Source organism: Siniperca chuatsi, linkage group LG5 (assembly GCF_020085105.1).
Source record: "Siniperca chuatsi isolate FFG_IHB_CAS linkage group LG5, ASM2008510v1, whole genome shotgun sequence".
NCBI lineage: Eukaryota > Metazoa > Chordata > Actinopteri > Centrarchiformes > Sinipercidae > Siniperca > Siniperca chuatsi.
The window spans coordinates 24,081,688-24,225,866 of record NC_058046.1 but is presented as its reverse complement, the minus strand read 5'-3'; the positions used below and the strand labels follow the sequence as shown (position 1 = coordinate 24,225,866).

Sequence of the window (144,179 nt, the reverse complement as noted above, 5' to 3'; positions counted from 1 at the left end):
TTGGGACACATAAACATATTTCTTGGCTACTCAGAAGAGAGAGAGAGTTGAACTCAATGTGATCTGGAACAGGAGCAGGCTTGTCCAGGCAACATACTGTAGATATGAGATGACAGATCAGAGGTCAAGGCTTAGAGCAACGGGGAACTATTCACTTCCTAACCTGTCACTCCAGATCTGTGTTGAGCAGGGCGGTACTTCAGCTCCCAAATGCTGCTGTCTGAAAAAAATGCTCTGTGTTTCTTCAGCAGTGACATTAAATGAAGCACAGATGAGGACAGAGGTAGAGTGGATCCAGGGACAACCATGGTACTATTATGTAGTATACAGTAATGCTAACTGACGTGCCTTTATTTGTTTCTCCCCATTCGTCCAGTGTTATTTTCTTCGTGCCCGTATTTGTTTATCTGCAGGTATCTTGAGGTGAAAATGTAGTAATATCAAAATCCATCTTCACTTCTTCTCTGATTTTAATATATTTGGTTCAAAGTGGAGGCAATAGTAAACAGAAATATGAAAAGAGAGGCAGAGAGTAGGATTAAGATTCCTCTTAAACATTGCAGTGTTATTAGGTTGTTTTCAGTGGGGAAAGATATGAAAATGTAGAGAGAGGGGGGTAGTACAGTAATATGTAACAGTCAAGAGCTACTCATGTCACATCCTCCTGATTTGTCTCCACAAATCTCAGTCCAACCTTGAATGAGTACTCACAGTTCTTTGGTTCAACCCCCATTGTAGATTCAAATAATTTAAGAAGCCAGTGTGTGTAGCCTGGAAGAGATATCTGGACAGGAAATGTATTTACAAAAAGCCTCCTTTTTGACAATAAAGGTTAGCCACCATGGAGGTCACAATTTCAAATTATGGTTACTAGTTGTATAACAGACATGTGCCACTATATAAAAGACATGATGTGTTTAGTCAATGAATAAATCTATTCAAAATGTCCAGTGTTCTTTGAGTGTCTCTGTTATAAAAGTGCTACTTATCAGCAAAGGAACGATCTTCCTTAATGTCTCTAATTAGCTATAAGTGCACTTAACGTCACAAAGGATCATTTCTACAGTGTGTTGCTTCCATAATTTAACACATTTCCAGTTGAATCAGGATTTAAAGGTCCAGTGTGTAACATTTAGGAGGAGCTATTGGCAGAAATGGAATATAATATTTCTAAGTATGTTTTCATTAGTGTATAATCACCTGAAAGTAAGAATTGTTGTATTTTCATAGAATAAGGTGTTTTTATCTGCGGGTCCCCTTGCACGGAGGTCACCATATTGCAACACCATGTTTCTACAGTAGCCCAGAACAGAACCAAACACTGGCTCTAGATAGGGCAGTTCGCATTTTTTGCAGCCACCGTAGTTTCTCCTACACGCTTGGAAGAGGAGGGTGAGGCGAGCGGTATTCAAATAGATGCCACTAAATCCTACATACTGGACCTTTAAGGGTTGGTGAGAAAATTTCTACCTCTGAGATCATTAACCTGTAAACAGATTTTGATGTGTAAAATCTATGGAGTTCTCCTTTAAAAAAGGGGAATTCGGAGCTTCAAAACCATACAATCATACAACTACACAAATTAAATGTACATCCCTAATAGGAAACTATGAATAAAACCCAATCACAACTGTTACAGTACAATCTGAGAGGCTAAAGAGGCTGATCCAACATGGATGACAATAGGAACAACAACAGCTTTGGTGGTAATGGAGTATGGCAGGACTGGCTGTGCCTACATTTTTTATTTTTATTTTAGGCTTTTAGTGAAACCCCACTGAGCAGGACTTTGATCCTCAGGTCGCCTCGCTGGTGCTGAAGAAACAAGACTTTAATAAAAAATGATCCGGTACTCATCATCATCGTGTCTGTTGCACCCTTGGAGGACCTTGGAGACGTATCACTGTCATACAGATTTGTGTTAATAACACAATAATGGCTGAGATGTCATCTATAAATGTTGCCATGTTGTTTCTGGTTGCCCAGAATTTGAGTTGCTGAATGATAAATAGAGAAATCTGCACTCAGGAATCAAAATTAGATAAATATTGTTTTCTGTAATAGTGACTGTCTACAAATTGCTTTTGTTGAAAAATCTGTCACAATGTTGGTCAAAGTTTTATATTAGCATAATAATTAAAAAGATAAATTACTGACGAGTAAGATTTTGATTTGATTTTTGTTTTAAAAAAATAAGAAATATACCTGTTTGTGGCATTGTGTATATTTGTTCGTGTATTTGTGTGTGTATGAATGAGAGAGTGTGAGCGAGGTCCCACACCTGCTAACCCAACTAGCCTCATTTATGTTTCATTACAACCCTCAGCCCTAAAATTAGAATGTTTGCATCAAATCTTGAAACTCAGAGAGAAAGAGAGAAGAAGAACATTTCATTTGTGGAACCTTCCTAATCCCTTTGACTGCTCTCCTCAACCCCCCACTCCACGCACACATACACACACAAAAACACACACAAACACACACCACATGGGCTGACTTTTCTGAGTGCGCTGCCCCCATCACATCCACATTATTACACAGCAGCTAATCCTGTTTCCCAAATCCCAGTACCTTGGACTCCACTGAGAAAATCCTATTGGTGCAGCACATTTCTCCATACGCTTTAGCATACAGGAATCCACTGTCCTCCAGACTGCCTTTGTCTCCTTCAAGCCTACCTTCCCGATGGTTTCTCCTGTAAATCACCCCCTAATTCCCTGCACCCCATCCATAATCAACAATGTCTCAAGATTATTATAGCATGCATTGTTGGGCAGAGTATCTCAGACAGACACAAAAACACACAGACAAAGGGGGCACTCGCCATCTTTCCCTGCCCGCCTGCCTGCCAGTCTGCTGTTTTGCTTAACTAACTTAGTGGTTTATTTATTGCTACTTTTTGTTTATTGATAAAGTTATAGTTAAGAATTCATGAGGCTGTATTCTTTGCTGTGAAACTTGAGTGTTTGTTACTAACAGAGAAGAGAGGATGGGCCGTCAGGTCACCTCCATCCAATCTATACGGCTTACTTCATAATTAATTGTATGTGCTTGTGAGAGTTTGTGTATGTCACTGTGTGTGCGTGTGTGTGTGTGTGTGTGTGTGCGTGCGTGCAAGTGCAGGATTGTACGTCCGTCCAAATGTGTGATAACTGACAGGCTTTTCTCAGCAGCCAGATGATGCCAGATGACTTCACCGTGTGTAGCAAGGCAGCTGCTCCAAGACTCTTGTGCCAACAGCATGGATTAAGTTGTCTGTGTGTGTGTGCGTGTGTGTGTGTGTGTGTGAGAGAGAATGTGTGATGGGTATTCCGTGCTCTGTGCTCAACTGAATACCTGTAAGTTATTTAGTGGCATTGTGGGATTTCAGTAAGGTTGCATGTTTAGTCGTGTGCCCGCAATTAACCATCTGTCTGCCTGTAGTTGTGGTAGTATTCATATTTGTGTGTGTGTGTGTGTGTGTGTGTGTGTGTGTGTGTGTGTGTGTGTGTGTGTGTGTGTGTGTGGATATGGGAGAGAGGCTCCTATGGGCAATGGGGAAGATTAAAGAGGTGTGCTAGGAAAGCATATTTGCTCTAATGAGATTGACAGCAACACTATGTAGGAACCATGCTGCTACACGCTGAGCTGACAAACATGGCACAAGGGCGTAGGTTTGCTTTCAGTCAGAGGTTCTTCAACAACAACAGTAAAAAAAAAAAAAAAAAAGTTTATATAAGTTATACAAATGTTATTTTCTTAATTTATATACATTTATATCATCTAGCAAATAATAAATTATGATTACATTGCTTCATGCTTTCCATAATAATGTTAATAAATTTGCCACATAAATTGCTGCATTATAATGCACTAGCCCACCTATCACCTATAATTAACTTGAGACCTAATACTGATTAATGTTGTAAAAATTCAAACTGCCATTTCCAATGCCAAGAATGATCCTTTAAACTCAATAAATAATGTTTTATTCAAATCTTTACCACAAAGAGCACAGTATTTTGCTGCATTATCTGATCAGTTTTATGTTTTCTTTGCTTGCTATGTGAAGCACTTTGTAACTTTGTTTTGGTAAGTGCTATATAAATAAAGATATTATTATTACTAGTAGTATCTTTAGGAGGATTAGCTGTAAATAAAAACAGCTAAATTACTTTTTCCCCCCAAAATGCAGAAGAGTTGGGGAACTTTTTTCAGCTTTGTGTAAAGTCTGCAGTCTTCCTCAAAAACTGCTTGTAAGGCAGCTTGTGTGTTGCCTGAGAGGGAAAATCGAGGGGAAAAGGTCAGCAAATCACTTTCTACTACTTGTAAAGCCTAAATACCGTGAGCACATGGTAATAACTTAAGGTGACTCAGATTAGCATTTCAACATTTTGATCAATTCAGAGCTTCTCCCATCTATATTTTAGCGGTCGGACAGTCAGAGGACACAGTTTAGTGGTCTTTTAGTAAATGAAAGTGAAACTGTAAAAATGAGGAGGACAAAAATAGGATTTTGAAATGTGAGGGGGACATGTCTCCCCCCCAATGAAAATTACTCCCTTGCACACACCGCACACAAATACACACTGAGACACATTCATTCCTCCTCCTTCATTAACCTCAAATCTGATCCTCTTTAACCTGTTTTCACTCAGAGGTCTCAGATAAAAACAAGTTCAACAGTTTTCATCTCAGTATAACCCTGTAGGTATGGCTGATTCTCAAAGGAAGGAGGAAACCCACATACACACAGAGTTTAGCATACTAACTTGTTGATGCTAAAACATTTCATCGGCCTCTGCAAAATTAATTGGGTGCATGGCAGCTGCGATGAAGGTACAAAAGCCTCACTGATAACTTGTGGTAAATTGAGGAAGATAAATGGCTGTTTGAACTAAATTATATCAAGCAGACTTCGCCTCTCCATCATTAGATCAAAGCAACACTCGCTGGTGTCAGCTATAATCAAGTCATCACTTCCTTTGCATTTGGTTGGTAAAGATTTATCACATGTGAAAGGACCATTCAGTGGTTAGAGAAGCTGTGTTTGTATGTGTGTGTGTGTGTGTGTTTGTCTTAATCAAATATGAGGAAGAAGGATTCTCAGAGCTTCACCCCATCCGTCAGTGCTACCGTGCTGTGGTCCTCTTCACACACTTGTCACAATATTTAGATGATCATGAACTATGTGAAAGTTGGTAAAAGCTGCTCTGCACTTGTTGTAAATGAGCTTGTCTCTGGTGAGTAAATATTACTGAGTTCTCGCTCTGAATCTGTGCGTGTGTGTGTCTGTAAGCGTGCGTCTGATCGAATGTTTCAGACGGAGGTATTTGTTCTCTCAGGCTTAGCAGATGCGTGGTGTGCAAATAATACAGGGTTCATGATGATGAAAAACACTTTGCAACATGCATGATTACCACCCATTCAACCGGTGTGAGCTACTGTAATTGTGTGATCCAATGACTAATGTGCAACATGTGCAGGAGCCATGTGTGAAACCCGAAGGGAAAGTATGCTGATGTGCCGGTATACAACTGCAAGTTGTTTTAGACTCTGCTGTTTATTATGTTGAGGAGCTTCTAAGTGTCAACCTGCAAGGTGAATCTGTTCACATACAAATGTGCTTGAACACATGTTTTAACATTCATTATTGAACACTTTAAAAACAGTTAAAATTATGTCAATATTTTGATCTCTAAGACAACATCATATTGTAGAGGCAACCATAGGTACTGATACTGATAAGTGATACTGAGGATTTTAGATTTTTGAACAAAAATGATCCATAACAATTTATGACTTTATTTTACTGTTACATGAAAGTAAAACTATGTTGATCTTTATATTACATTCAAGTCAATTGTACTTGCACTTATACTTTTCAGATTCAATCTCTTTAACAGGTCATTACTAATAGTATCAGATATTCTGTTGATTGTTCCCCAGACTGGGATGCTAATTTGCTCAAGAAGTCCCTGAAGGCAAAGTTAATTTGTTTTTCTCTGCATTCATTTAGATGACTAAGTAACTTTAAATGAATTTCTAAGTTGTTGCAGTGAATTACTTTGTTGTTTGGATGAGTTGTTACAGTCTGTTGTCATGATGAGATAAACTTAAACCTTTCCTGTTTGTGAGGTTGGTGTAATGTGCTGTAGCTAGATTGAATCCTTAAAGCCTCTGTCACAGTTTTTACAGACCAGACCAGAAAGCACCTGCCCTTTGTCTCAAACCAAATGGTCTTTTGTGCTTTGTCAAGGCTCTTTTCTTCACTTAGATATTATTATATTATATATTAGAGTGTTTCCATTGCTTGTACAGACATTCTGCTTTAACAAGACACTACAGCCAAGCTAGCAGCTCTGTGGAATTGAACTTAAGCACAGTGGTGCCTCGAGCTAAATGCTAACATCACATGCTAACTTCACTCTGAACCAAAAATGTCAACCTGCTGGGGGCACTAGAAGTGAAGTAAGAGGATCACCAAGTCCTCTGGGGAACATGAATGTCTAAAATGTGTACAAACCTTAATGGCAATCCATCCAATAGTTATTGAGATATTTCAGTCTGGACCAAAGTGGTGGACCCACTAACATTGCATTGTTTAATGTCTTGTAGTTCTGATTCAGTATTCATTATAATTCTTAAAAGACACACCCCGAAACAATTTCTTTTTGTCAGTGATGGTGGTAAAATGGAAACAGCTGAACACCATTTGCAGGACCAAATTACCCATAAACACAGCCAGAATAGCTGGAGGATAGGCCTAATCAAAACAAGAGAGAATGGAAAAGCATGTCTGAAATCAGTCCTGTTCATGTGGGCATTTGAAAGCCATCACACTCTCAAAACTTCAAACTGTCTATTCTTTACCATATATCCTATCAATCCTCTTGGCCTGAGATGTGCTCCAACTGTGTTGAGAATAAACATGATCAGAAGTGCTTGCTCTTGTTGTCATGACAAAACAGATCACATTAATTCACATGATTCTATAAAATCCATAACAAGGCAAAAGTAAACACTTCCTGTTCACATCAGTATTATTTTTTCCTATTTTGACAGAACAGACCTGTTTTCTGTGTACAATGTAAAGACATATACTCTTGGGTCCTGCAGGTTTGATTCCAGCCCACAGACTTTGTTTCATGTCTCCCTGTGCCCATCTTCCTTGTCACTCTCCCCCATGCTGTCTAGTATTAAAGCAGAGATGTCTCAAAATAGTCTGTGTCTCTTGCCACATAAAATCAGTTCACTATATCCACTGCATGTAAATCCATCCAGTCTCTTCTTTATTCGTAGGCCGTGATTCATGTTTCGTAGAGCTTGTGGTTTTTTTATGTCAAAACAGAGGAGTCAAATAGGAGTCACAGCCCTGTGTTTTATTCATTGTTGCTCCGCTGTATGGCCATGTTTTCACTTATATGGCTCTTGTTTTCAGAGAACATTTTAGAGAGCAGTCCATGCCAATCAGTTCTTAGTCCTTCACCATCTGCTGGTTTGGTGATTGGAGGATGGTCAGATGTTCCCCAGGGAGCAGGGGCCCTCTCTGGGCTCCAGGCCTGTCTACGAGGCACCCTAACCAGACAGAGCCACCAGACAGCCTCCTCAGGCTACTGCGTGACCCATAACACACACCATGGGCCACTCAGGCACCATCATTTACAAGAGTAACCTTCAGCAGTGGCTTGAGACTGTGATTGTGATTTAAGTGTTTTACCAATCATAACACAAACCTTTTCTACTTTTAATATTCAGAAACCTTAAAAGTAATTTCATAAAATGCATGATAGCATGATTTTAATCACTCTTGTCCCCTGCACATTGATCAATGTAATTTGGAATTTGATCTTATTACATTTCCCAAAACTCTTTTCAGCTCCCACACAGATATGTGTTGCATTTATCAGGACATTTTGATTAGCGTCTGTGCAAGGGTTGTAAAATAGGATACGTTTTCAATATACGAATAGCAGAGTATAAAAGACGTACTCTTTCATAGGACAGTTGGAGTGATTTTATGAAGTTTTTTTTTTTACTTTAGCAATAAAACATGTTCCATTTCAGTTACCTCAATAATAAATCCAATAAAGATGAATTTAATGCAACATAAAGTCACATTGTGCCACAATTACCTAGAAAGAGTATATGAGTGTCATGTTTGATAAATTGAGAATTCATTATATGAGGTGGGATATATTGCCTACAATGTATATTAGAATATAAGATTACCAAAGGGTGACCAGCAAGGTCTAAGCTAATGTGTACGTGTGTTTTTGTGTGTGTAAATGTGTGTGTGTCTTTTCCATTAAGAGGTTCTGATGGTTTCACAGTAATCCAGATTTTCCCCCACAATACATGTCTATCCAGTGTCTGTGTGTGTGTGTGTGTGTGCATGTCTTTCTTCGTGCTTGTCTTCTCCTTACTATCTCCACCAGCCAGGAAGACACTTAACATCTGGAGAGGGACACAAGTACAGTGTGATAAAAACCTCTGAGGGGAGAGAGCGAGAGAGAGAGAGAGAGAGAGAGAGAGAGAGAGAGAACACAAGGTGTGTATGTGTGTATGTGTGTGTGTGCAAATTGCAAGGTGAGGGTTTTGTGTGTGTTCATGTGTGTGAGGGAGGGTGAATTTGTACTGAGATACAGATGTAAATACAGAGACACACAGGAAGAGGGCAAACGGAGAGGAGGTGGAAAAAGAAACGCATCTTGCCATGAGTGGTTTGCTGGAACCGAACTTGTAACCCCCAGTGCCGTCAGCACATTAAATGGATGAGGGCCAGCAGGCATGTAAATGGATGGACAAGATGAAAGGCAGGGGATGGAGGGGTGAAATGAAAAAAGAAGAAGGAGAGGAGAAGGTGAGCAGGAGACAGCAAGAACAGCTGGGGAAAATGGGAGGGATGAAGAGAGAGATGACCCTTGGGGAGCCTCATCTCCCACATCAATTATGGAAGAAGTGTGTGTGTGGGAGAGAGAGCAAGAAAACACTCTTACAGCTGGAAAACAGCTCAACGAATGCACTGGTGTTCGCTATCCAACCATCTTCATACAGACACAAACACACTAATCAACCTTAGCCCAGCAGCCAACTCATTCTTTGGAAAATACTTCAAATTACAGCATAGAGACACAATAGATGAAATTCACTATTTTATGCAGTGGTGGAAGAAATACTCTGACCCTTTGCATAAGTAAAAGTAAGAATACCAAATAAATGAGAAATACTCCATTACAAGTAAGAGTCCTGCATTCACAATTTTTCTGAAGTAAAAGAATGTAAGTATTAACAGCAAAATGCATTTAATGTATCAGTTTTTTGTATATTATAATATTGGATTATTGTTACTGACAGTGGTGGAAGGTCAAGTACAGTATTTAGTACAATCTTGAGATACTTTATTTTATTACCTCCATTTTATGCTACTTTATAATTCTACTCCACCACACACGCCAAATATAACTTTTTACTCCAATACATATATTTGACAGTAGTATGTTTGACTGCAGTCACTAGGTATTTTTCAGATTAAGATTTTACACACACAACCTATATTTATCTTATAAAATATGATTTATTTTTATAGATGAAACTACCCAAATTATATAAAATAGTTAGAATTTGCTCCACCTCGACCAGCAAACATTAAAATTCTGCTTACATGTGAATGCATTGGTGATGATAATAGAAATTTATACCATGTAATCATAAAAAAACAGATAGGAGCCATTCCATTGTATAATGCATCATATACTGAGTTGCCTTTTACACTTTTAGTACATTTTGCTGTTCATATTTATTTACTTTTACAGTACACTTTAAGAAACATTTTGAATGCAAAACTTTTACTTATAATGAAGTAATTTACAGTGTGGTATTGCTACTCTTAACACCACCACTAATTACTGATGCATTAACATAAAAGCAGTATTTAAATGTTGTACCTGGTTGAGATATAACTTTAAATCACCCAACAGTATATAAAGTAGTTAATTTACTGTATAACAATGCATCATATTTTATGTGTTAATTATATGTTATGTTATGTCTCTGCAAAATAACTAGTCACTATAGCTGTTAAATGTAATGGAAAATACAATATTTTCTTCTGAACTGTGGTGGAGTAACTGTATAAAGTAGCATAAAATAAATTACTTAAGTAACATACAAGTACATTGGAATTGTACAAAAATACAGTTTAAACCACTGATTCTATCTTGTAAAAAAGACTATCACATCCAGACTAGCCAAGCTACGTGTCAGGATTCTGAGAAATAGAGACTAGTCATAAAATAGTAAAGAAAAGAAAAAAATTATAGAGTACAGGTCAAATGCGATGGGTTGAAATCCATTACGTGGCATGACGCCAAATTACGGTTTTCATTTGCAGTCCAGCTTTTTGCATAAATATCAGACATTGATGTCATCACTCGTGTGGCTCCACTTACAGAGCCTTGACCTGTCATTGGGAACGGGGCTGTTAGCACAGCAATGAACAAGCTTTAATGGTAGTCCCCATTCACAACTAATGTTTAAAGCCCGCAATCACTGCCTGAAATAAAAAGCTTTTTAAATGTGTGTGTGGGAAGGGGGAAGTGCGGGGTGAAATTGGAACTGGTGTGTGCATGTGTGTGTGTTTCCACATAACATACCTCTCTGCTTGTGTATATGTGCGTTTCCATTCGTTGCACCTTTGCTGATGAACAGTCAGCGCCCTCACAGCTTCCATAGCACACACTCTCTGCAGAGGTCAATACGAAATGTCAAGTGTGACGGATGCTCCCTTCACAAGATGTACGACCCTTGACCACACATGTAACAAGGCCAGGTCAGGATGGAACCCAAATAACATTAAAAGTCCATCGAGTGAGGGCGTAAATGCTTCTCATTATAGAACAATTGGTTTCTTGGTCCAATAATCGCAAATGGGCATCAGTACACACATTTGGGCAATTCATCAAGTCTACTCTTCTCATGCATATTAAGGAAGAATCAGATGGCGGCTATCACTCTATTCATATTCATGTGGTAAGATTGAGAAATACTGGGGAGGTGGTCATTTGAATTTCAATAACATGTCAGCCGTTTTAAATTTGAGAATTAAAATTCCAACCTTTTCCTATAACCTCATTTGACAGTTCATCCAGATCCCCGAGAATACATTTCCAGCCATCCTCTGAAACCATCAGTGACCTGTCAAAAACACAGCCTGATCCCTCACCTTTTAACTGCTAACTTTGGAATCATTCATCAGTTTGAGGATGATTACTCTATGTGTGTGTGTGTGTGTGTGTGTGTGTGTGTGTGTGTGTGTGTGTGAGAGAGAGAGAGAGAGAGAGAGAGAGAGGGGGGGGAGAGATTTGGTCGAATCTGGTGTACAGTATGAATTTCCATCTGGAGTGACAGGAAATCAATGTGGAAGTGCAGCTGTTTGTGCCCAAACCTGGATGCAGCTGAAGTGTAATCACCTTACCACTGACCTTCAGGGCTTCGGAGAACCCACACACACACACACACACACACACACACATTCACACACACGCACACACATACAGCACTACATACATACACAAGCTGACAAACACGCAGTAGCTGGCACATGTACTGTACACACATATGTTGGGCTGACACAAATATGCAGGTACACACACACACACACACACACACACACACACACACACACACACACAACACACAAATACAGATTATTGAGCTTCTTTCACTCTCTCACACACAGACATACATACACATTGACACATATTGTTGATTTAAGTCTCCTTTGGGGGCATTGCATTGACTAATCTAATCGTTGCATACAGTGCTAATGGAGGAATGGAATAAAAATAATTCACTGACTGGCCCATAAATGATAGATACTCCCCCCATACCCTGCTTCTCACAATGACACATTTGTTACGTATTTATTACACAAAAGCCAATTTTTTTATTAATATATAATATTAACAAAGGACCACACCGCTACTTGTATTAGAAAGGGGTCGCTCGTAGTGATGAACCCGCAGAGGATTATCAACCAAATCTGTTCTATGAAGCGTTTTGGTTCACTGTCCCTGCTCTCATAGGGTAGTTTTATGCTGCAGCAGGCACCTGTTTTTAGCAAAAAAGCTCTAAAAACCCACTGTACACTACCTGCTTGGCACCAAATGGCAGACAGAAAATAGTGGTGCTTTAAGCAGCTAAAGAGCTACATATTTCCCCTTAGGAGTTGATGGAGACCAAAAACAAAACTAAAAGAGAGTGAATATAATAATGTTTCTCCGTAACTGCTGGATGTGTAAATAGGTAACAGTTTGGTAACAAGTTCTGTATAACTTAAAAGGTGATAATATGTCAGTGTTGTGTTCACAGCTTGTTTCTGCTGCCCCCAAATGGCCAAAAAATCTGTTAATAGAGGTTTAAATTAAATGTGTGATTTTATGTGTGGCATGATACGTGCATCTTAGCAACTTAGTGATCATTCAAAATATCTACTGTTCCCATATTTACATCATTATTTATTTCTTTATTTTCCTATTTGTGCTCAACTTTGAATTATGGTATTTCTGATAATATGCACCTGAAGGCAGCGTATATTAAGTCCTAGTAATATTAACCCATTTGGTCGAATCTATCACAGTTTATCAGTCAGCTCAGTGTACTATGTGTACACAGTGAGTATGAAGTGAAATGTACATAAGTTTGGAAGTGCAAGGTCGATGGAGTCATGAAATGTGATGAATTTATTACCTGCCACACACTTCATCAAACATCATTGCACACTGTTTTAAAATCTTTTTGTTCAGGTGCTTCTAGACTTAATGCTGTCCCACAGGTCGAACGACAAACTGTTTTAGCTCCAACTGTATGCAGCTACAGTGACAACAAATTGGGGACACCAGTTTTGTCCCTAATTAGCTAAGCCGTCCCCAATCAACTGGTTTAAATTCCAAATTTGTCCCCAAATGTTTGAAAATTCAGAAACACACACACACACACACACACACACACAGTAGAAAAGGACACTCTAATTCCCCTGAAGGCCTGACTGATCTCTCCAGCCCTCAGAGAAGAGATGGACAGACCAGCAGCTGAGACCCCACTGATTATAGTCCAGAGAGGCAGCATGGGACAATCGTGTGTGTGTGTGTGTGTGTGTGTGTGTGTGTGTGTGTGTGTGTGTGTGTGTGTGTGTGTGTATGCATAGAGGTTACAGATATCCGGCAGCTGTGTCCCATAGCTCTGAGGTTTAAATGACAGGTTGGTGGCTGAGCTGATAGGCAGGAGGACGAGAGAGATGGAGGTATTTGATTGCAGGGTGCAGGGGCGTGGAGAGGAGAAAAGATGTGAGATGATGCAACATTGGTGGGGGAAGGTGAGGAAGAAACAATTGATATAGATGCTGTTAGAGGGTGATGGGCAAGAAAAAGGAACATAGAAGGACAGATGCAGGCTGTGAATATGAAGACCAGACCATGAATGTTGATATATTATTGCATATATGTGTGTGTTTTAATATACTGTAAGTGTTGTGCATGTGCTCGGCTATCTGTGAGAACATATGTATATGCATAATGTATAGTGTATTTTATAATTTGAACACTCGGTTTTAGAGAGCCAATACTGATAATTTTAGGCTTGAATTTTAGATAGTTTATGTATTGTGTATGGTGGTATTTTGTGCCACTATTCAAGATCTTTCATTTTGACTATATAATGCCAAAATGGTCAAATAAATAAAGACAAAGACAAAAAAGAAAGAAAAAGATCACTTTAAACCCGAGATAATAAAATGTGTTTTGGTGGGATAGCATGGAATGACCCAGCCCTCCTATTTTATGATAAGGGCAACTCTTCGATACAGTATATCTGATATAAAAAAAATCTAAAAAAAGAATCATGGTCTAATATATACAGTTTGCAAAGAAGCCACACTTCATAGATTTTACAGTATATATATAGCTGAAATCTGACATAATTAGACATTGGATTTAAGATTTTACTGCATGACATTGAACGGACAGCAAGCAATATTTAATCAAATAAAAAATCTGGCAACAGCAGCTTGATTTATTGGCATACTGCACATTTACAGGTTAATTTACAGGTTAATTCAAATCAGGATAATGCTGTTTCTGCTTGTTGCCTATGTATGCATTCCTTTTTGATATGTATGTGTGTGTGTGTTGCCGGTTGGCCTGTATACATACAATATGTGTGTGTGTGTGTGTGTGTGTGTGTGTGTGTGTGTGTGTGTGTGTGTGTGTGGGGACCAGACAGGCAGACCAGATGGCCTGTGCTTTACCTTCTCCTCGTCACACATCATGTGATTATGGCTCCAGGTAATCCGTGCAATTATTATCAACACAGAGTTGTGTAGTCTGAATTAAATATAGAGGCACAGCATAATGGCAACAACAGCAGGGTGTGTGCGCCCCACCAAGAACCACACGTCAGCATATGTAGGGATAAAGGTGAACCTGCATATGTGATGGAAAATAGCCTTAGTTTTATTTTTAGAACATGCCTCATTATGTGTTAAAATCTACAAATGGAATACATTAAAACTGCTCTTACATCCAGGTGTTCAAAGAGCCAAATAAATAACGTAAGTTAGAGCTATTTTAGTGCTAGAATCAAGCTTACCATCTGTTTTTTTTCTGTGAAAGAAAATTATAACAGCTTAGAAATATCAAACCTAATTAAATCAGTTGTACATTCAAAGTTTACAGCAGTTCATGTGCAATTCACTCACATGTAGTGTTGTTTCATCCTTTTTCTCTTAAAAAAAGATTTTCAGCTTTAAATCTTTAAAAAGGACTACATTTGTGCTGGAAAATATGATGCAGGCCTCTTGAGTCAAAGAGGTCTTGGTCTATAGCACTAAAACTATCGAGCAGCATGGAACCTTTGGGGTTTATTTCATATTCACAACTGCCCCAATATTTGACCATACTGTTAAAAAAAAAGTCTCTCCAGATGGTCTGTCCTCCTCTGGTTCAGTTTTTGGCTTCCCTCCCGGCAGAGGGCTATGATGGCTCTGACGGAGACAGCAGCAATTAGCCATCCACAAGGCCTCAGCTGCTAAAGGTAAATTAATTGGACAGACATTATGACAAGGAATCAATTTGTTGGGGGCATCTTCAAACCAGGCTCAGCCATTTCTCTGTTTTTATGCAATGGGTATATGGGCTCTGATTGGTCCACTGACAGTCAGATGCAATATTAGCCAATTCCACACGAGATCGCCTGATCCTCAGTGGCCACTTGATTGAGGGGATTGCATCCTGAAGAACTCCAGAAAAAGGACTACATAGCGAACATACTCACAACCCAACAAAAAGTGTGCAGCTGTGAGTAGCTGTTTGCTTCAAAGTAGGACACATTCATCTACTTTTCCACAGCTATTTTTATGCTTTGTTAGACAACATATGGTGGAGAATGACAGCACACACAGGAAAGGGGGAAAGAAATTAAACATTAACCACATTTGAACCCATGACCTTTAATGTTACTGGTGCATACATCAACTTGCCAACAGGAAATCCCAATGGTATCTTCCTTCATTTCAAATTTGCATAGTTTAGTTTCTCTGTAACTTAATGAAGGGAGTTATGAGACATGTGTTTTGCTTTGCCAGGATTCAGTGATGTGCAGTTATAGCACAGCAGTGCTGTATGTATCATGAGCATGTATATGCAAGGACAGAGTGTGTGTGTGTGTGTGTGTGTGTGTGTGTGTGTGTGTGTGTGTGTGTGTGTGTGTGTGTGTGTGTGTGAGGTGACCTTGACCAAGCAACAGGCTGTAAGTCACAGCTGTGAGCTGATGGATTGTACACAACTTCATCCCAGCTGATATGAGAGCAGAGGACACTGAGCCAGCTCAGACACAGTGACAGACACCACACACACACACACACACACACACACACACACACACACACACACACACACACACACACACTCAGTCGTGTTTCCATCACTTCACAAGACATTACATTGACTTACATTCATTCCCTGGAGACATACCCTACCCTAGCATTGACCGTAACATATTTTAAATGATAAAAATATTGCTCACCCTCAGTCAACAGGATGCTACTTTAATGCTTCTGTACCTGTAGTAACTACCTAACTGTATAATATTAATAATAATACTGTATATAGTATCATGGGAAATGTGCCAACCTTATAACAATATGGGACTCAAAGAAGACTCCATATTGCATATCCACTAAAGACCGTGGACCTTAAGTATTCAAAAGTTCTGTTGTATATCACTTCAAATGTCCTGTAATGCTAATTACAGAGGCAAAACTGAACTTCAAACATCTAAGTCATGATATGAAACATGCTGTTTACTTATGAAAATGACAATAGTTCATGGACAATATACAGAAACACCCAAATAATTGATCAAAGTAAATACTGGGACATCCAACATTAGCATATACAGTACAAATGTTCAGAACAGTGGTCTAAAAGCTTCTAAGGAACTGAAGTTGTTTGTGTCATGTTAAAAGCTTTGGGTGTTGATGATGTGCTATCTTACAAACAGTTTAGGCCTGTGACATCACCAGCCTATTTATTTATTTATTTGTATAGGGACAACTATATAGCATAAACCAATGCCACATACCACAGCATTCATAGCCTAAGCTAGTTTGCAATGCCTGTCCCTAACTGGGCCTTTAAAATGAACAAAACCAAAAAATAAAATACATACAGAACAACACAAGACACAAACAATGAGAGAATAAAACTGTAGTTTTAAATTAATGCAAATGAGCAATTAGCTGTTACACTTCTACTGATGATGGCTTTAAAGTAAACAGTGATACCTCTTTCCTTTTGTGGAATAACTCCACTCTTATACCACTGGTGTCCCTTTCAGTAATCCTTTTCTCTGAAGCACTTAGGGCTGCAAGTTTTTAGGAAAAGTGTGGTGAAAATAAAGTTATTATTATTGTTTATCATATAATGGGAAGCTCAGTAATGTGTTGTTAAATGGGTCTCTATAATAACGTCTACATCTGCTATCAACTGCTTAGCCAGCTTCTTCTCACATTTCTTAGTGCTACAGTACTTCTGCAGGATTTTCTTAAAACTATTCCTCTGGGGAGCAGAGAAGCTGCTTTCAGTGGCTACATACGTTGCTCAGTAAGATATCCCTTTATTTCATATCAGAACTGCAGTTTAGGACGACAGCCACCACTACACACAGCTACGTCTGCATACGCTCACAGAATGCTGGGCTGATACCACAGAGAGGCTGAAATGTATGAAGATATGGTAGGTGGCTCATCTGGCAGATGGGAAGTGCTTACACAGGTCTGTGGTTCCAGAAAACTATATATATATATATATATATATATATATATATATATATACAGTTTTCTCATCCATAATTCTGTATGTGGAGACAATCGTCTTGTATTCTAACAAATTGTGTTTTTCATTTGCACAATAAATCTGAGTAATGGAATTCTCCTTTTTAGGGGCAAACAGTACTTGCTGTTAGTCGCAAACTGGGTCTGGGTAATCTGCATCGTATCTACATCACAATATTGTTGTGCACTTTTATAGCTATTCCTCTATACCTTCAATATTTTTGTACATTACCTGCGATAATATCACATCTATCTACTTGAGTTCCCCCATCTTTTGCATCTGCTCAACTCGAGATTCTTAGAGCAAAATAGCATCTGATGACCTTTCCACTGCTCTCTGTACATTAAAATAAGTGTAGTCTTGTGGGCATGTTTCAGCACAATCTCTGTCCTCAGTCCGAGGCTGACTCTGCTTGACTGTGTCAGAGCCAAAGATATTACACAAGCATCCGTTCTTCCCACGTAGTTTAATATGTTTCTCACTCCCGCTGCTGTTTTAAAACATGAAGCTGGTGAACTACGTCTCTTCCATTAGCTCTAATTCAATTCAAATGTGTGCTGCTGAGGACACATTTGATTTAATGTGAACTAAAAGGAATTCAACCTTCTGGGTAATGACAGTTCATTCTTCCACAGAACCAAAGATAATACTATTGTCAGGATGTTTTACTTTGCACTCAGTCTGACATTCTATCTATGGCTTCATTACAAGCACACCAGATGATATGCAAAGTGTTTAAAATCCACCTCCTCCATTTAGATAAACTTTCTACAGCATCTAACCATCTCAATGTCAAGGCTGTCCTTTTCGAGTTGCGACTCCAATAGAAAAGTGAAAGGCTTGGTGAGATATAGAGACAGAGAGAAATGATTATCACACCAAGCCTTTCACTTTTTCCATCTGATATAGACTAACATGGATGTCTGAGTCAGACAAACCATCTCCTCAGACAACAGTTGTCAGGTGTCACGAAGGCAGGCGTTTTTTTCTTCAAGCTTGTAAGCTGTCTGAAATTGTGTAAAGACCGTTGGACACTCATGATCTTCACTTAAACCATCATGAATTTAAGCTAGGAAACTACTTTCTCTTAACTGGGTGATGTGACCCACCCAGCTAGTGTCAGGGGTAACTGGTCCATGGTAAAACATGCTCACAAATCCCTCTGTGTAGATGTTCTTGTTGTCAGGGTATGGCTGTTGAGAGAGAGGTGCGATCACGCACACTAGGCAACATCCTTCTCCTTACTTTTGTATTTGACAAGCCTAGACAATCCCCTCTGAACAGTTATCAGCAGCCATCAGGCGCCATGTCTTTTCCAGTTAAGGTCCTGGTTGAATGACCAGCATGTGAGATGGATGGATGATGACTATCTTTGATGGGAAGTTGACATGTTTTCTTTTTCAAATGTGGGTCAATTTTTCATTTTTACAAGTGGAATCCATTCCAGCAAAGATGTCTCTGTATCTACAACTTTCAATAATTGGTACTTTTTGAAATTCACTGGTCATTCTACAGCAGAAAACATTAATGTGAAGTTTTAGACATGCTAGTAGCTTTGGCTCAAGGGATAGCAATGTCAGTCTGGCCACACTGGGAGTCAAAATGTTCACATATCTTGTAAAATAGCTATACATCTACGAGATGGGGTGGCATACATTTTTTGTACAGATATTCATGGTCCTGACCATGACTTTGGTGATCCCCATTTCCTTTAGTGCCCCCATGAGGCTGCCATTTGTGGCTGCTTTGTGTGAAATGTTTCTACAAGGATGAATTTCCATGAATTTTGATTCAATTTATGTTTTCTTTGGGATGGTTTGTAATAAATAAAAGTCTTTCCTAAAGCTTTCATCTAGTGCAAGTGTCAGGTCAAACTTTTAAATCTATCCAATACTTTTTGATCATATTCCTGCAAAATTAACAACATTCCCATCATCCTCAGGTGCACTTTGTGTTTAGTGCTAATTAGCATTTTTTTGCATGCAAATACGCTAAATTAAGATGGTGAACATGGTAAACAGTATACCTGCTGAACATAAGGATGTTAGCATTGTCATTGTGACCATGTTAGCATGTTGACATTCGCATTTAGCTCAAAGCACCACTGTGCCAAAGTACGTACCTCACAGAGTTACTAGCGTGGCTGTAGACTTTTTCCTGTTACTGACACTTATACATAAAGTCTCAAGTCAGGTGCATATTTACAATATAATACAAATGCTCATTTAAAGTAGTATGTAATTTCTGCCGCTAGGGGTCTCTCACATCAAAACAATAACAAAAGACATAGTCTTCATTGTTAAGCAACCACCATTGCCGATGAAAATCTGATGTGACTCAGGCAGAAATCATGTTCATGGACAAGGTAATATATTAAAATTTTATTCATGTTACGTTTAGTTACGTTCGCCAACTTCCTTCCTCACTCTCTGACATATCCTGTGTTTCCCCGGAAATTATAGCAACTAGAAGGGGTAAAAGGGATATGACGCCATTTACGTACAGGTGACCAAATGAAACACACCGTTACCTTGAACAAAATGGATTAACGGATTCCTCTGGGTTTGAACATTGTTGGAAACATTTTTGATAATGTAAGTACACAACTCAGCAAAATGTATAACTTAGGTCTAGTCGTTTTTAGTCATTGTAATGCAGAAATGTTACATATTATACCTTAAAGTGAAGGAAATTTATGTTTTGCAGAAACCACTTTGTCTCTTTTTTTCATCTTTTACTTACATTTCCATTTCATCCATTCATTAATGTCTCCTCTCCTGAATGGCCAGCACTTAGGGAGAGGAGTAAAAAGTAAACATTCATGAATCTCCATTAATCTCTATTGCTGATGACATGCTCATTAATTGTCCATGCTTGTGTTAATCTGAAGGCTTTCTTAAAAAAAAACAACTCTTTGATGCAACAGTGAGGGCAACTGCAGGGCAAGGGCTGTATGAAATAAATATACCATGAAAGATTACATAAAATGACAGGACTAAAATAAGTCGAAGCAAAAAAAAAAAGCAGACTGAGCTCTGTTCTTAAGTGAAGTACGATGTTACAGTACATTTCCACGGTGGAAAAGCAAAACATGATGACAACGTCTATTCCCTCGTTCAGAGTAGATGGATGAAACCCAGTCAACAAATTAACAAGTATGTGGCAGCTTTCACATGTGCATGTTTTCACTCCTGTCCCCTGTCACAGTGGCATGAGAAGGTGGGAGGGAGGTGAGACTTCCAACACACGACTCTTTTGACCTCCTCCTCTCACATTTTTTATGACTGCAGAGACACTGACACATCTTCTGGGTCAAGGACCACAATGGAAGTTCTAAAAATAAAGTCTTCATGTGAGTTAAAATATGAATGTGTGAGTGGATACCACCCATCAATACATCAAATAAGATTTAAGATGCACTTGCATGGGAATATTCTGCATGCTAGAAGTATTTCTTATATACAAATTGGCTGTTTAATTGAAGGTGTCCAGAGTGTTGCACTTGGTTGTACACACGTAAAGTGACAGAAGTAATTGTGTGAAAAATCTAAAAGAAGAATTTGATAGAGAAGTTGAAACCTTGCTGACTTTCTCACCTCCGCAAACCTGGCCAATCGCTGCATGAAGTGGGTGTGAATGTTGGATTGTCGGTTTCACCAAAGATGCAGAAATTAAACTGTTGTTATGCAGCCAAACAAATTCCCCCCCAATTCTGATGTCAGATTGGTGTGGGGTGAGGGGGTTTCAGACAACAAGCACTTCAGATGAAGCATACTGACACCTTTAGACTACTTTGCCATATTCAAGGTTAAATATGTATCTCAACTGAAAAAGAAGTAGGATTCTATTTTCAATAGAAACTTAGATCTTCAGAAAATGTATCTTAGGTTTGCACACAAGCACAAATCTTCTTTTGTGCTACATCTTATTGAGATATAGAAAGCCAGGCTACAACTCTCAAAATAGTTTTCTGACTTCAAATTGATAGTTTTATAGTAACTGTCCCACAAAATCAGTTCTGTATTCACTTTTATTCAAGAATCTCACAGCACTAGTTGCTCAGCTTTAAAACTTTGGGAGGGAGTTGTTTATACTCAAACACAGTGATTAGTCTGTCCTGTGCAAAATTAACAACATATGCAAAATCATAAATCAAGTGTCATTTCCCATTTATATCTTTGTCACCCCAGTTATGATTCTGGGCTCCTCACAGAATGACACCATTAATGGGAGCTGCACTCCCATAAATTCTGACTTTTTGGTTCTCCATAAATGATCACCACATTTTCCTGCTCCGCGCTGAACCTACGCTGTTGGAAGAAGGCTACATCACACTAAAGCCTTTTGCAAATACAACTCACACTATTTGTTCCACACTATATATACCCATATGGTGTTTTGATCGGGACAATCATAGCTCGGAACTGGGAAATATGAAAATAGCAGGCAATGTTTACAGAAAATGTTGAAATGCCCTGAAATGAAAATAATTGGATGTAGCTGTGTTGTTGTTATTTTCACCCCTCAAAGAGGCTGACAGCATTGAGAAACCAGGTCACAGATTATTGTGGTATAAAGTTGATTGGCATCTTCTCTCAACTTTTGGAGGGTGTTTTCTCCTGGCCACTGAAACTAAGTCTCTCCACACAAACACAGTTTCACAGGATTATCCTTGCACTCCTGGCAATATCAGCCAGTTAGAGCCTTATGCTGTGTATGTGTGCATGAATGCATGTGAGTTTGGCTTTTCTCTTATGGTGGTGTGGTGTCTTTTTTTGGGGTTATCTCTCCTTCTCGTATGGTCATCATGCTCTTAGACTTCTTGAATATGTGTATGAGTGTGTGCATGTCCGAATGTGCATATGACTGGCAGATGAGGAGCAGACTCCCATCCCAAGTCCCTGAGCTCCCCTCCAACATCACCCATGGGCTTTGTTTTGATCCCCTCGCCAGTCATTCTCCTCAGTCACCTCTTAAGCCCTGTGCATACTGTACTGTATGTGTGTGCGCCGGGCTACAGGGATGCATGCACAGTGCCCCCTTAAGCCTTTTGTGCTCCAAATTTACACCGTCTTGCCCTTATTCCCACTGCCAATTTCTCCCCTGCTCGGTCGTCAGTGTATGCAGTGCAGGGCTTATAACGGCAGAACAAGGCTTGGCTCTTTTCCCTGCTCACTCTGCCATCAAAATCCTCAGAGGTATACTCCTCTTGCTGCTTCTTCACAGCCCAAGGCTTTTTTCAAAGTGTGAGAGACAGTTACTCTCGCCCTCGTTCCTGTGAATCTTCGCTGAGAATCTTCTGCTGGATTCTTCTCGGGTTCTGAGACGTTTGAGCTGAATGATGCATGCTTTAGTACGCTGGAAATCATACAAGAATAGGCTGTTATCACCACGACAGTGTTCAGTGTACCCTTCAGTGCATCTTGCTTTCTCAGTGAGCCATCATATCATAAGACCCATTCGAGGAAATTTTAATGGATTCCTGGTTAAAGTTGATGGAACAAATACAGGTTTATTGCTAATGGAGTACTAGAGAGGACACACATTTTGAATTTTGTATGAACGTGGGCATCATATTTCTGAGAAAGATGTATTAAGGTACACTTACATAATAAGAAGTCTATTTCATCAGGCCCACAATGACACTGCATTTATTTAATCTGCTCAGTTTCACTCAGTATATCTGAACAATGTCATCATTTAAGTCACTCTCTCTATTTTAATCTCTTTTGATTTTACATTTGTCTTTGCACTCTGTGGCTGCCAGGCATCAGCAGCATGGAGGCCTATTTCATTGTTTACACCTTTACAGGTCTCTCCACTTCACAACAAAGCCACCTAAATGCCTTAAAGGTACATTTAGTGCAGCTTAAGTGCTTGGGATGTGTTAATGCGCTTCCTACAAGGGTAAAATGTCTCCAGTGTGCTTTTATGTATTTGACAAGGCAATAATGTCTGCTCTGCACTGAATTTTGGCCAACGTCCAGATTACTGCAAGACCTAATCAGCTTAATATGAAGTGGAGCAGATATTGTTCAGTGCACAAGACATAAGGTGTAGTGTGAAAGATTGTTGCTGGCCATTAAGCCACAGAGATCCTCAGCAAAGTGGAGATTACCACTGTGATACTTTATGACCACTGACTTAAAAATCATTATATCCAATATTTAACAGGAAGATGCAATAAAGGTTTGGCATTGTAGACCATTATAATACTTAACAATTTGGTCAAATTGAATACAATATTTTTGTTATATTCTAGTTTATTGTGAAGAGTAGTCAGTTGGGGCGGGTTTAGAGCAACAATAAGCTCTGCATCTTCTCTGGAAGATTGTTTTTCCTGTCCAGGATTAGAGGCCTTCATAGAGAGAACTAGTGTACATACACGCATACACAGACACACACAGCATAACACACTAATAGGGGAAATCTCACAGAAATACAGACAGACAGAGAGAGAGACACAATGTCAGGATCATAGTCAGGATTTTAGAAATATTGAAATACTGAGGTAATGAGTTCCCCTTAGTTACTGTTGCAACAGTAACAGACTTACTACTAGAAATTCTTAGTTTTCTTTCTCAAGCTGACTTGTTTGAGAAAGAATCTCTAATTTTTTTCTTACTCTATAGATTTTTCATGTTTAATTATTCAGTTAAATTATATTTTCTGTGTAACGAAGTAGTCTAAGCTCAAATATTAGGCTATATAAGATTATTTAACATAATTTGTTTAAATTCTAAATGAAGGTCTAAGTGTGGCCTTCTCCACGCTGCCAATAAACTGGTAGAGAAATATGGAATCCTTTATTTAGTTATTGGCCTACAAGTAATTTAAGTAAGTTTAACACTCGAAAATACCTGAATGATCTTATAAAATATCCACCATGTGTACATTTTACATTTTACATAGAATGTAAACTCCTCCCAGGTTCCTCAAACATGGGGACATGACCATAGTGTCCTCAATGGTAGCTACGACCCTGCACACTCTACAGACAGACTAACACACACACACTCACATGATTGTAGAATAAACACACACACTCCACTAGGAAGCTCACATGTACTTACCATGACACATTAATGACAAACCAACCAACATGGAGAATGGCCATTAAGGGGCCTATTGACCTCCATTAATGACTCGCAGAGTCATATTAGTTCACAGGGGACACATTACTCAGGAGTGTGTTCATGTCTGTGTGCTCAAATGTGTGTGTCTGTCTGCCTCCCTGTATTTTGACTTTATTTGAATCTATGCAGGTTTTTTTTTGACAAGGCAGATAATTATCTCTTCCATTTGTTTATCTATCTTTTTGTGTCTTTGTGCCTCTTTCTTTTGTGTCTGTATCGTTGTTGCTGCAGCAACCATTTTTTGGCAGAAAAATGCATAATATAACCTAGGATGTGTGCCATTAAGAGCAGCGGCGGAAGCAGACAGTATCGGCCCGGGGATAATGATAGCTGGATGGGATAGCGAGGATTAGCACACAGCTAAGCTTGTTGTGACCACAGATTGCACTTGAAATGAGCACTGCCGGGCCATCGCCAGGGTGGATTAGAGTTGTGTTGGACTGGTGGAGCCGGATGGATGACTACATGGTTTACTTAAAGGCTGGCTAGAGGGTTTAATGGCTGGCTGACTGGTTAGCTGGTCTTCTGGCTGGGTGGCTGGTTTGTTGCCGGGATTGTTGAAAGTCTGGCAGGCTGCCCTCTGTAGCTGTCACTGGCAGGGAAGAGAGCCATCGAGCTCTTGGATCAACAGGTCATAATGTCGGGTCATGAGCCAGAGTGATTGCTACTGATTTAGGCTACACTGGAGAGATTTGCAGCATACAGTATTTCTACAGCAACTGCTAATGAAAGAGCAATTCATACTTACTTCTAGATTACTAGATGCATTAAGGTATTAGTATATGAAGCCACAGAGTGTACAGGGACAGTTAACATCAAATAATCCTTCATCGACAGGTTTCTCTCTCTCTCTTTGGCACTCTTAGTTGCATCTCTGACGGAGATACTGCACAAATGATGTACACTCAGTTGCCAAATTAGAATGTACAAAACTGATGAACTAATGGTGTCTAACAGCCCTGCAATAAATCCAACTTTCATGAAGGTTATGATGTTCAGTTTTTGAGGTGTTGATTACCCTTCATGGTAATTTCAGAGGCTGTAGTTTGTGCTGCCAAATTGTATTGCGTTACACTGAGAGGTGTTTCTAATATTAAGTCTGCCCTCATTAACATAAATGGAGTGGACAAAATATAAACACCTCTCATGTAAGAACACCTGATAAACTGACTAATGAGAAATATTGTAAAACAATGTAATTGTTTAATCAACTGGACTACACTGAAAGAAGAGGTGTAGTGGAATTATTAACATATCTACATTAACACAAGGTGTACAGAGACAATTCTGGAGATTGGATGTTAACTAAGGAGATTTATGACATTGAATAAAATAAATAATATACTATAAAATGTGACTGTCCTCTCAAATTATCCTCAATTATATGAACAGAAACTACATTTCCACGGTGCCATCTCAAACTAATAAAAGTAGCAAACATAGTGACAGAAGCATGATTATTTTTTATATGTTCTAATACTCGTACTGTTCTGTATCCACCCATCAAGTCTGTTGTGCACTTTAAGCACATCTCACATCACATTTGTGTACCTGCGTTTAAAATCATCAGTAAACAAGTGAACTGATTACACTTTTGCCAGACAGAAATTCATAACTTTAAGAGAACTTATAAATGTCTTTAACACTCTATACACTAACACTATAACACACACACACACACACACACACACACACACACACACACACACACACACACACAAAGACATAGGATTAACCTGTTTTGACCCCTTAAATACAACCTTTCGGTTGAGGTCATCAAGCCGCACTCTGACTAACTCTGTGATAATACCAGCTCACACTAGTCACCACTAGATATGATTGTGCTCTTGTCATGTTGGAAAAGACTTTGTGGTGAATATTTTAATCTTGATCTCAGAGTAGTACAACACCACATGGGTGCATGAATGGAGACTGCACAATGCACCATTTTGAAGGCAGCAACAGGCCTCATTAGCTGCACCACATCCTGGTTATCTGATCTCCATGCCCAGTCTGACTTGTACCAATGCTTGTAACTTATGACTCACCTCAGGATCAAAGGCACTAGTGTCAAACTACCTGCCAAAGCCACATTTCCTGACAAAATGATACCAAGGATGTGCTAACATATGAAACCGGAGACCCTCATTTGAAATAGGAGCTGTTCTGGTCAGTCTTAGTCAGCACTGATGCTATGCAGGTGATGAGATTTGTGTTAAAGGAGAAACATGAATGTACAGTAATAGTGTAGTAATAGGTACTCTAATGTGAGACAGACAGAGAAAGATGCTTTAATGTGGTATTATCACTTTATTTTTAAATCGGGCTTCCCCTTTGCATTAGGCAGTGGTGGACTGTAACTAAGTACATTTACTCAAGTACTGTGCTAAAGTACAAATTTGAGGTAATTGTACTTTACTTGAGTATTTCCATTTTATGCAGCTTTATACTTCTACTCCACTATTTCAGAGGCAAATATTGTACTTTTTACTCCACCATATTTGTCTGACAGCTTTAGTTACTTTTCATATTACAATTTTTCATACCCTTCCTGTCCAGTTATAACCAGGTATCTCCAAATTTGGTGATTTTGAATTTGACAACAGGGCTGTTTTTCTGAGCTCATGAAAAGATGACTTTTTAGAAATATGTGGTTCTCACAGGACAGCGACGCTACAAACATATGATGATCTTATATAATATGATACTTTGCTGTAGATTAAATTACCCAACACTATATAAAGTAGTTAAAATGAGCTCAACCATGAACTTCTACAGCAGTAAAATGCAACATACACATTAATGCAGCAATAATATTAATCTGAAAACATAATATATATAAATAGTAAAACACTGACAGGGACCATTTTTCTACATTATGAATGCTTTAACTTTTGATACTTTGAGTAAATTTTGCTGATAATACTTTTACTTAAGTTTTGAATCCAGGTCTTTTACTCATAATGGAGTATTTTCACAGTGTGGTATTTGTACTTTTACTTAAGTAAAGGATCTGAATACTTATTCCACCACTGGCATTAGGGAATTTATTTTACCCTTCTGCCAAATCGAAAACTATTCTTTGCTCAGTTTACACCCTTTAGCTACAAACTCAGTTTGTTTCATTGTTACGCACAGTAAATGATACACACACACAAGTCATACTATTAGCTTTGTTCCATATCACCTTATAAAGCTGATATGGTGATCTTAACTTTCAATTTGAAATAAAAGAAATAAAACTATCACCCACGTTTTGGAATCCCTCCATTGTCTTCCAATTGCCTTCAGAGTACATTTGAAGACTTTATTGATTTCCTATATGGGATTAAATGGATTACTCTGAATCTACACTACACTTATCAACTCCTAATGTCTCTATGGACAATTATGTATTGTAGTTTAAAAGGTGATTTAGAGCGCCTTCTGTACCAGTCTGCCAAACAGAAAGCTGCCCCCATCTCCATCAAATTGTTTGCTTCATTTAACCGACAGGATCAATAGTACAATTGAGTACAGGCCTCTTCCCTCTGCTCATAGCCTAGTCTTATTTCCACTTATTTAATATGAAGTTAAAGAAATCATTTTCACTTCAGTTAAAAGTACTTTCATCCACTTAGATGTGCCTTGTATCAGTAAGTAGAATCTTATTCTGAAGAAAAGTTTCTCAGCTCTCGAGGGGTTGGCGGTGGTTTTACAAGCAAAGAAGAATAGTGTACTTGAGGTCACAAAAGTACAATATTTTCCTTAAAATGGATTCTCAATTGAAAGAACTGTCAAATCCTGTACAAAACTTGGGTGTTTTTAACAATTAAAGATGTTCCTAGTATAAAGATAACCACCTCAGGCAAAGAAACAAGTGAAAAAGTCAAGGACATATCACAGTTTTCATGACAAGAATTTTATTTTCTTTTTTTTTATTACATTTTGGATTAAATTAAAGAGTTTTTTTTTCTTTACAACATACATTAAGCTGTGAATCAGATGTTAAGGAAGTGAAGAGTAGGGCAAAAAACTTTGTGACGTCACAATATCTTACAAGCTTACAAAGTTCAAAAGGTTGAGAAGTTGAGAAGAGAGTTGATTTGCATCTAATAGCAGTGTATTATAACAAGGGTGAAAGACAAAAAAGGCACACACCAAAGAACGTCACTGTCCACAGCAGCCTTCACAGTCAAACCCAATCCAGTCCAACATTCAAACCTTACTCTGACATCAAAACACTTGATGTTACAGAGTCTTAAATGCACCCACAGCTAAATTTATTCGTCAACACAGGATGTGGACATTTAACCTTCTAACCCAGACAGATTTTCTTGTTCAAACCCTGTGTGGACACGGCAATTCTCCAAGGTGAGAGATGAAACAACTGAACATTTCGAGACAAGAAATATTTAGTTGTAGATCAGCATTATTCCAGGCCTGGGAAAGTTGCTGGTTCATGCACTCCTCAATACACTGGAGGGTGTAAATAGGGCCTTGTAGTGTCCAGTAACCAGTCTACAATGCAGTGGAATTCTGGGATTCTGGGAATCACTGGGATAACTGTCTCAGCTGACCCCAGGCCGTGTTTCTGAAGAAGCACCTTCCCCCCAGCTCCTGCTTTGACCTAATCTGTTGCACATGACCCCGTCATTTGCAACCAAACCCTGCAAGCGTCTTTGTACACATGTTAGTCAGGTCACAGATTCTACACGTCCTTCTCACGTTAGCTGTGGATTGAGACATAGTTGGCTTTCCTCCATTGAGAAACAGAAAATTGCTTGATATCATGAAAACTTTTACCTATCTACACATACAACACTAAGGGAGTGCTCTGTTGATTTAAGTGTTGGGGGGGCATGTGATCAATAAAAATCCTCAAGTAAAAAGGAAGTGAAAGCAAGAAGAATGATAGATTAGTCAAACTCTCAGCCATTCATAAGGCCTTGATAATGAGAGTTAGTGAAGCAAAATAAAAACATATCTCTAAACTTCCTCAAACTGTGTTTTCTCTTACAAAAAGGGGGTAAATAAGGTACATTTTTTTAATATTATGTTTTAAAATGTCAACTTTCTTCACAGGAACCAGCCTGTTTATGTGACTGCCGCTGCCACTGTTATGATGCACACAAGAACCCTAGAACTGTGTTAGTACACTGGGTGCTTATGTGTATCTCTCACTGTACGTTTGCTAGCGTTGACGTTGCATTATTATTGCAGTGCACCAGAAAGATACACATAGATTGGCCTTCTCAAGTAACAAATGTTAATTGCTCAGTTAATCAGTCAATCGACCGTCACTCCAAACCAACAGACAGCAAAAAAAAGCAAAAACAAATACCAGGACTTTTGAATTGTATAAAATATAAAATCAAAAACACTCACAACGTCTTCATCGACACTGCCAGCACAACATAAAGGGTTGCTTTAAGCGCATTAATGGCACAATCAGAAATGAACCACAAAGATGAGTGTGTATGTGCATGTGCATGTGTATGTGTGTGTGTGTATGTGTGAGAAAGAAAGGGTGAAAGAAGAAAGGGAATCCTCCTTCCTCTCTTTCCTCTGGACTGTAAGTGTGTTATGTCTAGGGACCAGAATTACAACAATAACACCTACATTCTTTAATTGCATTTTTATCAAACCAGGGAAATATCATGACGTAAGAAAAATAAAAAAATACTACAAGGAGACAAAGTTAACAGCTAATAAAGAAAACATTGTCACTACTTTAGGGTGTAAGGCACAAATTTACATGTGGAAAAAGAAGCAGGCAATACAGATGTTTTTATAGTTTTCTTTTTCACCTGCTCATCCGCGTGATGCCGCTAGAAGAGACGATACGTTCCAAGATGGAGGCATCGCTCCGTTTGCTTGCAGCGTCACTTACAGCTTCTTTTCATATGTGTGTATGCAGATTCCTGTACTGTTGCTGCAGCTGCTTCTCTTATATTTGCAACATGCAACAGTGAGCTTTGATGGCACTGGTAAGCCAGCAACCAATCAGGACAAATGTTACTGACTCACACAAAACCACAGTGCTGATTGGGGGGATGCTCATTGGAGGAGTGAAAGGGTGAGATTCAGGAAGTCTTTTTTATGATTGGTCTAAAACAATGGAAATTCTGGTCCATAAAGGTAAAAGTCCCTGTCTGGCACAGTTTAAATAAATATCTCCTCCTCTTCACAGAGGTCACATATATCTTAAGCTGCAGGTCCCACTGAGCACACAGTAAGACCTAGTGGACCTTTAGTCGTCAAGAAAGTTCTACGGGCTCCAGTTTAATGACTTTAAATACTTTTTTTTCTCACACTTGATTAATTAATATTAAAAGATCTCTTCTCTGTCCTCCCTCTCTCTCCGAGCCTAAAAAGTCTTTTTTTTTCAAAAGCACTTCATAAAAATAAATACAACAAGCTATTAGTATTAACAGTCGTGTTATTCAGTAACCAGTACAGTAGAAGATTCCTCTGGCCCAGGCTTTCAGTCAAACCCAGGCAGGACTTGATTGCTGTAACACTGAGAGGCTTTCACAGTTTCTCACAGAACTCATGCAGCTGTCTGTACTTTCAGTCCGAGCTCAACCTCTCTGAGTTCCCATTCCTCAAGGTACTGTACAACGATTATTCTCCAGACCTCCCGTGCTGTCTTCTTATGTGCTTTTACCAGCATGATAAAGTATCAAGTCAAGTCACAGTGGCCAAAGACACCACAAACAAGAGAGCCACCGCCTTGGATGCTACAGGGTGCCATTGGATGAAATATTCAGGACAGCATCATCTTCTTCTGTTTCAGTAGCACATGTTCCCATGTGTGTTTACAGAGAAACTGGAAGCCAGCCAGAGCATGTGCTCGATGACGGCAACAAATGACGACAACCATTTGTATAATATTTACATATTTATATAAAAGAAAGTGTTTTCTTAAAAAAAAACTGTGTTGCATTTTCCACTGTACTGTACACCAAAAACAAACAAACAAAAAAACACTAAAAGGAGATGCAAGTTGTACAGTATTCCCTGTTCTTTCTCTCTTTCAGGAAAAAAACTTTCACTACTGTCCGTTCACATTGGGCTGACTGGCTTACTAGCTGACTATGTGCACGAGTCACTGGACTTGACTTTTGTCGAGAGTGAGACTACGGAGGGTTTGGGGGGGACATCAGGCTTGAGATATTTGATGCCCGTTCGAGGCAGTGAGCCGTAGGAACTCATTCCAGGTTGCCGTGACAGAGATATGCCCTGTGCTGTCATTTGTATGGAGTCCACCCGCTGAGGTGCAGGGGGCGGAGTCTCCACACGGTTGAAGCTGTGATGTCTCGCCAAATGGGAGGAGTTAGATGAGTTGGTGTTGTGCTTCTTGAGAGCGGAGGATCCGGAAGCGGCAGATGCTGATCCTTTCCGGAGCCCGTAGACTGACGAGTGGACCTCCAGGCGTTTGCCCATCTGTGGGACAGCTGGAGGGATAGTGAGAGAGGCCTCTCGTTGGGGCACACGTGGCGGCAGCACCCCATCTGGATCCACCATGTTGAGGTTGTGACAGGGGCTCTTGACTGTCTTATACTCCAGGGTGGCCCCCTGGTCATCCATGACACTGTGGCCCATGCTGAGGTCACTGTGGTGGGGCTGCTCCACGTACTCGTGCTGGTAGGACTGCTGGTGCTGCTGCAGATGAGGCTGGAGCTGGTGCTGATGCTGTGGCAGAGGCAGGACTACCACGCTGGGGATGTGCCCCGGTGAGGCCCTCAGGGGCAGGTCTGTAGAGATAACAGGGGAGCCCATTGGTGGCATGTCCTTGGTGCAAGCATTAATGAGGTTCTGGTTCCTCTCCCACTCCCGGCTGCCCCGGCTGGGCTTACGACGCGGCTGCATGGGGGTGGATTCAGGCGTTGGCAGAGCAGTGAGGTCCAGGTGGTGCTGGTCTGCTTTTATCAGCATCTTCCCATTTGGTGTCAGTCTCCCATTGTGCATCAAAGGAGTGAGGATTGCCTCGGGGCGACCGTCTTTGGCCTGTGTCTCAAACAGGCCTGTCAGCTTGGTCACACTGTTCATGGATCCCCGGCGGGAGTGGAGGTGGTGGCTGTCCTTTTCCTTGCGGCCAGTTAGGTCCATGTCTCGCCGCCGGTGGTCACAGACACAGTAGACAATGATGCCAGAGAAGATGGCACCCATGGCAAAGGCTAGGATGACAGCGATAGCCAACAGGGTCACGGGAACTAGCTGGTCACGACCCTTCTGGTAGCTCTCACGGATCACACCTGCAGAGAGACGTGGAGATGACAGTCAGACTGGCAGACTAAAAGAAGGAGAGATGATAATGCTGCTGCTGCTGCTGCTGCTGTGTGTTGGGGGAACCGGTTTCTAAGAAAAATAGAGCTGTTGGGAAAGATGCTTATTATTAGACTAACCAAAAAATAGAAAACAATATTGAATTACAATAATTAAAAGATATTTTTTGGGTAAAAAGATTAGAGGTTTAAATAATTTCATGAAAAACATGCAAATGAAGATGGGTTTATCCCATCATAAGGAATACCTATTCAAAACAGGCACAAGTGGTAGCTTGAAGTAGCAACATTCAATATTTCCCGAAAATCCAATCTTAGACTGAAAATGTGTTTTGGAGGGGTGATTATGATTCACATTTTAAATCCCAGATAAACCCCGCTGCTGAAATGAAAAAAAGATATGAGTGCAGATAAAGGAGCCTGAAATACCCAAACCCTTTCTTCTCATTGATGCAAATGTGAGACTTTTAATAAATCTTCATAAATGGATCCAATCTCATGAATCACAGAGGATACATTAAAAAGCCTCTGATTAGGCGCTAAATCCAATGAGCTGTGTCATCAGTGTCTTGTGAAAGCGCCACTTTCAAAGACTGGCAAAGGCGCGCTGCGATACGGTCAAATAAAAGATAATTCAATAAAAGCAGCTATGAAGTATTCTAGCGGTGGGAGAGTGGGAGCATGAAGGCTGTGTGTAATAAAATGGGGTCAACAATAATCTGCACACACATACACACAAGTGTAGACACATGCATGTGTAGATAACTAATGCAGCACTCTGTTCCTTGGGTTAAACACACCAGTCTACAGCAGAGAGATTTATAATGCGTTCACACATGACCTGTGGCCAACACAGATCAGTTACCACAGACAGAGGATTAGGCAGGTGGGCTCTATCATGTAAAAAGCTCCCACAGTGCGCCCGCTGGTCTTGATAACGTGACTCAGTTACACATGTGCAGTCATTGTCTCATATCGTGGTATATATTATTCACTGCAATGCAATGCAAAAAAGATGGAAGCGTTCTGGATGATATAACTAAGGACAATAACCTGATATTCATTTGTATGAATGGAATTCAGTTTCACATAATCCATTATGCCAGTGGGTTTCCTATACAGAGGAGGTGTGTTTACAGTGAATCTATATTCTAAAATAAGCACTACGTAGGTGATATTATTTCTATAACAACTTTCAGAAATCACGGACATTTTAATTTACTAGGAATTTACACAAAGGTGGCAAGAATGGCTGAAAATGGTGATTGATTGAAATGATTGTCTCTTGTTTCACATCTTTCTCGGGATTTGCATATATAAAAGCTTGTTTAGTTACCCTCTTACGACTCTACCTTGTTTATGTCTTGTCTGGTGATTTTCTCAACAGGAAAGTCACTTTTAAATGTGAAATGTATTTTGAAAAGTGTAATACTGTACTGTATAAAAAAATAAGAATACCTAAAATAATAATAACAGATATTTAAATACATAACATCTACATGAACATTCAATTTGTTCCTCATAACACACACCGTACACTATACACTGCCCACAGGAAATTGACAAAACAAATACATTAAAAAAATACCTTAGTATGAGCTGCAAACACCAAAGTTTAACACAACACAGTAAGCAAAACACAAACAGATTGTTGCAATTTTGTCTTTTTACAGTTTGCTATTCATCATAGATCATCATAAAAGTCTTTCAATTTGCTCTGTGATTTTCCAAAAGAAGATGTTACAAAATGTAGTGTTAGTTGCAATAATTCTGTAAAATCTTCTTTCTGTGTCTCCTCAGCGAGACATAACGCAGACACAGAGACAACGTGGTAATCTGTTCTCGTGGAACCGAAATCCACACTCTCTTAAACTAACATCCATAATCCTCGCTCGCTGCAGTCATACTTCATTGGACCAAAAACACGACTTAAAAACCGTTTTCCTAGCCTGAAATAAAGGAATGCCTGAGTCTCTGCGTTGACTTTTCAAGCTCAACCTGGATAAAAAAGAGGGGTTACTTTTGCTCAGATCATTCCTTATTTTTTGTAAAAACAAAACTTCACTTTTGTCTTTAATAGAGTGCTGACAACATGCAGCTCAGCCATACCTCATTTAGTGTTAAACAAAAGGTTTAAAAAATACTTTTCTGGCCAAAATCGTTTCTTATCAAGGACGTGCCTTGCTTTGGAGATAGTGTGAGAAGTGATGAGTGTTATATGTAGTGAGCATTAAGGTTTGACATGTGTTATGCTGTGGACTCGTGTGACCAAATGGCCCGCCTGTCTGACGAAACATCTGCTTCCCATCTCATACAGTAACATCTGCGAATGAGAGAGATACTTTTCCTTGCTGCTATCTTTCATTTTGTTGACTTTCTGCTGTCCTCACTTAGATCTTTTTTTTCCTGACTTTCTGCTACTTCTCATCTTCACAGAAACACTGAATCACTTTTCTGACTTTCTTCTTGTTTCAGAGTGTTTTCTTTCACACTGCTAAGCTTCCATATGGTAAGTGTCCTTTTCAGTGGAAACTGGGAAGACTGTAATTATAACCTTGTGGTCTTTGTGAGTTATCATACTTGGGCAAAAACGACAATGGTGATGGGTGCCATTTGAGAGCAGCTGGGTTAAGCACTTCAGCGAAAAAAGAAGAAAAAGGAAGAGGGAAGAGGAATACAGCCTCACCTGAGAAGAGGAGCCCTGAAAGTCTCCAAAAAACCATTTACGTAAGAAAATGAAAGTGCAAGCATAAACAAATACTTTGGCAAAGCTCTCGTTTTTCCATAATCCTTGTTAAATGTAAATACATTCATCCATCTCTGTCTGTGGTGCTTACATGCTGAAAGAGCAAGTCAAAACTGTTATGAATTTTCATGAGAGTGAATTTATTGCTGCTAAAGGTTAACTTTCTTCGACCGGGGATTTGGATTTCACATTGAATAACAAAGGCGGAGGGAAGCAGAGCCAAACGGGTGTCCATTCTGGTGAAGGAGGCGAACTGTGGAGTTGGATCTTTGTCTTCTATTCCGGGTGTGGGAGCCGAGGTTAAAGCCCTATTTAACCTGCACTGCATGGTTCTTCCTGTCTGCGTCTTTAAAAAAAAATAAAAAATCCTTTCATTTTTTTTCTCACTGTTTCTCCCCTTCCATCCATCACTCATGTCTCGCGCACTTGCACACACTTCTGGAGGGTACTTAGCCCAAGGCCTTAGGTAAAACGCGAAACAAAGAAAAAGAGGGAACTTTGAAGACTTCCATCTTTCATGTGAGGAACTGTTTCTCATATGAACATCAAAGAGAATCAAAGTAGCCACAGAGGACACAGGATCTGTCTCTGTCGAATCACACGACTTCAGGGTTTTGAATCAAGGTGGCTACGCTGCTCATTTTTCGGGGCCCGTTTGTGATCTTGGCAAAACTTTTCAAAACTTTCACTACGTGACCTTGAAAAGTATTGTTAAAAGTGTTGCTAAAACCCACAGATTTTCTGCTTTAGTCTCATCTTGTTGGGGTTCTGACTATACAGTGACTTATAATCTTCTGGTTTCAACTCTTGCCTCGCCCCCAGAATGCCTTGCAAGGCATCCTGCAGTTCGACACTTCTCTCAGCGGTTGAATTGATTTGAATTTCACACCGCCTCAGGCCTCAACATTCAGATATTAAACACATATCTCAGATACTCAGATATTTCTCGCTGTCAAAACAGCCTGGGTCGGCAACACTTACTTGTAAATCAGAAACATTGTAATCTGCTGTGACTGGAACTTGTGAATGCTCTCTCTCTGTCTGTCTGACACACATAGACACTCTTACACTCTTTTAATCTCTTCAGAAGCACCAACTGACTTAAGCCCACAGAGCTTGCCTTTGTGTTGGTGTTGGGGAAACTTCAAAGGTAGTTAAACATCACAGAGAGGTTACGGAGAGGGCCCTAACCTCTGACTACAGGCTGTTACACAAAATGATAAAAATCTTAATCAGACTTAACTGCATTCACTGACGTGTCACTTGTTGAAAGACAGAACAGTGGAGCTTGTCAACTAATGGGGAAGAAGAAAGATGAAGGCGAGGAGCAGACAATGTTTAGAGCCTTACATTTACTCTGCCTTCACTGCAGCGAGAGCTTTAGAAACTTCTTATTTGCTTTCAGGGACTTGCTTGTTGTCATCTTTTAAAAAGGACATTGCTGTTTAGATAATGACAGCAATTCATTAAGTTCTATTTAATCTCCAGTTAGGATATAATCCCATTAAGTCTTGTGTATGTTTACTTTCGAGAGGCACTTGCATTAATGGTGTTATTCAATATTAAAGCATTCATCAGACAATCCTGAGTCAGTGCACAGCATGGTGATGAGCCAGTAAAGATACAATTAAACCCCTAATTATATCATTCTGCACCTCAGGTATTAACACCGATGCATACAAACTGTAGTATTTAATACTCACAGGAAATCAACCTAAATTACACGTCCCTGGGAACATTTTCATCAGGTGTTTGATGCCTTAAATTGACACTTCTACTGTTTGTATTAATGGGTGATAGACTTGTTAAAAAGCACTGCCCAGCATGAATAACACAGCTAAAGTTAATCCAATTATTTCTGAATTTCACTGCTACCCCTGACTGTGCAGGTTTACTGCGAGTATTAAAATCATAAATCATAAATTTATAACAATGTGGATTTTTTTATGGAGAAAAATACTGTTGGCTCCTGTTCATTAGTATTCAATCTTGATGAGTCACTGTTACACAGATGATGACCCACTCAAGTGTATTTTATCATGCTATGACTGCTGAAAATGTGTGGCAGCTGTGTGGAAGCTTCTGACTTCTATGGATGACTAAAGTACTATGTGTGTTGCAATATGTGTTTGAATTCATCCAGTTATAAATGCAGCCTTAGATGATTATTCAGAAATGTTTTAGTATACAACAGGCCCTACATGGTACCACCAGAGAACAAAGGCTCAGCTTGTATCTACTTGATGAGTAGCTTACTCATAGACATCGTGAACGTGACCATTTAAATTCAGTTCAAAGTAGAATAATGACTGAAGCTGAATGTGGGTTAGACAAGCTTCAAAAGCACAAAAGGATGAGCTGCTGTGATATGAGATTTAGTCTCACATGGCCAAAAAGACAAAGCAAAGCTTTTGTATGAACCAGCAATGGCAAGAGGTCTGGACTGAAAAGCATAACCAAAACATAAAAATGAAAAAGTAAGCAGCAAATGTGTGTAGAAAACAAAAGCAGTCTAAGAGAACAATAAGCTAATCAGTGGAGGAAATTATGGCTTATGGCTTGACGTCAGTCAGGGAAGTGCGTAATGCCGGGAAAACATCCAGTCCACTGTTTCTATTATGATTCACAATGAGCTACGAATAATTCATCTGCCTCACAAAGGCCTATCGCAATCCTGTAGTTAATACAATATTGAAGGTGTTATAATGACAGGAATATGAGTTGTAGGATTAGGTGATTAAATAATTACTTTGCTTTTCTTGTCTTTGCTACAGTAAGAGTCGTCCTTCCTTAAAGGACCACTTCATTTCTGCTGTCAACTTTTAACCTAAATCCTATCATCCGTTTTTATAGGATTAATCTAAATCCTATCATTCTAAAGCAAGGACATATGAAACTACTAACATTACATTTCCCAATGTGCTCGCCCTCATTGGCCCCTGAAAAACATCACCAGCCAAATGCATCATCAGACAGTTGATGTCAGTTCATGTTAAACTAAAGCATCTATAAAGGAGAGATGTCTCTATAATCAGACAACCAAGGAATCCTTCTTCTATCTTGTTTTGCTCACTACTGGTATAAGAAATATAGCTGAAAGGTAATGTGTGTTATTTACTGACCACATTTAAGAGAATTGGCTACTAAAGGCTCTCTTGTTCCAGTTTTGGTTTAGTTTGCAGAGCTAATATGGAGATAAATCAGTGGTTAAATGGACCCTTCCAAACCACAATTCTGCTCTTCTAGGGGCATGTAGCTGGATGGAGTTGAGTCCATTGTAATACTGTGCATTATTAGAAAGTTTCAAACCAGAATTTGACTGTAAACAAAAAAAAAAAAATGCATTTTTTTTCTGCTAGTATCGGACGTTTTTGACAGGTTTTTTTTACAGGTAATATTCAAGATTGACACGGCATCCCCAATAATGATTGTGAAATGTTCCTTCAACTGCCTTCCAGAAAGTGAGATGAAGTGAAATACTCAGGCTATCAAGACTTTTTGGAATGAAATAAAATAGCGCTGCATCCCTGTGTGAGTGGGGTCTATCATACCACCTTAGCACACAGGTGTCAGGGAGCTGCTCTGCAAGGGTTATTTTCAGCTGCAGGCAGCTCTCTTCAGACAGTTGGTATTAACATGAAATCCTGACATGGAGGGAAATATCTCTCAATAAACTACAGAAGCTCTCGTCTAATGGCAAAGAAATATCATCAAAATGCCACGATGCTGTTTTGGAAACATGATGTTAGAAAAACTATTGTGGTTCCTCAGATTTTAATTCACAAATCAAGTTTCTGTTTATCAAGATGTAAACACTGCATCATCTTCAGTCAGTTGACACTTCTCATCCTGTGAATCATAATGAGAAAACAATCACACCAGACAACCATGTCTCCTAGAAACTACATTTATGTAATACTAATTTGCTTTCCCAGTTACATCGTGGTAAGAAGCTTAATTGCTACCTGGATTATGCTCACAGGCAACTTTTTTTTTTCTAGTGTAGGAAGTGCTACATAGATATACCACACACAAGTCATTGGGAGGTGGTCAGGGTGGATTATGGGTTTTTGTTAAACGTTAACAAAGTAAACACATCCTGTCTCGTGCTTCAAGTCACGATGACTTTTTGAATATTTAACCAAAACCGTGATCTTTCCCTAACATTAACCAAGTGCTTTGAGTGCCTTATCCTAACCCTACAAAAAAAAAGTTTAATCATGCTTTTGTTGCTATGAGCAGATATTGTAGGAAAACAAATAAAATACTTTGTCAGATAACATTTACTGAAATTTTCAGAATCAACATTTTGCCTCGTTATGTTTAATAAAAACGTAATCCTGGTGTTTCCTTTTAAATGTATTTGCTGTTGCAAGTAAGTAGTATAAAATAGTATATACATTTCTTAATTAAATCTCCTAATTTTCAAGGAGATAGGGTTGCACCAGATGCACTTGTAGATTTTTAATATTTAGCCCAACACTTATTTCAGCTGAGATTAGTTGTGTTAGCTAGGTTAACACAAAATACAGAACGTAGACTGTTCAGGGTTAAAATTGTGGCCCAGTATGAAAACAAATGACTCAGAGGGATAGAGAGAAACACTGTTGTTCACTCTGTTCAGCTACAATATCTCACTACATCTTACATCCTCTCTTATTCCCCTTTCTTCCATCTCGTTTGTTCAATTCTATTGTTCAGCCAGTTTGTCTACCTTCTATCTTTTTACTCTCTCCCTTATAACCTTCACTATTACATTATTGTCCTGTTCTGTTTAATAAATCTTTATCATGTGTGTTCCTTTTCTCCCGCTCGCCTTCTCCCCTCCCTCATTTCCCATGTCTCATCCCCTGTAGTCTCTCTACATCCCTCTTTCCTTCCACCTCTCCCCTCTCCTTCTACCCTGGATAGCTGCTGTAATGAACCCATAAATTGAAGCAACACAGCAGTGGCTACAGGTCGTGTCAGGGGAGGGTGGATGTAAGGGTGGGGGGTTGAGCCTGACAGAGAAAGGGAGAGAGATAGGACGAGGAGATAGAGCAAGGGGGGAAGCAGGGCAAGGATTCATTCCTGCAGACAGGGGAAGAGATATGACTCCAGTTGGAGAAGACACAGACTACACGAGAAGAGACGGAGGAGGAGGAGGAGTGGGGGCATAGATGGAGGAGGAAAAGAGACACAGAGAGATGGGGGGAGGGGCATTGGGGGAGGAGGCTCCATAAATTGGTTCAGGAATTAATTTGCTTCTAGGTAAGGTATAGCCTTGGAACATGCCATCCCAGTCAGATGAGAGGTCCTGTGGAAGGGAGACTGATCACAATGGCAGCAGATGGTGGAAAGTGGCAGGGCTGGTGGTTTCCAGGGGACAGGGTGAGCGATGGGAGGCAAGGGGAGAGGTGTATGGTAGGGTGACAGAAGTGGAAGAAAATATAACAGAGACAGATGAGGCCCAGACAGACATATAGACAGACAGACACCAAGCTCAAATGTACTGTGAAACACAAGCGGCCACCTGGTAACTGCGATGGCCCCACTGGAATGCTGTATAATGATGCTGTTGGGTGCTAAATATCATCAGTGTGTGAATACTCATCACTTTGCAGCATTTCTAATTACTCTGGTGGTGTTGGGCTAATACATATTGGCAGCACTGTAATATTCATTAGCAGATACGATTCTACAATGTCTCGACTGCAAATGAAAAAGTTGGGGAGTAATTGTAATTTCTTTTAAATCACAAACAAGCTTGCAAACGACTTTGGATATGAGCTAATACATTTTCACGCAAGCATAAACTTTTTTTTTACTTAATTTGAGAGACTGATGGTACGGTTAAATGTGTATCCCCTTATTTCTTCTGTAAAATGGGCTGCATAGATTTATCTCTGAGGCATTAAAATGCAGATAAAATGACTCATTTACTTAGTTTCTGACTCCATAATCATTTCTCATATATTGATTCCATTTTCACTTTCACATACGCAGTTTGCAAAGTTTTCACAGTACAGTTGACACCTGAATACTGAGGGCGACAGGAAGGAAGAGGAGGCAGGATGGGTGGAGCGGGAAATGAATACTGTTGACTGTGGCGCTCAATTTGCCATGCTGAAAAGCATTAAGCTGCATGGAGGCAAAACTGCTTAATACCATCAAAGCAATCAAGGCAGGAAAAAGGCAAATATATAAATAGCAAACAAAAAGACACAGTCTCAGACCAAGCCATGCAAAATATCAAGAACTGCTCACAAGAAACCAACACAAGAAAATCAAACAAATCTCATCAGAGCTTATTCGTATTGGAAAGGAAAAAGAAAAGACTGTTGAGCTGAAATTGAAATAGAACTGATAAATACTGAAACAAGCTACAAATGTGTCTTATAAAAATGATAATAATAACAATAATGATCATACAGAAAAAATAGCAGGAAGCATTGTTTTGAAAAGTGAAGCCCAGTTGCAGTTACCTGAGCATGGGTTGCCTTCACACCCCCAAGTTCCAGAAACCTGGAACTTTTATTATTGCAAGACAGCTTTTAGCTTTTTTTATGTGTGATTCTCAAAGTACAGCATTCCTCACCATTCCTTGTAATTCCTCGAGTAATATTACTCCTGCTCAGGTAAAGGCAACAAGGGGAGCGACAGCATGTTGTGATGCTGGCTGTAGGCATGCTGTCTGAAGTGTCTGCCACCATTGTGCTTGGATCTACCTACTGGTGCCTTACTACTTCCAGCTGACACGCTGCAGTCTGTTTATTCCATAGACAGGAGATACTGCAGTATGTATTGTGACAGACTGAACCACCTTATATTAGTGTTTGTAATTATGAGAGACGGTATGTATTTAGCTAGCCCCAGTTTGTACCTCTCATGTATTAACATTACATGTGAGTCACATCACTTTCTGATATAACAAAAATATATACCTGTCGATCCTACCTATCAGCACTTACTGCTGTTCTGAAGGTATTTCCAAAATTTCTTTTAAACATCTGGATGAAACAATATTTTGTCCGTTGCACCATAAAAAAAGATTTTTACCTGTTTCTTAGGTTGCAACTCAACCAGGTAGCCAGATATGACATAGGTCTTTGCTTTTGGGAAACATTAGCAAAATACAAACCTTTTATTTTGGATGAAAAAATATAAAATATTCTAAAGTAACATCACTATATACCAATATAACTGATAATTCATTTTAAAATTTTGGTTCACATTGAGTAAGAAGATGTGATGTCATTTCCGGCTAGCATCTTGGTTTGGATTAAGAAAAAGAGGCGCAACTTGAGAAACAAGTTGCAAAATCTTTGCTATGGTGCAAAGACAGAATACTCTTTTAATTCATATCGTTAGAAGAGTCTATGGGCGAATTCTGGATATACCATCAGAACAGCTGTAAGTGATGTCAAATGACCTGGCTTTGTCAAAAATCACTGGGTATATATTTTTTGGAAAATTGGATGCTTGGTGCTGTGACTCGAATGTAATGTTAATACGTGAGAGGCACACATTGAGGCTAGTTTTTAGCATGGAAATACCCACTGCAGCTCATTTATTTTATAGGAACTTCAATGACATGTCTTAGTCTTTAGCTCATTAGGTGCTCTGTTTTTCTTTCTGGATCTTTCTTTATATACAGTATGTCTATTGAAAGTCCCTTCCATGCTAGCATTCATGATGAATCACCATTATTAATAATCAATATCTCCTCAAGGCCATGGTGATGCTGCTCTAGTAGCATAACTATGTAATGTAGCAGGGACATGCTGCATGTTGTTTTAATGTGATCTGTAATAGGTCTATCTGTTTTATTAAGGGACAAATTGACGTTTTTTCTTCCCCCCTCCAATGTGTCATCCTTCTCGTCTCCTTCCCTTCTCTCCTTTTTTCTCTGTCTCATTTATCCAACGAGCCGTCCTTGAGGCGGTGCAGCATTAGGCAGGTTGTTAACACAGGAGAAAAGGGTGTTCAATGTCATGTCACTGTGTCGCAAAGCATGACAGAGCCTGGGACCGGGCCATCTTCTCGAGGAAATAAATACATCGCCATCTTCCTTTTCAGAGTGTAATGGTCTGGATATTACATCTCCTGTGGGACATTATAGTCCACGGATAATAAATCCATCCTACAGAGTGTGCGTATGAGTGTTTGTCTGTGCATTTTTCTCAAAGAGCACATAATGTGTATCTGTCTGCATATGTATGTACTGTGTGTTTGTATACATTTCTGTGGGGGGGTTATGTGCACAGTGTGAGGCAATTTATCCCCTAGAGAGAAAGTGATCCACTATCTCTACACTTCGTCAGCTGGAAGCAGCCAGGCAGCCGTAAATCTCAATTACACAAACCCCTCCCTTCCCCCCTCCCTTGCCACAGGTGACAATGGACCAAATTGACTGCTCACTGTTGTGTTCCAAGGCTTACCATTGGCTTCGGGCTGAGTCTGAGAGGGCACGGCTACGTACGGGTCCTCCCCTTTGTCTGAGCTCATGGGGGGGTCCTTCCGCTCCACCATGCGGCCCCGCCCCAGGGGGCCCTCGGCGGCCTCGGGTAGGGCCGAGGTGGGGAGTGAGAGGGTGTGGTGATGGTGGCGGTGATGGTGGCCTGCCGGACACAACACAGGTTAACCGACGCTCGGGGCAGACAGGGACAGGCTTCAGTGCATGTGAGCACGGGCCAGCAGGGGTGCGCACACACACACACACATACAGATCTATCCTGCTTTGAAGCATACACACAGACACATACACTCACACACACAAGGACAGCTGCTGGGCTGTGTGAGGCAACAAAGTGTTTCTCCAGGGGCCAGGGGCAACTCATTAGCAAATGTGTGTGTGTGTGTGTGTGTGTGTTTCTCAGGATAGACATGTCCTTTCTTTTTTTCTGTCATTCTGTGCCTCTCCTTGTCTTTCTCACTCTCTCCCCTCCTGTTCTGACTGGCATGTCAAAGCTCCATTGGGCCTGTCAGAGCAGAGCAGAGTACGATCGCATTTCTCCACAATCACCACAGGGTGCCTACCTTTGATATGAAGGACAAGAGACAAACTTTCTTTCCAACGCTCCTGTTGAGGAGTCTGCCTGTAACTTTTCTTCAATTGTAAAGCGCTTTTAACTCTGTTCGTCCTCTTCCCCGCTACCTTTCTTAAGCTTTCTGTTACTTCAAATCTAACTGTTCAATTCATTTTGACGTGTACTGTTACCGTCTTACACTTCAAATCATAAAGCTTGTTTTTAAGTGGGAACAAATAGTCGATTGAAAGAAAATTAACAACTATTTCGATAATTGATCAATCATTTTAGTCATTTTTCAAGCCAAAATGTCAAATATTCTCTGGTTACAGTTTCTCAACGATTTGCCGCTTTTCTTCATCTTGTGTGACATTTCACTGAATATCGTTGTGCTTTGGACTACACCTTGGGCTCTGGGAAATTGCTCAAGAAAAATTGTGATGTTTCACTATTTTCTGACATTATATAGAGTTAATGATTAATTGATTAATTGAGCAAATAATTGGTTGACTAATCAAAAACAAAAATAACCATTAGTTGCAGTCCTAGTTTGTTTCTTCTGTCCTCCCCTCTCATACAACCTTTTATTTTCTTTGTAAACTACTTATCTCATCTCCTCATAACCCGTGATCTCTTACTTCCTCTCCACTCTTGTGTTCTCCTCCTACTTCCAATTTACTCCCACTTTTCCCCCCTTTCTTTATTTTAAACCAAATGTTTCAAATCTGCACTGCCGGGAATCTTTATTTAGCAAGGCCCTCAACCACATGGCTAGATCAATCATCAGAAATATGTCATTAAGAGTTAATGAATTTTCTCTGATCTGACTCCTCTGTAATTAAATTCCTTAATGGCTAAATTAACTACTGGCCCAATGTTAAAAAGGGTATCATAATACAGCCAGGAAGTTACACTGATCATGAGACTTTAATAAGAATAGCACACACAGGGTGTCTCTCTTGGAAATGAATGCACTGTAAGTGCTCTAACACCTTAAAGTTTGACATTATCTGACAATTGCAATAAAGTACTCTTTCATCTGTGGTTGATGGATCATATCTGTCTCTTCTCCGTCTATCACTGCACGTCTCTCAAACTATCTGTGTGTGTTTTCCTACATCTTCCCTTCTCATTTTTCTCATTTTCTTTCATAAGCAGAATTTTTGCGTTGTCTGTTTATTTTTGAACCATGCTAATCACATTACCATCCCACATGCTTACACTTAAGCCACCCTACACAATTTTGCACAAGCTATATATTGTATTTAATATAATGTATTTAAACCACACGTTTAAGAAAAAAATCCACCCAAGATGAAGAGTGACACTTTTATCAACAGCCTCGGTGGAGCTCAACCCCCAATTCCCATTTTGACACGCTCTCTCCAAGGAGGAGGTGACAGCAATGTGTGTGTGTGTGTGTGTGTGTGTGTGTTTGCAGATGTGTGAGTGCCTTTTCAATATGTGTTTATACTTGCGTTTGAAGAGGGGGAGGCATTCCAGGGGACTAACGTTGATGCTGCTGGTAGACTACACACAACAGACACCCACACACAACACCACCCAGAGCCTCCTCCTCCTCCGTGTGGCGTGGCAATCATTAAAATGATTTATTTAACTATTGGCCCAAGGCTGAGAGATTAGTGTGACAGGCCTATTTTATAATTCATTCCCCCACCGCCAGGGGAAGTGCAATTCAGGCAGATGACACACATAGAGAGAGAGCTTGGAGCCTCAGAGGTCCTCCACGGATCAGGAAAAAAAAAGCCCTAAACTACAGACGGATGCACATCCCTCTCTTTCTACAGATTAAAGAGAGGCAAGGATGTCTAGTCTGGAGTAAAGGAGAGGAGAATGGAGAGGGGGCATTTATTTATCTTCAAATCCATATCAACCACTGACAGATAGATGGAGGGGCTGGGGCAATGGCTGAGACTTTGTTTGGGGGGTTGTAAACTGGGTGTTGTCTGTGTGTGTTTGTGTGTGTGCCTGGAAATACAGCCAAGCCTGTGGGAGCATATTCAGCACTATAGGGTTGCACACCAACACAGTTGCTTTCTCTGACCCTGGATTTTCAAAAGGAGGGAGAATCACAGTGGGGGTACAGTCACAGGGGGCTGAGGGAGAAAGAGGGAGAGCTGGGCTTTCTGGAACGACTTCAAAATATCTATTCTTGTCAGTCTATATGGATCTGACTGTTTTGATCTGGCAGCTGCAAGGTATGGGTGTGTGAGAGAGAGATTTACTGAAAATCAAACTAATGCGCCCTCCGATTAGATAAAAATAAGGTGGATGTGAGTGTGGGTGTGGGTGCTATGGATAAGAGTGACTTTGATGCGGGCTAATCACATCTGTTTATCATTCTTTAAAAAGACTGATGAAAATGTTATCAGCCAGCAGTGAAGTGTGATTATGATATTGTGGTGTGTGATAAGGTGAGTAAACGTATTTGCAGGAAGAAGCCAGCACTAAAAATGTGTGTGCATGTATGTCTGAGCATGTTTACATTAGCCTTTTTGAATTTGAGTATGCAGAGAGTCTGCAAATGCTTGGTGGCAGTTGGCAGAAACATATCTGATCTTCCCTTACTCTAAACAGGCCATTCTAATCTCTCTCACTCTCTCTCTCCCTCAGTCAACACATGTCCTGTTTAATGTGCACACTGAGGCATTTCTTCATCATCAAGGCCTTAAACCACCAACAACCAGATCCATCAAATTAGCAAAGCAAAGGTCAGGGCTAATCGATGATATTGCACAGGGGATGAAGAAGAAGGGGCAGTGGGAATAAGGAGGTAAAGGAGGTCTAATAGAACTAATAGAATCAGAATCAGCATTAAAGATTTTTAATTCTACATTTCTGATTTCTAATTCTGCGTCCTTTATTCTAAACACCAAAGGGGCTGGGTATGGGGAAATACTACGAGAAGTGAAATTGACCGACCGTGCTGTAATGTTTCATTACCTTCGTAACTGGAAGGAATGTCTATCAAAAAGAAGGAATGAAATGAATTCAGTTAAAACCTTGAGTCATTAATAACCCGTCTTTACACATGTGGGAGGAGTTTTCATTTCCTTGAGAGGGAATGATTGATTGACTAGATGAAGAGGTGTGGCTGAAGTTAAAGAGTCAGGGGAGATGAAATGCAGCTCCTGTGTTTTATTTGATTGTCTCTACAGTATATGTGGGATACTTACCGTTGAGTGCCACAAAGGTGTCTGGAAGAAGAAAAGAAATGAGGGGGAAACGTGTTATTGCTTGCAGTAAAGGGAGCTTATGCTTTAACATGATCAAATGCCATGACTTTTAAAGTAATTCAGAATCGACTGGCAGCTCGATATTCTCCTAACTTTTAATCAGAGGAGATCTATGGCCTCTACAGCTAATGAAGCTCCAACACTATGGCTTCCCATGACATAACATCCAGATTGAAGGGGAAATGCACCGCCTTCATTTACTCTGAGTAAATTGTCAAAATTGAGATGAAATGGACTAAGATAAGTCAGATTGTTTGGAAATGTATCTTGCAAACCAAACAACTCAGTAGAATATCAACAGAGTATCACATCTGATGAATCCAAACAGTTATTCTGAACATGAAAAGATCAAATATACATTCTTCATATGTGTCATTCTCTGTGTTCTGTAGAGTAAAAGAGACCTTTCAAGACTTCTGAGGCTGACTGGGTTGGGAGCCCTATCTTGTTCTGTGTTTCAAAATGAGCCCTGTGACTGCTCACAAGTAAAATCCCTTCCTTGTGTTTGTGTTGTGTTTTTCTAGCGATTTGCAAGAAGGAACCCAGTCTTTGCCCAAGTGGACACAACACTCCTTTGACCAGGGGACCAGAGAAACAGCAGGGGAAGGACAGAAGAGGGTGAGAGCTGAGGGACAGATGGATGGAAGAGGCTGAAAGAGAGGATTGTGAGGGCGGAACAGACGGGGGGAGAAAAAGGTGACAGCAGTGAAGAAGGAAACGGAGGGCAGAGAGAAGAGGGACACTGAGTTAACAGAGAAGAGAGGAATGGGGGGGAATAAAATAGAGGAGGAAAGATAAGAGTGAAGAGGGCCTGCTTACTTTGGCAGTCTCCCAGGCCATCTGTGTTACCATGCTCCACGTCCTGCTCAAAGGCTGATCTGCGGGGAACAGAGACATCATGGTCAGCAGCGGAAAACAGGCCAGGCCATGCAGGCTCGCCACACCTAACAAAGTAACAAAGCTATAGGAAACCTACTACAAAAACACCCCCAAACACAGTGTACCCTATGCTTGCACACAGTGTAGGCTGCAGAAAGCCCTATACTGGAACAAAATCAAAGAACACCTAGCAGGTGCCCTGGAGGCCTAAAATCAGTGGTTATGAAGAATACTGGCAAGCTAGTAAATCCATAGCTGGCACGGGACTCATTGTCAGTAGTGTTGATAGAAATAGATTCTTGAAATAGATATTTAACTGTAATAAATGTATGTTGTATAGCTTTAAAGGAATAGTTCGACATTTTGGGAAATATGCTTATTTTCTTTCTTGCTGAGAGATTGATATCACTCTCATGTCAGTATGATAAATATGAAGCTACTGCCAGCAGATGGTTAGCTTAGCTTAGCACAAAGACTGGAAGCGGGGGAAACAGCTAGCCTGGCTCTGTCCAAACGTAACAAAATCAACCTAAGAACTATGCTGAAGTGTAAAAAATGGGTGGTTTGTGCTGGACTATTACTTGGCCCTGAGAAGTTGCCAGGCAACCAGAGGAGACTCTCTGGAAAGTTACTGGTCGCGAAGAAACAGTCAGACACAACCGCCAACTCGTATAATTAAACAAACAAGATATAACTAATTAGTGAGTGTTAGAGGTGCTGGTATGCAGAGCCAGGCTAGCTGTTTCCCCCTGTTTCCAGTCTATATGCTAAGCTAAGCTAACCTGCTGCTGGCTCCAGCTTCTCATTTAACCAATGGCAAGAAAACAAATAAGTGTATTTACCAAAATGTTGAACTATTCCTTAAAAAAACACGGAATAGATGTAAAAAACATGACACTGTTTTCATGAGAACTTTGTTCAATCCTTTCTCCTATTTCTCAGTATCTGACATCATCTAGGTTCAGTAGAGATATGAGGCTGTAGTCCCAATCACATGGGCCAAGACCAGGGTAGCGAAGGGTAACCAGGCTTGAGGGCCATCATATGACACAGAAGAAGAGAGGGAGAAACCTGTTTAATTCCTGAAAGACCACCAAGCAGGCAGTAAGGAGATCTGTGAAACAGAGCGGACCAACTGTCAACCAGGATCACAGTCACGCATGACAGCTTTTCACAGTCCTCCTCAGCTCCCCCCCTGTTACTCCTCCTCCTCCTGCCTGTCCACCCGCCTCTCATCTTCCTCACCCTCCACTGGTCACAATTATAGCATGAAGAAGAATGATTTTCCAAAACAGCATCACCCACCACTTATCCCCTGATCAGAGTTGAAAGCATGAACCTGACAACAAGGACAAGTACAGGAGCTCTTTGGAGGATTTCTGCTGTTATTCTCAAATTAGAAACAAAGTCAATGTCACTACTTCATGTGTCGGAGATGATTGAAAATTTTCATGCATTCGTTTAATATTCATCTTTACTTCCAGTTTGACAGAACCTTAATTGTGATGGAGATGGTAAATGTTACCCTCTTGATAGCCAATTTCCCTTCAAAAGCAACAAAAAAAAAAACAGCCACACAAACAACAACAACAGCGGCATCCTCTCTTCTTATCTGTGCGTACATTTAATCTGCTTTTCTGATTTGCTTATCATACACAGTCATAATCACAAAGCAGACGCAGAGTTGCACAATTAAACCTATCTAAGCACAAATGCCGTCCAAGCACTCCTGGTATTTGCTGGACTTTATCACCTGGTCCCACCCTGCCATGACATTTTGTTTGGCTTCTTTGACAAGACCAAAACACCTGCAACCTTGTGGTCATGGTTTCCATGGTTGATAATAACATTACATACTGTAGCGAGACTGTGTTGAGATGGAAATTACAAGGTTTAAATCCCATTGGTCTCGAGATGAATTAACAATGAGTAGTCACACTACAGATGCAGTGTCTGGGCCTTACTTAGCACATGTGAAAGTGAATGAACCATAGTGTCAACCTTCAGTTAAAGGGTTCAGGTCCCATAGCAGCTACATTATAGCAACAGAAGTGCAGTGTGTTTGAATGTGACACTACAGACGGTTCAGCTCAGGGTTAAGATCCCACTGCAACTGCATAATGCATATTTAAATCAGATTCAAACTGCACTGTACATAACTGGAGGCAGCTAAGGGCCACATTTCTATATTATCTTGCATCAGATGTGATTATTATGTGAGATGTGTGGTTGCACAGAGGGGACTTGGTTGCTGAAATGCAGGTCAGGCCTAATAGCATTAATTATTCATATCAGAGATGAATGGGCGATGAGGGACTTAATATACTGTCCATACACTGTAAAGTAAGTATGCATAATATTTCCTCAAAGTCACCCATTAATTTTGATTCATGGCTTTGATTTTAAAAGTAATACCTGCAATCAACTCAGACTTTATTAATCAGGATTTCACCAGCTAATAAGTCAGTATGTGTGCAGATTTAATCAGTGTAAGACCCCACCCCTGATCCAGAGAAGAGTCAGGGCTGGTGGCTGTGACAATGGCTTAAAAAAATTAACAATAATTTTTAATACACTGATCTGTTGTCAGTGAAACACACTCATGTACCTAGTTTACATAATAACAACCATACAGAATCATGCATGAACAGGGGGTGACTGGGGACCATATTGCAGGAGACCAGAGTGCAAGCTGTACATAGGCAGTAGGTATGAGAGGCATAACTCCACATGGGAAAGCTGGCACACAAGAGCTGAGGCCAGATGGAAGAAGAAAGGAGGGGAGGCATGCAAGAGAGAAAGAAAATATCAGAGGAAAGATAGAAAAAGAAAGATGGATAAAAATAGATACACAGACAGGGATGGACGTAAGAAGATAGATAGGTTGCTGGTTAGGTAGACAGACAAGGAAATAGGAAGAGATGGTGCTGCAACAAGGTTTTTATTTTAATGAGGAAAGGAAAAGTAAGAAAGGAAGACTAATTTTAAGAAAGAGAAGTCTCTTCTCTGCAGGGATCTGTTTGTATGAGCAAACCTTTATATTTAACACCAAAATGCCTCTGACACTCCCCTCCCTCGTTTCATCCCTCCTTCTGTCCAGCCTGGCAAATGCTTTGAATAGCTCACCACGGACCAACAGATCCTACCGGCCTAATCCCCCCCCTTAGAAATATTGTACAGTAAAGGAGCAAGGTCATCTGCCCTCTTAATGCCTCTGTGTCGGCTCTTTCTCCAAAGTGGAAACTCAATCAGAACAGCCCACTGCAGCTTTACAGAATAATAAAAGGATGGGCTGCGTGTGTTTTCTTTGTGTGTACATGTGGGTATGTGTGCCTTTGGTGTATTGGCATGCCAGACCAATCATTTTGCAGCAGGGGATCAAATTCATTCAACGTCAAATAGCCGCTGGAGCACTGGTCCGTTTGTTATGACTTCATCTGTAAAATGTTTTTTCCCACCACAAAACTCCATATGCTGTTTGTTCAGAAAGTATAATCTGGTTCTATGTCAAAACTACAGCCACAAATTATAGTTACCCTCGACCACCAAGCTTTCCCCAGCCCTGGGTACCCAACCCTGAGCCTGGGGCAAACAACACTTTCCTTCCATTCATCCTTCCAATGGCCCTTTCAGCTGGAGGAAATTGCACTTCACCATAAAATTAGAAAGATCACAGACACGACAAATCGAGAGAGGAATGCCACCAGTCATGACAAAAAAGGTGGGATACTATTTTATTAAAATTGCTTGGCAAACACATGTGTCTCACCAGCATCATGTTAATTACTTCTCTCAGCTGTACATATGTAACCACCACATCATTTTACATGTTAGCTGTATTGTAATGGAAGATCTTTCATTATTAATACAAGCTTCAGTGGACTTGAATATTGATTTTAAAAGTGACATAGTGTAAAACTGGCTTCCTCTGATTTCAAAGTAATTAAAGTTAATATAGAGTTGTGAAGTGGGAGGAGCAGCTGGTCTTTTTCTATACTGTAAATTCCGATTCCCAACTTTTCTCTTGATGAAATCCTTAATGTTCCTGAACATAGAAGCACTGGAGTCTCCTGGATAGTTAAACAATACTATAGGCTAATGTTGCAGCCAACAGTTTTAATTACTACAACTTTGTTTTTGAGAAAAAACCTGTATCATATAGAGGATGGATCTAAATACTACTATACCCATAAGCCTCAATCACGTTGCCATGGAGAAGAAGCCAGTCAGTCAGTGACATGTCAAAATGTCTGTGAAAAAAGCCTATTGTGATTGTGTTTACTAACATGTTACTTACTTGGTGTTGCCGACCACCTGTCTGCAGGCTCCTTCGGACACCCAACCACAGTACGGGTCTCTAGAGGCTATACAAGACCTGAATGTGACACACACACACACACACACCATCAGCCCCTCATCATATTGTATACTCGAGTAGTAGTAGTATTTTAGGGAATCAAAACCATTTGGCTGTTTTTGAAAGAATGACGATTTCATGTGCAAGCATCAAACTTACTTCTTGCATCTTCCATGTCTTTCACAGCGAGACAGCGGCACTTTAACTACGCAGGAGGTGAAAGCGACCCACAGAGTGTGACTCTTGCTGTCTATCTGCATGCCGATGATGCGCTTGTCCTCCACACCATCTATACTGCACCTAGAGGAGAGAGAGAAGAAGACAGAGAAGAGGGTAAAACAGGGATTTTTCTTTCTGTCTTTCCTTCAACTACCTGGTTATTTAGGGACAAAGTCTTCAAAAATGTTGGTGAGGAGAGATGTAAGAGGTCATAAAATGAGATTTAACAGTTCATTTAAAGAGATAAAAAGAGGAAGATTAAGATGTGGCAGAGAGACAAACTGTGAGGTCAGGGAGAACAGAGATAATGCTGGACTCGAGAACATGGGTTCAGGAATAGAGTAGGAGATAAAGAGAGATAAAGATGGGGGTGATACAGATACAACAGATAAAAAGACAGATGGGCACTGTGAGCAGTCAGCAATAATAACTGCACTTAACTGTAAAACCCACAAACATTAACGTAACTCCCCCCCCCCCAACCATTCTTCCATCCCTGCTAGTCTTCTTTGTCTACTCGGCCCCACAGGAGCACACTCTAATCCCTCTGGGCGTGTCAAGCTTTCTATCCCTTCTCTCCATCCATTCCTCTCTCCATCACGCCATCCAGCTCCTGGGATTTAATCTCCCCTTCGTAGCGCTCTGGTCCCGCATTAACACTCTCAATTAGGGCTTAGAGTCCATCTACACTGGGTAATGCACGACAATCGGGCCTATGCTGATCCAGCCAGCCAGGTAAGGGAGCAGGCGGGCAAAGTCACTTACTGTACGCGACTAAAGCCAGATGGCCAGCAGCCGACAAATGCTCGGGTCCCAGCCATAGAGACAGAGAAGAGGAGAGAAGGGAAACAAGGCGGGAGATACAGAGAGGAGACAAGAAGGAGACACAGCGAGGGGAGAGGAGAGAAGACAGGGCCTGCCCTTCATCCCCTCCATACGGCTCATCACATGGCCACAGCATGTTGGATAACAAACAGTGGTAACCTTGAAAGCCCTCCTGTCAAGTCCTTGCTCTCCTTCCCTTCTTCTTCTCGGCTGTCTAACACAATAATGTATTCTCCGCTCTGCTTCTTTCCATCTCTCCTCTGTGGTCCTCTCCTCTGTTCTGTTTCGCCCTCCTCTGTGCTGCCATTTCTTCCCCCTCATCCATTACCCCTCAACTAAATATTTGCTTTGGCGGGGTCATACTGTGGCTGATTTTTCCTTATTCACTTCTACTCCAAATACACAACAAAGCTCAACTCGTTCACCCCACCGTGCCCAGCTCACTCGTGAACACACTCACATCCATACATGCAACAGCAGCCGTGTAATGTATTAGCGAGAGATCCCAGGCTGGCTCTGAAGACAAACACAGACTTCGCCGTGTTAGAGTGTGTGTGTTATGTTTCCTTTAATCAGCCAACGTTTTGGAGGAGCTGGGCTCCGCTGCGGTTGGGAACCACAGCGCTACGTTATCCAGAGCCTTAGGGTCTATGTCTTTAATTTAGTAGCTGTGGTTGGGCAGAGTGTAACCTGATAAAACTCTTTTAAATGATAGAGTAGCCATCTGGCTGGCTGGCTTCACTATATAGCTTGGGTCGGGGGAATTGACTGGTACTGATGGAGCTGGTGGGTTGGTGGGTTGGCTGAGTCGGGAGATGGTTGGAAACATGCAAAATCACACACACTCTCTCTACAACACACACATATGCAATAACTGACCTTCCTTTGTTTGTAGCAACTGTATCTATGTGTTTCTCTATTTATATCCATCTCTCTCATACATACACATGTACACCCAGAGCTACATACTTGTCAGGGTTGTAGACGTTGAGCTCCTCCAGAAACAGGCTGTCATTGAGGAAGCCGTTATTCATATTGGCCAGGAACTTGAGGATGATGCCTTTCTCAGATCCCAGGAAGACCACTGTATGGTTTTTATGGGCACCCGCTTCATTGTCTACCACAATGCGCGTCAGACGATACCTGGAATAAGGAATAGGAAGTAAAATAAATCAACCAATCAATCAGTCAATTAATTAGTCAGTTTGCCCACCAACAGAGGATCTAGTTTTTGCCCATTAGAAGAGCAACAGATGGTGATGAAGAACACCCGCAGGGATTCAATGTAAATGTTTTGAACTCTATCCCAGTACAGTGCTTCTTCTACTAGACCACATTCAAAAACTTGTGCGATTAAATTTGCATCGATAAAGGGTCTAGGGAAACTAGAAAAAATTAAGAAGCAAGGACAACAAAAATAGGTGAATGTAATTTCCCAAATAATAATTATATAATCAATCAATCAATCAATTGATGTGCTTTCCATCATTCACGTTAGATGTCTATAAGAATAGCAAACAGCAGGGGACATTACACATTCATAATTATCTCATTGATTGATTGTTATTTCATTAGAAATTCAATCAGATTGCCATAGGGCATGTCAGGTGGTTCCTAAAAGAAGAATATTGCATAAAGGCTGCCCAAGCAACAGACAACAGTTGCAAGCTCTACTTTCTTTTCTAATTGACAGCTGCTGATCACATAGTTTGGCTCAGCACCAAGTGGATGTGCATAAAAATCAAATTTCATCTCATTATAACATCATACCAAGCAGATTCAAGTTAGCAGATTAGACACCTGCCAGTCAGTGTGTTTTGCATTGGTGCCTTATTGTGCTTGTGGGCATTAGAAGGAAAATTCAGATGGATCAAATAACAAGAACAGGTTTTAAGAAATACCTCTTTAAGCTATTTACTTTTACCATCTGATTTCATTGCATCACAGATGCCGGTATCTATCTCTCAATTACTTTCAGGGCCAAGAAACTCTTAAAGTTATCAAAAAAGTACATATCTGCACATCAGAGTGTATTATGCAAATGCTTGATTTCACGATTTTTTAATTGAAGGAGATGGGATTTAAAGATTAAAGATGAGAGTTTATCCGGAAATCCAGGAAGTCCACTTTAACCTTCATTAATGGTTTACTGATTGTTCTCTATACGAAAATGGGTGAATAGGACCAGAATTTATTTTGGATGTGATGAATGTAAATTTAACCTTACTAGAGTCCATTAAAAAAACATCTCTTCAAATGCTCTGTGTCAGTGGCTTAATCCAATCAACAGTAGCAGCAATCTGAAGGTCTAATGTGGTTTTGATCTATTCAAGCATAACAGGAGCTCCAAGGACTGTGTCAGTGGGATTTGATCTCAGTGAAATAATACAATCTCAAGGACTAAGACATTCACTGTCTTTCCTTTTCAGGATAATAAAAAATCTCAAGAGGGGGATTCTTCAGAGTGCCTCCCCCCTCCATTTGATTCATTGTGCCCAATGAGGTCCCTGCCACAGCACAGCAAGTCACAGCACAGAAAAGCTTTTTCAAATTTGTAGCAAAAGCTCTTGCTGGATACTGGGGTGTCCTCTCCAGGGTGTAACAAGGATCAAACCTTATTACCGATTTTGTTTCCAGTTGACTTCAGCTCAAGAATAGTATTCCACATCGAGACTATGACAGATAGAAAGTCTCACTCCTCTTCCACCCCATATGCCTTCATGATGCTTTTTAAGCTTACATAATGCTTTTAACTACTGCCTCTGACTTACATGCCAGGCTCTGCTCACTTTGGTGCCTTTATAAATTAAATAACATAGTCTGATTGCGTATTATGTAAAAACAGAAACACTGTGTTATTTAAAATATGGTTGTATGATTTAGTGCACTAATGAACAGAGAGAGTTGTAGAGATAACCTTGATGATAGCTGTTCATATTCTGACTAAGCCAGCGAAGTATGTAGGTCAGACCTCAGCAAAGTAGCAGCAAGATATAATACCATGCAAATAATTTGTAAAACCTATGACGAATTCTTTATGTAGCTTATCTTTAAAGTGATGTTACCACCACTGAGGCTTGTCAAGGGTCTGGCAAGCACTCCTAACCTTAAATCTCATCCAGCTGCAATTCAGAACCAGGTCCAAATTAAAAACTACTTTTTTAACTTTTTACCAAATGCTCTGTCGGCTAGTTTTGCCTTGTCGATGGGATGGCTGTGTGCTGTTGTATTCCCCCAGAGGCTGGCTGAAATGTCTGTGTGTAGTGTAGCTAAAAGCCAGACAGACCTTTATGATCAAACAGCATCAGCACTGGCATTTGGGAAATGGGCTCAATTCCAGAAACGCAGAAGAAAAGCCAACCACAGGACAAAAAAAAAACTTTTAACTCAAATATACTCTCTTTGAAATATCCTCAGAGGATTTAAACAAGCAAGTTTGCAACAAAGACTAAACGTAGCTGGAATCATCTTCTTAATAGGGACTTGTAAGTGTAAATATGAAATCTTTGTTTGCATGAAGACATCTCATATAACCAATACATTTCAGACGAACATCTCTGAGAATTCAAATTGTTTACTCTGTCTTCATCACATCACTACGTGGTCACTCTGGGAGAGAGATAGTGTAGTGTAGATCTGTGTTTCCTCTACTACAGCGAAAATAGGTCAGCGGCTGGTTTGTGGTGGAGTACTACTGTGTTTTTATGAGCCCGACTCTCAGAGCAGCACTTCACATAATTATTGTCCCGGGCTGAAGAGGCTCATGGACCTCTGATGACGATGGCCTTTGGAGTGTGTAATCCTTACCGGACCATGGTCTTGAGGAACCAGGGCCTGTTAGCAATGGAGGGCACGGCCTCGTCCATCAGAGGATGCATCTTGATGAAGTTGAGTGTGTCGTCGGGGAACTCATTGGATACCTTGTACCTCTCCATGGATGGAGTGCCGGCACAGTTGCCAGGCCTGCAAATGGAGAGGAGGAAGAGGAGGGCGATGAGAAGGAGGGATGATGGGAGACAATAATTGAGAAGAAGGAGGAAAAAGCACAAAAGAAAAAACGCTACATTGACTGTGGGGGGAATGAGCAATTTTTCAGGCCAGAGCTCCAATAGAAAACAACAATAGAAAGTTCTACTTCCCTAAAATCAATGAGAGTGCAGCCTTAAATTACTAAACTCTCACTCCAAGAGGCTTTGGTCAGAGCAGAGGACACAAGATGTCTTCTTTTCTCTGGACTCAGGGTAAAGCACTGAGACATTCTATCTATCTGATCCTTTTACAGGGAGTTGGTGAGCTGCTTGTAAAAGAGAAGCTGCTTTTGATAGCATATCCCCTTTGCAGGCATCTCACCTCTGAGAGCTTGTAAAACCCCTTTACTGCGTGGTCTTTGATACCCTGCCACACCACATAATCCACACCAGGTCCTAGAAATATTAGCCAGCTGGCCAGTGAATGTCTGACACTGTCAACATGTAAGGACCAAAAACCTAAAAAATATATACATGTCTACTTAAGAGAAATGTGTGTTCATCTTCCTACGAAAATCTTTCTTTACATAACTTTTTAAAAGTAGAATTTAAAATCCAATAATGAAGAAAACTCCTTCAGCCATTTTGTGCATTCCTATATCCATCTCTATCATGTCTATACAGGGAAATGATAGAATTTCATAGAAAAATGTAGTACTGCTTTTTTAACCATTTAAGGTACACTTTTTTGGCTTGAAACAAAGTATAGAAAAAAATTCCCCTTGACAGATGAGTAAAGGTCATCTGCTGCTAATGTTAAATTATACTCCAAATTGATACTGTTATATTAAAGGGCCAGCATTTACAGAACCTTTTGTCACTGTAAAAAAAAAACAGCAATAACAGCCAGCCCTATAAAATTTTCTTTGTTATAGCTACATTTATGTCAGTGGACATATGGAGGGCAGAACGCAAACAGACATCTCTTAATACGAAAACCTGTAAATGATTCAGTATGAGAGTCTAACACATGGAGGAACAGTCTGCTGCGGGGCCAGACCTAGGTGGCATTGTTACAACTCTCCGTCTGTTTGCCTGCAGATAAACGGTCTGAGCGTACCAGAGTATGGAAATGAAATCAATCACATCAATCACTGCAACAACGGCGGGTATATCTGATCTTTGCAACGTCTGACCTTGTTGAGCATAAACAACTAATTACATGCTAATTGGGTAAAACTCACACATATACACTCATTCACACAAAATACAGAAATGAACGCACAGAGAGTACAGTACGGGCTCTCTGTTGGTGAAGAACCGCCTCCTTAGCCAAATGGGAACACACGCACACACACACACACACAGGGTACCAACAATTATCGTGGCCCAGATCTTTGTAGTAAATCTGTTTTTTTCTGGAGGATAGGAGATCAGCTCTTAGCGCACTAATTAGCAAGCCATAGATGGGAGATTGATCAGGCTGGTGCATTTGTGGAATTAGCCAGCCATCTGTAAAATGATCTCATGCTTCATTTATTGATACTGAGCGCTTCTTTGATGCAGCTGCGTGTGGGGGAGAGGTGAGGTAATGGGTTAGGGGTGCAATTGTGAAAAGAGGTGTTATTGGTGTGAATGTATCTGTGCATACAGTATGTGGATGTGTAATCCCTTACTAAAGAACAAGTAGGGATGTACTGAAAAATGATGCAACACGAGTTAAAAATGTGGTTATATTAACACATCATAATTCAACAAGTCTTATGCATTGATTGATGCATCTTGTGTGTGTCTGTGTGTGTGTGGGAGAGAGAGCCAGGAGTGAGAAGAAAGGGAGGAAGAGAGAGACTGTGTGACTGAATGTACTGTATGTGTGTATGACTGTGTTAAATCCCATTTGTGAATGTATGTGTGTGTGTGTGTGTGTGTGTGTGTGTGTGTGTGTGTGTGTGTACGCTGTGGTTAATTAACTGCTGTTGTACCTTGGCTTGGGAACCTTCTCTTCAGGAAAAGGCGTCCAGGTGGAGTCTGGGGATTTCTGCTCTTTGAAACGCCCTGTGAACGTGTTGGCCACCTCCGCCATGTCATAGGCGCACACCGCTGAGCCTGGAATACTGCCACAACACACACACACACACACAAAAAAACCAACATAAACAATCCTCTCAACTAAACATTTCAAAGAAACACCTTGCCAAGTCTGGACTATCACCAGGAGACAGAAAAATGGATTTACAATCCCCTTTCAGATGGGTTAAATTCCTCAGGGGTGGCTCATTTTAGATGTTGCTTGTTTACACTGGGTGATGAAGTCAAGTTTGCCATGTTGTCAAGCATTTGCCATATTAGAAAAATAAGAGGTGTCAAGTTCTTTATTCACACTTCCCTCAATTAAGATGGTGAAAACTTTGCAATTTACTCAATTTCTTTTAATATAATTGATTAATTGTTCTGATTCTAGCAATTACTCTTATCTCTGTATTGATTACAGTGTCAGTGCTATTATATCAGTGCATATACTGTAGTGTTATTGCATATAGTAGTCTATGAGTTACAGTGTCTGTGCTTGCCAAGCCTCGTGAGGACACACATTCCCTAACTCTTCACTCCAAGACTGGGTTTCCCCAAAAGCCTTGAGGCAACAAAGTTCATCGCAAGTCCACTGTTGGGCAAGAAATATGGACAACAGATTATCTTATTATTGCCATTCATTTAAGGGGAAAAACACCCATCTTGTGATAGCAGAGAGCCTCTGTCTTCTTTCCGTCTGTGTGGAATCAATGCATAGCAGACTGCTGAGTCACTTTTCTATTTTTCGTGCATCTGCTCTCATAAATTAGAATGGAAACTAGGAATTGTTTATTCTTTGTCAGACTTTCTTTTACAGAGAAATCTCTCTCAGCTGGCTGGATTTTCTAGCTGTTGCATCATGGGTTAAACTCATAAAGACATCAGGGAGACAGCATACACAAGGGCAGTATTATAGAGAGCAAGGTCAGAGAGCTGTTGATACTTGGCTTAGCTACTAAATTACAGTAATTACCCACTGTATTGGATATGTACAGAAAGTTAGACAGTCACATGTCTGTTTATATCAAGCTGCTAACAAGGCAGATAGATGGTGAGTGAGCCAGCCAGTTAGCAAGTGACTGGGCCAGGCAGCAACCCAGCCAGACATCCAGACAGACAATTAAACGACACAAACCCTGAGTGCTGCCTACAGTCTGAATGTGCTCCGTCTAATTTCACCCCCTGACTATGAAATGGAAAATTAATGCCAGGATCAAAACTGGTGCTTATAGAAATTTTCAGAGGCACTGCTTCATTGGGTTTTAATGTCCATTAACCATGCTCAATTGCATTGTCACAAGCAATTGTCTTATCTGCTAAAAAGCAGCCATAAAATGGAAAATTACAATATGTGCAAGCTATCAGCCAAGGCTCTATGGCTTTGTGGTAATTTTCAATTTAGATAACAACTCCCCCAGCCTATGAATATGAAAGCAGTTCTGAATATGAATTGTAAAAGGGAAAATAAGATTAAACACCTGCATGTCAAAAGGGCAACAAAACTGTTTTGACAGAAGATGTAAATGTTGACCCAGCAGTCTCAGGAATTACATGTAGCCAAGAGGCACAGCAGGAGCACACACTACTAACATTAACAAAGGTCAGACTGTCATAATTTGATGAATTGAGGGCATTTTTAAATGCACTTCAAACTGTGAAAGATGTTAATAACTGGAAAGTGTAAAACAGTTGTTGATACACGTGAACTCATTTGAGACAAGGGAAAATAAGATCGAAGAAAGAAAATGTCCGATACATGTTTGAATTTTCAATGCCTTATTTAGTTTTCTGTTCTTCAGGGTACCTGTTGTAAGGTGTGGAGAAGGTTGCCATCACTACATCCCTCCCGTTGACATGAATGACATCCGTCACAGCCTGCAGGATGTTGAAGTAGAAGTGGGAGTCACCAGGGATGGAGCAGTTCAGGCGAGATTTCAGAAATGAGGTCCACTGCTTCTCCAGGACACGGGGCGAGCCGCCTCGGTCGTTCTTACAAACCCTGGCCACCCGAGGAAACACCACCTGACCAAGACACACACAGGTGAAATTTTACATTTGAATCGCTCGCTTAGTCTCATGTCACATGTCACCTCTGCAGTCTCCTGCACTGAATTGTTTAGCAGCCCATCAAAGAAGCGATTCACTGATTTAGCAGTGCACTCCTATAACACTGTCTGACTCACGATGGACAGGACAGATCAAATCACTGCAGCAGAACCAGAGAGATCATCTTTTTTATTCCACACATTCTGCTTCCTTGTCAAAACTTGGTGCCTACATTACCCACAATGCAACTTGACCGCCGGAAGTTCAGTCCGAGATTCAGGTGTGTTATGCTAGTAGTGGTTAATGTAGCCTCGAGCATCACAGCATCACAGCCAAGTGATGCTGACTCAAGCAACATCACTTGAGGCACTTTATCATATTTCACGTTGCTCCTTCTGGAGCCATAAAAGGCTTTGTACAACTTTTTTTACATACAAACAGACTATGATGTGTAAAATTGATGGAGTTCCCCTTTAGGGCCAGAAGTTGGTTTAACAAAACTGATAATAATTTCCTATATAAAGAAGTTTTCACACACACTTAACTCTGAATCTTTTATTTTGCACTTTTTATGAGGCTAAGAAATTGAGAAAAGTAGTATTTGTACAATGTAGTATTTGTTCTGGCCTTGTTCTGGGTCTTTTGATCATACTGTATCACATGATCTTCATCAGCAGATTCCCCATTCATCCATGCTGCTTAAAAGCTAAGGTTTTCAGCCAAGATGGAGAAGTTCTTAAAGTGGTCAGAAAAAATGGAAGTTTGAACATTTCCATGACAACTGGGCAAACTCCTACTTATGATCAAAAGCTCCATGACAGCTACTAAATGGGCCTGGTGGTGAGATTGTTTTCTGTTTCTAAAGTCAAGAATGAACTTTGAACGTCAGAGGATAAGAAACTTTTGAATTTGATGCCCAGCAGAACAAACTATAGGTGACACCACAGTGTCTTAATCCAACGTTTCATCACTTTGCAATTTAAAGACACAGAAGAGTAAATTGGTGTGTTTGATATGCTGTTATAGAGTCAGCACCTGGCAACAGAAAATTTCAAGTATAAAGCTTCAAATAGGAGCCGGCGTTGTAATTACATCTCTGCCGTGAGATCACACAGTCAGTATTGTAATTAGTTGTTGTCACACTATACTTAACAGCAATAAATCTAACCCTGACCTGAAATTGCAACCTAGAGTAAACAGTGTGAATGGGTGTGAACATGTATTTAAACCAGATCTCTACACACACAGACACACACACACACACAACCACACATAAACACACCCTCACCCATGCATACATTATAACCAAAAAATGCATGCACAAAAGTACAGAAAACACACATACTTGTTCAGTCACTCTGTCAAACACACACAGACACACACACACACACACACACACTACAGTACATGGGGGTCTGTTCACTGTGAGATTAAAGAGCAGTGAGATTACAGAAAATGTATTACACAGAACAGGTGAGACTGTCAAGTTGAATGTGGAATTATGTCAGTTTTACATATAACAGTTCAGTTTCTCACATTTCTCCTTGCTAAAGATAGCTGAACACTGGCTTATCTGTGTGTTACCTGGGCACAACCACTACACACACACACACACGAACAAGTACAAATACACAGATCACTCATACCAAAAACTTCCTCATACAAGGCTTGTTAATTCACTTGTTTAAAGAAATATTTATCCTTTTGCATTTTCCAGATAACAATCCAACATTTAAACTACAGCAAACACAAACCTGCCACAGTAGATTTATCAGTTTGCCATAAAGCACAAATGACTGATTACACTGTCATGGAAGGCCAATTTACTTTATAATAATGAAGAGATATCATTCACTAAATGTTAAATTGTTCTGTGCACCATCAGTTCTACCACCACATGTGTAATTATACTGACATTGCCTTCAAAACACACAGCAGATTCAGAGGCCTGATCAGTATTCATGCTCTGTATAACACATGCCTGTCACTTCTGGCAGTGAATCCATTATGTCTGTGTTTCTTGTTACCTCCGCTCTGTTCTCATCTCGTCCCCTCTCTTTCTCACTCTCTCTTGTGTGTTTCCTTTCATTTATTCTGAAAAATACATATTGAGTGATTCATTTCCATAATGTATTTTCTTCTACCTGGTACCCAATTAAACTTTCTGAGGGCAGGATCCAAAACTAAATTGAGGAGGTTAATAGAAAAATTTCTGTTACTGTCCCTTCGGTGTAAAACCTGAGGAAAAGCCTGTTTCTTCGTCAACCTTTCTTCTTGCACTCTGTCTCATTTCTCTGAGACACTTGGGTGGAATTCCTCTTGGGAAACATTGAGACGATAGGTCAAATGGCAGTATTGCCGGACGGATGCGGACGTGCAATTCAAGCTGTATATTTAGACTTCAAAATGGGATCTCAAGACATCCACAGAATTTTCTTTTTGGATCTATTTTAGGTCCTGCATCCTGTCCAGTATTTATCTGTTACTGAAAAATCTTTGGCCACTTTACAGCTCTTGAAAGCCTCCTTCCAGTTATGTGATACACCCATATCCTGTTAGTTTCCTCAGGCACTTCCTGATTCTTCTGGTAAATAGGAAGTCACCTCTGATTAGTGTTCAAACAATAGCAGAATAATAGGGCCTGTACTTACCTTTCCCATTGTGTTGTACTCCATAGCAATTTCCCGAAAGAAGAAGTAGATGAAGTCTCCATAATCGACTGCCTGGACAAAGTAGGGCTCTGCAGGAGGAAAAAAATAAAATATGAGTCAAAGTGACGTTTTGCCGTGACAAAACAGTTCTGACACCATATTTCACAGTAAACAGCTGGGATATCTGTCATATTATGCAGAAAAGCACTGACTGTGAGCCTTGAGTATCTCAATCTATCATCCATTATATCAGCGAAACAATTTGCATTCAAGGAAAGAGAGATCTCTCTATCGAGTTTTGACAGGCTGGACTTGTGCTTGTTTCTCCCTGGGGCAGAGCAATTTCCTGGCTACATCAACTCTACCAGGGCAGGTTGGCAAAATGTACTGCGTCAAACAGAGCTTGTGGCATTAGCATAAGTGCTCCTGCTGTTCGTACCTAGAGTCATACACAGATGCACAAAGATACATATACACGCAAATCATAAATCACAAAAACACAAACACATGGTCAAGCATGCATGTCAAAACCCGAGTTTGTTTTCTAACTTGTCAGTCAGCTTGGTGCTTTCCAACCAGAGAGAATTTGTTTGTGTGTCCCCCACTCACCTTTCAGCCATTTGGAGTCGTGTTTGACAGTGCGCAGAGTCGGGCTGTCTCCTAGGCTACGATAGATGACCGCATCGATCGCTAGAAAGTCTGTTACGGTGGCCGAGTACAGCTTGCCATCTGGAGAGGGAACACAGAGATGGAAAGAGCAATGAGAAGGAAAGATGGAGATGGAGAGGGGAGAAGAATGAAGAGGGAATGATAGAGAGCCATAAAGGAAGAGAAAAAGGTGAAGAGAGTAAAGTTGAGTCAAGAGATAAACACATAAAGCCACTCAGAGATTCCTGCTCTCTGTGGCTGGATACACAAACATGTTTCAGATGGCTCAGACCTGGAAAATGAATGAATCACACAAACCGAAGAGACTCTCTGATGGACAACAAACAGGCTGCACACACACTTAAACATGTTGCACATTTGTAATTGCTCACTCTCTGGCAAACACACTTCAAAAGCACAAACAAACACTGAAGCCCTGCATTCACACACACAGTCTTAGGGCCCCACGGAAACCCACAGGCACACACTTACATGCACGTACGTACACACACATGCTTCACGGACACAATCCACCACCAGCATGACCTCAGCCTGCCTTGGCTATAACCACAGTGGAAACTTAAACTACATAATTGAAAGGATATCAGTCAGAGGAACCCTCTTGATTACTGAGTGCTTCCAGCTCCTTCCAAGCAGCTCTGCTACACATTAACTGGTCAAGCTAGGCGTTTACTCTCCTCCTCGGCTTTAAACAGGCAGAGACAGCTCATCAATACTGCCATAAATCGGTTCACAGCAAATAATAATGGGGACTGAATTGCAGCTGTTGCACCAGAAGAATCGCACCCTGCCAATACTATGCTGACTCATTCTTCATTCTATTTTTGAAAGAAAGTGAATGAGAGACAAAGAGGATGACAGAAAAGTATTATTCCATTTTTTTCTGTTACCCCAGTACTACTGATGCGTTTCCAAAGGGCTCCAAAAAGCAGCAAATTCTTGACGCAGAGCAAATGTGGCCTCAAGTTCGACAATTTGCTCTAGTGCATGTAACACAGTTTGGCTTTCATTCTTGACATATTGTCAGAGTATTGCCATTAGAATAAACCGCAGGGTATTAAAAACAATATTAAATACAACCGCAACTAATCCCCTTGCTCAAATAGACTCAACTTTCCCATCTAGCTCAAACATGTTCCAATGTTTAATAAGTACAGATAGGAGAAAATTAGGATGAATGTTTTTGCCTCATGGCAGTCAATGAGTAGTAGTAGTATCACACATACATACATCTATTTTCAGCTAACTTAAAATTGGGGAGAGTTTCTCTCATGTTAAGCCACAGGAAAGGACTTAAATATTGAAAATCACAGTGATGAAACGTAATCAAGTACTTAAAATACAGATGAATTAATTGTTAATTTGACATATAGAGATGCATGTAATCTTACCAGCAAAGAGGGCAACATTGGCGTGCTTGGCGTCATATGGGCAGCGTGCCATTCCACTGATCTCCTCTCCCAGGGCCTCCAAGGTGTCCAACTAGGGTCACAAATGAGGTGAAAGGTCAACAGAGGGTCAAGACAATGTAGTGTTGTTAAACATAACAATGGACTTGAAATACAACTTAGACAGGAAATGTTGGTTCCCAGTTGGAGGAAAAGATCTAGAAGAGAAAAATGAGAAAATGCTCAAATGTCAAAACAATGACCATCTGAAGGCACTACTACAAAAAAAAACTGTGTTAAAGTGGAGAAATATGGTGTGAGTCATAATAAAAAAGTCCCAAAAGGCTGTGGTACCCAGCCCAAGAGTGTGTCCATCTAACTCTGACCTAAACTAATATCCTGTGGATGCCACTCTGGTGTCCTACTGAGAGTTGTCAAAGCAGCCCATCTGGGAGTATCTGGGAAACTGTCATGGTAGGAGATGAAAAACATTTTCCACAGCAGCATGTTCCGCAGTATGGGTGGATGTGGTTTGCTTCCACCTGCCATGCTTTATCCTTCAACTATACTGGTGTTAAAGAGGAGTTTTAAGAACCCTCAAGACAGATCTTTAACCCATTTACTGCAGTGCTTTCCCTTGCTCTGATTTCTAAAGTCTGTGAAGAGGAAATATGGGTGAGCACATGGCCCTGAGCGGGGAATGTAAGAAATTTTTACTAAACCACAGTAGTTTTTAAATAGTAAATCATACAGTAGTCATTATTTTATGTTTTGCAGCCTCAACTTTGTCTTGTGCTAAGAGCTTTTCCTTGGGCAAGACTTGTTCCCTGATTTAGTATATTTCAGGAGAGATCCTAGTTTTAATCCTGCACCTAGACAATGTAAAAGTTTTCTTTTCTTAGCACTGGGAGTGAAGTTTATCCAAACTTACAGCTAATTTTGTTCAGTCACTCAGTAGTCTCATTTCCATGAGCTATTTTGAGGCTTTGTCCATTGTTTAAGAAGCACTACTGGTCTAGTTTAGGACTTAGTGGGATGATCTCTGTGAATTGGAATTTAGACAAGACTTTCCTGTTTTGCACCCAGTTTGGTTGCAGTGCGATTGGCAGTGCATGGCGGATGATCAGATGTGGTTGAAAGGTCACTATCATCCCACCATGAGTTGGCTTGTCTTCCCCAGCACGCCTTAGGACACTCTTTTACCCTGGCTAAAGACCAGAGATACCCACGAAGACACACACACAAGAGAGAAGAGAAAGAAAAGCCATACTAGCCAGAGGCTGAGGTCAGGGAAGATTACTGAACACACTGTTTGCCTACGGAGTTCATAATACATAGTCATTTTTCTTCTCTATCTTTGTTTCTATCTCTCTCGTACTGTACTTCATCGCTTCCTCACTTTCTCTCTTTCTCTCAACAAAGAGAAGCATAGCTTGCCAAGGCTGCAAACTGCTTACGCCGCCCTTTCTGGTCTCTAAACAGGTCATTTTGTTTTCTATTCCTGTCTCGGCGGAAACGGTTATCATCTGCCCACTAAAAAGGTCACACACACTCCGGCGCAATGCTGGAAAAGCCTGCCAGAGAAATTGTTGAGGCTGATTTGGCAGAGAAAATTACAAGTGACCTTTTACAACAAACACAGAACCACCAGCAACAGCACATTTTCTCGATTTCTCATTTCTTCTGTTTCTTCAGAAATTATAGGAGGATAATATATGGAGGAGAGCTGGTTTAAAGATATATATTGTTATTAGACAGAGGAGACTGTAATTATAGATTAGGCTGAGTTAATCATAAGGGACGTGAGTAACTGAAGGTCAGGTGCATCCACTGAATCAGAGCGTCTGGATGTACAGAGCGACGGGACTCAGTTGTGCTTGAAACGTCAGCAGCTTCTGTATCAGCTACCGAACACAAACATTCCCTCCTTCTCTGACACATAACAAACACACACTCACATATCTCTCACACCACAGCAGCTACCCCCACCCCTCCATCGCCTCAGTTGATTTCACCGAGGCAGTGACCTCCGTCTACTGGGCTTGGCTGGCTGTCACTGATCTATTCCTGCCGTTTGAACAGAGGAAGGCACTCCCAGCCTGCCCGCAGATATACATACAGCTCCCGTCTCCTGTCAAGTTGGCATGTGTGGAGAAACAACAGCCAAGTGCTCACTTGCTCCGGTTAGCCTTGTCCAAAGCAATATCCAATATTTTAAAAATGGGCAATAGCAATCCATAAAGCTGCCACACTAAAACACAACATTTTTAAACATTACCATAAAGAAACTTGATGTTTAAACAGTCAGATGGATTTTTTTACCTTGTTTACCAGGCAAACCATATTATGCTGTCAACTCCACTAGCTGCAAAAAAGAAAGAAGTGCTTCAGCTTTGTAGAAACACAATTCAAAGTAATGGGAAAGGAACAGTAGCGCTGTCACACTTTGTCAGCGCTGCCTTAACAACACACTGTTCTGTAGGGATCTACTGTAGCTTAGCAGACGAATGTACAGTAACCTTGGCTCAGGGTGCTGTGTATCTAGATGAATTAATTACTACAACAGCTCATTGGTGTTTTCCATAGGCTATATGCTAATTAATTAGACAAACACAATGTAGATCCAAAACATGCCCATCAGGAGTGTTATAATTGGTTCAGCATCAGTTTCAGTACTCAGGGTGAGGGACACGTTCTGCTTCTGTGTCTGTTTTTATGACTCCTTTATGGGCTTTTTTTATAATTGCTGAGGGATTTGTGAAATCTTACTAAGGACAAACTTAGTGTAAACTGAGCCAGTACCCCCCTTATTAACTGTTTGCTTGAAACTGTTTCCTTGTTTATTTTTATAGAATAAGAACAGTAAAGTGCATTTTCTTCTGAGGCGTAGGTCTCCTTATGCAAATCTAATTTCTATGATTACAGTGGTTCCAAATAATCTTAGCGGTTTACCTGGTTCATGATTTTGATTAATGATTTTGTCCTAATTGTTGGTGTCAGAAAGGGCAGCCACGGACAGATAATTTATTATAAAGGAGAAAAAGAAAATCTTCCTTCTACAGATCCGGGCACCAGACATATTGATAAATGTTCAGATCTGTGTCCTACAGTTTGCAGCTGAGTTTAGTCCCTGCACATTTCTTTGTATGCAATCCATATTTCCACTTGCACAACCTTCTCCATCTATAAAGGTCAAGTGCACAAGTTCACACCTGGGCCAGAAGCGGTTGTGTAAACCAAACAAGGACAAAACTCCCTTGGAGAGGGAGCCCATTTCTCTGCAACCTGTTTCTGAGCCCTGAGAGGATGAACCCTTTCTGACCACCTTTTTATGCTAGAGCAGGAAACTGGAGTTTTTGCTACTTTTGAGAGAAATATGTTATTTTAACCAACAGAGGAAGAACCTAATTTATCTGAACCTTCAACTTCTAAAATTATTGATCTTTTGGAACAAGAATGGTGAACAAACATTGCTCAAATATGACAATAATTTGGTTAATTATGTGTCCTTACTGATGTATAATTATTAATTAATTACCTTTTACATTGTATGCTATTGTCTTTCTTTGTAATGAACATTATGTCAATCAAACAGCTTCTGGAAAAGCTGTAGTATAGAAAGGCATGTGTGGATGCATTTTCACCTTGTTGATTACAATACATTCCTCTGTGTGCATTAATCATATTTCAAATGCAAACTTGGCACAGATGAAATTTCCCAGTACACCTCAATCCACCAGTATCAAGTCGAGGACACATCACCTGGGACCCACTGCCTCCAAGCCTCCCCACTGATTCCCCCCGCTTTGCCCGGCAACAGGCGATGAAATTGACTCCAGTCATATATCAGCTCAGCTGGATGGGGTGTTTATTATTACAACTCAGCAAGGGAGTGACAGAGGGAGAAAGCAACAGAGGGAAAGATGGCGAAGTGGTGGGAGCAATGGAGGGGGAGAGGAATTAAGGCTGGCAGGAGAGGAGGACAGAGGGAGGAGGGCAGGAGGGAGGGAGGATGAATAGAAGAAGAGAGGGAGTTGGGTGCTGTGAGGTGCCGAGGGAGAGGACTGTGCCATGGCTGCCAAGGTGTCTGTCTGTGTTTTTTCTACATGCATCCATGTGTTTGTCAGTGTGTGTGTGTTTGTGTTGATGCCACCAACACAAGGTGAAAGGCAGATAACGAGAAGAAGCTAATGAAGAAAGAAAATTAGAAGGTTTGTAAAAAAATAATGAAAAAATGAAAATCAGACAGAGGTAAAAAATAAAGAGGAAACCAGGCAGGAAAGGTGTTAGAACAGAAGACAGCGTGCTGTGTTGCTGGTTTGGGTGGGAGCCCTCCCTGCCCCCTCTGTCTCCCTCCACTTCTGCTCCCCCTCCATCCCTCCCGCTCACCCTTGCAGCGCTGTTGATTAATGTGGGATGAGGCTGGCCCCGAAACAGAAGCTCTTTTCAGCGCTGTCACACTGGGGAGATGCAGAGGCAAACTGTGGCCAAGGTGGACTTAACCACAAACACACACACACAAACACACAGACACACACACTTTTGACCAAGCAGAGTGGATGAACCCAGCACGCCATCAAAGGCCTGGTATCTGCCCAGAGAGTCTGCCAGCCTGCCAGCAGTACAGTGTGTGTCTGATGATTTTGCAAAATGTGTGTGTTGTATGTTTGCCTGTTTGCACAGTTGTCAGTATTTGTATGGGTGCATACACATGTGCCCAGGCATTTGTATGTACATTTGTATGTTTGTGTGCAAGTGATCAGTGGTAATTTTTTACAACATTTTAAATGCTGTCAATATCTGACTCTTTTGACAGCCTTTACATTTAATCTGAATGAAATCATGGCTTTTTGATTCAATTATTTCTAGACTAAAATGCCTATTTTATTCTACTAAAATAAATACAGTGTCAGTGAGAAAGAGCAGTTGCAAGAACATTAAACTGCCTCACTAAAATATGCAAGGGCTAAATGTATATTTTAATGAACACTTGAATTAAATAATTGTCTTTTATGTACAGATGTGTTACTTTTCACACAATTACTAGATCTTTTTCTTAACAAACATTCCTAATTTATTTTGAGATTAGGTTAACATCGACCATCATGTGCAGTAATTTATGTGCAGTATGCATTGGTTTTTATGTTTGCACAGGAAAGCGTACTTGTGTGTATGCATTTTACCAAGCCTCACTGTGTTTTACAACACTTCACCTCACTATTCCCCTTAACTCTACCAGACTAACAGCAATATCAGTGCAGTAGCAGCTAAAACACAAACCTTGAAACCATAACCGGAGGAGCTATAAAAGCTAACCACGCCTGATAAATGCAGAGACATAAATTCCACTTTCCCTGCAGGAGGAGTCAGTGAATTGAAAGACGTCCACTCTGTGTGCTTAGCATGCTGAACCACAAAGGCAACGGAGCGGAGATGCCTTGTTTCTCTGGTAAACACATCTAGTGAACCAAAGCAGGAGAGTTTTCCCCACAGGCCACCTAGATAACATCTCTGTGTGCTGTGACCATTGCATCACATCCTAACAAACCAAACAATAACATCCTTCAGGACAGAACCTCTGCTGAGTTGTTCTGTCTGTACTACTGTCTTTCTTACTGGTGCCTGTCTGTCTGATTCTTCCTGCATCTTTCCTTCTTGCCTGATGTTGTTCAAATCAAATTTTGGTAATTACCAATTAAACTAAGCTATGGTCAGCCCAGCTGCTGTAACTTGCAGAAGTAGTTAAAATTTTCTTGTGAATGAGCTAAGATTTACTCAATGTAATGGCAATGCTGCTCAGTTTTTCACACTAAGGCATCAAAAAACATCAGATTTATGTCACTAGGCAAGGAAAAAATGTGGACATTTTCAGCAGCAGGACAGCCCCATCTGCTTTTTATGTTTGTCTTTCTTGCCTGCCTGTATGCCTTAAAAATCTTTTTTTATGAATATTTTTTTTGTCCATCTGCTTCCCTGTATGCCAATCTCTCTTTTTTGTCTATCTTTTCTTGACATCTCTATTTTTGTCCATCAAGTTAATCTTAATGTCTACCTGCTCTCTTTCTTGACCCGAGGTCATTAATATGCATCTTCATAAGGTGGTTTTGCTTTACCTGAAGGAATCTTGAAACTATTCCAGACATGCCCACATGAATACTGCCAGAAAGGCATCTGTTTACAGGAGAGGGTTGAATCAGATTTCAGGACTGAAACTTGTGTTTCGGTGTGTGTATGTGAGTGAGTATGTATGCAAGAAGGAAGGTAGTTAGGTTTCTCTGCTTCTAAATCAAGTGTGTCAAAGTACACCTGGAGATAAAGACATAGGAGGAGGGCCTGCTGAGTTGTGAAAGTCATCCATCTTTGTCCATCGCTTTATAGCTCACCCCTCCACCCCCACCCCTTCACTCCCACATGGTTGGGATTGCATGTGAAAAATGTCCCTGAATGTGTGTATGAGTGTGTGACAGAGGAAAAAAGAAAAAGAGAGACAGAAGATAGAGAGAATAGTAGTTTTAAGAGACTGTATGCGCAAAGTATGTATGACGAATGCCTGTCATTGGGATAAAAAAAAGGGCAAATAGCACCAAAGATATGTGTGTATTTGTGAGTGTGTATATGTGTTTGCGTTCCTACCTTGTAGGTTCGACAGGAGGGGTTGAAAGCATTTGTTCCACAAACAAACAAGGTGTCATCATTTTGCTGCAGGAGGACTTTAATGAAATTGTGACACTCATCCTTCAGGGAGCGCAGGCCAGGAGAGAAAGTAAGAGAGAAAGAAGAAAGGAAGTCCTTGGTGACATTTGCATCTTGTACAATAGACACTTTTACACTGAACGCCATATGTGGTTTGTAAAACGAGAGGTTCTTTCTTTTCTTTCTTTTGAAGTACAGCATGTAGTGCTCGACAGACAAGTGTGGCATTTGTAACAAACATCAAGCACATAATCATGCAATGTAGCATTTCTTCATGGTACATTAAGACATATTTACAGCCGAACAATAAAGGTTTTGTCAAAACTTTCAAAGAAAATACAATTTTGCAGTCATTTGATATGACGATTCTCACTGTTGTGCTCTATAAACTGCGATAGCAGAAGATTATATGAACTGCAGAGAGTGTGTTATTGCACCTGCAGGGTCTCCTGTGTCTGTTAATGTGTGTGTGCACGTGTGTGAGAGAGAGAAAGAAACAGAGAGGCTGTGAGAAATTACATCTGTTACAGCTTGTCTGCACTGCATAATGTGTGATTGCATAAGTGTTTTGTGAAGAATAGGGTGACATTTGTTCTATAAATGAAGTTCGGGTGTAGGCAGAGAAGCTGCATTGTTTGTGTGTTTAAGTGTTCGTGTGTGTGTGTTTTCTCTACCTTATGTTTCCCTTTCATTCTGCAGGTGTCCACGTCTGCCTGTCTGGACTTCCATGTCATTTTCTGGAGAAAAAAGATGCAAGTAAAAGAGACAATGAGAGAAAGAGAAAGCAGACAAGATAAACATCCAGGTAGGAGAAAAAAAACAGAAAGCACTATAGAACTCAATAACCAATCTATAGTGTGATCAATAATCATCATCTGAGATGCTCCGTCATTGATTCTCCTAATGAGGCACCTGCTCTGAGGTGAACTTTATTCTAAGCGCTGATTGGAGATCAGTTTACCTCCATGAACCTCTAATTCTCTGCCAGGGAGAAGGAAATACGATACTGACCCCAGATCAGAACAGAGTCTGTCCAAGGACAGATCCTGCCTCAGAGCTGGGAGCTCATTTCTGTGGATTGATAGGCTGGTCATCCTTGTGCATACACACACACACACACACACACACACACACACACACACACACAGACTGCCTTGGCCTGTAGGTCAGCGCTGGCCAATACCTGCCAGTCAACTACAAACACTCAAACGTATAAGCCGTCTTTCATTGTCAGACACACTTAACAGTCAATGCTAAGTTATATCTGGTTTCCAGCCATACACACTCACATAAACACTCACATACACCACTTTTCGTCCCTCCCCTATGTGGCCTGAGGGTCAGCGCTGATCCGCTGGTTCAGACCGCAGCGTACCCGCCGCTGTTGTACAACATGTTTGGAGCTCGGCCACTGATTAAAGACCTTCAGTCATCAATCAATCTGCGCGTCTCCCACCAAGCTTTCATCTGCAGCCTGCTCTCATTAAGACCCACTCGCCGGGCTTTGACATTGAAGTGGATGAGGTGGAGAGATGGCGGGTTGTTGTATACACGAAAATGGCCTTGTTTGAATTCTGTTTGCATGCATTATGTTAAGGGCAAGTGATGCCAGCGAGGAGTGGTTGGAATGGAATGGAGAGTGGGTTATTACAGCCGAGGGCCTATGTAAATATGAGACACTTTTTGAATAATCTGAAAATATACAATGGGATCTTCTTCCCTTCCACATCCATCTTGTCTTTCTCGCCCTTCTGCAATGTCATCTTACCTTTCCCTCTTTTTTGTCCTTTCTTCCCTCTCTTTTTCCTGCTCATCTTCTTTTATCCACTTGCCCTCCTCCTCCTCCTCCCTCACTTCCTCTACTGTCCTCTCAGCTTCCGTTACACAGCCATCAGACCTTCCGCTGTCCCACTGATGAGCGTGGATGACGCAGGCGGTTTGCTAGCTGATTGATTGGATAATCTTCTTAACGGGGTCAGCATGGCGAGCACGGCAGGCTCACACCGGTGAGCGGGTGAGTAAGACTGCTGGCAGGCACACGTATACACCCACGTGCACACATAAACACACAGCGGCACACACAGCCAGGTTTGTAGGGTTACGTTGTCAATCACAGCAAGCTGAGAACAACACGTCCTCAAAGAGACAGACGTCTCACTCACCTTACTGAAAAAGATCTCGTCACTGTTGGTAGTGTCTGTGTCCACCGTGTATATGTGATCCCTGCGATGGAGGGAGGGCGAGAGAGAGAGGCAGAGAAAGGAGAGAGAGAGAGATGAGAAGATAAGAGGTTAGACAGCAGCAGTCAGAAATTCAACAAACAATAAACCCATTTTTTTGTCTTCACTGTGTTTTCCCCCTGCAGGCAGCAAACAACATCTGAAAATGGGGCTTTGTATAAACTTTGTTCAAACTTCAAAAATGACAATAAACAAAAGGAGGCCAGATCTATTTGCTCTGTCAGACAGAAACAGTCAACAAAGGTTTAGAGCGCTGTGGCACAGGCCTGGGGACAAAAGCCTCTTTGTCCCAGAGAAAGGTCTTGAGGGGGGGTGAGGGAGAAGGGGAAGGTTGAGACGGGAGGTGCCAAGTCACTCAGAACTGTTCAGGTCAATTAAGCCTAGTGTTTGAGCCACAGGAAATCTATACTAACACTCATTATAGCTCAGACAAGAAGACTTGTGTGTGCTGGCCTGGAAATATACAGGCTTCTCCTGTATTACACAGTCCAGCCATAAAGGCCCCAGCAGGGCATATGGAAGACATAAAACCCACAAGGGTTAACTACATCTCAGACAGACCGACCAGCTGGTGGACCAGGCATGTAGCTACACCTACTTACCATGGCGAATTAGGGTGCCGACAGGGAGAGGGAGGGTGCAGCGGGGGGTAGTAGGTGTAGTACTGGTGTGAGCAGAAGACACAGAAAGAAAAGGGGATTTTTCTCATTTGAGGAGAGAACCAAAGGTGACCATGCCAAACGATGTAACTACTTTAATTTGTTGGAGATTAGCCGTTGAACGTGTTTTTAATCAAAGTGTATAACAGTGGCATCGTCAGACTCACGGCTTAATTACGTTCCAGCTCCCCAACCTGCGCTCAGCCAGTCAGCCTGCCTTGCTCTCTCATTAACTAAATCTAATAAAGTCTTCGGAGGAACAGGCATCTTGAAATGAATCCACTTATATCGCTTTCCTGGGGGCCACCGCCATCTCCTCGAGGATAAAACCCAGTCTACTGTACAATATCAGCCACAACGCTTAAATTGAATAATTAATCTTTAAAAGCTGCTGAAATTAAGAAAACAGCGCTGCTTTCTCTGTGGGAGAGGACAAATTTCCAGTGAGGACATGGGTGAAATCGCTGTCAGTGAAATTTTTGCTTTGTTTTCTCTCACTACTCCTTCTTTCCATGTCTAATTATAACACATCACAACTCTTCTACAGTACACCATGCTCTATTCACCGCACCAAATGTTTTCGGCTATCTTGCCTTCATCGAGGTGGTGCACAGTCCATTGATCAGTCATGTGACTTATAGATCACTATAGCAACAGTACTAACTAAATAAAACAACATTATCATCATCTTTTTAAAAAGCCATGAGTGTAGTTCTGTTTAGTTGACCTCTTTATGGGCCCAGAACCTATTTTCTAAATTGCTTTCTTCATTTTTGGGTAAATCCACCTATAAGTCCTTATGCCTGCCAGACTAAATTCCAAGTCAATCTGTGGTTGACCTTAACACGTACATCCCTTAACTAAATTTCCGATTGTTGAAAAGATTTCTGTTCTTCGATTAAAATTTAAAAAATTTTCATGTAATATTCAGCCATGAAAAGCAAAAAAGAAAAGAAGGAAGTCAACTTTAGGTCAGTGAGATACATCCCATGCCCTTCCCAGATTCAAGTTCACTTGCTCGAGCAAATGCCAGATGCTGGCTGTCACTGTGCACTCTGCCATGACTAAAAATCGAGCATTTCAGGCTAAAACCGCAAACTGCAAAATGTTTTTCATTAAGACACTCTGGTAGCACTACCATTGCACTACTCAGGCTAATTGATTTGGATTGAATTTCCAGGGTTCCTGAACGGCCCTTCTGTTTCAGTGTTTCTTTCGCCTTGCTGCCCGGGTAACTGGATAAATATCATGGAGCTACAGTAAATTTGATTATTTAAATGGCAACTGTAATTTGTCAAAGATTTTTTTAGAAATCCACACCATCACATTTAAGATAGAGTAAAGTTTAAATGGAAAAGAAAAATGATGGGTGATAACAGTGATGGATGATATCACTATAATGTTCAGCTATGTCTCCTAAAGTTCAGCGACTTATTCATTTAACTTCAAATTTAAAATTCAAACTTTATATTAAAAAGACAAAACTAAATCAAAAGCTATTAAATCAGAGGATTACTTGGCGGATTTAGTGTAATCCCATGGGTTATTTTACTGCCTGCAATTTTAAAACAGCTCATGATTAATCTGTAATTGACTGCTCCATAATTTTCGACAGTAACTTTCCCCGCTCCCTGACTTGTGCCTCTCTTGTCCTCGTGCTGACAGCGTCCTCAAGGGCCGAGGCCTTCCAGCCGCAGGGTTTTTGGTTCCAGCTGAGATTAGAGGGAGCCAAGCGATGAGGCGTCCCTCAAACATCCTGACTAGAGATGGAGGAGGACAATGGAGCGGCTGTGTCTGTGTCAACACCAGCTCTCTAAACACACACATGTGTAAGGAGACCAACCCCCCTTCACCCCAACAAGCTCACACAAACAGACATATGCACCCTTTCCCCTCTTCACCACTGCACCTCATATTACAACATACTCACTTTCCTCTGGTGTGTGAGTCACATCTATATAACTATATATAAAAGAGAGAACAGAAAGCCAAGGCAGGGCCTTCAAGGACTACACTGGTGGTATTGTAATGTAAGACCATTAACTACAGATCGAATATAGTTAAAATTTTTGTGGACCATTTTCTAAAGCAAACCTGAAGTTTTAAAATTGATATCCTACCTTCCAGGCAGCCATTGGTTTCCATTTATTTAATAAACTACGAAAATCTACTTGAAGAGAGTTCCTTGAAATACTTGATCCATCACAGCAAACATTTCATTACCTTTATTTCTTGAAAAAGTTACATTATTGTCACGAGGTACGATCTGACTGACATGTGACATCCTTTACCAAAAATCGTCGCATTCATAAAGTATTATTATTACTGGACTTATTGGATAATGAAACTAGGGCTGCAACTAACAATTATTTTGATTATTGATTAATCTGCCGATTATTTTCCTTATTTTCTTGATTAATCTATTAGTCATTTTGTTTATGTAAAAAATTGTGAAAAAAACCCAAAGATATTTAATCTACAAATATATAAAACAGAGAAAAGCAGTAGATCCTCATATTGGAGAAGCTGCAAACAGAGAATATTTGGCATTTTTGCTTTAAAAAATATGTAAAACGATTAATCACTTGTTAAAATAGTTGCTGATTAATTTTCTGCCAATCAATTAATCAACTAATCGATTAATTGAGTAATGCAGCTCTGCAGGAAACAAAAGGACATAACAAACAATAACCAAACATACTGAAGATGATGTAAAAAGTTGAATGTGAAATTAGTTTCCAGCCTTAAAAAGGTTGCTGGTAAACTGTCCACTGAAGGTTGAAGGTTGAAGCACCAACAGGGGGGTTATATATAACAGAAACCTACAAAGTGTGATCCTACAACGTACATTTCCAAATCAGTGGTTAGAGATATCAGCATTTCATCTTTTTTAAATATTTTCTTGTTATGAGTCTAAAGCTGAGGTCAGATTTCAAGATAGTTCTTGCCCGCTGAGCATAGTTTAGACTAAACAACTGGCCTGAGTAAAAACTGCTGTCCTGTTAGAGCAAAAATGTAGCAAATAGTAATGATAATGATGTTTCCATTTGCACTGAGCAGTTCAGTGCGAATATAGAAATAGGTGTTCTATTGTTTATTGTTTCCTAGAATGGAATCCATTTACATTACGGATGTACACATTTACATTTCACTTGTAAAATTATTTATGAGAATGAAAAATGTCTTATGAGTGTTCTTCCACTTAGTTTGTGTACTATGTGGAAAAATCCAGGCATTTCAGGTAAACTCCTTTACATAAAGTTTTGTAATAACTCACAAAGTGCAGAACAAGATGAGTTGGGAATCTTTAACAGTGTATATACTATCTACAGTATGTGAGTAAAAATTGTTGTAAATACCAGTTGATTTAATCTTTTCTTCTTCACCATGAGCTTAACTCCCTCTAACAGTTGCCTCACTTACTGTCACATTTCATAATGAATCTCACACCACTCACACCACATGTTTCAGACTGGGTCCAACAAAATTATCAGGAATTGTCAGGAAGCTTATGTCTGTAGTCTTGAGCCCATTCAAACTGCATCATAATTAATCTGTACCAGGGGTTTTCAAAGTTTGACACTGTGCCCATCCCTGTGGGCTGTGGGCCCCATTTTTATAGCCTATATTTGTTTATATTTAGTATGCCAAATTAGCTATTAGCAGTTTCTGTTTGCAATGTACCCATGGATGTTCAAACAACTATCACCGGATTACTTTGATACTGAAGAAAAAGTAAAAAAAATATTCTAAGGCAAGTTTTGGGGTTATATGGAGCGTATTTTTCTATTATTTCTAAGCAGATTTATGGAAGTTAATTTGCAAAGGATGTAGCAAAACCTCTGATCAATGCCAACTACTGGACCCAAATCTAATTGGTTCAAATCAGTCTCAGACTCAAATTTACAATCCAGTCAGAATTTAGTCTAGTCTAGTGTGACTAGGCCTTTATTGGATACTGTTTACGAGTGACTTAATTTGCTAAATCCACCGGAAGATGTTTTGCTGCATGTAGTTCTCTTTCTAATCATTTTCTCCTTCTCGACTGTAAACTATGAATCAAACATGCTCTGAGAATGGCACAGTGCTGTTACACAAAACATAAGGGTCAACTATATAGGGGCTGTGCTGTTGATGATGAAATTCGAAATACTGTGAGAAATAACAGAAGCCTTTGAAAACCAATGAGGGCAGAACATTGGCTGTCAATGTGAATCACTTGGCATGGGCTTTATATTTCCCGAAATTCAGCAACAAAAATGTATGAGTAGGACGGAAGGTATGCAAATATCCTCTTAGACACAAATATGGAGGCACTGAAAAAGGATGGGTACAGACAGAGAGAAAGAGCTGAATGACCAAGGCAAGACAGTAGACCAACTTAGCGTGGGCAAGAGTGTGAGATTGAGAGCAATAGAGTGACATGTCCGTCAGACATGGTAGCCATGCGTGGCCATGAGAACACAGGGGCTTTGTGTGGAAGAATGTCGTTTTCATAACAGCACATTTCTTCTGGGGTGACGGCGGGCCAGCTTGGTCCATCTGCTGGGTCTTTGTCAAACTATCTTGCACTCCGGTAGCAGAAAAGAGAGGAACGCGATTAGCATGCACCCCGCACCTTTTGCCACCACCCCTCTTTCTGCGAACTAAATGCCTGCACGTCCACCTCCTCCTCCCCCCCTCCCACGCTTTCTCTCTCATCACCCTCTTCACCCATATTCCTCTCTCTTCATAACTGGATCATGGGTGGTAGAGGAGGGTCCATTGTACATTGTTTTGGCTTTCCCTGGTTCAAATCCTCTTCACAAAGTGGATGGGAGGGACCGGGAAAGCCAGCAGGCACCTTTGGGCTGTGAAGAGAGTTATTGAGGTTCTGAATGCGCTAAGGGCATCAAGAGGACCTCAGTGATGTGGTGGCATGAAATACAACAAGCCAGAGTTCACTCACCCCCAAGCTGAGGCAGGTTGTTCTTTTCGAAGGTTGAAGTTCTCATTATGGTTTTCTACATTCTCTCCACATTTCCTTTTGTGAGTGTGTGCATATGAGCATTTGTGTTTGTTTTGTGTGTGGCTGAGTCAGTGGGGTGAGGGGCATGTTTTGAGCATGCACACTTTCACGCAGTGAAACTGCATAAAATATGTGATTTTCTTTGATTTATTGATTAAACTTCATCCAGTGGTCTCAAAATATTTTCCAGATCTCCATTTCTATTGCTAGAAAGCCCAGTAAGTAAGGGAATTAGTCATTCATACTCACAAGTTAGTAATATGTGCTTTTGAATTACTTTATTTGCGCTCATGAATTAATTATTTGTGCACACCAACTAACAGAACATGCCATTAAGCAATACTGATAACATTTTAACATATGGTGAAGGGATGTCACGGATTACCCCATGTACAGGGAGTGCAGAATTATTAGGCAAATGAGTATTTTGACCACATCATCCTCGTTATGCATGTTGTCTTACTCCAAGCTGTATAGGCTGGAAAGCCTACTACCAATTAAGCATATTAGGTGATGTGCATCTCTGTAATGAGAAGGGGTGTGGTCTAATGACATCAACACCCTATATCAGGTGTGCATAATTATTAGGCAACTTCCTTTCCTTTGGCAAAATGGGTCAAAAGACGGACTTGACAGGCTCAGAAAAGTCAAAAATAGTGAGATATATTGCAGAGGGATGCAGCAGTCTTAAAATAGCCAAGCTTCTGAAGCGTGATCATCGAACAATCAAGCATTTCATTCAAAATAGTCAACAGGGTCGCAAGAAGTGTGTGGAAAAACCAAGGCGCAAAATAACTGCCCGTGAACTGAGAAAAGTCAAGCGTGCAGCTGCCAAGATGCCACTTGCCACCAGTTTGGCCATATTTCAGAGCTGCAACATCACTGGAGTGCCCAAAAGCACAAGGTGTGCAATACTCAGAGACATGGCCAAGGTAAGAAAGGCAGAAAGTCGACCACCACTGAACAAGACACACAAGCTGAAACGTCAAGACTGGGCCAAGAAATATCTCAAGACTGATTTTTCTAAGGTTTTATGGACTGATGAAATGAGAGTGAGTCTTGATGGGCCAGATGGATGGGCCCGTGGCTGGATTGGTAAAGGGCAGAGAGCTCCAGTCCGACTCAGACGCCAGCAAGGTGGAGGTGGAGTACTGGTTTGGGCTGGTATCATCAAAGATGAGCTTGTGGGGCCTTTTCGGGTTGAGGATGGAGTCAAGCTCAACTCCCAGTCCTACTGCCAGTTTCTGGAAGACACCTTCTTCAAGCAGTGGTACAGGAAGAAGTCTGCATCCTTCAAGAAAAACATGATTTTCATGCAGGACAATGCTCCATCACACGCGTCCAAGTACTCCACAGCGTGGCTGGCAAGAAAGGGTATAAAAGAAGAAAATCTAATGATATGGCCTCCTTGTTCACCTGATCTGAACCCCATTGAGAACCTGTGGTCCATCATCAAATGTGCGATTTACAAGGAGGGAAAACAGTACACCTCTCTGAACAGTGTCTGGGAGGCTGTGGTTGCTGCTGCACGCAATGTTGATGGTGAACAGATCAAAACACTGACAGAATCCATGGATGGCAGGCTTTTGAGTGTCCTTGCAAAGAAAGGTGGCTATATTGGTCACTGATTTGTTTTTGTTTGGTTTTTGAATGTCAGAAATGTATATTTGTGAATGTTGAGATGTTATATTGGTTTCACTGGTAAAAATAAATAATTGAAATGGGTATAAATTTTTTTTTTGTTAAGTTGCCTAATAATTATGCACAGTAATAGTCACCTGCACACACAGATATCCCCCTAAAATAGCTAAAACTAAAAACTACTTCCAAAAATATTCAGCTTTGATATTAATGAGTTTTGTGTGTTCATTGAGAACATGGTGGTTGTTCAATAATAAAATTAATCCTCAAGAATACAACTTGCCTAATAATTCTGCACTCCCTGTATAAGTATATCCACATATTTCTATTGTTCATTTAGATTAGCTTGTCCATTGCCTCACTATTTATTTTGCACTGCATTAACACTAGTCTCAAGGGGACAAGGACTAATGTAATCAGTGCAATAACCTAACAATGTTGATGAAGGAAGGAAAGAAGTCAGTATTTGTAATAGGAACCTCAATATCAAAACACAACTTCTAACCTGCTGCTAACACTCTGGGTGCGCCTGCCTAACAAACTGGAGTAGCCACAACAACCTGTAACTTTAGTTCCTGCTGTTACAATAACTTGACACTAAGAGCATTAATTACTATTTCCAGGTTCTGTATATTTCTGCTGGATGAATTGCTAAAAATGCTAAAATCTTAGGAGAAAGAAAGTATTTTACATATTTTCAGAGTTACATTTTGAATGGAAACTTGTTCCAACTTTTAATTCAGGTGATTATGAGTACTGGAGCTGCAAGCTTTGTTTCAGAGTGTGGACGTGGCTGTATGTCGCTGGTGCTGGGAGGAGAGGGAGAGGAGGCAATCGTGTAATCCCAGTCATTAGTGGGTTTTAACAGGATTTGGTGTAGCTACAATAATGGAGACTCTAGTGGCCTCCACTGCGAGACCCAAAGAGACCCGACAGGGAAGAACAGCGGCCACAGAGGCACGACTGTTCCAGAGGACTCAACTGAGAGACGGTAATCTGGATTTTTTTAGTTAGTATGTGTGTCTCTTTGTGTGTGTTTGTGTGAGTGCTAATGGCAACCACACATTTTTGTTTCTCCACTCTCACACCGATCTTTCCCTCTGTCTCTCACTGTCTCTCTCTCTCTCTCTCACACACACTCACACACACATTCTCTCTCTGGTTCCCATGCTTCCCAGCCTCATAGAGGGGTGTAAACAGAGTGTGGTTGGTGTTACCATGGTGAAGGCCGACTGAGGTCCAGGCATGGCGACTATGCCCTGCATGTGGAGAGACCTGGGGCATGCTCACTAGGCAGGCTATACAGTAACACATTCACACACACACGTACAATTATATATGGACTGTCTCATTTTCTGCACATCTCTTCTCCTCATGTCCTCAAACCTTTCCCTAACCTCAAAGGGAAAACAGTTTCAACCTGGGTTTTAGCCATCATTTCTATCCGTAACAATAACATTGTATAACATTAGGCTAATCGCTGGGCTCTTGGAACTGCCTCGCTCTCTGAATCAGACAATAAAACAGGCTCTCAATTTTCTTAACTTACTCACCATGGTGACATTGATGAAAAGAAGTCAAACAAGGCGGGAAACACAAGCAGTCAGGTAATCACATTTTAAAGAAAAACCCCATGTTAGCCAAACTTATTTGGAAAATAAAAGGCAAAAGGAAAGATTTCCATTGTAAACATCCATCATAGTTTACAGACCGCCTTCCTCGTTCACCTTTGAATTGCTATAGTTGCTATAGTTGGGCATGCACACAGTTTTCTTGGGTAATGAGCAATTATTACTGACATTATGGGTGCTCTCACCTTTGGTTTCACCTCCAAATAAAGTGGTTTAGATAATCTGATGAAACTGTCGGCTTGTTTACATCGCTTGATCGTCTGAGTACTTGATTCCCGCCCCGTCAGACTTTGACCAGATCATAACTGTAACCTAAATCTTAAACATCAAAGCAGTTTGAGTAGGTGAGAGCTGTTGAAATTCTCTATACTATCTCTATACAAGCTTACAGTAGGTACCTACCCAGAGATGCGATTCTCCTGTTTATGGACAAAATATATGTCCATTAGTGGGTACATCCATTGCCTCTCTGCCAGTTTGGGAATGTCATTGGCCTTAAGCTACATGACCATATACCCAGCCCATCTATGTGTGGGTTCCCCATTGACTGATGTGTATGTGTATGTATATGATTGGTTGTCTTTTATATTTTTTTAACCTTTTTAAAAAAATGTTTCATAGCCATCTTATTTAACTGTTCTTTGTAATGTGTTGTATGATGATCCTGATGAAGGCCACAAGCCGAAGCGTGTTGGTCTCACAATAAAGTTGTTCTTCACTTATAAAGTCTCTAAAACTCTAAAGGTCTAAAAGGTCTAAAACTCAAAGTAGTTCTCACAAAGGTAGAAATCCAGGAACACACACACACACACACACACACACACACACACACACACACACACACACACACCATTTCTATTGGCATCCTCAGGACTGACAGCAATGAGTTTGATATCCCCAAGGCAAAGAAATAAAAGCCTATGAATGAAGATTAGAGTTTGGATACGTCTGCCTGATTGCTACATGACAAGTGGCTTCAATCAAACCCATTGAATGAACACACACACACACACACACACACACACACACACACACACACACACACACACACACACACACACACACACACACACACACACACACACACACACAGACGCGCGTGCGCAGTGGAGAGAAGTGACTTGACTTGCTACATACACATACCATACACATACACAACCATATTCATGCACACACCCAGGCACACACAGACACACATGCACACAAATATTTTCCAGAGATCAGAATGATAAATCTCCCATTGCCCTATGATGAATTCTCTCTGAATGCTGTACATAGTGTACCCTGACCATGAAATATGGACCGCTGGGATAGGAATCCTCCTGTGTCCATCTCTTACTGCATCAAGAACAGTTTATTGCTTTTACTGAACGTGACTCTGCTGCCAAATACCTAAAACACACATGACAGCAGACACACATAAACCACTGAGCTTGTACATGAAGAAGTCTTTATGTTCATTACCTGTACTTTAATATACATCATGTCTCACTTTATCATAGATAATGTACAGCTAATGTATGAAACAGCAGCTGCACATAAACCAACTTGGTACAAGGTCGAATCTCATGTTTATCAATGTCTTCACAAACAAATACCTCTTCATAACTTAAAACTATTTTCTCTGTGCAAGCTGCATCTGTATGTTGGGAATGATTTAAAAAGAGACTTGTTAGCAGAAAATTTGCTATACATCCATCTTGTTAAGAGCAGATATTTCAGGAAAAGTGAGAGAAATTGGCACTATACTCAGTCCAATGCTTGTCTTGTTAAAATGGAACAAACAAGAGGCTTTCTAATAGCCTGCATATGAAAAGACAGCAGTCTGATATCTTATCAGGCTGTACTGTCCCTTTGGATAATGCACCTGATGGAAACTGAGTCATGAAATAAGATTCAGAATATTAAGGGACTAATCTAGTCATGTACTGAATTCATAATCAACATTCAATATATATGAGTCTAAGAGGGCTAATGATATTTTACACATATTGGAAAAGCCATATGACCTCATCAACAGAGGCCATTTTCCTCAGTATCTGCCCACAAGTAACGGCTCAAATGGCATTGCAAAAAGAGTCTCTGATTCCACCAAATCAATACATTTCATTCAAGGTTCAAACCCGAGGATGAATTATCAATCACTGCATCTGTTACTGAGTTCCACCGTTGCCAAAGACTTGCCTCTTTCCCTCTATGGATTAAGCCACTTTTGTCTATTTACAATTTCATCAGTTGCTATGTTTGTATGTATCTCATAGCTTAAAAATCTTGTGATTTTATTGCCAGCGCCAAAACAGGAGCCAAAGGGATTTAATACACTGAGCAGCCATTCAAATAACAGCCTGAAACAGTGTTGAGCTTTGGACTGCATTCACAGTGGCCATCTGCAAGCTGCTGTGCACCAAGAACTGAGGCTCACTGGTCTAGAGGCATGATGGCAAAGCTGTGTGATGCTGGCCTCAGAATAAACAAGTCATTTGACTGGACAACCATTATAAAAGCATCTATTAATGTTGCCTAGTTTTTTTTTTCAGCAGCATTGTTCATTGTTCTGTAGCCTGAGTCTTGCTGGGTTGACTGTTGGCTCGTTTTCTCATTGATTTCTGAAGTGGTAATTGTCTCTGCTGTTTGCCTTAAACTGCTTGTCATTCAACTTTTACATGTCTTTATCAATATCCTGCTAGAGCCGATGGATCTTTGTGCACGGGCTTTCATTTGTGTGTCCGTGTAATCGACTCCAACATTCTTCTCTGTGTCAGGATCAATGGCCCAGTCACCCGGCTCGGTCTAATCTGAGGCAGCCATTCCAGTTATTCAGGGGTCACATAACTCGGCCATGTGTCAGAATTCCCGTCTGCTTTAAGCAAGTATGCATGTGTGGGACCAACGCACCAGGTGACCTCGCACTTGCACACACAAACACATGCGCAGCTCACTGCAGACACGATCACAGGCTGTAGTGCCCACGCCCACAGGCACGCCAACACATGTTCACCATCCCAAAAGTATCTCCATATGCACACATACATTACGGCCACATATCACACTCAAGAAATCACTTTTAAATCCATGCAACAACTGGTATGCATACTAAACTAAACATCTCATGTCCACACCCCTCCAATAAACCCTCTGTGTCTCATTTCCCTGCCCTACCCCTCAGGCCCCTGCCACCCCATGTGGAGCAGGTGGGCGACAGGCAGACCAAAGTCTCTGGCGCCCCACCACACACACACACACACACACACACACACACACACACACACACACACATTTCTCTCTTTCGCTCTGTTTCCTTTCCCACTCTCCACACACCTCCTCTTAATGACCAGATATGTTAAAAAGCTCTGCCACTTGAAGCAGCAGCCTCTCCCAGCCACTTAATTTGACATGCTTGGGAGGAAAACAAAGAAAGACCCCTATTGTGGCTTTTAACAGTATCCAATCAAGCCTGCCACTCAATTAGCCATGGGCGGCACAGAACAAACAGATAAGGATCCATTTTATTAAAACCTTTTCAATGATGCCTTAATGTTACACTGCACATTCAAGACTGCATTGAAGGTAAACCCGCCTGTTGATGCTTTGGACAATAACCTGACTATTTTCACAGATCGCTCACTTTGCCATGAGATGAAGCAACATGAACATTTCTAAAATACTGATGACAAGAGAGAAGAAGAAATCAATACTGGTTTTCTCCATGGCTCCAGATGGTGTAATTGAGCTATATTATCTCTGAAAGTTGAGTCACACGAAAATAAAGATGCACAGGTGAAAAACACACTGACCGATAGACAGAAAGCAATAACGGTAGGTGACAGACAAGGAAAAAAACAGCCAGACAGAAAAACGAGTTTTAAAGATCAATTACTACTTGGCTGCCAACGAATAAAGAGTCCAAACTACTGTATTAGTACTGTATTACTGTTTATCGACAGCACTGAATGTGCATTAAGGCTGTCTAGATGGTGCATTTAGACCCTAAATGTAGACTATATCAAGTAGTTCTAAAAAATTGGAAACTCTTTTCTTTGAGATTAGTGTTTAATTCATCTGTAGTTTTCATCTGTATAAGTGCCTGTGTGGGTGTGTGTTTGTGTGAGTTTGTATGTCTGCCTGGATGTTTATTTAAAACAGGGCAAAAGTCTTATCGTACGAGCTAAAAGGGGTTTTGGCAGATGGCGAGCCCAAAATAGAAAACAACAAAGAGGTAATGGAAGAAATGGTCCAGACTGCAAAGTGTTTTAAAGCATTTTGCTCTGAATTAGTCCCTCCTGATTCCCAAAACTTTAAAAGAAAACAGCACAGCAGGGCTCCAAAGTTCAGTTTGATAGCCCAACCACTGTGGATCTCACAGCCCTCAGCCATTATCAAGGGATCATCAAAAGGGATCATATGTTCACAATCCACAACTGGCAACAATTGATGACAATCATTCATAGCTGAAAGTCAAATGCAATCAGCAACTGTAATATGAGAGGAGATGATGAAGGATTCAATACTCCTGGTGGAACCACAGTTGCTCAGTTTAATTAATCCTAATCTACAGTGGCCTGCACTTTTATTCCACAAAGAAAAGTAAAAAAACTTGCAGTAAGTTTGTGTCTGAAATAGCAACAGTACACACTCCTGTGTGTTCAAAAATCTGACCAAATAGCTATTATCACTCACCTGGCAGCGATGTATAACGTCCTGTTCATGATCATGATGAGCTGGATGTCCAGTTTGTGCCTCTGGGTGTTGTTCCTGCCGGGTTTGTGGCCTACAAATGCTGGATACTGCTTTGTGTCTGCAAGGAGAGGACAAAAGGTAATCCCTGCATGTGTTAACCTTACATTTATAAATGTAGTAACTGTAGCAATAACAGGAATTTGGAATTTAATGAATTTCACAGCTTTTATCAAGTGTCTCATGGGTTTTAGGTCAAATGTGAACCCATGTGTCTTAGCTGGAAGAGAAAGCGCCACCACAGTTGTTGGTTGAGCTCCTCCTGCGACCATAAATTGTAGGCTAAAAAATGTGCTGCACTATACCCTGCAACCGTTCTATTGTTAGTGGCTTTGGATGAAAGTGCTTGGTTTGAACAAACAGTCTGATAGAGGAGCAGGTCTATGTGAGGCTGACTGGCTTCTCTTTCAGCTCTCCTGGCCAGTAGCGTTGGGTACAGTGTTAGGCCCAGAGAGAGTAGGACGGGGCAGGACAGAGGGAGAAACACAGAGAGAAACAGAGGAAACAATGACTGTATCTTTATAGCCTGCAACAGCATTTACACTATCACACACAGCATTAGGAGCCCAACACAAAAATAGCGGATTATCCTTTGATGTGGGGTGGGCTCCGTTTCAAATGCAGCTTTAAGTCCTTCATTTTAGCGTTTGTAGAGGGCCTATCCTTTACACTACATGCCTTGCAGAGGGTTGCAGAGGAAAAAAGGGTTGAGAGGGATGTGGAGGAGCAAAGGGACAGAACAAGTGAGAGAGATATCGAGAGGGGGATTTGCGAAGTGGAAGACAAAGAGGACAGGGAAAAGAATGAAGTGAGGGAGCGAGGGAGGACTTGTAATGAGAGGAAAGAAAGAAAGAAAGATATACTTACAGTTGCCGTGTGAAATGCTAATAGGCTCACTGTCTTCGGGGAAGCCCGCCCCGGCTATTTGCAGTAGCGTGAAGTAGAGTAACAAGGCCTCTGACCTCATGGTCGCACCAACACTGCTGCTGCTGCTGTTGCTGCTGCTGCTGCTGCTGCTGGTCCTCTGCTACAGATTTACCTCAGCCTGTACAAAGAGACACAGAAGTGGTAGACAAGGAGGAAAAGGAGGAGATGGAGAGCAATGAAGGGAAAGAGATGGGGAAGGCGGGAGGAAGAAATGACAGAAAAAAAACAAAGTTTGTCAAACAAATCTGTTTTCACCTGACTGCTTCCCCAATTACTTTCCCTCCTCGGTTTCTGCATTCTTTGTGTGAAACAAAGAAATGCAGAAGGCGCGGGGGGAGCGAGGAGAGGCAGAAAAAGAAAGGAGTTAGCCAAACAAATTCAAGTCCACCTGAATTAGCTGTTTGTGCATTTTTGCACAGCCCATTGCAATCTGTCAGAGATATATTTTTATATGCATTTTCGATGACTCAAGTGAGCCGCGTTGCAAGTGAAACAGAATTAATTGGATTAGGGGAGTAATATGCGTCATAGATCGATGTCAGGCAGAGAAGATCTCTGTGCCTCTCTCTTCCTCTCTCTGTGTGTTTGGGTGTGTGTGACAGGGTCTTAGTGTAGTGGGAGAGCTTTTTTTGAGATTAGACTGCTGTAAAGTATCAGCAGTACCTGGAGATGGGGCGGGATGGCGTGGCAAGTACCTAATTTCCCACTTGTCAGTCTCCTACAAGGGTAGGGTAGCAATCCCACATCCTAACTCCTACAGGCCGATGACTACCATGGGCTAAATTGGTGCATCAGTATGGCTATTAAACACTCCAATTTACCACGGCATTGGTTTAAGAGCCACCTGCAGGCTTGTACTTGCCTTTCTTTCCTCTTCATCTCATTTCTCATTGCACTTGGTCACTACCGTAAATGCCAACTGTTGACTATTCTCACTCACTAAGTGTGGCCTGCATGTTTTTTTTCTTGATTATTTTCCTTTAAATCCTGGAAAACACAATATCCTCAACAAGCTTATTTTCTAATGTAATGTATATGTGCCCACTGAAGTGGATTTTATAGCAAATACCCTTGATTGTGTTGATCAAATGTCTTCATTGAACAAACCATGGCAACTGAGTTTTTTCTACTGCAGTTTGTGGCGACAAATTACACCCATAAATCATCCTAGACAATTATTGCGTCTGTAATCTAATCAAGAATAAAGCATTTAATTTGCATACAGCACGTTTTTCTTTTTTTTTTCTCAGATGAAGCTGCAGGCGTGAGATGTTGCCTGGTAGATACAGTAGGGGATGCTTCAGGGATGAAGAATTGAATAAAATAGTCGATTTCATTTGCTCCAGTCTGATAAAAGTTGTTTATCCCACGCTGTATTTTCATTCGCTATTGTATGTCCGGGAGGGAGAAAGAGAGAGAGGGGGGAATTACTTTCTTTGTCATGTCTCTCTCTCCCTCTCTCTCTCTCTCCCTCTCTCTCTCCATGCTCCTGTGAATCTCATTCAGGAGAGGAATGAAAACACTATTCACTGGGAGACTCACTTTAACACTGAGGAGAATACCAATACTAAAGCCTGGATACGACCTTGATCTCAGAAGCCACTCTGTTCCCCTCCCTCCTTTCTCACTCATTGGCCTACACTTCTTATCCTTACACTGGGTTTTTTTTGTACCACATTCTATATTTTATGAAGAAAAAAATACTAAAAATGTATTTTCCCTCACCCTCACCTTTATCATTCAGCGAAGAGCTGAGCTACACTATCATTCCAACTTTGTCCAAATTGTAAATAAAAATTGGCTTTTTCTTCTGTCTATACAGTACGTAAACCTCTGCGGAGGACTGAAATGTGTTTTTCTCCTGAACCTTGACCCGGAAGTCCTCCAGTAATTGACCGATTGATTAGCCGGAAGTGGCATGAGGCAGAGAGGTTAACCCTGAGGGAGCTAGCACAGAGAATGGCGGATGGAGGTTGTATTGAGCAAGAAAACAAGATGTGATCTGGCTAATAAGTATAATAAATGGGAATAATTCTGTAATGAAATTTTTTGATAGGACTTGATTATGTCAGAGTAAAATGCAAAACTACAGTAGCTGCTTCTTCCATATGACTGTAGATGTTGTAGAGTTATTGTTCACTGAAATAAATCTCATGGGATTAATCATACTCCACACAATTATCAAGCACGTGCTGAGAATCGGTGGCTGCTGAGAGCGAGGCACATCCTCCATCTATATCAATGGGGTGTAATAGAATGCTAAAAACTGTCAAACCATCTCACACTGCCTCCTGTGATACACAAAATAAATTGAGCACAAAATGACTTAAGTGAAACCTCTAAGCCTTCCAGTGGCCCTTTCCTTACCAGCTGCCACACATGAGTAACAGGAGGGAGCGAGACACAGTCTGTCTTTACCGAATTACACTCTTTTTGTGGAAGAGCAAATTGCTTCCTTGTGTGTGAGTGTGACTGTGTGTGCGTATGTTAAATCCCGATCAAAAATGCTACTTTTGTACAGCACTGTAGACGTCTGTTTAAACACACACACACACACACACACACACACACACACACACACACACACACACACACACACACACACACACTGAAAACAACAGGATCCCAAACTTTAACAATAAATTACCTACTACCAAACACCACACATGCGCAGGTGGAAGTGTGTGGATTTCCTCTCTTGTAAAAGCTCTTCTTGAAAAGCGAACCAAAGAGAAGACATAAAGTGTAACAGTGGAGCCCTGTGCCTCCTCCTCAGGCTTTTAATAGATAATAACATTTTGAGAACCATAGCTGCTATTCCCTCACACCTCCCGCACGCTCTCAGTGATAAAGTAGCTGGTTGTGTGTGTGCATAAGTGTGTGTGCGTGTGTGTAAAGCAGAAAGAGGAGAGTTAATCAAGCTGGATGCTGGCAGGAGGCCACCAGCAGGTAATAAAAACACAAGGACCCCCCAGAATCCTTCTACATACCCATATTATGAATAACTATACACACATGTGAACGCAGACACACACATTCACCCACACAGTCACCTTGTATCCTTGCAAGAAGCAAATGCACAAGAAAACTTGATGAAAACACACATAAACTCAAACTATATTGGCGATAAACAAATTCATACAACTCAAAGCAGACAGACAATCTCAATCACACTTAGCCACTTTCTCTCCCCAGACTGAGCAGCCCCATGGGGGCAGCCACCCCACACTGAATTAGGTTTAACAATAAACATATTATCAGGCCTAATGATGTTAGTGCTGCTGTTGCATCAACATGTTAGCTATGGGTGCTCGGAGCTTAAACATACACACAATAACACACATTTATTAGAGTGACAAGGTCAGCCACGGTGGGCTTCAGGCGAGGAAAAGGAAGGAAATGTTAGCCGTTATTTAGTCACACATTTAGTTTGTCCATCTGGTTAAGTGCACAAACAAATAGAAAACATAGGTTCAGACGCACATAATTAAGCTTGGCTGGGCAGATTTTCCCATACACATACACATGAACACACACACAACTAATCTTGAGAAGGTCCCAGCCATTCATATCCTGAAGGTCCCCACTGTGCCAGCCATCAGCCTGCGCAATGAAGTGAGAGACTACCATTTAATTACATCAGACCAGACCTGTTGATGATAGACTTATGCTTCGGAATGTGTTTAGAAACTGTCCTCCCAAGAAAAATGACAGCATTACTCATTTCAGCAAATGTCCAAAAACAACATATGTTTACGCTCAAGCGTCAAAACCCTCTTGCGGCCTTGTCTGTAAGGAGAAAAGGAGGAAGTAGTGTGACGTTGTCACAGAGATGCAAAGTCCGCAGAGGCAGATGGTCGGGAAGGATGGATGGATCTACAAAAAGTCAGATTTTAACCTGTTCTTTCCCTAACCCTTTTTGAAACAGGGATATATAATGGATTTGGAAGGCCCTTACAAATTATGTAGTCTTGTCGATAGTGGCATCGGATCAGAAAACACTTATGTGTCAAAGTTACAAAAAACTTGGAAGGACTTCTTTTGTGTTTATATTTGTTTTTGTGTTGTACTTGCTTCATGGCCATCAGTCTGTACTTGAGTCCTTGACACATATTCTGAATGGCTGCTATGTATATAAGTGGCTTCATATAGCACAGCTGTATAGAATAGTTGACCTGTTGGTTTAGGACATACATAAGGTCGTGTGTTCTGTCTTCAGACGTTGTGTCGCGCCTCACGAAATCATCAAATTGTGCAATAGTGAACAATGTTGTCAAACAACAGGTTTTTGATCACATCAAGTCTGGAGGAACTGTTCCATATGAAGGTTTTAAAGGAGCAGCTTCTTATAAATGCTGTCTGACAGCTTTGATGCGAATGCAGCCTGCTCGTGTTTATATTTGGCAGTCTGGGTAATGTCCGCAGATTGGTGCTGAAGGGTTTACAGATGGCAGGAATGCCAAAGAGAAGAGGTAGCTTACTGGCAATGTGCTGTTACGTGTCTGTAATTGTGGCCAGTCACCACATTTGGAGGAAGTGCTGCTATTTGTATCTATAATTTGGATTTTTGTAATACTAGACGCAAGCAGAATACTGTACAGAGTATTTGTGGTTTTTTTGCATCAGTTCGGAAATTTTGTGTAGTAGTAAAAGTGTTGGTTTAACCAAATTATGAGGAAACATTTGTTCCCGTTACTCATGATAATTTACAGACATCACCATCAGTAGGACTATTTCTTAAGAAGAAAGAAAGCTCTAAAGAAAACTACTACACAACATGTACTGTGGACTATCCAGACATCGTTTCCTGTGAGCAATTCAAGTCACCTGCATTGTTTTTGGGGGGAGGTAGAAAACGCAGTGAGGGATAGCTCAATATGTAGCTCAAAACCTGGACAAATAAAGTCAAAATGAACTGCCTCCATACTAGGCGAGATAAACCATACCTTTGAACATGAATAAAAGTAGTGAAAAGGATGTCTGGGAAAGAAAAGAAGTTTGTCTGTGTGTTGCTTTTCCAGTTGCGTTTCATGGTTGCTGGAACTGAATAAGTGATTTTACAGGCGGATGAATGACAGTGGGGGAATTCCAGCAACTTCAGAAGTTTTTGGGTGACAATCTCACAGCGTTACAGAGCAGAAACAGACCTTACACACTGGTGTGAACACAACACCACACCACACTAAAACTGTACACTTTTACAACTCAGCCAAATGAATACCATATTGCTAAAGTTTTAGACCACCGTCCATTGTAACACCTGTTTACAGGCAGGCTGGAGGAAATGGTGTTTTGGGTGAGGTTTGAAAGTAGAAGAGAAGACGGCCAAGCAGAGACCGTTGGAAAGACAGCCAGGTGAGAGTAATGCATTGATCCACCATATGGGGATAAAAAATGGAAAACATCCAACCACCTAGGGCTCTCAAATGGGGAGGATACTCTGGCAGGTGTTTACACTTGTCAGCCCTGGCCTGATAAATCAGAGAGAAAAGACAAGAGGAGCTGTCTGCCTGAACCCAGGAGGCCACGATAAGAGGAGGGAAGCAAGAGGGAGGAACCTGCCTGTCTTTTTGAGAACAAGAGCCAAACTAGCATCCAATATAAGGACACAAATACAGACACACACACACACACTCACATGCACACTCCCACAAATAGTCCTTGAGCTATCAAAAAACATACTGGTGTTTTCCATTTCCTCCCCCATTTTTTGTCCCTTAAATGTTGCTTTCAAATGAATATCTGTATGGAGGTAATCCATCATGGTTTGATTATTAAAAGACAATGAGGTGGACATGAATGAGGCACCCTGTCGCTGTAGGCCCTTCATTGAAACAGAAGCCAAAATTCAAGAACGTCTCCCTTTAAAGAGGTGACGGATTGATTCTGGAAGCGGGCCAAAGACGACTCAAAAAGACGAGCGGGAAAAGAGAGGGAACGAGCGACATAAGAACAGCGAGAGAACAGAGGCAAAGCGCCAACTTGGAACAACAGCAACCTAACAAAGACATTCAGAGACTGGAGATAAGCTGCTATCTTTATAACTCTGCCTCTGTGATCTAAAAGCCATTAGGCCTGGACATGCCTCTGTGCTTCTTAATCATTAAAAACAATTATCTGTCGCAAAGCAATGGATATCCTTTTTCGGGATGTATTGAGGACACTCTTTGTAGCAAATTACCATAGATTTTAAAAAAGTGTAGAGGAGAGGAACTGAAAGGAAAGGAAAGAGGAGAGTAGAGGAGATGAAAGGAAAGGAAAAGATAGCAAAGCAAAGAGGGAAATAGGAGGGGAAGTTAGTGGGTGTTCGCAGTCTGAGAATGATCCAAAGTAAACTGACATCACACCAACCCTGCCACCAGCAGAAATCAACTGAGGAGAAAGATGAGAGGAGATAACTACCTACAACTCACTACATTGTTTTTAAAAGTAGGTCAAGAACTTGCAAGGCTACTGATGCTGAGACGAGCTCCCAAAATTACTTAAACCTCTAACATCTAAAGGTCACTAGACACAAAAAATATGTTACATGGAGTTCGATTAGCCTAAAACATTGCCAAAAAGTATTATCTTATGGAGAAAAATATCATGCATTTATACCTGCAAAATATTTCCCGGGTTATACTTAAGTATATAGTACTTACAGTATATAGTATATATAGTTATAATACTCAGACCCTATCTCTTTCTTTTTAGCCATGCTAATGCTGTGGCTCTAGGAATGACAATGTCGGTCAGTCAGTCGGTAGATCCACCATTTTGGTCAAGACTGAAAAATCTCAACAACTTTTGAATAAATTGTGATGAAATTTTGCACAGAGATTTATGGTCCCCAGAGGATGAACCCTACTGACTTTAGATAACAGCTGATTTTTCCTCTAGTACCAAAATAAGGTTGACATTTTTGTCAACTGCTGAATAGATTGCCATGAAATTTGGTACAGACCTTCATGTTCCCCTCAGGATAATTTGTATTCACTTTGGTGATCCCTTAACTTTCCATCAAACACAGGTCAAAATCTTGATTTGTCCAACAGTTTATGACCAAATACCTGCTAAACTAATGACATTCCCATCAGCCTCAGCTGTACCTTGTGTTTAGTGCTAATTAGCAAATGTTAGCATGCTGACACTCGAAACTAAGATGGAGAACATGGTTAACCTTATGCCTGCTAAACATCAGCATGTTAGAATTGGCATTGTGAGCATGTTAGCATTTAGCACTGCAGTGCCGCATAGCCATTTGTCCTCCATGTTCCCTCACTACCTCTCACAGACTTAATGAAAACATTTGTTATGGTATCACCATCATTCTTCCCTTTCTCCATTCTCTTCATCCTCCTAATTCTCTTTTCACTTCTCTTCATCTCCTCGAGAATGGCAGCAAAGAAGAAAAAGGTGAGTGTGGTGCAAGCTGCTCCTTTGCTTTGTCTGGAAAAAGCATTTATAAATCAAAACAAGCCCCCACTCTGTGACAAACATTCAGCCACACACACAAACACAAAGCCCAACTCACATCACATTCACAACTAGTGCTTAAGAGATTGACCGCAAAAAAAGAACAAGGTTACACATTTAAATATCAAAACCTTTTCCAGGCCTGTCAATCATCGCTCGCGATGATACATGCGGGGCAACTTAATCAATCTGGAAGCAGCTGATACAGAGCTGTGTGGGCAAAGCAGAGAAAATGACTGCTGATAAGGACATGCTTGGTCGCACATGGCCTTCTCTGTCTCTCTTTTGATTCAATTATCTCTTTGGTCTGATGTTACTCCGCCTGCCTTTCTGATTGTTTGATATCACCCTGTCACTTTTCTCTTTATATACCTCGTAACATAAGGCCAAACTTTTGTCAATCCATACAGTCGCTGGCCATTTTGAGCTAAGATCATCCGTCTAGTGCTGAGTTTGACCCTGGTCAAAAGAGGAGAAGGAGCTGAAGGATACAAACTGAGACTCAGTGTTTCTCCTGAGGTGCAGCAGAGAAGAAATACCAGTAAAAAAAATGACAGAATGTCACTGAGCTAAATGCCACATTAACTCCACAGAGAGAGAAATGCTGGAATGACTGAAGCACAGCGCCCTGTGGAGCAGCGATGGGGGTGTTGAAACTGTCACACAGAATAATGCACATTTTACGTGGAAGCTCACTTTACGAAGGCCAACTGCGGGGTGCCTTCAGGCGATGCTGCGCCATGCCATGCTATGCTTATTCATGATAGAGACCTGGGTCTTCCAGCTTGTAAGGTTGGTGAGTCAAGTAATGCTTTAAAGTAGGCTGTCTGGGATTGAAAACATATGACACTATGTTTAGAAATGTGTGTCCGATACAGGAGGAACTAAATGCAGGGGCAGATAAGACTCAAGGAATGGGTTAAACACATCCTCCTCAGGTTCTTGTCCTCAGTAAACATCAGCTAAGCCATCAGCTGGGAGAAGCATAACAGAAAAATCCATGTCTGTGGGTCTCTGGTTAAGTATTTCAAAATCCAAAATGCATGAGCCATAAAATCATTTTTTATGTAATATCTTGAAGGGAAAAAAACTGGTTCACTAACGGGAAGAGGGGCAAGCTTGATAGACTTGCAGCAATTCATGCATAAGTCATAGCAGAAATTAGTTTGGGTGTTTAGTGGAGTATGGGAGAAGTAGCTGAGGGACACTGTGTTCCTGGGGTAGTTTTCCCACAAATAAAAGAGGATGAACAATCAATAAAACAATAGCTGTCTGGCCCAAGAGCTGGATAGTTACAAACCCTTTTCCTCAACAGACCCAGACTGTAAATGAGAAAAGTCTCAAAGTCGATATTCAACGGCGGCTCACTAAGTGGTTTTTACTATGGATATAACAGGCTCAAGGAGATTTGGAGGAAAGTAATGGACATTTTTATCCTTGCTGGACCTTGACTAAGTAGACATAAAGTTAGACTCCATGTATGTATGAAGTCATGAAAATCATTTGCATCAGTATCTGCAACCAACATGACCTTTGTTCTTGGACAGAGGCTGAGAGACCTTGATGATAAAACAGTGCCTGTGTTTAACCTTGTATTGCGGTTCAGCTCTGTGGCAGAAATATCAAGACATCTGGCCAAAAAGTCTAAATGCCTCCAAGAATTCACTTTTAAATGGCAAGACTATATATATAGATATATATCTGTATCTATATATATAGATATATATCCTGTATTTTTTGCATGTGCTTTAACACTCAACTTATGCAGATGTTTCTTGATGTGTTCTTTTCTTCTCCTTGCAACTAAACTGGAAAAGCAGACACAGGATATAAGCGGGTGGCCTGCAGGGACTGAATAAGAGGTGTGATGGTTTTCTGTTTTTGTATCTATCTGGTGCAGTTTTCACATCTCACAGCCTCCTGTATCTTCATAATAGGTGTGCTTCAGAGTTTTACAAGGTGTGTTACAATCTCTGTCTGTGCCTCATTGTGTACCTAATGCAATCCTTTCTCTGCTGCTGATCAGCAGGCTTTGCAGCATGTTGAACTGTACCACTTTTCACCAATCCATCAATCATGCATTTTTTCGTAACTGCATGATTAGCAATGCAATGCTGTGAAGCATACTGGAGACATCAGCATACACATATCATCAGTTATACATCCTTGTGACCAAAGACAAAAGCCATAAAAATGCCATGTTACCTAGTAAATAATGCTGCTCCATAACGCATCTGTTTCAGTCATAAAGTCTGCAAATGTAGCATGATTTCATTTGCTGTTTTACCATCACAGAAAATCATTTCAGCTCTGTTAATGGCATTTTTCTTGTTGAGCTCCCAGTTCATTTGATGCAGGTTCCATTATGCTAAGTGATAGAGCCTGTGTCCTCACTGATAACTGGCTAGCTGGCCTTTAGTTCCACAGCAACGGGCCTATCAGATCTGACTGAGCATGATGCTAATCTCTATTAAGGTAATGTGCAGGCCACGGGTCAGGGAGAGCAGAGCAGGCCACTAGCACACACTTTCTTAGTCTCTCTCTCTTAGTATCTGTCTCCGTTTCTTATTCACTTAATACAAATCATCCTGCTCAGTCAGTCTCTGTACATTACATTTTCTCATTCTCTTTGTCTTCCTTTGCCTCCTTCACTCAGCTCCCCTGCCCTCCCTGCAACTAAACACCACATACATCTTGAGAATGGACTAAAACCTCATCCCACAGATGCTGTTTCTCTCCATTTTCCTCTTTGACAGGAAACATATATTTATAATGGAGGATGGAATAAACTAAACACAATTACATTCTGTGTTAGCCCGTGATATTGTGATACTGATAACAGAGTATCTTGTTTTCTGTTAGTGCATCAAATCCAATAGCATTATGAATCATCGCCGATAAACCAGGACATTCAATCCCGCTGCTACACAAGGCCACAGTGACTAACTAACAACACATTGTACCACAGTAGCTGTTCTATTGCCAATGTACAGAATGAATCTGTCTGAATGTTGTTATCTCCACAGACCATATTGTAGGAGTGATGCCACTCGCATCCAGCTCTAAACTAATGAACGAAATGACAATGCTCAGGCAGGCTGATCATTGAGACGCCCTGCCAGTGTGTAAAACAAAATATATGAAAAGAAAATGTATAACACAATGCAGTACAGCCTATTGCAAATAAACGCTGTCAGCCTGAAGCAGAGTGGTGATTTCCATTGCCATTATGTATTAAGATGAGGTAACGCAGTACAAGTACAGTGATCAATTGTGACACGGGAACAACTTTTGAAGGCTGCGTCTTGCTTGTGTTTTGGTTTAACTGCCTATAAATTACACTGCTAGAGGAAAGATGTGGAGAAATAAGAGGAATTAAGAAAGAGAAGCTAGTAGAGGGACGAGATTTAAAAAATATTCTTTCAAAAGTACATAAGAGAAGTGATATAAGCATGTAAGCCTTCAGGATACCAATGTCTATGTCTCTAAACCTGGTTAGAGCCAAGCCAATCAGTGTTATTAACCCACTTAGTGTGTCACTATACCCAAAATGCTGTAGACTAGCATCTGTTGCTAGTTGTAAGTTCTCATGACAAGAGGAATAAGCTACGGGCAAGCCTGTGACAGCCTGTGGACATGTAACATTTTTAATGGAAAATAGACCCATTTAAATCCTTTCTTGTACCCCATCTTAGCTTACGAAGTAAACCACAAGGAAAATTTCTTTCCCTCTAAGGTCTTTGAAACACTCTTGTAGATGTGTAACAAGGCCATAGACCCAGAGCCTAGTCTGGCAGTTTTTGGGGTTGCTCATAGAGATCTGACTCTCTCTCGACCCCAGGCCCACGCTGTTGCTTTTGCGTCACTTTTAGCAAGACGTCTCATTCTATGTAATTGGAAATTTATTTATTTTATTTTAGCATGTGAGTTTGTTTTGTTTTTGCTTCATTTATTTATTGTTTTGTATTTATATTCTTCATAATATTTGTAACTATATTATAACTGTATTATTATTATTACTATTTTTTATTTTTTTTGGCCAGTCTCCCAGGGGGTGGGGTGGGTGGGAGGAGGATGTTGGTACATTTGAATATAAAATTTCTTTCCCTAACTGTCTCTAAAAGGGAACAAATATTCATGTTGCAAAAAAAGATTTCCAAGAAGATTTAGATCTACTGAAAGACAATTTATTACCTTAACATGCCGGTGATCTGTGTTACAGTGACGCCATGTGCAAACAACAGCCATTAATAAGATAAAATCTATATGCAAGATGCTGAACCCATTAACTTCAAAGCCTACTTAGTAGTGTAGGCTAATTATGCATTAACAAACAACTATGAGCCTGCAAACAAAATCCCTTTAGATTTGTACGTACATGGGGCTGGATTATTAGTTAACCTCAGTTAACTCAAGCTGTGTTTAGGGCTGCTGTGCATATAGCATTTTGTGTCCTGTATGAGCTCATTTGATAATAACTAACATTGCAACAACAAGTTATAAATAGAATGTGATGTTTTTTAATGTCAAACATGTTATAAAACCTAGAGCATTTGCATGACTGGCACTGAAGCATAAGTTAATAAACCCTGAATGCCAGGTTCATCCATGTAATAAGCTGTATGAATACTGGGGCCACAAGAGAGGTGGATTCTTTAGAATGAGACCACAAAATCAATATGGAGAAGCAGCGCTGCAGCTCTGAAGTTCATTTATGCAGTAGTGTAAAAGACAGCCCCGGGATAAAAGTAAATCAAGCTAAAATGTTATGTGATCAGCATGGAGAAAAGAAATACAATTCTCCTGATGTTCGTCCTGTTGTTGCCTACTGTAAGTGATGTAATGGTAATGCAAGTGCCCATAGCACTTTAAGCGCTTGGCTGGTTGGGTAGCATGAGCAAAAAGTACACGTGCTAATTGTAAATGTAACAGCGTGTGACAACTAAAAATACATGCTGTTTTCTTAAGGGAGGTCATTTTGAAACAGACTAACACACACACACACAGTGCAGCCAACATTGGGGTCCCAGACTTGACACAAAGAGAGGTTTTATAAGAGACAATAAAACGAAGAAGAGACAGAGATAATACAGTACAGTATGGTGTGAAAACAAAGGGAATCTGACCTTGTGTTTCTTTAACAGCTGTTTGAACCATGACTCACATCACTGTTTCTCATATGCACAATAATTATGCTGTAATTACAGTGTACGGTTTCAATGAACACTGGTTGTACTGTAGACTTCAAAATCACGTACTAACTGGTGGAGAACAGTATGAAATTACATCCAAATCACCTCCTTTCAATTTTGTAAGTATGCAGAACCTAATTGACATTTGTGTTGAAATTTATTTCAAGTGTCATATGAGACTTTTACAAGCTAAAAGATCTTTCTCAGCATCTCATTCCCTCAGCTCTGCCCTTCCACAGGAGCACATATAGCGCTGTCTCTGTCTCTGCCTTCCGTCACAAATTTCAGCAAAGCGCAGATGACGGTTCTCCGATAACTAATTTTCCATGCTGTGTCACAGTGTCTTTGTGATCACTAACTTCTTATATTAGCTGTGTCATGCAATTTTTCTAATGGAAATGTTGCATTAATTCAGTGGCTAGGGCTATACATCATGGCTGCAAATTTCCCTTGTGGGGTCTTAGAGCTGAGCTGAGCTGAGCTGAGCTGAGCTGAGCAGGACCAGACCAGGCCAGGCCAAACCAGGCTATCTTTCAAGGAAAACAAATGAAAGGGTTCTGGTTGGAGTGTTTAATGCTTACTGCTTTCGTCATATCCTAAGAAGACAAAAAAATGAAAAGAAAGAAAATAAAAACTGCCCGCGTACTACAAAAAAACCCCAACATGTTTTCTTTTACCGTTGCTGTTTCCAGATCCTGGAAAGCAAAAGACTACTGTCAGCTTAACTCCAATTGTTTTGAAACTTCATATTCTGAATTCAATTAAAGGATTACTCACTCGATTTAATAGGTTTAAGGAATTCTACAGTCATCGGATACACCTTTTTAACAATATAGTTGCATTCAAATGAATTGTCATCAGGATAAAACCAGGTTGTTTTTCTTTCTTGATCAAGGTTCACACTTTGGAAATTAAAGAATTTCCCCCAACAACAGTGAAAAATATGTCCGGTCGAAAGTAAACAATAGATGCATCATAATTCAAAATAGTTAAACAAAGCAAATCTGATATGTTGAAGTAGTATAATTTCCAGAGTACACATGAGCAGTGAACTGGGAGAAACCCCTGTTTCCAGTTTACGCTGCATAATTGCTGAAAACTTGCAGTCTGGAAGGTGGAAAATACATTTATTCTTTCTTATCTATTTTCTCTTTTTCACACCATAACTCACTAAGTGTTGCTCCTCTCAAGTGATAAAAGCTTTAATAGCCTCCCATTTCACGCTTACAAATTCTGCTAACTTTTTTATTTTTTTGGAAAAACTTTTATTTTAGCCACTCGCCAGCAGACAAAGAGTTTATAAGAATATACCACACACATGAGGTTTCTGCTTAAAACCTCAACCAATTCCTCTGTCTTTCATCTATAACCTTTTAAACCTTCTAACCTCTTCCGTTTCCCTAGTTGGGCAACATCTAAAGACTTCCTGTCAGCATAAGGACAGAGGATCAGAAAATAAAAGCAAAGGGAGCCAGACTGAAGGTGGCGAGAGCCTCAGTCCTGACCTATTGTTCTCAGTCTGAGTGATAATGAAAGATGGAGTGTGAAGAGACTGAGGAGAGAGACTGCAGTGATGGGCTGTCTGTGCATGTTTGTGCGATCCAGCATGTGGCTATGTGCTTGTCCTTGCAGGTGTTGTGTTACAGTCAGTCGGTCAGATGGTGGGCGTGTGCCTACCTGCAGCTCCCAGGCATTACACAGTGGAAACACAGAGGGAAACCAGAGCCTGTCAAGCCCACTCACCATGATGTTAAGCTAATGCCAAGATTACTGCTTCCTTTCAATCAAAACCAAGAAAATAATCTAGCTATTTCCCTGTCTGCCTGCCTCTTTTTTCTATTTGACTGTCTCCTGCTCTCTCTGCCTGACTGACTGCCAGACAACAAACCTACAGTACATCAGGTATAAAACAGTTTAGACGGCTTCTCTTAATTATGCACTCTCACAGTTCATGGAAAGATCTGAAGAGGGAGTTTAAAGAGAAGTTAGGGAATGGTTGCTGAAGTGTGCTAGAGAAGGGGCGGATTTCAGAGAGAGAAAACAAGCAAAAAAAAGTCATCTTTTTTGCTTGAGCAGACACATCTATCATAACTGTTTATTCAGTGGATGGAGAGTTACCATGTCAGCCCACTTTTCAGGAGAGTTTGATGAATCATGTGGAGGGAGGCCCCTTTTTTTGTCTCAAACACTTCTGTATTTGAAAAAGACAAAAAAAATAAAAAATAGCTACTCTTTATCAAACCTAAATGATTGAGAGCCAGAAGACATTGATCCATGACTGCATCAGCAGGCCGGTACACCTTCATATTGCAGTACATTCTTTTATGGATGACTGATGATTTTTCTTGTTTTATTAAACAAGACTAAGAGTCTATAGCCATGTAAGGGCACTGTGAGGTTGTACTTAGGCACAGCAGTACTGAGCAAAGTGTTAACATAATCATGCTTACAGTATATACTTACATGCTGAGGTTTAGCAAGTATAATGTTTACCATGTTCACCAACTTAGTTTAGCATGCTAACATTTACTAATTAGCACAAATCACAAAGTAGGCTGGTGGGAATGTCATTAGTTTTGTCATTAGGTATTAGGTCATACACCAAAGTTTAAATTTTGACCTCATGGTGGCGCTACAGAACAAGTCAGAGGATCTTCAAAGTCATTTGGATTATTCCTCTGGGGGCCATGAATGACAAAATTTAATGGAAATCCATCCAATTGAGGTATTTGAGCCTGGACCAGCCGACCGACAGACTGACATCACCATCAATAGAAAAAATAGAAGTGAGAAAATCCACACATCTCCAGTATTTATAAAAATATACATGCAAAACATGTTGCCATTTTTTCTGAAAATGGGCTACTGCAAAACTACCACCAAAGTTTTCAATTGTTTTGTGACAGCACATCCTGAGATTTGAAAATATGGATTTGTAGGCAAGCCCAGCAGCCCACGCAGCCTCTGGGCTGTGTATGAATATCTCTTCTTAGTTCTAGCAGCAAACACTGCCCAGACATACACACACCTACTTGTTTACAAAGGTCGGGGAGCAGTGGCATTTCATACATTTCATCCCTCACTGCGGCGATATATACAGCCAGCAAATATAACTTCCCTTTCCTTAGTGATTTGTTGCATGACTGTATATCTTGGTGAGCATGTGTGTCTTTGAGTGTGTCTGCCTCTGTGTGTGTTCGTGTGCTCTAACTAACCATCTCATTTCCCCATAGGAGGACTTAGTCTGGCTGTGACTGCATCTTCTGGCACACTTGCATTAACATTTCATCCTGATTGTCTCTGTCAAAGTAATTCATCATCATCGACTGAAAGACTGTGGCTGGAGCCTCCCCCGACTCCACATCTCTCTCTCTCTCTGTTAGTTTCTAGTTTCTTTCTCTATTCCCATTTCTGCCCCAGTCTCTGGCTTTCCCTCTCTGTCTTTACCTCTCCCTTCCTCTCTCTATGTTTCTCTATCTCTCTCATGTCCATCTGGCTCTTGAGATAAACAAAAGTCTGGCTCTCCTCACGCAGACAAAATATCTATAAAAATGAGCGTAATCACAGTGAACTGCGCTGGTTTGGCTGTTTAGTCCAAGTGACCCTCCAGCAGAACATGATCCATCTGTCTACCTCATTTTTCCTTACCTTAATCATTCTTTTTCTTTTTCTTTTTCTTTTTCTTTTTCTTTTTCTTTGCTTCACTCCCCTCTCCCTCGCCAGGGTTCAGATTGACATGCAGATTATATCAAGGGGAAAATGTGATTAATGAGTTTGTCTGAATAATGTAAATCAACTTAATGGAATTGAAGACACAAAATGAACAAGCGAGGAAGAGATAGAGGAGGAGAGGGAGAGGATTGCTTAGGGTTCAAATATTCACTCAGCTAAAAGGAAACAACAGTAAGCAGGCCTCAGCTGCTGTCACACTGGCCTTGGAGAGAGAAAAGGAGGATAGGCAATGTCCTCCTTTTTTTCCTTTCTTCTTGTTTTCCTCATTCTGTCTTCTTTTGATGAGTCCCTGGGGTAGCCTGCCCATCCATCCCTCCAATCCTTCTTGCATCCATCCAGATATGATCCCATCCAAACCATTACGATCAGCACCACCACAATCTCTAATCCAAGGACAGGGCCTTTAGCAACACACACATGCACACTCACCTTCATGTGCACGCAATCACAGAGAAAGCCTGCAAGACAGCACTTTACAGTCTGCTAGCTGCAACAATGAAATCTGTGCTTTACTGACAGAGTTAGGGCCCCTAAAGACATAAGAGGATCAAGTTGCTCATCCAGTAACTTAAACCATTTAACTGTTTGTGCATTTAATTTCACCGACATGCAATTTCTGAACAGAAAACAATGCAAAGGAGCTATCTTGTCAGACAATGCTAAGGCTTAATACCCTGATCAAGCTGGCTTAACGAAAATACTCCTGCAGAATTTAGAAGACTACTTATGTGAAAGGGACTTTAACAAACTTAGCAATCATGAAGTTGCATTTATTTAGGTACTTTTTCACTATGCCAAGGACTTCAAAAGCTGCTTCTTTTCCCTGAAACCAAAACTCTAGTAGCCTGTTAGTGTAAATGCAAACTTTGTCTTTGTGTAATTGACTTATAAGCTAAAGTGCAGCATCTAGTCTCATTGTTGAAGGAGGATCTGCGGATTACTAGCTTTACCTCAAAACTCTGTGATAACTAAATCTGTAAAAGAAGGATAGTACAACAATGGGATAATTAGCATTACAACAGATTTTATCTTACACAGCACAAAACAATAGCCATCCTGGGTTCTATTTCAGTTTTTATTTGTGTTCATATGTATCATTTATTTATTTAAAAGACAAGCTAACTGTTTGTCCAACCTGCCTGCATTTGTGCAATTATGTAAAGTATAGGTGGTGGATTCTATGACATCCACACAGATCTAGTGGTTCATTTTCTTTTTTAAAATAACAAATATTATTACTCATTTCAGCCTGATAATTGCCAACCACAGTGTTAGGAACATTTTGCTGAACTCCATACTGTACATGGAAAAGAAGCTGTATCATGTATTGCACTACTAGTAAAAACCAGGTTCGTAGCCTGGATTTTAAAAATCCCTAAGTCAAATCCAAATCTCCAGAGGCACCACTCCACATGTTTTCTGATTATTGTAATTGTTTTTTCCCCCATTTTATTCATTGATTTAACTGTTCAGGTATATTTTTTTTGGAAATGTTATCTTCCTAAATGCTAATTCAAAGCCTTCACTACACTGCTACAATATAACTCTGGGGGGGAGTAATACTAAATCCCATTATTATATTTTAATTGAAGTTGATTTTTTTTTGTATAAAAACAATACAATTGTAGAATATAATCTTCAGTTCATTAAAATCTCCAAATGTCCAAACACAATACCGAGGACATGATTTTGGTAACATTACAACCACAAGTCCCTTACCCAGTAGTTCATATCGCTCTAACCTTGTTTTTACAAGTGTCACCTAATACACCTGCACCAATCCAAAAGATAAGAACTTCAACTATAATAGACAAAATTCATTAGCACGTGTAAAACACATTTATATACTGTGCGCCTAATGATTCACTATCTTTTGTTTCTTTCTCAGCTTGGGTTGTTAATTGGTAGTCACTTCAGTTCGGCAGTTTCTGAAGGAACAAATTCAGTGCAGCATTCCAGAAGACTTCATTTTTCATTTAGATTTTTCTTCTGCAAAGATAAGCCATCTGTGAAATGATGGTGTAGAGATTCATTCTCTTGTGGCATATTAATGTGATGAATTAAAATCAAGCTGTGACAGGTTAGGAGACAATTACTATTAATTGTTATGAAGTGATTTAGTCAAGGTATTTAGGTAGATTTGGCAGGGAGGTCCAACCTCAGACCCTGCATGTCTAAATATTTTTAATTGTCAGGGAATATTACTTTTAGAGCTGGTTTAATGTCAGATGTTGTCTACAGTATAGACCAGTGAGGATGTTCTGTGGCCATCGTCTGTCTTGGATTTAAAGCATGTTCAAAGCACTTTCTTTCTTGGGGGTAGAGCAACAAGCATGTGAAAAGACACTGTCTGCATTTTTATGTCATGTTGAATCTAAGCCATTTCTGTAGAAACAGGTGTGCCTGCGTCTGACATGTCTCCAAAAGCACACAGACATCTGCTTTGCCCTTTGACACCATTTCTACATCTGTCAAACGACTGAAGCTGACAACTGAAGTGCTGTCAAAACTGCCTGTGTGAAGTAAAATGGCCCTTCAGGATTGCTCGACTACAAGTCCACTGTTGCCTCCTTGGTGTCTGTTGACTGGCTGATGAGATTGGTTGGTGGACAAGACAACACAAACGGGCAGCAGCAGCTAATCCCCTCGTGCCATAGCAGCAGAGCTTACCACGAGGATACACAGCTGACTCACTGGAGGAGAGTTTCAAAGACAAAGGCTGCCATGGAGGAAGACCTTTATATTAAATTGTCATGGACATGTTTTATAGTGGGATAATTTAAAATTTCTTCTTCTAACATGTATTATGCAAACCTTTTTGGTAAGGTAAATCATACTGAGAACCACAGTTTAATATTAAGAGATAGTAACTAAGTACATTTACTCAAGTACTGTGCTTAGTTCTACTCCATTACAATTCAGAAGCAAATATTGTACTTTTTACTCCACTACATTTATTTGATAACTTTAGTTATGAGTTACTTTACAGATTTTTGATAATATTTTTATCAACATAATGAGGAAATGTTGTTAATTAATGTATTTGCCAAGTCACAAAATGCTGATACTGAACAAATCAGCAAAATGTTCACTGACAACGCATTTCATTTGTTTCCCTCTTGTGTAAATCTGCTCTTGCATACAATATCTACCCGTAGCAACAAACCCTGACCCTGACTTGTGTGCATTATATAAAGGTAGCACTTCCTAGAAAAAAATGTTGCAAGGGAACATAATCCAGGCAGCAATGATGTTGCTGTACAAAACATAATTGGAAAAACAAATTAGAAGTATATAAATGTAATTTCTAGGAGACAGGGTTGGGTGAGGGCCACCTGAGGACAGGACTTGCAGATGCGAATGGTCCCTACAGTGTATTGACATGTGACTCCTGTAAGTGTATGACCAGATCATTAAAATCCATACAGTGCATCACATTAATCTAAATGGACAGGATAATCCAGAGGCTGTACAAGATATAATCTCTTTCAAAAAAACAGGATATGTCAGTACAGTTCATTTCATTATCTCCAATGATATTACAGTCTCTCAAATGACAGCACAATCAGTGCAGTATATTGTACAGTGCTATGGAACTACTGCATGATATGATTCAGAATTCAACCAACCACATGTGTCTTACATTTTTCAGATGGGTTAGGGTAAAATGACCCTCCCAAACAGAGCCTGAATACAGTCTGAGTGAAATTACAGCCAGAGAACATCACTGGGTGAGTACCCAAAGACTTTTATTTGCAACACTGAATGCTATTTTTAAGAGAGCCCTGGTTGCAGTGTTAACAAATACATACATATTGAATATGAAACTACATGAGATAGATCCACAGAGTACAATACAGCTGTGATTTCAACTGTTTTTCTTGTTGCTTTTCAGTCACGTGTAACAAGGACTGTGCACGCTCCTTTAAAAGAAATACTACAATATATGTTTTGCCATTAGCTAGATTTATGTTTTCTTTTTATTCAGTGTATGAACATTGTATACACCATCAGATTAACACATTATAACTTCCCGCCATTCACAGATAAGCATTTTACCCTTATATGTGTGGCTTTCCCAGTATATATAACTGCTATATTTGCATCTAGAGCTGGTACTATAGAGCTGAAGAGATGCAACGACAAGCTAATCCGAGTAATGTGCCTCAGAGGGCTTTAGCTCATGGGAGGGACTTAAAAGAGAGAGAGAGAGGGAGAGAGGAGAGGGACTTAAAGCAGTCATTGTCCCTCCAGGAGCAGATTAACTATTTTAAAAGCAAAGGTGACGTCTATTGCCCACTCACTGTGCAGGCCGGCTAACGCTCTCAAACTCTGTGTGAGATGCCGTTCCTCTTTTCTAATAGTTTGTCTCTCTTTCTCTTTCTCTGCAGTGCACTCTTCCCTGAGCAAATATATCTTTTGCTCAATATCTGTCTCAATATTTATCTACCTCATGCGCTCATTCTTTCTTTTCTTCTAATAAAGTAGGAGGCCGACATAAGCTCACTGAGAGCGGCTCCGGCAACAATCAGAATCGCCTGAGTAGGGAGCAGAGCCAAGGCCATAATGAAACACTGGGAGCACAGGGAGGACTGCCGATTAAAAGTTATTATGCTGCCACGATGGCACCGGTGAGTGAATGGGCGACGTGGGGCTGTGTGGGCTCTGTCCATGGGGAGCAGCACAAATGGGTGACGAGAAAGAGGGGACTGTGCACATGGGATACAGAGGAGCGAGAGCGATGACACTACTTGACAGAAGAGGGAGAAGAAAGTAGGGCATGAGGGAAAAGAGAGTGGGGTGTAAATATGAGGGTTTTCTTGTGAATGTGTGGGGAATGAAGAGGGGTGAGGAGAGGAGGCACCACGAATAATCTATGCAAGGGTGTAATGAGATAAGTGCTAGACTAGAGAGGGAGGAGGAGAGGGGGATGGTGAAGGTAGGGGTGAGGAAAGAGAGGGCGCTACACTCAGGATACACTCATGAAAACAAAGACTGGCACAGAAAAGCATGGCATGGAAATGCAAATAAATCCCCCCTTGCCACCAAAGTGTTTTTATTAACTCTAAGAAGCAGCATGAAAGATGGAGGGAGGCGAGGGAGAAGTAAAAAAAAAACACCACTCTAATCATCACATTTCTTTTGCCTTTTCTTTCTGAATATGTAAGAATGTGTAAACAACATTGTGGCGTGTGTGTGCTGTAATAATTCGCTATGGAGTCATACTTTCCTCTCTCTCTCTCTCTCTCTCTCTCTCTCTCTCTATCCTCATACAGCAAACTAGTCCTCTTGTGCGGCCTGCATAATGCATGAGTTCTGTGTATAGATTGTCAAGGGGAAAATTGGGCACAGCACTGACAATGGAAAGCAAGCAAACTTTATGCATATGTGCATAATATGTAGTCCTAATGAATTATTACATAAGCCCTTCAGTGCTTTTCTAGAAACTGTAGGAGTCCTCTTCCTTCGTGGTATGAAGACATCCTACCTTAAGTGTTCACTGAGAAGAAACATTCTGTTGATACACCCGGGAGCATGGCCACACACACAAACACACACTAAATGAACATGCTGCACATGAACGCACATGAAGGCCCTTATGTCATTGAATCTGTCATTCTCTCCTTCTCTTGCTTTTTCTCTCTTGCCGACTATACAAACACACACACACACACACACACACACAAATACTACAACCATACCCACACAATTCAGCTCTGTCATAATGAGGCCGTCATGATGGCAATACAGAGTTAACAGACAGCCATTCATACCACAGAGCTGTGGAGTCTCCTCAAGTCCTCTATCTGGCACTAACCCCAGTGTGTGTGTGTGTCTGTGTGTGTGTGTGTGTGTGTGTGTGTGTGTGTGTGTGTGTGTGTGTGTGTGTGTGTGTGTGTCTGCCTGTGGGTGCGTGTGTGGCTGCCAGGCAGGGTGGGCCCCAGTGGAGAGGCCTACATGGCATGACCTCAGCGAGAGACTTCCCTCCTCCAGGCCCTGACACACACACACACACACACACACACACACACACACACACACACACACACACAGTGTTCCCAGCGTTCCTGGCAGCACCAGTGAAACCAGGCTGCTCTTCCACATTGTTCAGTTACATTATTCGACTGGTTCCCTCTGGGTCCCTCATCTCTTTTACAACTATTACTTGTATCCATTTCCATATTTATTCCACAAGGAGCCATGAGAAACAAAATACAATGTCCAGTCATATGTCCTGAAGACACAATGTTTTTTTTGCTCTTGGCTAACAGGGCATGTTTGACACATCGCAACTAACTCCTGGAAACTGTAAAATGATTCAAGAGCAGAAACACAAGCTTTGCCAGGTCCACTCGTTGTTCATAGCAATTATATCTTGCTAGGTCCACAGAAGCAAGAGCTCTGGGCTTTTAAGGATGCCAATGATGGTCTGTCGGCTACACAGTCAGTCAGGCGTGTCGCCAGTTTTGGTCTAAGAAGGAGCAAGAGAAGCTGCTTTGTTATCTTTTGCCTTCCAATACAAACATTTTTCTTTCATCTGTGTGCAATTTTCCATGTATACATGTACTCTTTATTATCTCTATAACATCTTTCCTTACATATACTATGAATCATTTCTTCTGAGCTTGTGCTGAAGGCAGAATCCCAGATTTGCATAACTATGGCAGGAGACGCATAGTACCACTCTGTACATTGCTGCTGCATAATTAAACTGTGTTACAAGGTATCATCCAAGCAAACTAAATATTAGAACTCTGAAAACAAACTTACAGATTAAATTTGAATCAGGGGATTTCATATGCAATGGCAAGGAAACACTCAGGCTAAATACCAGTGCAAAGTTTTAAGTGGAAAATACAGATTTTTTTAAGGACAAACAAACTTTCTTGTGTATATTTGATGAAAGAGCCACTTTATCGTGAGGACAGATTAAAGTTCCAGTTCCAAAAAACAGTCACCAGATTTAAGATTTCAAACTGCACGACATCAACACAAAATTAGACTTGAATCAAGGTTGAATGAGGTGATTTTGCATGCTTAGAAATGAAAACACACTGCCAAGAATATACAATTGAGAGAAGTTTGTGCTCAGATGAGCTGTTGGGTTGTCACGCCAACCAACAGAATGAATTATAGATATCCTGCATCACCCCACCCAACCTCTATCTCTCCCTCTCTCTCTTGTTGTCTGTCAAAATGTGATGAGCTAAGAAACTCAAGAAGCAGCTTTGGGTGTGAAACTGTATCCCTCTCTGGGGGTTTCAGCCATTTTGTTGAATTTGCATCTTAACAACCTGTCTGAGTAATTGAAAAAGTGGTGTCAGAGCCCAGAGTCTTGATCTCTGATATGGTAATTACCTTCCATTTATGCCAGAGACTTTCAGGGAGTCCTGAGATCCAGAGGCAGCAGCTGTCTTTGAGGAAAAAGCGTAATGGCCTGCATATGTCTCCGTCTTCTTGGGAGCTATCAAAATGCATTTGGCTGGGCATTTTCATCTGTGGTTGACATCACTGATTATAAGATCCAGTAAAGTTGTCTAATCTTCGAACAGCAGCGGAGGGAAGGAGGGAAGGAGGGATGGGGGTATGGGCGGAAGGATAGGGGCAAACCTTTCATGTGGTTTTACCCCACTCTAAAATGGGTTCCAGAAGCGAGCGTGCTGCATACACACAACGCTTAAGTTTAAGCTTTTGATGACATGCTACTGGTTTGGTTTGGTGGTGTGTGTGTGTGTGTGTGCTGGAAGATGCATGTGTGGACTGTTCATCAGCGACAGCCCTCACACACACACACACACACACATATACACACACACACACACTGAGTCAGAATCATGTAATCCTTTCTTTTAAAAAAAGGTCCAGTTAGGAGGTAAGCAGAGTAAATGTAGGAATGTGAGCCGAGAATAAAACAAGAACTTAAAAGAAATAACATAAATGTGTTTGGTACTGACTGAAGCACACAAAAGCATGTAAAGCAATACTTAGCCATACGTTCTTTAATGCTAGAAGCAATTAACTGCAGCAAAGCCTTTGATACAAAACTCTAATTCTAAAGATGCCACCAGTTCTACAAAGTCTTTACTGTCCAAAATGAACAAGTGTTTGATCTTTGCAGATATACCTAAAAACATGACAGCTGACATACATCAGCTGCCTGGAAGATTGTTGTCGAAACCAGGCAGCTTTTATCATTCGATCTTTCATCTATAAATGTGGACACCAATGCTGCAAAACGTCAAAACAAATAGCTCAGAGGGACTACTTCAGGAAAGAGAGATCTGACAGATGAATTTGTTTGTTTTGGGTAATGTAAACATTTATTCAGTGTGTGGATAAGTGTGTCTATGTTGACAAGCGTGCATGCACACTATACATGCAAGAACCCTATACATACAATGAATGACTCCTACCCCAACTCATTACATTGCATGATTTTCACAAAAGATTAAAAGATTACCTCTTAATGGCAGGAGCAATGGTATAATATCAGGTCAGCAGACAACAGCAATTCCTGCAATATCTGCATCTGAAACTACTACTTGCACTTTTGAACCATGTGCGTATTTGACCTGCTACACTGTATATGAGGCAACACTTTCTCTAAGTAATCATCACCACAATCACGTGATAAGCTAAAGTAATTTGTCTATTATACTGCTCTCTTTGAGAGCCAGGCCAGTCACTAATCGTGGTCAAATGGAGAGGGAGAAACGGTGGAAGCGAAGAGAGAATGAAAATGCGTTAACGCGAACTTTCACTCCTGCCCCCTAAACTCACTCTCTGTTCCTCGCTTCTGTCAAGCTTTTACTTCCTCATATACACCTTTTAAATCTAGTGAACAACATGGCCTCTCCGTAGAGGATCTTGTCAGTGTTTTTAACAGCTTTGCACAATGATTCTAGATTCTGTAGCTCCAGTCAGATTTAAAAAGCTGAAACCTTCTTCTCTGCCATGGTTAAATGAAGAATTAACAAACTTAAAGAGACAATGCAGGCAGTCAGAATAAAATCAGTAAAAGGATAAACACAGTGCCTCCCTTGTTTCTCTAAAAAACCTAATGTCCACTTATCAGTATAAAATCAAAGAAGCTAAACAGGGTCACAATCCCAGAATCCTTTTTAAAACTATAAATTCTGTCATTGGTCCTCCGCCTAGCCAGCCAGTTGAATCCACTCCAGAGAGTTGTGAGGATTTTCTTAATAACTTTTATAATAAAATAGTGGAGATTCAGCAGCATTTTAACACTGATCTAAGAGAGCATGATGTTGACTCCTGCCCACCTTCAACATTAACCCACTTTCAAAATCATCCACCTGCCCTTCAGACTGCATTCCCACATGGTTTTTAAAAGCTGTATTTCAGACAGTTGGTCCAGATATTTTAGCCATTATTAACTGCTCTCTGTCTACTAGCATTTTCCCCTCCAATTTTAAACATGCCACTGTTTACCCACTTTTAAAGAAGACCTCTCTAGATCCCTCTGTTTTAAGTAATTTTAGACCCATCTCCAAGCTGCCATTTTTATCAAAAATTTTAGAAAAGGTTGTCTCCACTCAACTGATTTCTTTTATGAATAATAATCTAATCTTTGAAAAATTTAAATCTGGTTTCTGCTCCCGATACAGCACTGAGATTGCTCTGGTCAAGGTCACCAATGAACTACTGCTTGCGGCCGACACTGGCTTGTACTCCATTTTATTTCTCCTTGACATCAGCTCAGCCTTTGATACAATGATATCATAATCAACCATCTGAAGAACTATGTTGGTATCAGTGATGTGTCTCTGGATTGGTTTATCTCCTTTCTGTCAAACAGGTCCTTCTCTGTAGTGCTTCGAGATGCCTCCTCCTCTCGTGCTCGTCTATTTTGTGGGGTCCCCCAAGGATCTATTTTGGGTCCCCTCCTGTTTACCATATACATGCTACCCCTGGGTCAAATCATGTGTAGTCATGACATTGACTTCCATTGCTACGCAGATGACACCCAATTGTATGTCCTGATAAAGCCTGGTACCACTGATTCATCCTGTATTATGTCCTGCTTCACCGAGATTAAATGGATGTCCAAATATTTTCTGCAATTGAACGACTCCAAATCAGAGGTAATTATATACCACATGTGGTCCCAGTACTAGCAGCATTAATAACCTCTCCTCTAGTTTGGGTGCCTTATCTAATAATGTTCGAAAAGAGGCCCGAAACCTAGGTGTCATTTTTGATTCAGAATTGTCCTTTGATGCTCAGGTGACTAAAGTGGTGCAGTCCTGCTTTGCACAACTGAGGCAGCTAATCAATAGCAGGTCAATCCTTTCCTCTGCACACTTAGAAAAGGTCATCCATGCTTTTATCTCTTCCAGACTTGACTAGTGCAACACACTTTATTCTGGTATCAGCAGGCGAAATATCCAAAGATTGCAGCTGATACAAAACGCTGCTGCCAGGCTTTTAACACGTACTAAGAGAAGTGACCACATTACACCAATCCTTGCTGCCCTTCACTGGTTACCTGTGAGTTTTAGAATGGATTTTAAGATTTTACTGCTTGTTTTTAAAGCCTTGAACGGTCAGGCTCCTGCCTATATCTGTGATCTGCTAACTTCCTATGAGCCTGATAGCTGCTTGAGATCCTCTGGCAGGGCCCTACTTATGGTTCCAAAATCTCGACTCATCACTAAAGGTGACCAGGCTTTTGCGGTCCGGGCCCCTCAGCTGTGGAACTCCCTGCCTGAGGAGCTCAGGAAGGCAAACACAGTATCCTCCTTTAAATCTCTTCTTAAGACTCACTTTAATTGTATGGCTTTTTCTTAATCTGATGGTATTTGTTGTAATTATTTAAATTATTTTATCATGTTTATATCTTAATATCTGGATCTTATTTGCTTTCATTATATGTTTTTATTGTAAAGCACTATGTAACTTTATTTTGAAAGGTGCTATATAAATAAAAGTTATTATTATTATAAATGATCCATGACACAGCCGTAGCTCCAATTTCCTGATTTATCCTCTTTATGCCTTTAAGATAAACTATTAGTATTAGCTTCATCAGCTGCTTTTAACCACATAAAATTCCTGAATCTAGATTGAATGTTGGTGAGGGCAGGTAGGCTAAAAGGCTCATAAAAACTGCTGTGAGAGAAATTATGAAATTAAGCTTTTACTTAAAAAAAGCGAACATCTTTCTGATTGGATTTGATGGTTCCCCCCTTTACTCCAGCCCGTATGTCCTGTGCAATGTCACTATCAGAGCAATGGTGCTAATTACATACAGGACATTATCCCTTGGTATACATGTAAGTCTTCTTCCCAATCAATACAGAGTTTGTTAAAGAGCCACTAATGTCCATGGCTCCATGCTTCGCAGACACTAACGACCTCGCTCTGGATCCAGCTACGACAGCTGAAGACACCCAGCACACACTGCAATCAATACTTTCTCATACTGGCTCAGTCTTTTGCTCGCTGCCTGTCTCACCATCTGTCTTACTGCTGCACTATTTCTATCTCTCATGCCTATCTTTTGCTCTTCGTTAACCTCTGTTATCTATGTTTCTTATCGCTTCCCTCTCTGTTACCAAAGATGCAATCTCTCTCTGTCTATTTTACTGCAAACACTTTCTATACCTCCTATCACTCTATCTGTACCTCTCAATCATTCCCTTCCTCTCTCAAATATTCCCTCTGTCCTTCTTTTTCTCTCTGTCTCCCTCTTTCTTTCTCTCTTCCACCAATCTTTCACCCTCTCTTTCTCTCTGCCCAGCCAACAGCTTCATTGTCCTTGGGTCAGGTTGAACAATGTCAGCCCACATGGGGCCCCAGTGCAGTCCCAGCCGAGAAGGCAGGGAGCACCAGAGAACACCCATAACTCAATGTTTCAACTGGGCTGCGGGATAAAGGGAAGCCTCACACATGGCTGACTATGTGGGTCAGCCTTGGATCATTTGTAGAGGAGGAGGCCAGCAACTGGCACCAGAATCCCCCACTGAGAGTGTGTATATATGTGTGTGTGTGTGTGTGTGTGTGTGAGTGAGTGAGTGAGTGAGTGAGTGTGTGTCGTGTCCCCTTGCAACCTAGTGGTGAGGCCCCCCTCCAGTTCATCCCAGCCAGCTATTCTATGGGAAACCTGCTCCTCTCTAGGTCCCCGCTGCTGCTTCCCTCCACCCCCATCCTCTACGCGGCCGCACCCCGATGCCTTTGTGAGCACCATGGACAAAACAGGGGGCTCTTTGGGGCCACCAATTAGTCCTCCCCCATGGGGTGACATGGCCGATGAATAGAGGGACCCCCAAACCGTCCACGCATATAATCTCAGTCTTCCATTTGGAGGCTGCGCTGTCATAGCCACACAGATTCAACCTTGTTTTCAGAAAGGTCTCCTTCTTGATTTAAAGGCATGGACCACTGGTCCAAAAAAGCGAGCATCCGGATGCCAGCAAGTCACTTTGTCAGGAGAATAAGATGGAACTTGTTCTTCTCACTGCGTGTTCATCCTGGAAGGCATACAAGGATGGCTTTTGGAGAGGAGGGGGGGGGGTTAAGAGAAGGTGAATTTTTCCCATCAATCACTAAGTGACATAAACAACAATAGCAACTTGGAATCCATTACCAAAACACAGACATAGCAGGAGAGTCTGCAGCCAGAACCTCAGACGGAGGGACAGGCTATGTAAACTAAAGTGGTGATTGAGTAGGCACAGGGGGAACTTTTGAATGAACGACCCCGATTGCTGGTGAACCAAAACACATGTCACAGTGACGAGATGTCTCAATGGTTGCATTATCACTTCAGCGAACTCCTCCCCCACTGTTTATTTGCACTGGACTAGCTTTTAAGGGAAAAGAAAGGGTTTTTGAAAAGCATCTGATGATATTCATTTCAATACTAGCATTTACAGAAAAGGCACATGTTTCCCTGCCTGTAGTTTGGGTAAACTCTGTCATGAGTCTAAATGATCCATAGTCATTACATCTCAACTCAGACTCAAGAGGATTTCATCTGAATTACTTAGCTCTAGCCTTTCAACTATTCTAACATTCAAACATCCCTTAAGTCTCCTTGTCTCTTTGAAAAACAGTTAGATTCTATTGACTTTTTAATATGAAAGATTAGACGTGCAAGCTGCACACAGACAGTCTGGCACTAACCCTTACTAAGCACACTAATGCAGAGTAATACACACACACACACACACACATACTCGAGGATTTAACATGCCATTTTGTCCTCTCACCTCTTCTAAACTGACCATCAGCAGAGAGCTTAAAGAACATAATGTGATAGAAGAGAGAAACAGAGAGAGAGAGACTGAGACAGATAGACAGACAGAGAGAGGAAGATGTGGGATATCTGTGGACGTAAGTTTTCTCCAGCAATCGTTTCTCCTGCTGCTCACCCTCCTCTCCAATGTCACTGAGCTCCCGACAAGCCAGAACAGGTGAGGCTTGCAAAATAACCTCATACCTGGTCAAATAAACATTCGAAATTATAGGAAATAACCCACTGTGAGGTATCATTGTGAGGTGTAGAGAATCTAATCTGATATTAAGTGTGTTTCCATCCACCTGATTTTATGTGAATTTTCAATTAGTGCATTAAAAAACCAGAGTTGAAACGCCAGAAATCCAGGGGGGGAAAGTTTTTACACTTGGTTGAGGTGGAAGAGTCGATATCAGTAAAAACTAAATGTGACAAAGTGAAATTGAAACAGACTTAGCGAATACATCATGACATACATAAAGCATGACTTATTTGTCACTCAAGCTTCCACTCCTCTGAAGACACAAAAAATAACAGCAGACAAAATGTGAAACAAACATTAATGTCAAATTTCCATCACATTTTCAAACTGGTTTATCATCATTTGAGGTTTGACCGGGGCTTTTATTTACGTCATTTTGTTGCGCCCTCTTCTTCTGCAATGGTTTAATGGCACCCGATTGGAGAATTTGTGCCACCAGCTGTTTATCTCGATTCACATAACGGTAATGGATGGAAACACACATTAATTAGCATTTTGTTTTGCCAATTTTCTGGAAACTTTTGATTTACATTTGGATGGAAACTTGACTATAGTGCCAAATCTCTCCCAAAACTTATGAAGTAAGCAGTAATTCACTGTGTATTTTCCATAGAAAGAGCTTCAAATCCCAAGCTCTGCAAAGGGTTATCCAACACAGAAAATGTTGCGTAGTCACTCTTCAGTAAAGTGATCCACTCCAAAAAGTCGTTTCATTAAAAAAACAGCCACAAACAAGCTCCCCTCTGAACAGCAGCAACACAGAAAAGAGAAACAGAAAAGTATCTACTCTGAAAGAGAGGCACATGCGCTCTTTGTTCATCATCATCAGCAGTAGTGCTCAGCCAGGCTATTTAATGCTTGGCTGGAGAGTCAGGCAGCATTTTATCTTTGTTTCAGTTCACATACCTGAGTAATACTTTTGTATTCCCAAACACTGCACAGGGCAAGGGTCTTTAATTTATGAACTACAGTTCATAGCCTCTGTGTACCAAACACTAAGCATAAACGTCTTTCAAGAAGTTCAGGATATTGTGATGTGAGGCTGATGGTGTCACTTAAAGCATTTTCAACTGCTTTTCTTTCACACTGATATTTTGTTTCCTCCCACTATAGCTGATATGCCATCTGAAGGTGAAAGCTGCAGGGCTGAGATGCTTTGTGGGTTCTCACTGGGGGGGGGCAATAGATCAATGACTCCGTGTTCCCACTGAGAGATATAGGAAGTACAGGGCAAGCAGCAGCCGGCACCTAAAAATAGCTCCACCGATTGCAGCTCAGCTTTAACCCAAATAATGGGGAGGCTGACCAAGGTCTGTGGAAGTCTCTACATTTTTGATTAGTTCGTGACCTCCGGGTAGAGTGGAGACAGAAGAGAGATTTCATACTGAGGAGATAGAAAACTGGGACGGGACTAACTATCTGACTTGTTCTGTCTCTGTCTGTGGCCTTGCCAGTCTTTTTTTAACTGGTGTTTTCGTGGACGTTTGAGTAAAAGATCAGGGTGTAAGGTGGCAATGCAGCACCACACACAACAAAAAGTCTGTGTGTGTGTCTGTGTGTGTGGAGCTTCTGTGTCATCATCCATCACATCTGTCAGATTAAACCTACCTAGTAATTACTTCAGGGGAATGTCAGACAGTCAAACACCCACACACCCACACACATAGACACACACACACACACACAGACACACAAACTCACACACATAGACACACACACACAATATCTGTCCACTTAACACTTTGTGTTCTTTAGAAAAAAAACAGCTTGAATATGAAATATGAATGAATGAAAGCTTAGACAAATAAAGTATTATCAAAGCCTCCTCTTCAGAAGAGACTGGTGCAGCCGACACTGAGTACACATTAAGAAAAAAAATGTGAAAAGTAGTTCCATTAAACTCAGCTAGGTTACCAGGTTGAATGAATATTTTTTAGCCATGCTAGTGGCGTGGCTCTAGGGATGGCAATGTCAATCTGTCAGTTGGTCCACCACTTTGGTGCAGACTAAAATATCTCAACAACTATTGGATGGATTGCTATGAAACTTCCGACATACATTTATGTCCCTAGAGGAATAATCCTAATGTGATCCTGTGACTTTTCATCCAGAATGTTTGCATCTGTGGTTTTAAGTGAAATGGCGATAAGTATTGGATAGATTGCCATAAAATCCGTTATAACCATTATTGTTTGCCACAAGATGAACTGTTTGGCAATCCCTTAACTTTTCATCCATTGTCACTGCCTTGTCAATGTGAGCATTTTAGCTTGCTGACATTATTATTTAGCTCAAGTATATCCTCATGGAGATGCTAGCGTAACTCTTGTTCTACAATATCTGTTCCCATGAAGCCAGGCTCCTCATATGGAGACCTCCACATACTGTAAGTACAGGTCTATAGATCCCATGTAGGTGGAGAAATCCTTATTTTGCAGAAACCTTTCAAATATATTTCCCTGCTGAGCCACAACATCTTTGTGACTGTTATCCTAATGTAGCTTAATGAGAAAAGACAACACTCAGCTTTTCCCTGACCCAGAAAATAAAACAGCGGATCAGCATGCAATAAATAGAAAAACCATAAATGGAACCGTAAATAAAAATGAAGTAAATAATTAAAAAGATGATGATTCTGGACAAGTAGGCTCATTAGTAGAATGGACTTCAGAGGAATCCATCTCATTGTGCTGTGCATTCACCAATAAGACTTTTCCTGTCGACCGAACAGATAAACAGATTCCAGCAGAGAGCTGCTTCTGCCATAATGAAGCATCCTCGCTTTTCTTTCATTCCTACTGTCTCTATCAATTTCTGCTTTTGTTTTTTTGCCACCCCCCCATTCTGTCCATTTCTCTTGCCCTCTACTTCCTCCTACTTCCTCTGCCTCTACTACTATCTGCACAAGCCCTCCTCCCACCCTCCTCCTCCTTCCCCCACCTCCGCTCGCCTTTTCTCAGGGTCAATTAAGCTACAGTAACTAAACAGCAGTGCACTCTGTCACATTCCATCCAGTCCCCCTCAATGAGTGACTAAAACTTACACTAAAACAAACAGGCTCTGAAGGAACCCGCTCCAGCACCTATTACCATATGAACAACTCACTTCCTAACACACAATGAACGACCTTGACAGACCTTCTCTGGCCTCAGGCTGTCCTTCGTGGAACTGTGTTATTAATGGGGTATAAAGAAGGGTCTGTGCGCAGGTTGTTGCCCTGTTTCGTCTCTGCTGCTCTGGCCTGGTCCTTCTGGCTCTGCTTTCCCAGCGTTGCAATATTTACTTCATATGGGGTTGACAGAGCAGCAGAGACGCTCGCTCTCGCACACCTAAATACACACAAGCTCACAGCGGGACAGGCATAAGCACAGGGAAAATACATGAGACAAAACTTTGATGTACACACACTCACACACATGTTCACACAAAAACATGCACGCACTTTCAACTATAAGAGCACCATACTGTGCACTTGAGAGGCCAACCTCCACAAAAGCCAGATCTATTTCTCTTCTCTTCTCATCCACCTCCTCCTCGCAGAAACACTTCATATCTTACAGTGTGTCAACAACTGAAATATTTTAAGAAGGAGGAGAACAGATACTTCTTGCCCTTTTTTCTCTATTTTAAAAAAGTTTCAGACATTTTCATGTAAATAAATGTTTGTTTTGCTACTGTTGCAGATCACTACAACGCAATTCTGATTCAGCTGTGTGCTAAAGCTTTTCCATTAGCTTTTCTAAAGACCCAGAGGAAGTTGGACTTTTTCTTGGAAACATCCTCTTATACACGGGAATTGATGTGGTTCTGACAACAGGTTTGTATACAGTAAATAGAAGAGGAACTGGGTAATTAGCATGAGCCACTGTACAGTAGCTGAAGACACAAGGCCGACAGCCTCAGAAGAAAAACGTAATCAGTAACAGAAACTGAATGAACCTTACATTTTTCATTCAAATACAGCAGCAATAACTACTTATTACCAAAGATGTCACTACATTTTCCTGTCTTGTCTTACCTGGTCAAAATATCTGTATGTGCACAAGGGCAGACTGTAAATGTGAGTAATATTTCCTGTGGTGACAAATTTGGAATTCACACCTGATATTTTCCTCTACATCTCTATACCTTAAAGGCTGAGAGAACAGGCCTGCTACATTCAAAAGAACAGCTGTATCGACTGGAGCAGAGGAAGGGGGTAATATCATATGATTTGGTCGGGCACCCAACACGAGTTTGTTTGTCTTATCTATACATTTGATCTGTTTGGGGGAGGAAGTTTTGTTGAATGGCTCTTTGTGATTGACCATTATAGCTTACATCCTCGGCCTGCAGGGTGGGTGGGCAGAAACACAATTAGATAGGTTCGATTGAACACTCAACTAAACACTCACTGGAATCATGTTCTTCTCTGTTTGAACATGAAAAATCAGATCTTTGGTATGTTTCAATACAGGACACAGAACCCACCATGCAATCAGATCTACCTACACTCACTGTGACATGTCTTTTCATCACATCACAAAGAAAGAGACATGCTATATTCACCGCACTGCCAAAATCTGTAATTGAGGAAATAGTCATGCTGTTAGAAACCATGACTTAGTGTTCTTAGTTTGGCTGCACTTTGATGTTCAAATTCACAAACATATTGTAACTGAAAGAAATTGGAAACAACAGATGGTGTGACAAAGTGTTATATTATGCAGAAATATTGTGTCATACCTTGTTTTAGACTTCCCAGTTGAGTTGTAGGGAGTGATAGTGCCAACAAACAGCCAGAACAATCTTCTGTTGGTTTTTAGTGTGTGAGGTTTACTAGTCTCTCTGTGACTAAGGCATTAGATTTATTATATTGCACTAGGGGTGGACCATATGGATAAAATGTTCTGTCTCGATAAATGTTATTTAAAATGATGATGATGATGATGGTGATGATGATGATGGTGATGATGATGATGATGATGGTCAGAGATATTAAAGAGAAAGCGACCTTGGTAAAAAAAAATGGTATAACTAAATGTCTGACAGTTTTATCATCTCACAGTATATTTTAACATACAAATAATAATTATTTCCTTACCGATTAATCTGCCGATTATTTTTCTTGTTTAATCAGTTTATCACTTTGTTTACTTCTATAATTTCTCAGAATCCAAGGTGACATATTTAAATTGCTTGGTTTATCAGACCAAATGTACAAAACCCAAAGATATTCAGTTTACTATCATATGTGACAAAGATAAAAATCATATCTTCATAATTGAGAAGCTGGAACCAGTTGATGACTGAAAATGACTGAAAAGATTATCATAATATTTGTCAGTTAATTTTCCGTTGATGCCTGCCTAATCGTTAAATCCACTAATAGTTTAAGTTTAGTCCATTCATCCTGGCTGACGTCTTTTCATCATTTAATTGTGGTCTCCAGCAGGCATCTGACGCCAACAAGACAAATAAAACCTGAGTCAGAGAATCAGGCTTCTCACGGATCAGATCTTCATCTGACCACAAAGTCATCTGTCTCCCAGCACATATCCGACCCACCGACACTTGATACATAGAACCCAACCCAAAAGCCTGATAGTAGATACCAGAGAGGGACACATACGCAACCCAGTCCATAGCATAGCATAGCATAGCATGTGATATATGATTGCTTGTGTGCAAATACCTGCATGCCTGAGTGTGTGTGTGTATACGCATATGTGTACCTATGCATGTATGTATGTGTGCATTCTTGTATGCGTGTCATATAGAATTTCCAGCTAACTGCCACAGTGCTATAAAAGCTTGTCTAAAGCTTGTTATCTCTCACACATATTTGTTCATCAAACCCCACCTTAAAACCCCTCAGAGGTGGATAAAGTTCCATCATCCGCCAGGTAATAAAATACACTATTTGTTCTCTTATACAAATGGCTGCAATACAGGTGCGCTCCTCTCTCTGTCCATTTGAGAGATAGCTATCAGTTAAAAGGGTAACCAAAGCCTCTTCACTTGTCAGGTCCCCCCCTTTTCTCTGCGTTCACCTCCTCATTACATCCCTGTGTGAATAATATCTCCTTTTAGCTCTGTATACTTGAGGCATATGGCAGGCCTACTGTAGTCAGCAAGCTGTTCCTATGACTAACCTTCCCACTGTGGTTTTGTTACTGCACTCTTATGACCACATCATATGATGACAATATTCAAGCACATTTGAACCATGAGCTGAACTCATGATAGGAGCAGTTAGGTCTAAAAGAGGAAGGCAGCGGTCATTCGTGAGAAGAGTTAAGACACGTAGGGCAAAACCAGTATTAATGCTTCTATTGATCACAATCTCGCCATCTGCTCCTACACCCTCCTTAGATGTAACACAATGCATCCCAGGGAATGAATAACTATTGCTAATGGCTATAAAAAGCTCCTGAGAATCGGCTAACGTTCTAGCCACTAGAATCGATATCTCCCCCAACCACAATCTTTATTTAATCTCAATATAGTGGCACAAAGAATTAATGCTGAAAAGCGGATGAGAAATTGCTCGGTCAGAACAGAATGGGAGACTTTGCTCCTTTTGGATTATCCTAAATTGACTGAAGCACTGCCACTACATCCTAGTACCTATCCAAAGTTTGCACACTACAACAGTATTTTAACTGGTTCAGACTGATTCATCCATGCTAAAAAATCCCCTCTGTTGCTATCCGGTAAGGTGCTTTGGATAAAAATAGCACCACTCCTCCTCTGTTATGTCAGACTGACTCCAATCATTCGCAGAGGATTCCAAATAACAATCAATTAATTAGATGCATCTCCCCTGTGCTCACCCCTTCTATTCAGTTGATGTTGTAGTCACAGCCCAGGCAGTATTTACTATAGTAATTAGCCCAGTGTTACAAGCATGGAAATCCCCGTGATGAAGGAATAACTATCTGACTGCCTCCAGGGTGGGACAGGCAATGAGAGCACTCAAATAGAAAGTCACGCCTTATTATGCAGGTGGTGGAGGTAAGAAATACAGCCTCCCAAGGTAATTGAGGCCACGTAGGCGGCTTCTTACAGACAATCACCCTCAACAAGACTGAGATGCAGGTGTAAAGTGGAAATGAAAATAGCTAAAACCCTGCAGTGGGCTGCCCCTCCATAATCAGCATATCACTATTCAAACATCAAAAAGAGGGGAATTATGAGTGAGGTTATGAGTTAACCTATAGGTGAATGAGTAGCCTCTATGAAATTTAAATAGCATGCTTGTACGTGGTGCTAAAATTGCCTCAACATTATTCTTAAACAAGCTTTTCTCATTCTTTGAGCCTACAAGCACAACTGCACCACATATATTGAACTATGTTATGGTCAATATGTACTGCAAGAAGCACAAAAAAAATCACGGTAGCCATAAAAACGTGGAATCCCAGCTATGTACTAAATTCTGCCATTGGATGTATTTCAAACCTGTCATTTAATTGCTCAGCTGTCACAGGTTTACTGGCTTTAGGTCTTGCTTTATTGAGTTCACGTGTTTATATTTGTTTGCACATGCTTGAGTATGCATGTGAGGGCATGCGGGTGTGCGTAAGAAGTGCGTAGACCTGTGTGTATGTGAGTATACTTCATTGGTAATGTACACAAATGATCTAATTATTTGTAACCACATTCTCATTCATTTGAGTAGTCTGTGCTATCTGTGTCTGTTCATTTACCAAAGTCTGGGTCACCCAGAGTTAGACAGCTCTACTAACCCAAGATCTCTCACACGCACACACACACACACACACACACACACTTGCAAACACACAAGTCCTTCACCTGTTAATGTGTGAGACAAATGACTGTTGCAGCGGCGCCAGTGTGAACACACCACCATGTCCCGTCTTATCGGCTAGCTGCATGAAAACCTGTTTGTTCTAGATAGAGTCTGCAACAATCAACCAGTCAGCTTGAGGGAATTCAGCTGGCCCTGGATGACTGCACCTCACAGGACTGAACAGAGACGCAAATCCACCACACCACAGGAGAAGGATGAAGATCAGTGGTATTGACTGAATGACAACAATAGTCCTACACCACAGGATCAACTCAACGCTCCAAACTCCAAATCTTATCTAGGTCAGAGCTGCACCTCCAAAGACTCCTCCCACCTCCTTTTTTTTGCTATCTGATTTCTTTGTTGTCATGTGTAGTGATGTAACATACTGTAACTTTGCAGTGTAAACTCAAGATGGAGACCAGGTAGTGGAGCCATGTGTTGAAAACACTCAGAGAATAGCAACACTACTCTCTCTAATAACTGAGTCACTGAGGAGGAACCATAAAAATAATGCTCCAAAACTTAGAGATTGTGGTTTTCTAATTCCTAATGTAATTAACCCTGAAATACAAGTTTAAAATCAATTGAAAACTTGGTTAGGAGCACTATAATCATCTGATATGGATTTAAATTAAAAACAAAAGACACAACAGAAACATCACTTGAAGAAAGAAAATAAGTTCAAAGTGCAAAGTATTACAAGCCATTCCATGTTAGTAAGACCCAGTTGCGCCATGTAAATGATTAAAGGATAGTGCATCTAGATAGCCTTACCTGCCATCCCGTGTTCCTATCTAGTTACCAAGCTAGCATTACTAGACTAGCTAGCATTACTAGATCTCATGCACCCAGTGCTAGCTCACATGTACTCTGACACAAATATACAGAAGGAGAAAGAAAGATACGGACGAGGAGAGAAACTGAACAGGGGGTGACTAATGAATTGGCTGTCTTCTGTTTTTCCTATCTGTTGAACAGCTGAGAGCAGCAGTTTAAAGCCTTTATGCAAACAGGATTCTATACTGAGAAAACACAAATTCTAATAATCTCTTCAGAGATAAAAAAAAAAAAAGGAATAATTCTCTGTGATGATGTCTGACCAGTTTTGACTCATCAAACTCTCTTCAGAGGAGCTGGGCACATAGCCATGCCTCCTCACTCAGACTCCAAATTCAATTAAATAATCAGGGGTTCAATTGCTGTGTAATACCACAATCAATAAACAGAGGATTTCTTAGTTTTTTGGATGAAATTAAACAGATCCCACAAGAAACAAATACAGAGAACTTATCAGTGAAACAGATGAGACAGTCCCAGAGTTAGTTGAGGATGGGAGTAGATCAAAAGACACAGCATTTCAGTATGCAGCTGCTGCACTACCCAATCAAACCTAACTACTCAGAGACCAAAATAGGCTTCATTGCAGAATTTTCAGTCTCTACACACACACCAATTTATGCAAGAGTGCATACATACACAAACAAGACACTAGGTCATATACATGCACATAGCCTCACACACCTTCACAAACCCAGAAGCAATCTCCTCCTGAATAATCCAGTCTGCACAAAAATCAATACCTTAACAGGTTTAGAAAAGCAGAAGCTTTTTAACAAATAATGTAAAAAAAAAAAGTCCCCAGTAGACTGTGATGAATGAATCAAGCCAAGCATGCTGTGAACATTATCAGAGTGGGGTATGAATGAATACGTTATAATGCAAGGCACAACTTCTCTTTTCCTGCCTCACAGCTTGTCTGTCTTCCTGCCTACCTGCTTGCCTGATTAGCTGCCCACATACAGAGCACCAATTGTCCAGATTAAAGGGGCATGGATGGGGCAAGGTGAAATATGATTTCTTTTCACAAGAATTAATTTCGAAAAAGAGAGATATTGAGTTTGAGTTTGAGTTTCTTTACTCTGTGCGCCTCAATACCTCCCTGCCTGCCTCCCCGCTAACTGTCCAGCCTTTTTCTATTACACTCTGACATGCTGTCTTCCTCTCTGCCTGTCTACTTAAATATCCCAGTTACCTCTGTGAGTCTGTGCATTCCTCCATGCCCTCTAACCCCTGAATATCTTCTTTTACTGAATTTCTCCATCACTGTCTGTCTGTTAGCCATTTTTCCACCCTGTCCTTTCCCAAAATGTTTCCTCCTGTCTCCTAAAAATTACATTCATATACAACTAATTTGCATTAACAAATATGTTTTGTAAGAAACATACCAATACTTTAATTACATTTATATAAAGAGGAAATGTTTATATTGAACATATTTGCAAAATGTTCATACTGAGCATATGTATATCGTATCTTGGCAACTAAAGCATGATTAAAGGCATAGTTTGGAAAGTGGGAAATACGCTTATTCGCTTTCTTGCCTAGAGGTAGATGAGAAGATCTACTCTCATGTGTGTACGGTAAATATGAAACAGCCAGCAGACGGTTAGCTTAGCTTAGCACAAAGACTGGAAACAAGGGAAACTTGTAATATCTTGTTTGTTTAACCTGTACAAAAACCAAAGTGTTAAAAAAACACCTTGTGGTTTTCGGGTTGTTATGTTCAGGGTGCAGAATTTCCTGAAGTCTGTAAAAATACTGAAAAAGTCAACGTTGACTTCTTCATTAAACCAAAACCACAATTTTTCCCAAACCTTAACCAAGTGTTAATTAGCCTAAACAATGTGATGCCTGGTCTTGGTGTCGTGGGTTTTACATATCCAACTATTCACCTAGACCTCTTCACTTCTGTGTAATATAAGGATGTTACACTTCCTGGATTGTAAAAACATTCCCAGTAAATGTTATTCAAACAGCAATTACATTTATTCCACAAGGTATTTCGCAAAGCAAATTAAAAGTATTTAAATATATTTCATAGGAGACAGGGTTGCGATCCTACCTGTCTACCTGCCTGCTAGTCTCCATTTGCCTATCAGTCTCCTTTCCTCTCAGTGTCGGCTCAGGCTGCTATAACACCATACATTTAATCAGTCCAGCAGCCCTGGCTATACCAAGCAGTCTCCCTGTGCTGACTGAAATGTGTGCATATATGTGTGTGTGTGTGTGTGTGTGTGTGATGTGAGTGGGCCTTTGTGAGGCCTCCACTCAGCAGAGTGATGATAAGTACTCCCAGCCCAGCGCTCTGCATGAGCTGATGGACAGGCAGACCAAGAACACTGGGGGCCTTGTGGTTGGGCGTGTGTGTGTGTGCATGTGTGTGTATTGTGGTGAAAAGAGGGAAGGCAGAAGACGGTGGCTGGGGACTGGAGTGTGTATGTGGTGTGTCAGCCTGCGTGTGTTTCTTTTTTCACCAGCCACGCCACCAGGCCATGCCACATGGCTGCAATTTGTTCATTAGCTATGTAATAAATGTACACACACACACAGAGGTAATATTGTTCCGAGTTCTGCCTGATTGGATTCTGAAATAGAGGACCCTCAGGGGAATCACTTGTAGTCTGCCAGCCATTGTGACCAGGAGAAGGCCGATTTCTGAACAAGGTTTGAGGTGAACTGTGAAGAAACACATGTAGTCTGTATTTTTACTTTATTTGCTGCGAGGAACACTGTGAACATAAACTAAAATAATGTTGGTTGTGTAAGGTTTCGGATTTTAGCGACAAATATCCACAATTTGCAAATGCAAATGTTTTTGATTGCTTTCATATGTCAGAATGTAGTCTCTCCTTATTATGTTTCATGTTTATGTGTCAGAATAACTACAGGTTATTGTAAAGATTTACCAGTCACCTGGAAATAATTAATAATTACCCAGAGCCAATTACATGCAATCTATCATCATCATCAGTGTGTCAGATGAGCTAGAGATTGTTGCTACAAATTACCTGCCGTATAGGATATCAGTCGATGCTTGTTTGAGCTGCGCTCGTCCTGCCAGGTTTAGGGCCAGCTAATAAATGTTTGCATCACAAGATAGAAAACAATATTGGATTATGTGAAACTATATCCCTGCTGACAGTTCATTTGAACAGAAATGTTGCTGTGGTGCAAATCCAGAAACATGGATAATAAACTAAATCTGTCTAGCCTCGTTTGGCCCGCACATGGAAACCAGCAGTGGGGCTTTTGGAAGAAGAAGCTGCTTGTTCCACATTCAGCAAGGCTTATAGCCTCTGGGAGAGTATGACTGCTGCTCTGCCATGAGCATACAGATCACCTTACACACTGGCTTTCCTCTGCTTTGATGACTGATGCACACACACACATGCACGTCCACACACACAGCCAGCGCATGCCTGCTTCCAGAGATACTCAGGAGCATTAACACGGCAGATTTGCTCACACACACACACACACGCACACACACACACACACTCACACACCTTTACCTCATCCCCCACCTGGATAAATTCACCTGCTGCACCTGAGAATGCGACCACTATGATGTCACCTGCAATCCTATCACTTCAAAGGCACAAAAGCACCTCGGTGCCATCAGCACAAAGAGCAAACGCACCCTCTCACTTCCTCCTTTGTCCTTCTGTCCCCTAATGGCAATTCCCTTGCAGAAAGTCCATACATGGCGAAGGGAGAATTACACTGTGTACTCTACAATCAGGTATTCTTGGGTTTCTGCCCATTGGCACTCACTGTGCACCATTGTAACAATGACAACCTTTCTTTATTCCTCTTCCCTCTTAGTGATATGAAAGAAACTGCCCTGTTGTGTGCACTTACATGGGTCTTGTGTGTGTATGAGTGAGTTTATGTATAATTGTGTACACACATTTGAGTGAAAGATGGTTGTGTGTGGTGAGAATCCCATGATTACAGTGCTGCTGGTTGCCTGCACTCCGAAAGCTCCCATTGGAAATGCTCACAAGCAGGGTATGATGAGATGAGACAAGGCGATAATACAACCACCACATTAGTGCATGGTTAGCCATTAAAAGACCCAAATGAGATTATGAGGTCATATGGGAGGTACAAAGCCTACAGCCAAAACAAGAACCCCTTCTCTGAAAGTAACAGCGCATGTTCAGTATTCCTTCAGCACAGAGAGGGAAAAAAATCTAAATGTGGAGGAAGGTAGAGAGAAAGAAAACAGGACAGGAAAAGGAAGAAAGAGAGACAGACGGGCAGATAAATACAGAGAGACAAGGCTTGATAGCAAGAGGTATTCCCTGCCTTGGAAATTTCCATAGTGGTCGATTTCCGTTGCAATCCATCATTGAATAGCAAATGAATTCAGCATGATTTACCATCAAAACATCCAACTGAGCATGAAACAGGAGGCCCTGGCCCATCTTCCATCTCAGCTCAGTGGCAGGCTTTTCCATTGTAAAGCAAGGTGAAATAACAGCCGTTCAATGTACTGTAACACACTGGAGATGCACCAGCCCCATGAGCACACTATTCACAAGATGATGCCTACTGTGAAAATATTCTTCTGCTCTCTTTAGGATGGAGAGCGCGGAGAAATGGAGAGAGTTTATATATATGCGTGTGTGTGAGAGACTGAAAAGATGCATGCACACAAGGAGATAGAGGGTTCACTGCTGAGATAAAAATGGAATCCATTTTGGTTCTTGAAGCACACTCATCCACAGTGTGAGGACCTGCTTGGTGTGTTAGCCTGCCATTGCTCTTTCAATCACGTCCCCTCTTTCCTCCTCTGCTCTATTTCAATTGTTCCGCCTTACTCTCACTACACTGTTTATATAATTTCCTCCTTTCCTCCATACTCACACTTCTTTCCTTTCCTTTCCTCTCCTTTCCTTTCCTTTCTTTTCCTCCTCTCTTCCTCTCACTTCTCCTCTCTCTAGGCAGCCAGGCACCCCAACACTGTCTCAGGTCCTGAAACTATGGCAACAGAATGAGAGAGCAAGCGCTCTCTATGATTAATAGATGAGAGATGCAGTGCCAATCGCTGGGGCCTGGGGAGGAGGGACAGATGCACTCGAACAACGCCACGCAAACATGCACGCATTGTCACAGAGACTACACACACTGACTACTCACACGCAAACCCCCCCCCACCATTAGCCACCCTCCGTGCTTTGTGGTAATATACACACAGAAAATGGGAAAGGGTCTGACTTACGCACCACAGAGAGACACAAAGACACATGCGTTAAAGACAGAACTAGGGCTGAAAGAGCAAACGAAGAGGCAGCAGAGTTTTCCTGATGCTTAACATCATGACACACACCTCCTTATTGGCTACCAACAAGCAAACTAACCGCAGAAATAACCAGAGCCCCAGCAGCGGATGCGGCTTTAATGAGTCTTCACAGACTGTGGCTGTCTCTGTGACTCACAGCAGGCTGCTCTCACCTGTAAAAGCACAATAGCAGGACGGGAACTAGGACATCATATTTTTATGCTGTGTACCACGATTTACATCATCTTAACTGTAGTACAAGACTCGGCTCTTTTCAAGGACTGTCATCCATCCATCTCCCAGGCAATCACACAAAGCCCTGCTGCTTTTGGATTATCCCTGCATCCCTTCCTTTCCATTCCATTTGAGTAATGACAGGCAACCAAACTCAGCTGTGACAATGCTATTACCGCATGTTAATGTCGCATGTACTAAGTATTTAAATACAAAATTTACGGAGTCTGGAGTTTTCATTTGGCACGCATTTGGTTAAGTTTGGCTCCTCAACAATCTTCTCCTAGATGCGCTGGCTATCACTTTCTAATTCACTTAATTTCTAACAACAAAGCTTTGCCAAGGACCAACAGCCAAAACACCAACCGACACGCCGCCAATTCTGCCACTGACTTGCGGCACCCGGCCCAAATAAGCCTTTTGCCTGGTCGTTCATGCCTCTGGTTTTCTTGGCATAGACAACACGCTCAATCAATTATGCTAATTTAACAAGTATGAAGAGTGTTTAACACATGGACAGTTAATTCAATGGATGCACAGTAGAGTCATTTATAAGGAGCCAGAAGGGTTAAGGCTAAGTGGGGAAAGCAGCCAGTTAGAACAACAACAACACAATGAAACTTGGAAACTGGAACGGTATGCATCTATGCGCGTGTGTGTGTGTGTGTGTGTATGAAAGACACAGAGAACATGGAACAACACGCTGAAGCAAGTGATTAGCGAGTGATTAAATTTTCAATGAGCCATGCTGTGAATAGAGCACACTGGACCATACTGCACGGAGAGATATCTTAGGTCTCTATAGAACACTGAATATCATTTATCATCTACTATAAACAGTGTGCGATATGTTCCAACTTAACTGGAAAGGATGGGGTGTAGTGAGCAAATAAACTGCTGGCTCTTTAGAAAATTAAATACTGTATATCAACAAAGCAAACATGGACATTTAGATGTATGTCTGCCATTTTCTCTCATCTTGTCTAATATTAGTATGTTTTCTTAGATAAAATTAAAGGCATTAATCAAATAATGAGTTCAACTTTAGAGGGTCAGGGAAATCATAACCAAAGAAAATGAGAGAGATGGAGCAGCAGAAGGTTAAGTAAAATGTTTATACAGAGGGGGAGTTGTGTAATTTGTTAGAGCAGGTTAGAATATCTTCCTGTTTCTTTTTTCACTTTCTGAATCACAAGAGACTCCCATTGAATCTGAAAGGAGAGCCAACTTGAGTATAGCTAAAATAAGCAAATGTACCATGTAACATCTGTGATGGACAGTTCCATTAATATACAAGCTTCTTTGATTATGCTGACCTGTATGTCTAAAACAAAATCTGCTAAAACACATACGCAAGCTCATGATTATCCTTTTTCAATGTTCCACTACTTGAGCAGGTTTGTCATTTTGCGTTCAGGCAGTGTAATTGAAGTAGCAGCAATTTAGAAAGATATGGAATCTGGAAAATGGGTTAAGCATCAATAAATCACATCCAGATGAGTGAGAGGGGTTTGATGCTCTCTCGCACTCTAATTGTTAAAAAAAAAAAAGCCAGCCCACACATGAAGGATGTGCATCAATAAAACATGGCTTTTATAAAATATGCATAAATACACACACTATTGAATGCTGGGTGTTGACACTGACTGAATGAGGACCAATGGTTAACAGCAGCTGACTGGTCTCATTGTTTACAATAGAAGACCAATTCATTTGAACAGGAGCAAAGCCATTTATCAATTATTCAAACCTACTGTATTCAGGCTGCATCTGCATCTGCCCTTAACTGACAAAGGTAAATACTAACTCTTCCTCTCTTTCTTTCTCTCTCTCTCTGCCTCTCTCTTCCTCTCTCACACACATACAGTGTGACAAATCCACATCAGTCACACACAATGCCATCCCCATTGCTATTGTTAGGGGATCGGCAGATCAAACGCTCCACGGAGCATTGCTCCAAATACAAGCAACAACTCTGGTCGCTGTGCTCTGTTCTGCCTCTCCAGGAGGAGAACAGGCAGGCTGCTGTCACAAAGGTAATCATGCTGTAATTCATGTATCAACACCACAACATGTCATTGTATAATGTGTTAATAGCAGGATTTGCACTCTGGTTTGTGTTGCTGTAGCCTTTATGAAACAGTGTGGTGGGATTTGCAGCCCGTGCAACATCTCACAAAATGCCTCCAGGACATTTGAATGCCTTGAGGCTAATGTTGTAGGAGGAGTGGTGGTAAAATGTTAAAACATTCTGCTATTTCACATTCAAGATCTATGTGCAATCCCCAGCACAGTATGTATACTGACTGCAAAAAAACATAAGGTCACTGATGGAAAAATCAGCAATACACAGGAGCACCGAATATTTCCAGTGATTTCAGGAAAAACTAATGAAATACAACACCCTTTCCTTTCAGAGCTGGCACATCCTTTTTTTTTGTTGTTTTATGTTTTTTTTTAAGGCTGATACTAGAATCATGTTTCCAAAACACCATGTCCTGCTGCTGGTAATCAGCTGACAAGAGGTGAATTTTGCTGTGGGCATTCAATACTCCTTAGATTCACCCATTTATGTCATCACCCTTACACACTTGATAATCTATAACCTACATTTAGTGTTGCTGAATCCTTTTCCCATCTTTTCCCAGTGCCTCTGGGGGGATCTTTCATACTAGGAGAGGAGAGGAGAGGAGAGGAGAGGAGAGGAGAGGGAAACCACTGGCAATGACTGGGTGTTGGCAGTCAGGCTGCTGGATGTGGTTTGTGAGGCCTCTATCTCCTTTCCCAGCTTGTTAAAGAAATAATGTGCAGCAGCACTTCATTTAATGGCAAATCCACTTCTGAGACCGGTGCAATTTTGTCTGCTGGTCAGAATTCCAAACATTTGATTGATCTTTTGGACTAGAGTTATTGTGACCACTCCGCCTCCTGGTATAGCTTGAAATCCCTGAACACACCCTAGCCAGCATGTGTGTGTGTGTGTGTGTGTGTGTGTGTGTGTGTGTGTGTGTGCAGAGAGAGAAAAGGTCTCAGCCTGCAGAGTTCACTCACTCACTTAACAATTATAATTGTAATAATAATCGGCATGTAAAATGATTAATTAATTCTCATGAAATATCTGTGATTCTGATTAGAGTTGCATAGAAAGAATGAAAACAGAAATAAATATTGTAAACACAGGCTGCATCATTATTATGTAAATTTCAATAATTTCCAATCAAGTGAAAATAAATGGCAAATGAAAATCCTACCATGCACTGTAGTAATGGAGCAAGCACTTCAGTGTTCATGCGCTTTTATAACGAATCAGGCATGAATATGATATTAGGCTTATATAATTACTGCAATTTTTCATTTTTATTTTAAATCTACAACTGGTAGTTTTGTGGCTGTAGTTTTATAACATCTTTAGAGAGTCAACGAGGTTGAAAAAAGCACTGTTGTATTGGACGGAGGAGCAAGAGGACAAGAGTCGGTCCGAGTCCTGCAAGTTCCCACAAGCACATTTCTTATTTGCCGTACACGTACCTGCTAACCGGAATGTACTAACATTGTTTTGTGTTTTGTCTCAGTGTGAAGCGCAATAGGTCCTCTGAGACTGATACTTCTTTATTCCATATGTGCAAACAGCGTAAGAGGGATTACGCACGAAATTGTGTTCTGTTTATATCGACAGAAGGCAATTTTCTTGTAGGAAAGCATCGCAGTTCTCATTTAAATTGGAAAATAGGCACTTTTTGATTTTTTATAACTTTAAAAATGCTATATAAATACGCGAAATCACCCTAAGTTGATAAAGTAACCCTGTGAAGCTTGTGCACTTGTCGCCCGGCAGCCTGGCTGTACAGAAAACAAGCCTCCGGGCTGGAGAAAGACTGGTACAGGCTATAAGCGCACCTGAAGTTTGAAATAAACAAAGAAATCTTACCTTCAGCTCATGAATGGATATGCCTATGAGTAGTTTTACAGCTCTGTCTTTTAGTAATCCATGAGATGTGGCTCTCAAAGCAGTTCAGACAGTGCTCGTTTCAGAATAACAATGCGAGCGCTACTTTTCTCTTGCGCTTCTTTTTGTTACATGCCGCGCTGAAATCACACCTCTTCAAATGGGAATATCCATCGGAAATCCACACTAGAGAGAAAAACCGACGTTTTGGCTTTCAAAACTCCCCTCAGGTAAACTGAACACACGGAACCAACCGGGTGTCCCACAACTAGCTACGGAGCTGAATGCAGTCCCTTCCACAAAAGCCGACGGTCATCCTATTTGGAGATGAAGCTTCTTACCAGACTAGAGCGGAGCGCAGCGAGCCCAGCTGTCACCCACCCGCTCTCACACATGCATAGGGAGGAGCTACGTCTCTGGAACGGGAGGTATTGTGTCAATGGGTGCCAGTTATGGACAACTGTATTTCTATTTTTACGCAGCGGCATTTCGTAAGAATGCGCGTTGGAGAAGGAGAAAGCCTGAGCGCGATTAACAGTTTCGACACGGAAGGAAAACTAGGTTAGTTAGTGGAGGTTAGTGGGAAATTCAAATAAAATTAGGTGGCATTTTGTAGGCATGCAGGCTGGGCTGCTGGCTCTGTGTCATCCAAACTGTTAATGGTAATTTTGAAGACACAATAAAGATGCAGGTCCTCTTTGATGCCACCTGCATTACCGCACTTTTGTGCACAGCCAATGCGAATCGGTATGTGATTAGGTTCAAAGCCTCGCTCGTCTGTTGTCTCTGGTCTCTGGACCGCCCGTTCTTCCCTGGTGGTCCCTCCTGGTTCTAGGCTGGCACGCACGCACTCACACAGAAAAACATGCTTTGCAGTCACTGAGTTTTTACAAATGGACCCTTTACTTGGCACTGATCTCATTAGAGGGGCCATCAGGTAAAGTCTGAAAACAAGCAAAGTTCAAAAAGTTGTTGCTTAAATTTATGGTACATTTAGGCTACAATCTGATGTCAGGGGTGCATGCTACACACTCTCTCTATCTCTCTCTCTCTCTCTCTCTCTCTCTCTCACACACACACACACACACACACACACACACACACACATACCTTCTTAGCCTTAAACCAAGCCAAAATCAACATCAATTTGGCAGACTGAAAACTGCAAACCTGCCACAAAACACAAACATAACTACTTGCACATGCTCTCAGATACACAAACACACATTATATTACAGTGGCACACACCTGAGTAGACATCTAGATCATATATAGATATATAGTCTCCAGAGGGGCAAAGCTAATGTGTGTGAGGCTTTGGGCTTATCATTACATAATAACAGGCCACCTGTTAAAGCAGTAGTGTGTGTAGGTGTATGTGTGTATTTGTGTGTGTGTAATTGTGCTCATGAGTAGTGGCCTGTCAGGCGTTATTGCTGTCCTGTTACTGTAACAGCTCAGTACAGTGCTGCCTCCACAGACCCAATGCCAAACACTATACTGTTGTTCTTTAATGTAAACTAATGCGCTCATGCCTGCCAATCCTTTCCTCATCTGTTATCATTTAATTTGCTTTAAAAACAAAACTCCTTTACCATCGTGCAATTGAACCATCATACAGGCCTGCGCACATGATGGAGAAAACATAATCATGCTGTTGTTTTTCTATCATTCACTCAGGCAGATTTGGATTCTGTTTGTGTGGTTTGTTTAAAAATACCTTATTATAAACAGACAAATTAAAATGCGGTTGAGGCATATGCAAATACAAGTACTTCTTTGGCAATTAACTACCTGGAGTGCCTTCATATATCTCATCTTACAGTATAATGTACTGCAGGTTTGTTCAAATTCATTAAAATTCTGTGTGAGAGATGTGTCTGAGTGCAAGTTTACCGTGTGCTGTTGGCACATCCAGGTGAATCACTATGGATACTATATACACAACCAGATGAGAAAAGCATTTTGATCTGCTAACATCAATAGTCATGCAAATGGTGCAAGCCTCAAACCAAAACAAACTATATACCACCCTTCTGTATTTCACACACTCTAACTCTGTCTTTACATTCTTTAATCTCTCCCTCTCTATCTCACTCGATGTCTCTCACACAGCACACTTTGAAGTGGAAGTGTGATAAGTGTGGGAGGCGGGCAGGGTATAATTCGAGCTCAATAATGTCAAGATACACACCAGTTAGTTTGAACTCTGGAAATATGCTCGTGTCAGAGCTTATCTCGCTTATCTTGCTAAAGTTGTCCCTGGCGCATTAGGACTCTGTGTGTGGAGGAGAGGCTTTTGAAATGGTGCAACCATCACATCCCCGACTGGGACAGACAGCATGCACACACCAGCCATTCTTCAGAGGCTCAGCTCATCTCCACACCCAGGCTTTTTTTTTCAACTCCTGACTAGACTATAGCAGCTCTTACACCCGCCTTTCTCCTCTCCAACCCCTGGAACTGGATCTAAACATTATTTTCCCAGTGTCACAGACATCTTCTGCTCATTTTACTGGCTTCCAGTAATGTCCTACAACTAATTCACACCCTTGTGCTGCCCTGAAAAGATAGTAAAGGAACTGCTCCCACCTTCCTTTAGACAGTGTGTAGAATTAACATCTTTGTAACAACATGCAGCAATTTCCTGTGCCTCTGACACTTCCCCCCTCTTCTCCTCCTTTCCCCGTTTACTGCTGTAGCTGGTTGATGTATAGAGCTACAGTAGTTTATCTACTTTAGATACAGTTAGATAGTTTAGTCCAGTGGTTCTGAACCTAGGGCCCCCTCCAAAGGGTCACATGATGAATGTCAGGGGCCGTGAGATGATTAAAGGGGTTGGAAAGAAGAAAGAAAATGTTCTGCTACGCAAAATATTTATAAAATGTTTTACTTGTCTCTAGTCTTGGCTTGTTTTTTGTGAAATATTGGATAATTTTACTTATTTGGGCCTCGAACACATATTGAGGAGATGATATTGAGAGCACAATCTGAGATGTTTAGAAGGGTCTCTTTGATGGAACTGCTAACAACTGACAAGGAGCCCAACTAGATACTGTTTTTTTGTAAGGGGCCACAAGCCAAAAAAGTTGAGAACCACTGGTTTAATCTTTAACAATGTATTGTATTTAAATTTGTAAAATCTGAATCTGTAAAGTAACTACAGTTGTAACTATAGCTGTGAAATAATTGTAGTGTGGTGAAAAGTGTAATATTTAGCATAAAGTAGCATATAATGGAAATACTCAAAGTACAAACGCCTCAACATTGTAGGCCTTCTTAAGTACAGTACTTTAGTAAGTACACTGCAGTAGACATCGTAACATTTAATATGTATGTATGTTTATAACTAATGAGACATAATTTAATCACAATCTCCAGTTCACATAACCTTAATCGGTTTAGAAGATGCTTTTTTAAGAAATAATAAACCCACAGACAGTCTGTAGTGTGTCTGTGGGACTCGGCAGGTTTGGGGTCTCTGCTGGAGTCACAGGAGTTTAGTTGTGCTTTTATATCACAATATGATGTAGGTGATAGGATGTCTGTTCAAAGCCTGCTGAGCTGTGTGTTTTACAGCTGGACCACTGGAGGAGTATCATTTGTTAAAACTGCCACTGCTGCTGCTGCCAGAGTCCTAATGGCTACTGCTCACCTGTGGATCATACAGACAGCTGACAAAAGAACAGAGCCCATTTACAGTGGTAACTGCCATTGTACCGTTGCAGGCCAATCACTGAATCTGTCTGCTACCTCTCCTCTTAGTACTTTAATGGGCACCTCAGCCCAGTTATTTTCCCCAAAGGGTGTAAAGTGGAATAGAGTAAACATGTAGTTACATCTAAAATTTGTGGCTAACAAACTGCTGATTGCTAACCCTTTCCATATGTGACTCCTGGGAGCACGACAGCTGTATCTGCATTCATAGCATGGACTGTATTCTGGTATTTATGTCATCTTATAATTGCTATTCACTTGTGGATCATGCTGACAGACAAGAAAGTGGGGATAAGGATATGGAATAACACTGGTGAACAGCTACAGGCTGATACTGTGGGGTTTTTTTGGAAACTTTGTCCAGGTTCAGTACACTGTATTATGAGTCTGAAGTATATATCATGACTACTGAGGGTATGCAGTCACTTCATATGTGGAATTGTCCTGAGAAACATAACATTTTGGAAACAGTTTTCTCAGGATCTAAATGTAATTTTGTATAAAAGTATCAAAGCGTCCCATATTGTAGATATTTTAAAGAAATTGCTGTTTGTGATATATTACCAAAGCTCCCCAAGTCAATGTGATGTACTATGAGAAAGTAAAATTAATAAAATTAAGCATCGCAGTCTCAATCAGTTTTTCATCAGAGGAAACATTTGTTTGAAAATGTGGAGCCCAGAAAAAATTTAATAAATAACTGTACAAACTGCATAGAGCATGAAAATGAAATGCTCACTACTGTGTTCCACAGTTAAACATTTTCCCCAATGGTCTACACAGGTGTCTTAGCTGTATTTTTGGCACTTAGGCTTCGTAGAGGGAAATTATTTAGCTGTTGTCTCTGTACATTTTTCACTCCAAAACCCTTGAGTATGTTTCTAGCGGGGGTTCATCAAATAATATTAAAACTGATCTAATATATAAACTGAACTCTAGAAAATATACAATATGAATTCATAGGTTTTTAAACAGCAGGAATTAAAGTAATAAAGTGTGTTTTAACAGGATGTGTGTTTTTTAACAATTAGCACATGGACCACAATTTGGAAAGAACTATTGTATTACAATAAGCCAAATCAGATTTAATTAGCTACATTATAAGGAAACTATCATAACACCAGGTAATAGATATAGCAGATGACCAGTTATACATGTCAAATAGCCTATTGACACCATCCACATCTGTCTACATAGTCCATTCTGGTGTCACAAGTGTTGTTATTGACTAAATGCAAAAGCTGCACAAAACATTTGTTGTCAGATAACTTGTGTATTCCTCTGTGTGTGCATAAGTAAACTTTCGCCTACGTGTGTGTTTGTGCCTTTAAGTTTACTGTACATCTGATATGTCATCTCCTCTGTGTGAGGTAACTGTCAAATACTTCAAATTGAGAGCAATATTCACCAGATCCTGGAAGTTAGAGTGCCAGGTTCTACATAAAGGTAGGAAACAAATAAAATAGAATAAACTGAGATACAGTTCTCCCTGAGCAGCTGAATAATGATCATTAGATTCCTGACAGTTATCTCAAGCAGGGAGATTGTCACTCACTCATGCACTCATATGCATGTGACACAGATTAACAAACACATACATGCATACAGTTCCTGGAGCTTGGATGGTATCATAAGAAAACCGTGAAGGGAGTGACAGTCAGATGCCCTAGTTATGAATTCAATGTTGAAAAGATCCCTCACCCACACACACACATATATATAAATATATATATATATATATATATATATATATATATATATATACACACACACACACACACACACACACACACACACACACAGTTTTGGTGGTTATGTGTTATGATAATAAGAATCACCCAGTGTCACTGGAAGAGTATTCACATTTTTTAGCGCCGTCCAACTGGCAAGCAACACTTTCACACCATTTTAATTGGTCTCAATGAAAACTGTAGTTGAGTGAATCTTTTTTTTCTTTACTCTATCAGCACTACACGTTCAAGCAACACTGCTGGTGGCAAAAGGTTTCGGGTAACTGATTTGTATTCAGAGATGATTGATTGCTGCTAAACTTTCATACAG

The 144,179-nt window shown here is 40.8% G+C and overlaps 1 protein-coding gene across 3 annotated transcripts; it reads right to left on the bottom strand.

The window, feature by feature from the left end:
* Positions 1–30,096: 30,096 nt before the first annotated feature.
* On the bottom strand, positions 30,097–138,800 carry sema6a (sema domain, transmembrane domain (TM), and cytoplasmic domain, (semaphorin) 6A). 3 transcript variants are annotated; one of them, XM_044197902.1, is made up of 20 exons: positions 138,384–138,800; positions 90,332–90,509; positions 89,408–89,525; positions 75,714–75,774; positions 74,226–74,288; positions 73,492–73,593; positions 66,862–66,952; positions 65,411–65,530; positions 64,802–64,890; positions 61,909–62,126; positions 60,017–60,148; positions 57,874–58,029; positions 55,036–55,209; positions 53,182–53,322; positions 52,963–53,040; positions 48,606–48,664; positions 47,727–47,747; positions 47,494–47,514; positions 43,942–44,121; positions 30,097–32,745 (listed from the first exon to the last, which is right to left on the bottom strand). In XM_044197902.1, exons 2-20 carry the CDS (start codon positions 90,429–90,431, stop codon positions 31,583–31,585), a joined length of 3,087 nt encoding a protein of 1,028 aa, XP_044053837.1. In that variant the 5' UTR covers positions 90,432–90,509; positions 138,384–138,800; the 3' UTR covers positions 30,097–31,582. The 3 variants fall into 3 exon arrangements, with proteins under 3 accessions (XP_044053837.1, XP_044053838.1, XP_044053839.1); XM_044197903.1 differs by lacking the exon at positions 47,494–47,514 and having other exon boundaries at positions 138,384–138,798; XM_044197904.1 differs by lacking the exons at positions 43,942–44,121; positions 47,494–47,514 and having other exon boundaries at positions 138,384–138,798.
* Between the last annotated feature and the right edge of the window lie 5,379 nt (positions 138,801–144,179).

Excerpts from the sequence above, each read along its gene's own strand:
- sema6a (XM_044197902.1), bottom strand. The coding sequence starts at position 90,431 with ATGAGGTCAGAGGCCTTGTTACTCTACTTCACGCTACTGCAAATAGCC. Across the intron at positions 62,127-64,801 it reads AGTACAACACAATGGGAAAG|GTGGTGTTTCCTCGGGTGGC; the intron begins GTAAGTACAGGC and ends TGTCTTGGTCAG. Across the intron at positions 60,149-61,908 it reads TTCTCCACACCTTACAACAG|TATTCCAGGCTCAGCGGTGT; the intron begins GTACCCTGAAGA and ends GTGTTGTGGCAG.